Source organism: Apodemus sylvaticus, chromosome 1 (genome assembly GCF_947179515.1).
Source record: "Apodemus sylvaticus chromosome 1, mApoSyl1.1, whole genome shotgun sequence".
Classification (NCBI taxonomy): Eukaryota; Metazoa; Chordata; class Mammalia; order Rodentia; family Muridae; genus Apodemus; species Apodemus sylvaticus.
The window spans coordinates 155,349,736-155,484,984 of NC_067472.1; the positions used below are offsets into that span (position 1 = coordinate 155,349,736).

The 135,249-nt window shown below is 41.2% G+C and overlaps 2 protein-coding genes across 2 annotated transcripts in view; both read left to right on the top strand.

Moving 5' to 3' along the window:
• The first annotated feature begins 2,197 nt into the window (after positions 1–2,197).
• Positions 2,198–98,675, top strand: Gabra5 (gamma-aminobutyric acid type A receptor subunit alpha5). The gene is made up of 9 exons (XM_052178521.1): positions 2,198–2,283; positions 18,545–18,666; positions 20,275–20,342; positions 20,447–20,667; positions 61,397–61,479; positions 85,016–85,159; positions 88,612–88,764; positions 93,251–93,462; positions 98,373–98,675. Exons 1-9 carry the CDS (start codon positions 2,198–2,200, stop codon positions 98,673–98,675), a joined length of 1,392 nt encoding a protein of 463 aa, XP_052034481.1.
• A 19,235-nt stretch (positions 98,676–117,910) lies between these two features.
• The window catches only part of Gabrg3 (gamma-aminobutyric acid type A receptor subunit gamma3), a 670,721-nt gene continuing 653,382 nt past the window's right edge, over positions 117,911–135,249 (top strand). The window contains exons 1-2 of the mRNA XM_052178531.1: positions 117,911–118,017; positions 124,144–124,292. Of these exons, the coding sequence (XP_052034491.1) occupies positions 117,965–118,017; positions 124,144–124,292 (202 nt within the window). The 5' untranslated portion in view covers positions 117,911–117,964. The remainder of the gene's footprint in view (positions 118,018–124,143; positions 124,293–135,249) is intronic.

The window sequence follows — 135,249 nt, forward strand, 5'->3', positions numbered from 1 at the left end:
GCCAGTCTCCACACCTTTCCTCCTCTGTCCTAAAAGGTGACTAGTGGTTATTCCGGGGGTGGGGGACCAAATATGCTTCCAATGCCCACAAGCAACTTCAGCGGAAACATGGTCTTCCCTGAAGCGGTTCAGACAGTAGCCCCCATGCCCTTCCCCTGGGCTGAGCGGGGGCCGGGGGCCAGGCATTTGGTGAGAGTCTGGCGGCCTCTACCGGGCGCCTAGGCAGAGGGACGTTCCTCAAACCCAGAGACGACATGTGGCGCTTTGGAGAGGTGAGAGCGAGCGCGAGTCCGCCGGGGGCGCTGGGGGAAATCTGCAGCGGGGCAACGCGCGGCCTCAGGCGCGGCGCGGAGCAGAGCCGCAGGGCGGCCGCGGGAGCGCGGGACTCCGGGGCTCGCCGGGCAAGTTCGCGCCGGCAGCATGGGGCGGTGACGCCGTACCGGCCTGCCGCGCCCGCCGCAGGGACAGCGGGCAGCGGCTAAGCAGGATGCGCCCTCGCCGACGGCTCGCCAGCCGGGGCCCGCGCGTAGGGTAAGGAGCTGCGGCGGCCACCGTTGCAGGCACCCTGGCCTCAGGACCGGGAGGAGCGCAGAGCAGTTGGGCGCTCGCGGGTCCCGCAGCGCAAACTTTGCCCGGAGACTGCGGAGGCCACCGGCACGGAGGGCAGGGGATCTGGTGGCGAGGCTGGACGGGGCTCTGGGCGCAGCGCCTCCCGGTTCGCGGTAGACCGCAGATAGCCGCTGCCTGCCGCCGTCGCGGAGCTTGCCGGCCTGGAAGGCGGCTCCCGCCCGGGAGCAGGGGCGCGCGGTGGGCGCGGGCCCCACTTGGTGTCGCGCGCCTGTCGCGCGGGCTGCTCGAGGCCAGGCTCTCGCCTGCGCCGCCACTGCACCGCGCGCAGCAGAGGAGGAAGGCGCTGCCTGGCGAGCGCTCAGCTAGCCGGCTTGGGGACTAAGGAGGTTTGGAGGGCGCTAGCCTGAGGGCAGGACCACCAGAGGTGTCAGGTGGCTCTGCGGAGCGGCAGCAGGTGCGGGGTGGCGGAGGCTGCGGCTCCGCAGTGCCATCCCTTATCCCACCTGCGCTGTGCACCAGCATTGGTGAGCTCGCACCGGGACCTGGGGGGAGCCACGGGAAAGCAGTCTTACTGTGGGCATCGGGAAGTCGGGGGCTCAGGGGCAGCAGAAGGCACCGCCCGGGTTTCCCTGCATGCGGCCCCGCGTGCTCGCTGCCTAGACTCGCCAGGCTACCAGCGCCAAGCCCAGGCGACCACCGCATGCCAGCCTTCTATTCTTGAAGGGAATCTCAGAGGGCCTTCTCCTCTGAGATGGAAGTACCTGTTGTGTGCTTTTTCAGTTCTGCTCTTTGGGGGGGGGGGTCTCCTTAGAGATGTGTTTCTTTTGGAACTCTGGATCGTTAGTGCACACTGAGCATCTATTTGCGTTATGCGCATGTTGAGATGCTCTGTGCCTTCTCTAAGGTTGTTGCTGGCCCATGGACAGTGCTTGCTTGGATTTCCACTGTGCTAACCAGAGTCTAGCTAAGAACAGAGATATGTTCCAAGTGTCGTGATTATTAAGCCATGTAGTTCTGGGGGTGCAGGATGACAACCCAGAAAGTCTGACCCTCCCTCACCGCCAAGTCTACCATTGCGATCCTATAGAAGATGTGATTCTGACGTGTGCCTCTCCCCCTCTTCCCACACACTTTCAGCACCTTGCAGAACAAGAAGCAGCTTGCTGGCTTTGAACGTGTGGCAAATATTTCAGAAAGGTAAATTTATCTCACTTGTGGATTTGATAGATGCAAAATGCAATTGTCAGATAACTTTGAGCCCCGTGTTAATAAATGGGTCGTTCATACCCCGGTAAAACAGTACAGTATTAAGGGATGCAAGCAGTTTATGACCACGACTGTGCACTCTGTAAAAGTGAAATAAAACTGTACTGTCACCTTTTGTACACCGCCTTGCTGGCCAGAGAAGATGGTGCAAACTGTGCTGCCACAGTCTGCTGGTGACAAGGGCCAGGCTTCTGTCTGTGGGCTTCACTGTGTCAGCAGCGCGGTTGCATTCACTGTAGTGACGGGGGCATCCGGGCTCACGTGCTTCCCCCTTCGTGTACTTTCAGCTTCAAGATCAAGTTGGAGGAAAAAACAGTTTTTCTTCCAAATTCATCTGCTCCAACTATTATTCTTACTGGGAATGGACAATGGAATGCTCTCTAGATTTATCATGACCAAAACCCTCCTCGCCTTCTGCATTTCCATGACGTTATCCAGTCACTTTGGGTAAGTTGTCCCGCGGTGAGGGTCTTGGGGGCCTGTGCTGTTGAGAAGTCCCGCAGAACAGGGCAACCTTGGGTTGCCACCTCTGCAGTCCTGCCCCCTTGAGTTTGTGGTGAATATGTCCCGACCCATGCTTTCTTACTGAGCCAAGCGCTTCCTGGTGCGGGGTCTCGGAAATGAGTTAGACAAAAGAAAAGAGGTTTTCGTAAGTGGAAACAGAGGACGGCTTAAAGGAAGCTATTTCCTCCTACTCAGGTTGGAAGAGATTCAGAAGTTCATGTGTGGTAAGGACATCTGCTGCTGTCAGACTAGTGTGTATACTTCCATTCTCTCCTTGAGTCCATTATGTCACCGATGTTTATTTATCAAGCCAGGCTGGTGCTGTACATGTGTCGTAGACAGGGATCCATGATAGTCGTGGCCTGAGCCAAGTGCAGAGATCATAAACTAAGCCTGGCTTACCCTCGAGGTTCTGGAGATGTCGCTTCCCCTGGCCTCTTTCATTTGCACCTTTAGCATCTCTTTACTAATGCTAGCCTTTCCTTGCCACACTGGTAATACCACACATTCAAGATGCGTGCTGTTAGAAGGCAATCAGTGTTCCTCTTCCCTCCTGTGTCCCTCACTACCCCAAAGTGTCCTGGCTAATCACAAGGATTGCAGGTTGAAGTACTCCCACTGAACAGAGTGTGCTGCTTGACTTCCTGTTTACCAGTGCCGTTTCCCAAGGGAACACTTCGGATACTTAACAGGACTGCAGCACACAGTCACCTGTTTCTATCCGTATGGTTAGTATACAGGCTACTTGGCAGGTATTCACAGGTCCACTCTGCTGAACAAAATTCCCATGAGGGCTTGAGCTTGCGCCTGGGGCAGTTAAGATGAATTCTGAGCATCTGAGAAAGTCTTGTCAGTCTGTCTTCCCTATCTCTTCTCATCTCCTCTTTTACCTCTCTCATCGTTGACTCTTCTTTCCTCTCCTCTCTTGCCTCACCTTTCTCATAGCTATCTCTGTTGCCTCCATATGTCTAGCTCTGTTTCTGTCTTTTTTCTCTCACCTTCTCTTCTTGTTCTTCGTCTCTGTTCCTCTGTTCAAATGGGAAGGGTCAGAAAGGCAGAGAATGTCAGCACAGGCAGGAAATGTCATTCCCCAGCAAGGACATCTTTTCTTGCCAGGAGAAAAAGGTGTCTTTGTGGGCTGTTTCCCAGTCCTGTGCATCCTCTGTCCATTTATCATTTACGCCCAGACAGAAGACACTCTAGAGTCCATTTTTGTTTCTCAGAACAAATGCCTAGGTACTCTTGTTCTGAAACTGGGTAGCATACACTCTGTCTAGCAGGTTGTACTTTTCATTGTTTATAAGACACACCACAAGATGTGTGAGTCCCTAGTTATTGGGTGGTATCCTTGCCTTGCTTACACTGGGGAAACAAGTTCCCTATCCCTGGCCTTTTGATTCTCAGTCTACTGTATGAGGGTTTTCCTTTGCAAGATTTTTTTTCTTTATTAAATACTATAAATTGTAGTTTCCCCATTGCTTTTCTGAATGGAAGGTGTATGTGAATGAAATCTCATGTATATTCACCACTGCAAATTAATACATTAAAACAGTTGGCTTGTTTTCTGATATTCTATGTATAGTGGGAGATATTTTAGACGTGATGGCCAAGCTGATCTGTGCTGTCTTGGTAACATACCATTTGTAGGATTTAGCACAATAATTTTGATTGTGAATAGAATAAGGCAGGAAAAGCTATCACACTTTCTGGTAGATACAAGTCTGAATGAAGTAGAAAGTTGCGTGTATGAGTTTACTTGGTTTGTTATTTGTGTGGATTTATAAGGTCTTCTACAAAATGCAGATTGAGATTGTCAGTTTCTGGAAGGAAATCCTGATTAAGTCTGAGGATAGCCGTCAATCTCGCAAAAGAATTAACTGTTGGAGAAGATATTAGTTTTCTTTAGATAGGAAGATTTTCATTGTTTTAGAGTTTATTGTAAAGTAATACCTACAAACTGCAGGAAATGTGTAAGGTGCAAACTAGTTTATGAATTTGTACCAACTCCCTGTCTGGTTATATCGCTGCTTGCTCTTGTATGCACTGTATGTATCTGGGGTTTACTGCATACTCAGCTTTTTGCTGGTTGTGGGCCCTAACCATCCACAGTTACAAATTCTTCAGGTGGCATGATTTTACAGTGGACAGATAGCAGAGCAGAGCAAAAGTGAGCCAACAGTAGTTACTTCCCTACTTTAGGGCATTTACACCATTTCTGGTTTTCCTGCTCTACATTCTTTTATATAGAAGACATTTGGTTGGGAAATGTCTTAAGTGTTCGAACTTGCTTCTATTAGAAGATACCCCGACTAGTCTGAACAAAGATAGTCGAGGACCACCCGGTCTGGCCTCTGTGGGAGGAGATGGGCATAATCCTCCAGAGATCTGAGGCCCCAGGGAAGGGGTAAGGCCAGGGTAGGGAGGAGAGAATGAGCATTCTCTCAGAGGCAAGAAGGACAGGGACTAGGATGAGGACTGTGGAAGGGGGGCTCAGCCAGGGCCAGTGACGGTGGAATGTAAATAAATAAAATAATTAATAAAATAGAAGATATTCCTATGAATGGGATAATATACCTGGTGCTGTGGAGCCAAACAGCACACACTGCACATGGAGCACATCATAAGGCATACCAAGCCCCCACTTATTTCTACTTTTCTTTATTTCTTTTCTAATCTATTCTTTAATCTTTTTTTACAGTCCAGACTTTATCTCTTTTTTGATCCACCTTTTGACTGTTCTACATCCCATACCTCCTTCCCACCCCTGTCTCTAAGAGGATGTCCACAGACACACACACACACACACACCACCACCAGCACCACCACTACCATCACCACCACCACCACACCTCCCGCTCCCTGGGGCCTCAAGTCTCTTGAAGGTTAGGTGCATCTTCTCTGACTGAGTCCAGACCCAGTAGTCCTCTGCTGTATGTGTGTTGGGGGCCTCATTGCACATAGAACGCATCATAAGACATAACAAACCCCCACTTATTTCTTCCTAAATGAGGTTCTGCTTGCTTTCAGATTAATTGTAGGTAGGAATAATTGTGTTGAAACCTAGCCAGTTTCATAACATTTCCTCGACTTTAGGTCTTGACAGATTGCAAAGTACCCAATATTACAATGTTTTAAGTCAATCCTAGGAGTCTCTGTACGAGCTCAGCGTCATTAGCCCCATTCTGCAGCTGGCAAGGTGGGATGGAGAAGTATCGAAGCAGGGAGCTCTACCCAGCCAGCACCTGCTGGGATTCCTCACTCTCTACTGCTCTGTGTCATTTTTCTCAGTTTCACCCTATGCTTTTTTCTCTAACTACAATTTTGGAATATGTCAAAGCAATCTAGAGGCTGGGGGAGACATGGCTGGCCCCGAAATGTATTGTCCATCTTGGGCTTTAAAAAGAGTTTTCTGTACTCTAAAACTGGGAAAGGGAACAGGTTGAACAAATTCTCTGTTCCATCCTCCCTCCACCAAAGAAAGGCTTTCTGCGATTAAGCTTCAAAGGAAGCTGAAAAGGGAAGTTAAAAAGGTCCTGGTTTGATCACTACTTAGTCAGAGAACTGCTGATGCGCCTAAGTTTGCCCAGGAGACTTGGGAGCTGCCAGGAGAAAGGAGCTCTATGCAAACTCAGGCAGGAGAGAATGAGAAGGGCGCAACGTATAAGGTTGTGCACAGGTACGAGGTGACATATTACATTTGTAAAATTCTGCACATTCAGCAACAGCAGATGCATTTGTGAAGAGGGAAGTATATTTGGAGATTACATAAGATACTGAATGCAAACTTGCTTTGAAAATATCAAGAGAATTATTTGTTTTTCTCCATATCTTTTTCTAAATTTAATCACCACAAGTTCATTTTCAATAGTTTTCTAATGTTAGTACACTTTGTGAATTATAGAGTCAAGCATATAACTGAACCACGTCCTTATAGTCAGCCTCTGCTATTGTCCGTCCAGATACTTAGAATTATTTAAGCCATTATAGTTATTTTAATGAAACCAGCAATCTAAATAGCACAGTGTAGAAAACATAGCGCTGAAATAGCATGGGGATCTAGGAGCCTCCAAATTATATAATGATAAGTTTAAACTAGAATTAATTTATCAATATTTAAAAATCGTACTTTATCAGACCTCAGAGGCCAGTGACGATTGCAAGACACATTTGAGGATTATCAGCTCCATAGGTAACGCCAGATTCTATTCACTTACTGGCATTAGCATAGAGCTTAGTTTATTGAAAGAAAAATGTATTTTAATTTTATTACAGGGGAGCTGCAATTCAAATACATGTTGGAAAACAATATGTTTAAATCGGCAATGAAAAGCAAGCTCTTAAAAACTGGGAGAAAGATCTTTGTCTGTGAACATGTGTGCCAGTTTGGCCTTTTGTCCCACAAAGAGGGACCTTGTCATCCCCCTTCCTATACTCAAGGATAGTTGTCTCTCCTAACTGGAGCAGTAGGCATGTCTGAATCATGCCTGTATTCACCGTATCGTCTGAAGCTGGAAGTTCTCTTGCATACCCTCAGATAACAGATTCATCTTTCTCCAGAGCTGCAGGCTTTCGAGGCTCATGACACACACGTCAGTAGAATGATTGTGAAACCACCATTGTGGTGCATTCAAACCAGGGAGCAGTGACAGAACTGAAGTGATGGCTCTGTCTGCAAGCTGCAGAGAGGGGGAAGAGCGTACTGCATAGAGCCTCAGTGGGATTAGAGAGTCATCCTTAACCTTGTATGAAAAGACAGAAAAGTGGCCTATTTCCAGACTTTCGACTTTATAAAGCTGACTTTAAGCATGTTTGATGCACCAGTGCTCAATAAACAGCACTCAGGACAGCAGGGAGCACAGCTTTGCTAAGTAGGCTGGCCGTGAGCTCCAGGATGAGTCATTAGCTGGGTTCTGGGTAGAGGGGTGTGTGTGTGTGTGTGTGTGTGTGTGTGTGTGTACATTGTGGGTATTTGGATTTTCATGAAGATTCAATGGCACAAAACACACATTTTAATTGGTATGGAATTTGAAGGGAAGTATTAGAATTAAAGGAAAAAAAAAGAAATTTTATCTCACTCTCATAGCAGCAAGAATTACCAACAGGCATATGGGTGCCTTGCATGCATTTTCAGAATGATGCTGCTGAAACATGCTGTTTAATTTTCACCGAGTCTTCACTCAGTGCATAAGAAGAGCTCCAGCTTTAGAACTTATGGAATCGTGTTCAATTTTGGCTGATGAAAGGGGTAGAATCACCCCTTGCCTCCTAGATGCCTGCTAGGGCATGATTACCCACTAGAAAGGCCTCTCCACCGCATCCTGATGTTTATGGCTGTGCAGAAAAGAAGAAAGCAAGAGAGGGCATCTATACATTAGAAAAAAAAAAGAATATCCTAAACTAGTAGATGAATTGTGCAACTCCTGAGTGGCCCAGGCCAAACTCACTGTGATGTGAGATTTCTGAAGTGTAATTCACAGAGAAGCATCACAGTTGATGAATAGAAAAGCTCCACCTTATCTGTATTTATGAGCAGTTTCCCAAACAGACAGAACCCAAAAGTCAGAAACATAAAGTATTGGTTTTCAGTTTAAAAATGAATTTTCCCATCAGTTCACCATCCGTTTGGTTATGTTCCAAGATCACTAATGATAAATATGAAAAGTTTTGTTGATAGTAGGCCCAGCTCTTATCTCTCTCTTTTTTTTGGGGGGGGGGGCTCCTTTTATGAAGCCAGAAGTTTCTTAGCCAGCCAGCCTACAGCTGGGTTTCTGAATGTTATACCTGGGGATAATAATGGACCCTTCATCACAAGACTGATTTGCAAAATGCTAGAACAGATAAAGTTATCTCTCCATGAGGGTTAGTAGTCCAGATGTGTCTGGGCAGCGTGTGTTTGGGCAGGGCCTGAGCACAGTTAAGACCGTAACGTGGTGCACATGAGCATCCTCCCTTGCCTGAGTGTGGTGGAAGTGATCACCCTGCTTTGACAGTAGTGTGAGTGTGGCCTTTTCCATATGCTAGGCCACATTGTAGGTGATAAGGGCCAGAATGGAGGCTGGATTCAATGAGAGTGTTCTCAGACTGAAAAAGACAGGCAACAAACCAGCAATGGTGAAATGATGGTGCTTACTAAAGGAACAATTCGGAGAGAGATAGGGAATGTGATGGAAGGAGATGCTACTGCCGGGACCTGAGGGACGTGGGCTTTAGTAACAGCTTTAATGATTGAGAAGACTAAACCAGTATTGAGGAATGGTGATACCATCAGGACAGTACACAAGGAAGTGGAAGCAGTCAGTAGCTAGCTTGTCATAGGTGGTAGAGAACCATAGGAAATATAATCACCGTGTAAGGGAAAGAACTGGACTAGATCTTGGACAACCTGCTGTGCCAGGTAACTTTACCTGGAGAGTTACAGAGGGGCCATGGAGTGGATTGGAATTGTTTGTGTTTGTTAATATTTTTGTTTTATCATTGGTTTAAGATAGGGTATCATGTATCCCATGTTGCTTATGAACTCTCTATGAAGCCAAGGAAGGACTTGAACCCCTGATCCTCTTTCCTCCGTCCCTGACTTGTGAGATTATTGTATGTATCATGGTGCCCAATGTATGCAATGCTAGGTTCAAAGCTAGGTCTTTGTGCAAGCTAGGTGAGCATTTTACCAACTTAGCTACAGCTTCATCTCATTTTATTGACTGGAGATGAGAATGATTGATGTTATGTAATCCTCCTACCATAGACTGTACCAGATGGCCTCACTGAGTAGCTTTGGGCAAGCATGGGCCTGTTTAGATGTAGCAATGATATGATCTTAGTGTTGCATCCCCTGTGAGACCAGAGTAAAGAGAATTAAGTGGAATCTGGGGTAAGAAGAGGAGAGATAAAAGTGGTATGCACTTAGTTAAGAGATATTTGCATTAGGAAGCATTTATTTTGACTAGTGGTATATGTGGATTCGACGACATGGGCAGGAGGAAAGATTAAGGGTCCAGGATACTCCATCACCTCTTTCTCTTATCATTGAGATGGAGAGGAAAGTAGATGTTTGTGCTCTGTAAGCCCTTGAAGAAGTCTTTTACATATCCAAGTATCTGGGCAGGTTTTTGGACATAGGGAGCTAGAGGCCAGAAAAGGACTGGGCTGCATCACAATTTAAAAGATATTGGGCATGAGAACAGATAGAAACTGAGCGTAGTCATTATGGTGTTGAGTTTAGGAGGGTATAAGCAAGACTGAGCGGTATGGAGAAGAGGAAAAAAAAAGTATGGCTCTACACAGTAGCATTTAGGGATTAAAGCAAGAAGCTCTTAGTTGCAAGCTGTACAACATAACCCTGTCATAAAAAATAAACTAGTAATCCCTGTACTTGGGAGGCAGAGGCAGGCGGATCTCTATGAATTCAAGGCCACCCTGGTCTATAAAATGAATCAGGCTATTATACAGAGAAACCCTGTCTTGAAAACCCTAACCAAAACCAATCAACCAAACAAAACCATTAAGTATGCACATAATAGCAGGAACCTAAAGAGAAGGGTTTTTAGAAACCAAGAGGAGAAAGCTCTGTAGAAAGGGAGGTGCAATTATTTCCGATGAATGTAGCTACTAGGTCCATTAAGGTAGGTTATTGGTCTTGAATTTTGGATCTGTTTATTTAGAGTTTCCTCCTGGCCTTTAGCAAAAGTTATATGGTTATAGCTGGCAGGATATAGATAGGAGCAGCTGTAAGAGAAGGGAAGGGAGCTCTCTCTCTCTCTCTCTCTCTCTCTCTCTCTCTCTCTCTCTTGTGTGTGTGTGTGTGTGTGTGTGTGTGTGTGTGTGTGTGTGTGTAGAGGAACAAAGGGGCAGGGTAATTTGTAGGTGCTGTGGCCTGTAGAGTCCCAGTGATAAGCTTTGGTGTTATGAACCAGGCAGCAGTGCCAAGGACATGAACAGCCTGCAGAAAGGGTGCTGAGGAAGACAGTTTTGATTTGGGCGAGGGCAGCTCTGTGCAGCTCTGAGGGCTTGAGGAGGACCTAAAGTTTCTGGCACACTACTCCAGTCACATGACATGCATTTCATGTTCACATTCCCATGATGAGACAGGAATGATCTCATGGAGACATTGTCCAGTGACTGCCTGCCACGTTGTTATTTATAAGGTAGCTAAGGGAGCCTGCCATGGACAACCTAGGAAAGCCTCAGTGAGTGTTGTTCTTTATTTAGAGTTGTATAAGGATCCTAGCAAGTAATTTAAGTTGTGTTTCTTAGATGTACTAAAAACCCGAGGGAGGAATGTGGCTTTATTGCTACTGAGCCATTTTATGTAAATCATATATGGTTGTCAGTGCAAACATAGATAACATCACAGAGAAAACGATCACACTCTGTCTTCCCTAATGCCAGCTGGGCTAAGACAATACTCAAATAACCTTACAAAGGCTGATGACTTTTCCTCTTTAAAATACCATAGCAGTGAAACCTCACCAGGTTAACACCTCACTGTTCTTATCAGATATTACAATCTGGGTGTGTACATAGTTAAGTTATTTCACTAATGTAAAATTCTTTACCATTCAGCACAAAAAAGTAAGGTTCTTCTAGATCTCACAGAGAAAACAGCTCCTAGCCAATCACCTTTCCAGGGTCCATTGCCCTTTGGTATTCCTGGGGAGCTGGTTCCAGAAGTCGCTCTGGAAATCAGACTCCATTATGTGAAATCCATGGTATTTTCATGTAGCCTGTGTATACCCTCCAGTGTGCTAAATGGTTTCTAGATTCCATACACAGTAGGAATGGTGACATTGCTGTTTTATTTTGGGGGAAATGACAAAAAAAATTCCATGTGTATGTATGCTATTTTTCTTTTCTGATCATTTTCAGTGATTGGTTAATGAAATTTGTGCATGTAGAGCCTGAAGATGTGGGAGGCAACGACTGAATTCTGTAGCTAAGTTCATGCTGTGTGGGTATGGTGAATCTGAATGGCTTCCTCTAGATTTCCCATCTCTGATTTCACACTCCTCATTTTCCTTCACCTTCATTCAGAAATTCTAACAAACTGGCCATGGTGAAAAGAAACATCTGTAGTTCCAGCTAACTGGAAGAAGGAGGTTAAAAAAATAACAAGTACTTTTGACCAGGAGGTCAAGGCCAACTTGTTCCCCATAGTGTAAGACCTCTTTTTTTAAGACCAAAAGAAACACATCTAACTAATGATGCTTGTGTGTCCACTTCTTGCCTCCATTGTTGTCTCCTGAGACACTGGCCTCTTTTTTCCCATCCTGCCTCTCCCAAGTCTGTAATGTATAAGCAGACCACAGACCTGCTCAGAGACTTTAGGTTCCCATTATCTTCAGGAAGAGTTTAAAAGCATAGCATGGTATTCAAAGTATTTTATAGATTTGTGTGTGATTAGTTTCCTAGATACAGATTACAATTTTTAATTTTAAAAATATTTGTAGCATTGATGAGTGAATCTAGAGCCTGGCACCTTCCAGCACCTGAAGCTCACAGTGACCTGTTAGCCAGTGCCTGATGTTTGCAAATCTCTGCTATCCAGAGGCTAGTCCATTTGGCTGCATCTTAGCCCCAGAATATGCATTTTCCACCAGGAACACACAGGCAGGTCTCTAGATAGGAGTCAGGCTCCACAAATACTGTTCCTTATTCCCTCTGCAATCAGTTAAGCCCAAGTCTCCAGAAGCCAGAAGTTGAAAAGCTAATGCCTGGAAAAGGCCAAGAGTGAGACAACATTGGGAGAGAGAGTTTCCTGTACTTGGAAGACTTCACTCTTGCTGAAGGCACGCACAATTTATTTCTCTTAAAGACTGCCTGGAAAGCTTGTCTGCTGCTGGATAAGATTTCATGAGATGGTGGTTCCTAAATTCAGTTGATTAGAATTAGAAGTTATATCGCCCATGTCAGGGATTCCAATACATTCAGAACTCTGCAGTATCCACCAGTGTCTCCCCACCCCATCCAGCGGCACTGCTTTCGCCAGCCTAGAAAATGAGGCTCATCTGTGTCATTTAATTTTCAAACCAACTCATCAGAATCAACAGGTCAAATCCTTGTGCCTTCTGTATAAATTAGGAAAGGAAATGTAATAAAGGAGTGATTTAAAAAAAAAAAACAGGTTGGGTTGGTTCTATACAGGCTCAACATACCTGCAAATTCTTCATCTGTGTATTTGACCATATATTTTCCATATTTGATTAAAAATGAGAAGCTTGAAGCAATCCCACTAAAATCAGGGACTAGACAAGGATGTCCCCTCTCTCCATATCTTTTCAATATAGTACTTGAAGTTCCAGCTACAGCAATTAAGAATTGCTTCTCTAACTGAGCATATATAAACTTTTTTCCTTGTTTTATTCCCTAATAAAATGTTTTAATAACCGCCAGGTTATTAAAGTAAGTCTAAAGAACATTTAAGTATAAGAGAGGCAGTGTGGAGATGCTATGCAAACCTACAACAATTATTAAAGGTTTGGATTCTATATTGAAAGGCAATTCTATAGTCTTACAAATCTCTTTTCTGGCTGGGTTGGTGTCCCAATCTCTCCATTGGAAGTCTTACCTGGTTCTGGAAAAGCTACATATACCCCATTGTTAGGAGTCTTCACTAGGGTTACCCTCATAGACTCCTGGGAGTTTCCATTACTCTAGATTTTTAGCTCACCCCAGAGATGACCCCCACATTCCAGCTGTCTCTCCAAGTACTCTCTCCCTCCATTGTTCCCCAGCCTGATCCCTCCTGTACCCACACTCTCTCTATCTATTCTCCCTCCCATGTCTATTCCCCCTCTTGGTGAGATTCATGTGGCCCTCCTAGAGCCCTCCTTGTTACTTACCTTATTTGACCCTGTGGCTTATAGTATGTACATCCTTTACTTTATGACTAATATCTACTTTTAAGTGAGTAAATAGCATGCTTCTTTTTCTGGGTCTGGGTTACCTTACACAGAATAATCTTTTCTAGTTCCATGTATTTGCCTTCAAATTCCATAATGTCATTGTTTTTAGTAGCTGACTAGTATTCCATTCAATTCCATTTTCTTTATCTATTCTTCAGTTGAGAGCCATCCACTCTCTGGCTATTACAAAGCTGCTGTGAACATATTTGAGAAGTGTCTTTGTGGTATGGTAGAGCATCCTTTGATTATATGCCCAAAAGTGGTATAGTTGGGTCTTGAGGTAGATCCATTCTTAATTTTTTGAGAAACCACCAAATTGATTTCCAAAGTGACTATATAAGACTGTGCTCTTACCAGCCAGGAAGGAGTTTTCCCTTTCCTCTGTATCCTCGCCAGCATGATCTGTCACTTGAATTTTAGCCTTTGATCTACAATTTGTCCTGCCTACAAGACGTGCAAAGGTAAAGTTGGAACAGAAATTAAGGGAGTGGCCAACCAATGACTGGTCCAGTTTGAAACCCATGCCAAGAGAGGGTTTCAAGACACTGTCAATGATATTTTTCTATACTTGCAGACAGACAAGAGCCTAGCATAGCTATCATCAGAGAGGCTTCACCCAGAAACTGAGGAGACCCACAACCAAACAATAGGTAGTGTCGAAAATTCCTGTAGAAGTTAGATAGCAGGGATTGTAGGAGGCAGAGGGGTCAAGGATATCACAGAAAATCTACAGAATCAACTAACCTGGGCTGGTATGGGTTCACAGAGACTGAACCGCCAGAGGGCAGACATGGGATATACCTAGGCCATCTGAACATATGTAATAGTTGTGTAGCTTGCTCTTCATGTGGGACTCCTAATTGCAGGGGAGGAAGCTGTATCTGACTTTGTTTCCTTCCTTTGGATCCTTTCCCCTAAGTGGGCAGCTTCATCTTGCCTCCATAGGAGAAGACACACTTAGTCTTATTGTAACTTGATATGCCAAGGCAGGTTGATATCCATGGAGAACTCTCCTTTTCTTAAGAGAAAGGGAGGAGGTGGATGGGAGTAGAGAAGGTATAGGAGGGGAGGAGGGAAGGGAAACTCTGGCCAGGATATAAATTAATGAACTAATTAAAACTTGAAAATTCATTTTAAGAATCAATAACAAAAGAAACCATTTTCTGAAAGATCAACAAATGTGTAAAGGCCATAACTTGAGCACTGGATAGGTGTAGCATGCTCTCATAAGTAATATTAAGAAACTTCCACCCTTTAAGAGAATTTTGCTATTTTAGCCTTGATTATAATTGAAGTTACCAACATTTAAAGTTATTTCTTTCATGTTAAAAATACTTGCCAATAATAGCAAATTGAGTTTTATTTCATAAAAACGTCTATTTCTTCAGCGGTCTTTATCTTGCTCCTGAAGCAGTTCAGCCACAATTGAACTTTGACCCCCCCCTTGAGTACACTTGGCAGTGTTAAGACAGATGGTGGCCAGGCAAATCCACCATAGCACCACCTGAGGCTCTTCAGTCATACTGCTTCTCATAGTACACAGATTCTAGTATGCCCCAGCTGTTTTCTTTTTCAAGGGCTTTTGGTGAGCCAAATGAGAGTTTATTTAGGTGTAAAAAGTAGTTCTTAAAGATTTTTGCAGTTTGGTGGAGTTATAACCAAGTCCCCAGATATTGTGGGTGAAGGAGGCACTGCGCCAGGGCAACAAACAGTACTTGTAATCTCCTCAGTATGGTGAGAATAGGACACTGCATGTATTGCAGTTGATTAACTTTTCAGGTTGATTATGGAAAATAAATGAAGAAAATGCCCAAAACAACAGCAGCAAGATACAAACACTGCTTCTGCCCTAAGAGGCATTTCTAGAGATCTTTTCTTTTTGATGCCTTTTTTTCTTCTCCTCTTTGTACATGACTATTTAATAGAGCATAAAAAAAATACCAGACCCCAGCCCTGAATGCTGCTATATGAAGAACTAAAAAGGAGGAAATTGTAGTAGGACAGGAAAGATATTGAAATTTCTCCAAGAGAACTGTCATTATGGATAAGAAGTGTGAGTAGACATTTTAAATTGTATCTTAAAAATTGTGTCTATTTGGAGAGATGTCTCAGAAGTTAAGAGCACCGCCTGTTCTTCCAGAAGACCTAGATTCAATCCCTAGCTCCCACATGGTGATTCACAACCATCCATCACTCCAGTTTCAAATAGTCTAATACCATTTTTTGGCTTCTGTAGGCACCAGTTATGTACTTGTTACAGAAACATGCATGCAGGCAAAACAGTCATGAACACAAAATCAAAACCAATAAATTAAAATATGTGTCCAATAAATAAAAACAACTCTGGAATTCATAAGCACTTGCTCTATACCTTGGATTGGTGAGATTTGGGTATGTGTAAAGTGAGGTTCAGAACCAAGTAGCATTCCAGTTGCCCAAAACAATGAAGCAGCAGGTATATGTCTACAAAGAGAGGGAGAGGGAGAAGTGGAAAGAGAGAGAGAGAGAGAGAGAGAGAGAGAGAGAGAGAGAGAGAGAGAAATGAGAAGAGAATGCTAAGCAACAATGTGGCCTACTGTCGTGAAAATACCTGACAGTGATACCATCAGATCATTCTCTCCTGATGGCCAGGGTTTTTCTTATCGAATATGATTGAAGAACATTTCACAGCTGGTAATGAACAAGCTTAGGAATGTCCTTGAAAGATGAAATAATTGCTCAGTGGTTGTGGGGATATAATCCAAACCTCTGATGTGGGTCTACAATTTAGGGTAATGCTAAATCCCCCATCTTTTAAGTTCTTTCCTATAATGAACACTGTGGTAAAGTACAGACTATAAGTTAGCATACTAAGCTGTTAAGAACAAGAATAGTAAAATACAAAAGTTATCTACTGTAATGTGATTGCATCATCATTACCCTTGTGCTTAGGAGCATTTATCAAGTAAACTCAATTTTACTTGACACTGTATATTACAGTGATGTGACAGACCAGTTGAAATTGCTAACTCTAGCTGAGACAGCTATCAAATGACTAATTTGCAGGTAGCATATACAGTGTGGATATTCAGAAATACAATTCCCGGAATAGTGTACAGTTTATAAATTCTGGACTGCCTATTATGCCATTTTTATGTTTAAGACTTTTGGATGAAGTTGCCTTGAGTACTTTAAATTGCAGAAAATAGACGAATGTGTGAGGAGAGATAATGTTGTTGTTGTTTCCTATGGTTGTATATTCGCACATGTTAATTTTTAAATTGAAGAAATAGTGAGATTCTTCCAATGTTAGGCATCTGGAAATTACCCTAAATTGGAAAACTGGACTGACAATCTCTGGTTGTCATGAGAAGCATACTGTAAGGCCAGAAATTTGGGACCAGTTTTTAAACAAGGCAAGACCAGAGGACAACATTCTTCTTATGCAGTCCAGATGTCTCAAGGCTTTTCATCCCCCTACTAGCTATGGGGGCTCCATTGTTTCTTCTGAAGTATGAAATTATCACAGGTATTAGAAATGAGAGGCACATAGTAAAGCCAGGTGATAGCACTTGCCTTTAATTTTGGCACTGAGGAGGCAGAGTCAGGTGGATTTCTGTGAGTTCAAGGCTAGCCTGATCTGGTCTGGTCTACAAATTAAGTTCCAGGATAACCAGAGCTATACAAAGAGACCCTGTCTCAAATAAATGAGGGAGGGGTAGAAATAAAAGGCTTGCAATATTTTAAAATAAAAGAATAAAATATTCACACTGTGGGTCCTGTACTTACAGAACTGACGTTTAGCTTGTGTGAGCTTCAGCTGTATTCATTTTAGTGGTGATGTGAAATTTAGATCAAGGGAATTTTATGCTTATTCTAAAGGGATTCGCTTTGGGGCCAGTGAAGGATTGATCTACTTAGATGCAATCAATAAAAATGCATGGTTTTCAAGAGCCCTAGGGAAAGGGCATGAGCATTCTGACCTTAGCTTTCCCAGGGAGATGGCAACTCTGATTTCAACAACTGCATGAAAGAAAGTGCTTATGCAGACCTGGCGTCCTACAGCCAGCCTTCTGGGGGAAGTGCCAGGAATCATGTGCTCTTTTTCTGAGTGCCAAGAGTACTGAATTCCATCCAGTAATCCGCCTTGAGTCTGGGAAGCCAAGACCATCTTGCACGTCAAGTGCTGATTGCACATCTGAAAGCAACGGAAATAAATGGAGGCGGATCTGTTGGCTTCAGGCACATTCCAGTCTCCTGGGTACGTAGACTTTCTGTCCCCCCACCCCGCCCCCTTGGCTTGTTCAGTGTTCCTCCAGGTAGATACTGAGGTCCAAACTGCTGTGTTTCTGCCACCCCAAGTTCTTGGAACTTGGCTGTGGGCTGCCAGGTCTGCATAAGCATTTCTTTCATGCAGCTCTTGGAATCAGAGTTGCCATCTCGCTGGGAAGGCTGAGGTCAGAATGCGCATGCCCTCTCCCCAACTCAGCTCTTGAAAACCATGCATTTTCATTGATTACATCTAAGTGGGTCGATTCTAGCTTCTATCTCCAGCTCCCCCTTCTTTTGCAGTCTAGAAAACTTCACACCATTGAATAAAACCAGAATATACTGAGAATATTCTTGTTCCTTTTTCCGAATGCCAGTCTGCTAGTCAGGGTGCAGTGAGACCTGTGCTCACTGTCCTGTCTTTCAACTTGGGTAAACTTTTTATATACATTTTTTGAGATAGGCTCTGACTATGTAGACCAGGATGGTCTTGAACTCACAGAGATCATCTGTTTGCCTCTGCAGCCTGAGTTCTGGGATTGAAGTTGTATGTCACCACACCATCCTTGGGTTAAAATTTTCTGCCTCCCTGTTCTCATTGGTGACTTGCAAACTCATCTTTTTTCTTTAAATAAAAGTTCCAAAACCCCATGAGATTTCATCATCCTTCTATTCCATGTTGAGACATGACTATAGCATTGATAGCCGCAGCCCGTGATACAGCATATCACAGGCACAGTACGCCCTGCAGTAAGAGTAGCCTGGCATTTAGAAAAGAAGCATGGACCTTCAGCTCTTTAAAGAAGAGTGGGGAACCTGGAACATGATGTGATGTTTAAGTTGGCAGCCATTTGGCCTAGAGCAGAAGAAAGAATAGTCAAGATCCAGGGCTCATTAAGGGAACCCAGTGGCTGGCCAAGGCAGTGTGGGTGGTATGTTTCTCAGATGCCAGTCCTCCAAGGTCAGATGCCATATGACTATTGTGTTCCTGTCTTGAAAAAAAATATTTATACAAAGCAATTGGAATTTTCTCCTTCTTTCCTTTCTTTGTTTAAAAGCTTTTCGCAAATGCCAACCAGTTCTGTACAAGACGAGACCAATGACAACATCACAATATTCACCAGGATCTTGGACGGGCTCTTGGACGGCTATGACAACAGACTGCGGCCTGGGCTGGGAGGTGAGTGTGTTTCTAGCTGAGGCTGATGAAGATCCAGGGAGAAATCACCCTTAGCCATAAGGATATGCGACTGAAATTGACATAACTTCCGAGAAAACTACTTTGTCAGGATTCTGTGTTGAAAACCCATCTAGAGCATGGACTGTTATCATTTTCCAGATTCGTGAAGCTGAAGCCAAGTGGTCTCCTTAACAAAGTCTTAAGACTTCCTGTTTTCCAGATAATCGGGCAGCCCATTTTAGTTCCTTAGGAAAGAACTGGGTTCTTGGGTGCTGTTAAAGCTGAACACCCATGGAGATACTAAAAAGCCCTCTTATCTCTCTTACCTGTATAAATGCTTATCAGCAGCCGAATGTCCACTGCAGGTTTTCTTTGTGTCTTTACATTCTGAGTGTATGATGTCTCACTGAGACTGTAGTTAAGGTATTTACAATGTCCCTGCTTATCTAAATGGGAAGTCTACTGAACCCCAGTGAGGGTCTGAAGTAGCAACTTCTTCCAAACTCTGCATCTACTACCTTTGCTCCTGTACATACAAACTATGAGGCTTAGACCCTTGGCCAGAGGTGTTTTTGAAGTAAAATGAGTTCTGTCTGAGTAAGTGTATTATTAATGAAGATTTACAGAAAGCACAGAATTGTATTCGAAGTTTTTAGTGCAAGAAAAGTCCTCACAGGTTTGGCCACATCTCTCTATGCCACTGAAAGACGTTATCAGGCTCAGAGGTTCCATCTCTGCACATTCAGAGAGCCAAAGCACAGGGAGGATTTTGAGTCCCCATCAATGCAGGAATTTTATTCAGGTAGTCTGGGCCACTCTTACTCACTCACCAGAGAGCCTACTGGGCTATTCTGGCTCAGAGGGCACAGTAGGGCTTGCATCTTATCCAGAAGGCAGGCCCTACAGTCACAGTACACAGCCATGGCAAATAAGTGGATTATCACCATACGAGGAGCTTCAGGGAAACTATTTGAGCCCACTATGCTATCAGGAAGCTTGGAGTGCTTTAGTGTGGGTGGTGGTCAATTCTGAATGGACTCTTTACACATGAACCATGGAAAACATTACTCCCTGCTCCAGTATTATTGATCATTTTGATCAATTCTGTTTACCCCATTACTTTAGTAATATAGTAGGACTCTGTGATGGGAGTTTCAAACAATTCACAATGTCATCTAAGGAGGAGTGGTTCTTTTTCAAGCTGTACTTTTGTGTACCAAAACCCTATCTCCGTACCCCTGATGCCACCTAGTGCTTCCAGCTTAATGGGGAGATTCACTCAAGTCAGTATCCAGAGCAGGATGGCTTTAGAGCTTCAGGGGTAGGAGTGTCTTCACTCACTACCTCCCATCTCAGTCCACATCTGTTGAAGACAACTCCCCAGGGACAGAAGTACCATGGGACCTGGGCCATTTTCCTAATTATGCGAACACTATTTGATCTGTAGTTTGAAGCAGTCCAGGTCCATTGAGCATTACTCAAGTCTTCGAGGTTACCAAACACAAAAGTGTGTCACGACTACGAAGAATGAATTTGGGCACTGAAAACAACACAGTATAGAGGAGGCTCTTGGCAAGGAGTGCAAAGCAACCTGTGTCTGTGTTTCAGAGCGAATCACGCAGGTGCGAACGGACATCTATGTTACCAGCTTTGGCCCAGTGTCTGACACGGAAATGGTAGGTATCAAAGCCTGGTAAACACAGACAGTTTCCACACTGAATTAACTGTGGTTAGGACTGCTCCCACTGAGATGTCACCCTGATGTCTTCTTGTGCATTAGGAATATACTATTGATGTGTTTTTCCGGCAAAGCTGGAAAGATGAAAGGCTGAGGTTTAAAGGGCCCATGCAACGCCTCCCTCTCAACAATCTTCTTGCCAGCAAAATCTGGACACCAGACACATTCTTCCACAATGGGAAGAAGTCCATTGCACACAATATGACGACACCCAACAAGCTGCTGAGGCTGGAGGATGACGGCACGCTTCTCTACACCATGCGGTGAGTCAAGTACCCCTGGGTCAGGAGAGGTCAGCTGATGGTGTCCTGGACATATCTGGACAAAGCTCAGTGGCTAATGGGAATGTAGGTGATTTGAAGGTTGCACACGCTACAGAGGTATGATGTACTGGCACAGTGATCCCTTATGCTTTGAGAAGTGCACGTACTAAGGACAGATCAAATTGTTTCCCTGGGCTGCAGAGGTCTATGGCCATCAATATCTGAACTCATTTTTATTTTTGGTACGTGTTCAAGAGCATCCTATGAAGTTGCAACTCATATAATGAAAGAAGGAAATTGTATTTTATGTAAATTTTATTAAGAACCTAAAATGAACCCATTTTTTTTTGTTGCAGCTGTACAGCTTTTTCAAGGTTTAAAACCCCGCTACTTACGTTTTGATAAGATTTAAATACTAAGAATAAGTTATAATATTTATAATTTAATTTAATTAAATATTTTGACAAATATTTATATTTGTCATTTTTATTCTGAATCATTCACAGACTTCAGTTAATCAATGAATTGACCAAAGAGCAAGAGTCCTTCATAGCTATTCCATAGTAAAACTATGTAGACTTCAGGAAATGTTTTTAAAATTACAGAGAACAACACAAAATAAAAACCATCAGGCTGCATTTCCACCCTTCATCACTCACTCATCTGGGTATCTGTAGGTTTTTTTCAAAAATGAGTTTAATATATTTAATATTTAATATTTAATATTGGAAACTAATGTAGCTATTCTCGTGGAGGCTGTGTTTTGAACTATAGACACTCAGGGACACATAGGTATGTGGCCCTGTACCTATCTCACAGCAAAACTGGACTTGTAGCAAGGAGTGGCAGGAAGCAAACTTGTGACACACACCTTGGTATCTCGTTTTCTGCTCAACCCTTCATTTCTCCTCACCCTGCTCTTGAACTTGTGCCTATCAATGGACATAGCATGTGCGAGTCGGTGTCTCTAGACAGCACACTCTCCATACAAAGAAGTCTGTGGAGAAGATGAGGAACAGCGGCAGTACTGAGAATGAATCCTAGGTCAGTATCCTGTGTCAAAGTCTGTAAGGGAACTTGATACAGCAGATAAAGGTAGAAGATAGAGTAGGAGCTCATGCAGGATACTAGGGGGCACTTAGCTTTGGGGTAAAGGATTGAAGAGGTTATTTTGTGAGTAACATTTTATCCATATAATAAAGATATCTACCATTTCATTAAATTATTCTCCCTGAGTCGCATCTCCAAGAGAATAGTTCCATCCAAAATATGAGCCATACATCATAAAATGTGTAGCTTTACTCAGAGCTGTGTGATACCACACTCTGGTGCACAATGCCTGTGTGAGGAGTGGAGTTAGGTACACTATAGAGAGGGAGAATGGACAGAAGAGAGGGTCCCTCACTGAGTAATGAAATCCTTCCTTCCTCAGAGTTCTGCTAGCCAAGTGCAGGCAAACACCTTCACATTTAATGCTCAGAGCAAATGAGGCCAATTTGGTAATCACCTCAGGGTCACAGAGCCATCGATTTCAGAAATATCCTTGCTGGATCTGTCACAATTGAACAATGGAGCACAGTTGCATTCTTACTGGATCTAGGAGAGTCCCATTAGTACATCCCATGCCCGAAGGAAGGTAAGCGTGAGGAGCTGCTTGTGGCAGTAATGAGTGGTTGTTTATGCAGAGTAAGTCTGCTAATGAGCTGCAAAGTTGATAATGAGTTTTCTCTTTCTCGGTCTACAACATTTGAGAAGTGAAACAGTTCTTGAAACTTCTGTGCATCTTAGCGTGCTAAAGCTTGGTTGGGTTTCTACTACAGTGATAAACACCATGGCCAAAAGCAAGGTGAGGAGGGAGGGGCTCATTTCAGCTTACATTTCCATGTAACAGTCCATCACTGAAGGAAGTCGGGACAAGAACTCAGGAGATGAACTGAGTCAGAGGTCATGGAGGAGTAGCTTACTGTTCACAGCCTTCGCAGTCTGCTTTCTTGTACAACCCCTGACCACCTTTTAGGGGTGGCATCTCAAACAATGGGCTGGGCCCTCCTACAGCATTCACAAACCAAAACATTACCCCACAGACTTGCTGACAAAACAATCTTATGGAGGTATCTTCTCCTTTTAGATTACTTCTTTTCCAGATTATATCTAAGTTTGTGTTAAGATAATAAAAACCAACCAGCATTTTACTGCTTTAGCAAAGAATTGACAGTACAAATTACTCCTAACTTACAGAGCACATGCTGGCAAAGGAGGATCTGGTAACCACCTATCATGGGCATTTGGGGGAGTGTTGTGTGTAATAATTAAAAAAAAAAAAACAACCCACACTATTGCCGGCTACTCTCCAGCAACGGTGGTCTCCCTACCCCCATGGTCCCCATGTGGCGGCTGCCCAGCTTCTCTCAGTTTGCTTGCCTCTGATCTGCTCATATCTTCCTAGCCATCTGCCCCCTGTGGCTAGCTGTCACAAATCCCCGTAACCCAGTAAAATCAAAATTCTAGAGACTTGTAATTTATCAGTCAGATGTGTAACAGTAAATTCTCATCTCACAAAACCCCCACACAATGAACTTAGAGCCAATTGATATTGGTACAAGCTGCCCACCTACACTGGACAAATTGTCCTTTCTTATTCTGTCCCTTCTATGATATTCATGGCCACCTGTGGCTATTTCAAGCCGTGTGGATCTGGTTGGTCTTCTTCCTCCATCTTCTCTGTCCTTCCATCTGTTCTCTGTCTCCCCACGCCGCCCCTCACCCCGGCCTTTTGTGTTCAGTCCTGAGGTTGCTCGAATCACCTGGCATTGCAACTTAGTTCTTGAAGATTCTTCAATGGCCAGTATGATGAAGGATTTAGCCTTTAAGCAGCAATATTGGGAAGAGGTGGAATCATCAAGAGATGTGGAATAGTCTTCAAGTCAGGGAGTAGCTTTCCTCTTCCTCCCTTCAGCTCCATAGCATGAGACATGTTGACTGGCTTTGTCATACATTCCTGTCATTATATTCTGTCTTGCAACAAGCCCATAACAATGGAGCTAACAGGCCAGGACCACAATCTCCAAAACTATAAGCCACAAAGACCCTTTTCTCTTTGTAAATTGATATTTTGTAGGCATTTGTTACATGAACAGATAACAAATTAACATACCATACAAAACCAGTGGTTTTTCCTTGGGACTGTGATTCCCATGTAGCATCCACCCTGGGGATGCTGTAAACTTCTGTACAGAAGTATGTATTATGATATTGCTCATGACACCCAACAGTAGAAGAAATACGCAATGGGCACATTTTTTAAATATTTTTATTTTCTATATTTGTTGTTTACATTCCAAATGATTTCCCCTTTCCCGGATCCCCCCTCCCCAAATGGGCACATTTTTAAAGTAAAATTTTGTTTCCAGTCTTCTGTAAGACTTTGTATATAACTCAAAAGATAAAGTGTAGTAAAGGCATGGTATCCTTTTTTACTCTAAGGCAGACCTAGAAATATTATAAACAATAGCAACTGTCTTATAAAATTAAGCTCCCGGTATAGTAAAACCCAATGTAAGCCAAAGAAGTACCTGTGCTTGGAAAAAGTTTTACCATGCCCTAGAAGTCTTTTTAGTTAGCACTGAGATCTTTCTAGCCATTGTTGGTGTAGGTTCTCCAAGTGCCTGCTACCTGACACATTTATGAGGAGCAAATAGCCAATGGAAGATCTGAAAACTTTTTAGGGTTGCACCAATGGCCATTGTTTCCATGATCTAAAGACAAACTTCACCAGCAGCTCTAGTAAGCCTGAGGAGAGCCACTGACATTTCCTATTATCTTTCAAAAGAAGCCACTTTTGGTGGGGAGTGTATCTCAGAGGAAAATGTGTGAGCTTAGCATGTCTGAGACCAAGGCTTCATACCCAGCACCAACCAAGGAAACCCACAGGAAATGCAATGATAAATTCAGAGACTTACAATGTTTTACAAGGATTATGTTTTAGTAAATGGAAAGTGTCCTGAGTTGAAGATGCCTTTCAATCCCTCAGGATGGTGGACAAGGTTTGTAGTAGCATCTTACATGTTTTTGAAGTTTCCCCACAAACACATGGTTCTCTGTCATTCCAGATGTTTATATTATATTTTATGTTATACATTTATTATAGACTTATAAATTTAAAGCTAGAAAAATTAACTGGGCACTAAAATGTGTGTGCATGTGCAAATGTAAACATCTCCACATGATGATGGTCCAACAAGTTCAGACTGCAGCATCCTAAGCCAGAAGAGAACTAAGGTAAAATTCAAAATATTGCTTCTTCTGGGGGGTCTCATTTTCATGCCCTCTTTCTGTCAAATTTGCAAACCTGACATGGGAAGTTAGAGATTGTGACCAATGATTTCTGGTAGGATACTTCCAGCATGCACCCTCCCAAGAGTTGGGTGCCCAGCACTGGTGGGTAGGTCACTTCCAAGGAAGCCTCCACAGAGATGCCCAAGCCCTTTCTACCTAGGGTCATGGAACTGAGAGATAATGTCTCCAAAGACCTGCTCATGCTCTCCAAGAGTGTTGCTATGACTAGTCCATTTAATTTAATTTTCTGGATGGAACTTTCTGACATCACTGCATGGAAGGTGAGCTTGGAGGCCCTCTGGGCAAGCCCCTACAGCTCAGGGCGGGGACTCAAGCTGTGATTTGATGTATCTTATAAGTAGCTCACTTGGCTACCAATTGCTGCTTTTCCTTTTCCCTTCCCTTGTACACTCTGAACACGCATGCTCTGTAAGATCATGCTGTAAGCACGACCTTAGGGCACATAGCACTGAATAATGGGCTCCTGACTGAAGTTGTTAGTCTGTTGGGCAAAAGAAAAAAAAATCCACTAAAGGCAAGAAAGGAATAATAGGAGAAGGCTTGCAGCACCAGAGACCTGCCTATGTCAGGAACCAGCAGTTCTTCCACTTGGGATCCCTTCATGCCTGTGCTGTGAAAGACCTGGGAAGGAACAATGGAGTGTTGACAGTATTACCATTGTATCAAAGCACAAGGCAGAAAAGCATCTGCCAGCACTGCTGCATCAAGTGTGTCTTCAAGTTTCCCTCCACCCAGTGAGTTTGCCCTCTGCTATTTTACTTTGAAGACAGTATATTTAAAAACAAAAACAAAACTATTGCATTACTCTTTTTAAAATATCTAGTAGCATATTTTAATTGTGCAAAATAATAGCTTACATTGTGATATTTTCGTAATACATATAATGTATTTTGACCACATTCACCTCTGCCACTGTCTGTTTTTTATCTCTTCTAAAAGAACATTAGATCTTAAGACTTTTTGCTGTGAATGGTTATAGAGTAAATCTGCACATCAGTCCAATGCCCACTGGAGGGCAGTATATCTTTGAGTTCAACTCAAAGATTGGTATCCTGGTTAAAGTCTAACATAAGTTTATAATGTAAGTATAACACATGTTGTAAACACACACACACACACACACACACACACACACACATTCAAAACAAACCAAAGCAAAACAATCACACAAAAATATAACCTTATAAATTAGGAGCTATAGAGTTGGATCAGTGGTTAAGGATACATGCTGCTCTTCCAGAGGACCTAAGTTAATTTGCAGAACCCACATCCATCTATAACTCCAGTCCTAGGAGATCTTAGGCCTTCTTCTGACTTCCTTGGGCCCAGGCATGTATGTGGTGTACAGATATATGCAGGTAAAACATTCATATAGATCATATAAAATTATGAACGAACAGATGTTTTTGAGAAGCACAAGGCATAATAGTAGAACAGAGAGTTGAAATTAATATTTAAGAGAGTAGTATGTATCATGTGTCTGTGTCTCTAATTCACAGTATGTTTACACACATATACAAACACACACACACACACACACACACACACACACACACGAGTCTCTCACAGATTTTAAATGGCTTATTTCTTCAAAATCCATTTTTCTATCATGTAACATACATTGGAAACCTTTTATGTGTCTTAAACGTATTTATGTGTCTTAAACATTTCAGAATAAGCATTGTCTACTCTGAAACTATGACACATTGTGTTCCATTATGTAAGCATTTCACCTTCATGAGTTTGTACAAAGTTCATGTTACTTCAGTTTTCTATTTATGAAAAATATACTTTGTATTAATTCCAGGAACTGGAAAAAGATAAGCAAATAGTTCTCTAGAGAGACTGCTGTCATCATTCCTACCAACATGAAAAGCAGAGATTTCTTTAACTCCTTCCTCCCATACTCTGTGTGAAGGTGAAGTGGCAGTCCTTCCATAAGATGCATTAGCAAACAGTCTATTTTTTAAAACTTGCATAGCAGTCACTCATTATACAGAGTCTAATAGCATCAGCTCTAGTCTTCCTTTCTTTCCTGCAAGGCTCAGAGAAGCCCCCTTTTCACTGCTTGATTTCAGTGCACTCACATCGGAGCCTGGAGTCTGGAGCCTAGAGCCTGGCACGCATCTCTGTGCTCTTATTTGCCCGTTCTCTCCAAGTTCACTGTAGGCCTGCACCCATCATTACTCAACTCCCCACTCATTGGCTCCTAGCCGAATTACTCTGATGCTCGCCTCTCAGGCCTGCCTGCTCCAACTACCTCGCCTTTTTGCACGCTGGGCCTTCAGTATGCTGAGGAGCACACTTTTAGGTTAGCCAATGTTTCATGTTTAACACCTTTGAAAGCGGCCTGTCACACAGCTCAGATCACACATAGTAAAAAACCCAAAACCAAAACCAAAGACAAACAAACCACCCCCCCCAAAACAAAACAGTAACAACAATAACAACGACCAAAACACCTGCACCAAACACATGACAACTTTTCTGGACGTTACTCATGACACAACACAGCAGTTATTTACCTAGTTTCATATTGCACTTTGTATGAGAAGTCACCTGTAGGTGAGATAAAGTCTACCAGGAAGATGTGTGAATGGTATCTTGAAAGTTCCCTTGTTTTTAGCACACAAGATAATGTGTTTCGTTATGATGTTTTCACCCATACATCATGGTACTTACTGCCCACATTTGTCATCCAACTCTCCTCCCACTCCACCCTCACTTGTCCTCTTCCTCTTTGCAAATATTCTCCATTCTGCTGCCTTCATGTCACATGTGTGCAGCATGTACAGATGGTTAAATCTCTATCCAGCATATGAAAGACAACTTGTGATATTCTGTCTCTCTCCCACACCCAAGTGTCCTTTTTCTTTTTTTATATTCCTTCTTTTAATTTAACCTTTTTTAAAGTTAGAATATTTTATTAAATATTTTTTTATTTACATTTCAAATCTTATCCAGTTTTTTGGTTTTCCCTCCAAAAATACACTATCCCATCCCCCCTCCCCTGCTCACCAACCCACCCACTCCTTCCCTGTCCTGGCATTCCCCTACAGTGGACCATCAAGCCTTCTCAGGACCAAGGGCCTCTCCTCCCTGTGATGTCCAACAAGGCCATCCTCTGCTACATATGCTGCTGGAGTCATGGGACCTTCCATGTGTACTCTTTGGTTTGTGGTTTAGTCCCTGGGAGCTCTGGGGATACTGGTTGGTTCATATTGTTGTTCCTCCTATGGGGCTGCAAACTCCTTCAGCTCCTTCAAGCTCCTTCAGTCCTTTCTCTAGCTCCTCCAATGGGGACCTTGTGCTCAGTCCAATAGTTGGCTGAGAGAATCCACCTCTGTATTTGTCAGGTACTGGCAGCGCCTCTCAGTAGACAGCTATATGAGGGTCCTGTCAGCAAGCCCTTGTTGGTATTCACAATAGTATCTGAATTTGGTGACTGTATATGGGATGGATCTCCAGGTGGAGCAGTCCTTTCTTGTTCCCTTCCTTACCTTCCCTACTGCAGTCTTTTATCTTATAGTTCCTTCTAATAACAACATATATCATTATACACATAAGAGACCACATGTAGAATTTGTCTTTCTGAGTCTTACTTTGCTTAATATGATGGTCTTTGATGCAATTTTCCTGCAAATGATGTCATTTTATTCTTCTTGATGGAGAAATAAAAACTCCAGTGTGTATCTATAACACATTTTATTGATCCATTGATCTGTCGGTGGGCACCTAGACTGGTGCCATATCTTGGCATTTTGAGTAGTACTTCAATAAACATGGATGTGCCTGTATGCATGTGAATTCCTTGAATGCATGTTCCATTTTTATTTCCTCGAGGATCTTCCCCACTGATTTCCATAGTGGTGCACAAATTTTCACACTCTTACTAGCAGTGACAGTATCATCTTTCCCAGCATCTTTACACATATTTCTTGTAATTTGTTTCCTTGGTAGCCACATGGCTGGTGTGTGATGAAATTCTAGTGCAGATTAAATTTGCATTTCCCTAGAGACTGAAAATTTTCAACGTTTTCGTTTTAAATATTCTGTAGCCATTTGTATTTCTTCCTGTGAATGTTATTTATTCAATTCATTTACCCAATTTATTTTCTAAACTTTATTTTCATGATTCCATAGCATATATGTGTAATATAATTTGTCTCCCACCTTATTGCCAAGAGACCCCTGCTATTTCCACGCTTATGGCCCACTACAATTAAGGCTTCTTTCCTAAGCATGGGTAGGGTGGTAGGGTGCTAATTGCTTAAGCTACAAAAATGAAGAATATGACTCACTCACTTCCATCAACCATAAACTGCCTCAGGGAGGACTAGTGTTTGTGAACTTTTCTCTGATCTATGACAGAATGCCAGGGAGCCCAGTCTTCTGGTGCTGTGAGTTCATGAATTAAATACCCATGTTATGGCCAGAAGATGAATTTACTACCACTCCTGTCTTTTGATGTTATTTCTAACATCTCCTTAGCAACATTCTCTGAGTATTGGAGGGGTACTATAAGTATCCAATTTCAGCGGTCCATAGCCAGAGTTCTCAGCACTCTCTTCAGTTAGGAATCTCTGCACTAACCAATGTCCACTTCAAGAATATGTTTATTTTAACCAACACTAAACATAATCTATGGATGTAAACATGGACATTTAGATGGCTCTGTGACACCAAACAGTAGGTTTTCCAATAGGGCCTATAATATATGTCCATAGTCATGTATTTTTGACCGGTTTACAGAACTGGGCATGAAGTCCCCCTGGGAGTAATAGTGTCTTCCCACTCATTTCACAACCAAGAGCAATAGCAGTAGACTGTAAGGCTTGGGGAGGGTCTGTGATACCCCACTGATAGACAGCTCAAACAAAGGTACTTGGCACTTAGCTTTTTACTTCACAGACTGTGGTTTCTGAGAGAGGCACTACCACCACCCCTCATTATAGGCTAACTCCAACTACACCTCTTCTTATATATTTAGACATATATTTCAGGAAGCTTTCACCATAGTAGGTTTCCATATGGCATATTCAGTGGTCTTTAGTGTTAGTCCTCCTCCCCCTTCTCCTTTTTCTACTCTCCCCTCCCATCCTGCAGTCCACTTAACTTCCTATGCCATCATTCATCATTCTCTCTCCATACCACCTGGGTTTTATCTCCGTTTTCTTAATGTCCTCATACTGTTTTCTGTGTTCTATGGGACTGCCAGTTTAGATGAATATATACAAATAACCAAGGCTAGCATCCACATATGAGAGGGAATGTTCAGTGTTTGTCACTCTTTGTCATGGTTACTTCACTTGGAATGATTGTTTTCAGTTTCATCCATTTACCTGCAAATTTCAGCATGTTTTTTTCTTCTTAGCTGAATGATAGTCTACGGTGTATATGTACCACATTTTTACTATAGTAATATTCATTATCCATTTACTGATTGTAAAACATTTAGTCCGTTTGCATTTTGTATCTACTGTTAATGGAGCAGATATGAGCAAGAATCAGCAAGTATTTCTAACAGAAGGCTATTCTTTTAGATCTTTGCTAAAGAGTGGTAAAGCTGGAGCGTGGGGTAGATAAATGTCTAGCTTTTTGAGGAAACCCACTTAAACTTCATAGTTGTTGTACCAGTTTGCAATATCAACAGCCATAAAAAAGTGTGCCCTTTTCCCCAAATCCATGGCAACATATTTTGTCATTTTTTGTTTGCTTCTTTATTTACTAGTAGCTTCTCTAACTGATATAAAATGAAATATCAAAGTAGTTCTAATTTGTATTCCCCTAAGAGCTAAGAATGTTGAACAGTTAAAAATATTTCTCAGCCATTTGTTTTTCTTTTAAGAACTTAAAGTTCCTTGACTCATGTTTTTCCTTCCCAATATCTGGGCATTTCCAACAACAATCATTTTATTTTGACAATGGACTTTCTACTTCAGATTATTTAGGTATCTTACAGCAGGAACAATTGCATAAGATACTTTGTTAAATAATACCATAAAATTCTGAGACACGTCACCATCTGAGCCCATAACTTACTTCTTATAGATGTTTGCTAAACTATATATAGACATAATTCTAAAGTCAAATTCTATGCATCAGTGATAACTGAGACTAATGCTTCTAGTGAAGATTTCAAGAATCATATTAAACAGGAGTAGGGGGAGCGGCTACTCTGTTTCTGTCCCTGATTTTAATGGAAATGCTTTGCTTTTTCTTCCTTTAACAAGATATTAGATGTTAGCTTGCTACATACCTTGTTTATTATGCTGAGATGAGTCCTGTATCTCTAGTCTCCCCAGGACTTTTAGCATGCTGCAATGTTGGATTTTGTTAAAAAGCTTTTCATCTGAGATTATTATATGGTTTATGTCAATGTATCTATTCATGTGGTAGATTCAATTGCTTGATATTGATAAGGTAGTCTAGCCTTGTGTTTCTGGCATGAAGCCAACTTGTTCATGGTAGATGATATTTATGGTATATTTTTGATTTCAGCTTGCAAATATTGAGAATTTTTCTGCCAGTGGTTCATCAATGATATTGACTCATAATTATCTTTTTATTGGGTCTTTGTCTGTTTTAGGTACTAGGGTAATACTGACTTCTTGAAGAATTTGAAAGATTTCTTTTCTTTTTCTACTTTATGAAATACTTTGGTATTAGTGTCAGTTCTTTGAAGAGTAAATAGAATTGTGGATTGAATCCATTGGGCTGTTTTAACTGGGAGAATTTTTTTCAAGTTGTCACCAAATAGTATTAGGGAAATGAAATATAACAAGAACTAAATATAATGCAGTTTGTAAAAGTCAATATCATACTATATTGCACTGGCTTTTGAGAAGGCTGTTTTACGTGACATATATATATATATTATCTGGGATATTTTTAAATATTGCTTCTGTCTCATTATTTGATATATGTCTATCTCACCTTAATTTAACATTTATAGGTCATATGCATTTAAAAGTTCGATCACTTCTTTTAGGTTTTCCAGTCTAGTGAAATATAAATTTTAAAGTATGTTCTTATGATTGATTCTCTGAATTAGTTCTATTGTAATGTCTTCCTTCTTATCTCTAATTTGGAACCTTCCCCCCCTTCTCTCCCCTCCCCTTCCCTCCCCTCCCATTCTCTCACCTCCCCTCCTCCCCTTCCCTCCCCTCCCTCTCTCCCTCCTTCCCTCTTCTCTCTCTCTCTCTCTCTCTCTCTCTCTCTCTCTCTCTCTCTCTCTCTCTCTCTCTCTCTCTTTCCCCTCCCTCTCTCATTAATTTGGCTAAAGGTCTGTCAATCTTGTCAAAAAACTGTATCTTCATTTCACTGTTTTTTTCTTTTAATTCTATTTTGTTAATCCATGACTTTCATTGTGTCTTACTTTCTACTTTTTGGGGACGTTATTTGTTCTTGGGTTTTACAAGGCCTTTGGGTGAATCATTAAATTATTAACTTGATATATCTTTAAAAATTGCTATAACATTTCACCTTAGGACTATCTTCACTCTTTCCCATGGATTTTGATATTTTGTATATTCATTTTCATTCAGTTCTAAAAAATTTCAAATTTCCTTTTTGATTTATTTCCTGACCCAATGATCCCTCATAATGTGTTGTTTAGTTTCCATGAATTTATGTACTTTTTGTAGTTCCTATTGTTGATATCCAAATTTGTTCCATTATGGTCAGATAAAATGAGGGATGTTATTTTAGTTTCCTACTTTTGTTAAGACTTTTTTGTGTTGTAATATGTAATTAACTTCAAAAAAATTTCCATGGACTGCTGAAAAGACATTAGTGTGTTTAGTGTTTGGGTAAGATGTTCTGTAAAACTCTGTTAGGTCAATTTAATTTATGATGTAATTTAATTCCAGAGAGGCTCTGGTTTTGTTTTGTTTTGTTTTGTTTTGTGTTTTTATAGATGTCCTGTGAATTGGTGAGCCTGGGGTATTGGAGTGACCCATTATCAGTTTCTTGGAGATAATCTGTGCTTTTAAATTTGTTAACTTTGCTTTTATGGTATTGGGTTCACCTGTGCTTGGTGAATATATGATTAGGATTGTAATATCCTTTTCATTGATTCATTCCTTCAAGGAGTATGAAGTGAGCCTTCTTTAAAGTTTATGTTTTCTCATTTAAGAATAGCTATGGATGCCATTTTTTGGTTTCATTTGCTTGGAATATCCTTGTCCAATACTTTACCCTTAAAAGTGGTGCCTATCATGTATGGTGAGGTAAATTTTTCAGTGGCAACAAAAAGATCGATCCTGTTCTCTAATGCAATCTGCTGGTTTGTGTCTCTTTTTTTTTTGAGGAATTGAGACTGTTAATATTTACTTTGCATGATGTCTCTTAATTCTTGTCATCTTATTGTTTTGTGGTATGTTCTTAGACCTCTTCAAATGAACTCTTCTAGAATTACTAATTTATGCTTGTGATCTGTTTATTTCTGTCTTCAAACCCAAGCAGCCATAAGCTTCTTTACCTATTGTTATCATGAAAGGTTTTCATTTTAACCTTCACTTTTAACAGTTTTGCAGGGCAAAATAATTGAGTTCATAACTGTAGTCTTTGAGAACTTGGAACACATTCTTTCAGGCCCTTTTGGCTGTGTATTTTTTGTCTAACAATCAACTGTTACTTTTGTAGGTCTCCTTTATAAAGTACCTTGACTTTTCTGACTCAAAATCTTTAAAGTCCTTTCTTTATTATTTTTTTAATGTTTTAACTGTTATAAAGATTTTCATTTCTTTTTTTTAATTTAAGATTTTCATTTCTGCCCCAATGTATTTGGAGTTCTGTAGATTTCTTGAACCTGCATGGGCACAGCTTTCCTCTAAGTCTGGGAAATTTTCTCCCACAATTTTATCGAAAGTATTCTTTATCCCTTCACTATGATCTTCATCTCCTTTTATCTGCATCTGAAATTTAGGTCTTTTCATGGTGTGCCAGAGCTCTGCCACTCCTTGTTGATATTTCTTTTAGAAATTCTGCGATACCTTTAATGAGTGATCCAATTCCTTTACTTCATCTTCGATCTCTGATCCACTAATTTCTATGTGATCCATTTTGTTAGTGAGGCTTTCCATTAGAGGTACCATAGCTCAGAGACAGACACCATGCCTAACATGAGTAGGTCCCACAGCTAGTCATGAGAGAATAAATTGCAATGTTACACATGAGCTCAACTTCAGTTCTCTTATCTGAACTCTATTTTGTAGAAATGTTTAATCTCACCTGGGGGCTCCTACCTCACTTTTGATCATTCAGTTCCTAGATAAAAGACAATCAACTTTTATTATTATAATAATCCCTAATCAGCACTAGAGCTGGGCAGATATCTTCCCTTGAAGATACTAGAACCTATTTAACTTTCAATAACCTCAAATTATAACTGGCCTCCCTTACCTTCAATTGCGCAGCCCAGTTTTCATGACTCAACTAACCCATGGCATCTTCCTTTTCTTCACTTTGTAGTTCTTCTCAGACCTCAAGCCTAGGGAACCTCAAGGGCAGCTTATCTCAATTCTGTCCAGCTATTGATGGTAGGCATCTTTACCAATCAGGGATAACTTGGGGGAGGTCACACAGAGTCACTTGGGTATATGTGCAGATGGTGGGAATGTGGGGGCCAATATTTAGCATTACAATACAGCAAAAGACCAGAACACACAAATATGTTCATTCTGCAAAGAAAAAGCCTTTTTCATTTCTATCATCATTTCACTTTGGCAATTGGCTTTATGTTTTTAGACTATCTTATTTCCTTTTGTCCTATCTCTTTCTCTCTTACCCACACCCTCCTTTCTCCTTTCTCTGTCCTATTCAAATATATTTATTCTTCACTGAATTGTTCGAACATACTTGAATCATTCTCTTTGTTTGGTATTTCTTCTAAGTACTTTTCATTAGGTACTATTGTTTTGGAAGTATGATTTGTGAAGGAGATATGATGTCTTTACTTCTTATGATGTTTCTCTTCTATGTTGGCACTTGCAAATATAGAATTAGTTCATTGGTTGAGTTTTTCTTTTAGATTTTCATTTGGAAATGGTCGTTTTCCTTTCAGTGATGGGTTTTGCAGGATTAAGTGGGAGAATAAATCCTGGTGTAGATGACAGTTTGTTTCTCTGTGGAACTGGTGTTTAGGATTGGAGTTTCTATGTGGTGTCTTCCATCAGACAGCAGGTATTGCCTTGTCAGCTAGGGCTTCATGTCTATGTCTGAAACTTTTGCTGTGAGTTGCGGACCTTGACAATGACTGTAGTACTTAATGAGAGTCAGATCTGATACCCACTCTGGGTCTTCCTCTGAAGCATCACAAGATCTCTTGTTTGTGGAGAGGGTCTTTTCATCCAAAGACTATTGTTGCTTCAATTCACTGCTTGCTATAGATCTGTTTAAATCATTTGTAATCTTTTGAATTAATTTTGGTAGGTTCTAAGTAGAAGTTTACACATTTCTTTTAGATTGTCCACTTGTTTTCAAGCAATTTAAGTATTTGCTAATGATCCTGTGGTCTTCATTGCTGTCTTTTATAATGTAATAACATGCTTAATTTTAACAATTTGGATTTTCTCTCTTTGGGTTACTTTGGTTTTATTTGTAGCATGTTGCATTATTAAGACTTTGAGGTTTTCTTTGCATCTTCATTCTATTATCTTCTGACTGGCCTTCCTTATTTCGATCTTATTATCTTCTGACTGGCCTTCCTTATTTCTATCTTATTAGCTATCTGACTGGCCTTCCTTATTTCTTACTGCCTACTACCTTAAGTTCAGCTTATGTATTTATTACTACCTTGGCATGCATTATAAATAGTTTACTTGTGATCTTTCTGGTATTTATTTTGCTTTATTTTTTTAAACAGGTTCTCACTGTTTATGTAGCCTAAACAGTGTATGTAATTAAACTAATTACATACATTAGTGTGTATGTAATTAAACTAAAGTCAACCTCCCTGGCTCAACCTTCCTACTGCTAGAATTATAAGTGTGGAACCCCATGTTCTCCTTGACACCTATATTTTATTTTAGGTATTCATAGCTATAAATTTCTAAGATTCCCTCCATTTTGCCATTAAAAAGTTCTAATAAGTTGTTATTTTACCTCAATTTAATTCTAGGAAGTTTTTCATTTCTTTGTTTACTTTTTCTATGATTTATATAACACCAAACTGTGTATTACTAAATCTGTAAGAAGTCATACAATTTCTGAAACACACATAAACAGGTAGGTAAACAGACAAATATAAAAAAAAATTACAAATGCATATTCACTGCCTGCAGGAACAGAAAAGGGTCACTAGGTACTGTATCACCCTGAGCTTTAGATCTCTGGTGGTGCAAACCGCCAGGGGGTCTGCCTGTGCCAAAGAACTGAGCACATAGGCAGTTTGTCTGCCAGCCCGCCTGGCATGGAGCCTGTGTCCTGCCCAGAGAGCAGCAGAAGGAGAGAAGCCCTGCGGCCATATTTGCTGCCTTCCAGGACAGAAAAGGGTCACGAGGTACTGTATCACCCTGAGCTTTAGATCGCTGGTGGTGCAAACCACCAGGGGTCTGACGGCACTCAGGAACTGAGCACATAGGCGGTTCATCTGCAAGCCAGTCCTTCACGGGACCTGTGTTCTAGGTGAGAATCAACAGAGGGAGTGACCCCCACCACACCATCTTCACTCCATAATAGAGCAGACAGAGAATACCTGGTTGACCTTGACAACCTAAGTATAACATTTCTTGAAGCAAGACTGAACAGGGCTCCAAAGGCACAAAAGAGGAAGGCTACATATCAATAATCTGTGCCAGAGGAAACCCAGTCATCCAGTGTTGCAGAAATAAGCTTAAAGATCCATAGTAGGTTGAAGCACCAGCCAGTGACAATAAGACCATCTAACAGCAGGGAGAACTAGATGGCTAAAGGCAAACATAGGAACATTACTAACAGAAACCAAGGCATTATGGCAGCATCTGAACCCAATTCTCCAACATTAGCAAGTCCTGGATACCCCAACACACCAGAAAAACAAGATTTGGATTTAAAATCACTGGTCATGATGCTGGTACAGGAACACATGAAGGACATACTTAAAGAAATTCAGGAGAAAATGGATCAAAAATTAGAAGCTCTTACAAGGGAAACACAAAAATCATTGAAAGAAATTCAGGAGAATTCAAAAGCCAATAAGGAGAAAACGCAAAAATCACTTAAAGAAATACAGGAGAACTTTGACCAACAGGCAGAAGTCATGAAAGAGGAAACACAAAAATCTCTCAAAGAATTAGAGGAAAACACAAACAAGCAAGTGAAGGAACTGAGCAAAAACATCCAGGATCTACAATCAGAAGTAGAAACAACTAAGAAATCACAAAGGGAGACAACTTTGGAGATAGAAAACCTTGGGAAGAAATCAGGGGCCATAAATGCAAATATCAACAACAGAATACAAGAGATAGAAGAAAGAATCTCAGATGCCGAAGATACCATAGAAACCATGGACTCAACAGTTAAAGAAAATGCAAAGTGCAAAAAGGTTGTAACCCAAAACATCCAGGAAATCCAGGACACAATGTGAAAGCCAAATCTAAGGATTATAGGCATTGATGAGAGTGAAGATTTACAACATAAAGGGCCAGCAAATATCTTCAACAAAATTATGGAAGAAAACTTCCCTTATCTAAAGAGAGAGATGCACATGAATATACAAGAAGCCTACAGAACTCCAAACAGACTGGACCAGAACAGAAATACCTCCCGTCACATAATAATCAAAACCCCAAATGTACTAAACAAAGAAAGAATACTTAGGGCAGTAAGAGAAAAAGGGTAAGTAACATATAAAGGAAGACCTATCAGAATTACACTAGACTCCTCACCAGAGACCATGAAAGTTAGAAGATCCTGGGCAGATCTCATGCAGACTCTAAGAGAACACAAAGGCCAGCCGAGACTACTATACCCAGCGAAACTCTCGATTACTATAGATGGAGAAACCAAGATATTCCACGACAAAACCAAATTTACACAATATCTTTCCACAAACCCAGCCCTACAAAGGATAATAGGGGGAAAACACCATTACAACAAGGGAAATTATACCCTGGAAAAAGCAGGATATTGAGCTTCTTTCATCAAACCCAGAAGAAGATAACCACACACGTATAAAATTAAAATAAAAAATGATAGAAAGCAATAACTACTACTCTTTAATATCTCTTAACATCAATGGACTCAATTCTCCAATAAAAAGACATAGACTAACAGACTGGTTACGTAAACAGGACCTTACATTTTGCTGCATACAGGAAACACACCTCAGTGTCAAAGACAAAAACTACCTTAGAGTAAAAGGCTGGAAGACAATTCTACAAGCAAATGGTCTCAGGAATCAAGCCGGAGTTGCCATTCTAATATCAGATAAAATTGACTTTCAACCTAATGTCATCAAAAGAGATATGGTCAAAAAGATGCTGGTCAAAGGAAAAATCCAACAAGAAGAACTCTCAATTCTGAACATCTATGCTCCACAGCACCCTCATTCATAAAAGAAACTTTACTAAAGCTCAAAGCACACATTGCACCTAACACAATAATTGTGGGTGACTTCAACACTCCACTCTCACCAATGGACCGATCAGGAAAACAGAAACTAAACAGGGACACAGTAAAACTAATTGAAGCGTTGGACCAATTGGATTTGACTGATATTTATAGAACATTTCACCCTAAAGCAAAAGAATATACCTTTTTCTCAGCACCTCATGGTTCCTTCTCCAAAATTGACCATATAATTGGTCACAAGACAGATCTCAACAAATATAAGAAGATTGAAATAATCCCATAATGATCCTATCAGATCACTATGGAGTAAAAGTGGTCTTTAGTAACAGTAAAAACAACAGAAAGCCCACATACACATGGAAACTGAACAATACTCTACTCAATGATACCTTGGTCAAGGAAGAAATAAAGAAAGAAATCAAAGATTTCTTAGAATTTAATGAAAATAAAGGCACAACATACACAAATCTATGGGACACAATGAAAGCAGTGCTAAGAAGAAAACTCATAGCTTTGAGTGCCTCCAAAAAGAAATTTGAGAGATCTTACACTAGAAGATTAACGGAACAACTGAAAACCCTGGAACAAGAAGAAGCTAATTCACCCAGGAGGAGGAGAAGACAGGAAATCATCAAACTCAGGGCTGAAATCAATCAAGTGGAAACCAAGAGAACCAAACAAAGAATCAACAAGACCAAAAGCTGGTTCTTTGAAAACATCAACAAGATAGATAAACCCTTAGCCAGACTAACCAAAGGGCACAGAGAAAGTATCCAAATTAACTAAATTAGAAATGAAAAGGGAGATATTACAACAGAAACCAAGGAAATTCAAAAAAATCATCAGATCCTACTACAAAAACCTGTACTTAACACAACTGGAGAATCTGGAGGAAATGGACATTTTACCAATTACCAAAATTAAACCAGAATCAAATAGACCATCAAAACAGACACATAACCCCTAAAGAAATAGAAGGGGTCATAGATAGCCTTCCGACCAAAAAAAGCACAGGATCAGATGGTTTCAGTGCAGAATTCTATCAGACCTTCAAAGAAGACTTAACACCAATACTCTTCAAACTATTCTACCAAATAGAAACAGAAGGAACACTACCCAACTCCTTATACAAAGCCACTATTTCGCTGATACCAAAACCACACAAAGATCCAACTAAGAAAGAGAATTTCAGGCCAATTTCCCTTGTGAATATCGATTCAAAAACCTCAATAAAATTCTTGCCCACCAAATCCAAGAACACATCAAAATGATCATCCACCAGGATCAAGTAGGCTTCATCCTAGGGATGCAGGGCCTGTTCAATATAAGGAAATCCATAAATGCTATCCACTACATAAACAAACCCAAAGAAAAAACACATGATCATTTCATTAGATGCTGCAAAAGCATTTGACAAAATTCAGCACCATTTCATGCTAAAAGTCTTGGAAAGGACAGGAATTCAAGGCCCATATCTAAACACAGTAAAAGCAATATATAGCAAACCGGTAGCCAACATCAAACTAAATGTAGAGAAACTTGAAGCAATCCCACTAAAATCAGGGACTAGACAAGGCTGTCCCCTCTCTCCATATCTTTTCAATATAGTTCTTGAAGTCCTAGCTAGAGCAATTAGACAACATAAGGAGGTCAAAGGGATACAAATTGGAAAGGAAGACGTCAAAATATCACTATTTGCAGATGATATGATAGTATACTTAAGTGACCCCAAAAACTCTACTAGAGAACTCCTACAACTGATAAACAACTTCAGCAAAGTGGCTGGCTACAAAATCAACTCAAGCAAATCAGTAGCCTTTATATACTCAAAGGATAAGCAAACTGAGAAAGAAATTAAGGAAATGACACCCTTTACAATAGCCACAAACAGCATAAAGTATCTTGGGGTGACTCTTACCAAACAAGTGAAAGACCTATATGACAAGAACTTCAGATCTCTGAAGAAGGAAATCGAAGAAGATCTCAGAAAATGGAAAAATCTTCCATGCTCGTGGATTGGCAGTATTAATATAGTTAAAATAGCCATCTTGCCAAAGGTAATCTACAGATTCAATGCTATTCCCATAAAATCCCCAACCCAGTTCTTCATAGAGCTAGAAAGAGCAATTCTCAAATTCATCTGGAATAACAAAAAACCCTGGATAGCTAAAACTATTCTCAACATTAAAAGAACTTCTGGGGGATTCAGTATCCCAGACCTCAATTTTACTACAGAGCAATAGTGATAAAAACTGCATGGTATTGGTACAATGTCAGGCAAGCTGATTAATGGAATAGGATTGAACACCCAGAAATGAACCAACACACCTATGGTCACTTGGTCTTCAACAAAGGAGCTGAAAGCATCCCGTGGAAAAAAAGATAGTCTTTTTAACAAATGATGCTGGTTCAATTGGAGGTCAGCATGCAGAAGAATGCAAATCTCCTTGTACTAAGCTCAACTCCAAGTGGATCAAGGACCTCCACATAAAACCTGACACACTGAAACTAATAGGAAAGAAACTGGGGAAGACCCTTGAGGACATGGGCACAGGGGAAAAGTTCCTGAATGGGACACCAATAGCTTACGCTCTAAGATCAAGAATTGACAAATGGGACCTCATAAAACGACAAAGTTTCTGTAAGGCAAAGGACACTGTCAAAAGGACAAAACGTCAACTAACAGATTCGGAAAGGATCTTCACCAATAATAATGTGCAATAAGGACACATGCTCCACTATGTTCATAGCAGCCCTATTTGTAGTAGCCAGAAGCTAAATCCGACAGAGGTCTAATATCTAATATATACAAAGAACTCATGAAGGTAGAACCCAGAGTACCAAATAATTCCATTAAAAAGTGGAGTATGGAGCTAAACAAAGAATTTTCACATGAAGAACTTCTGAGGGCTGAGAAACACCCTCAGAATCAATATCATTAATCATTAGGGAAATGCAAATCAAAACAACATTGAGATTTCACCTCACACCAGTCAGAATGGCTAAGATCAAAAACTCAGGAGACAGCAGGTGCTGGCAAGGATGTGGAGAAAGAGGAACACTCCTCCACTGCTGATGGGATTGCAAGATGGTGCAACCACTTTGGAAATCAGTCTGGCGGTTCCTCAGAAAACTGGGCACGACACTTCCTGAGGACCCTGCTATACCACTCCTGGGCATATACCCAGAGGATTCTTCAGCATGCAATAAGGACACATGCTCCACTATGTTCATAGCAGCCCTATTTGTAGTAGCCAGAAGCTGGAAAGAACTCAGGTGTCCCTCAATGGAGGAATGGATACAAAAAATGTATCTTTACACAATGGAATACTATTCAGCCATTAGAAAAAATGAATTCATGAAATTCTTAGGCAAATAGATGGAGCTAGAGAACATCATATTAAGTGAGGTAACCCAGTCTCAAAAGATCAATCATGGTATGCACTCACTGATAAGTAGATATTAGCTTAGAAACTTTGAATACCCAAGACATAATCCACATATTAAATGATGTCCAAAAAGAATGGAGGAGTGGCCCCTGGTTCTGGAAAGACTCAATGCAACAGTATAGGGGAATTCCAGAACAGGTAAGTGGGAAGGGGTAGATGGAGGAACAGGGGCAGGGAAGAGGGCTTATGGGACTTGTGGGGAGTGGGGATCCAGAAAAGGGGAAATCATTTGAAATGTTAATAAAAAATATATCAATAAAGGAAAAAATTTTAAAAAATTACAAATGCATAAAGGCACACAAACACACAAATATGCAAATGTATACGAAGAGAAAACCACACAGGAGCACATTTACGTGATTCTTTCTTTCTTCCTTCCTTTCTTTCTTCCTTCCTTCCTTCCTTCCTTCCTTCCTTCCTTCCTTCCTTCCTTCCTTCCTTTCTTTCTTTCTTTCTTTCTTTCTTTCTTTCTTTCTTTCTTTCTTTCTTTCTTTCTTTCTTTCTTTCTTTCTTTCTTTCTTCTTCTTCTTCTTCTTCTCCTTCTTCTTCTTCTTCTTCTTCTCCTTCTTCTTCTTCTTCTTCTTCTTCTTCTTCTTCTTCTTCTTCTTCTTCTTCTTCTTCTTCTTCTTCTTCTTCTTCTTCTTCTTCTTCTTCTTCTCCTTCTTCTTCTTCTTCTGAAAATCTGCTGAATGATTAGTTTCTTCCAGTTAAATCAAGATTTGAGCTTATTTTTGATGAAAAAGTACAGATAAAGTGAATTCTAAGAATACAACTCTCACATATAGATTTCTTGCTCTGAAAAAAAGTAAGACCAGAATTCCTCTGGGTGTAGTGTGATTCCATAGTTGATGTATCATTCAGTGTAGCCCACCGTGCTTTTGGCATTTGAGAAGAAGCACGGTTGGACTGTTGCTATGTGTTTGTCTCCCTATAATCGCTGCCATTCCAAGACTGTGGCTCATCTCAGCTTAATGTGTTGCTCTTGTCAAGCTGACCCCATGGCATCCCTGCCTGTTGAGGATCTTCTTAAATAGAGCTGTCTATTATGTGGGGCTGCAACCTCCACGAGCTTCTGAGGAATGAATGTCTAGCGGGAGAGAAGGTGGTCGGCGCTGTAAAGTCCCAAGCTGGTAAGGGTTTCAGCTTCTGTCTCTCAGCTCCAGCTTCAAAAGAAAACGCCCTGGCAAACAGTTATGCCTGAATAGAAGGCACCATCTTACTAATTCACAGGACTTTATATAATTTTGTTTTGCACCAGGTGTTTCAGAAATACAAACTCATGGTGGCATTTGTGACAGCATTGTCTCCATCCGTAGAAAAGGTAAACAGATCATGGTGAACTACAGGCATTCATTTACCCAGGAAAGCCAATAGCCCACCTGCCTGTTCTACATTAACCCCAAGAAACTTGGGTAGTGCACTCCAGTCAACAACAGGGCTGAAAATCATGGCCACAAGATGGCGCTGTGAGTACATCCATGGAGGGGAAAGCAGGCCGGAGTGAGGAGCTGGCTGCTGAGCCAGCATCACTGCAGCAGGCAGCACTGAAGGGCTTTCAGGGGAAACAAGATGCTGGGGTTCTGGAGAGCACCTGAGGAGCCAGCCTTGGTCATGACTGGTTCATTGGTGTGCAGCTGAACTGTGCCTGCTTCCCAGGCAGTGGCAACACCAGAGTTCTGGGTCAAGGTCAAAGGTTGCTGAAATGTCCTAACCTCCCATCCTGTAGAAAAAAAAAAAGAATAATCTGGCCTCATGAATTTAACAAATTACAGATGTGGCTAGGCTTCTTAGTTGTTAGAAATTAATGAGTATGTGTCACGCATAGGTCTATCTGTATTCTATCCATGCCTCCCCAGTCTGAGATGACCTATAAATGCCAGCCAAATGGATCAGAGAAGGAGTGGTGTCAGATTTTGAAACCTACCTGAAAATGATTAAGCATGCCCCTGATCCTGACCAAGAGATATGTTGCATCCTGTATCTCAAAAAATTTCAAATCTCAAGTTTGTTATTTTTTATGGTTTTCCTAGATGTAGTACAGACCAGCCTTCTACAGCACGTAAAAAGTAAAGATGGGGTTAGATGGCTTAATTGCTAACAGAGTGCCTTACTCTGGCTGAGAATGGGACTTGGTTCATAATATCTACATTAGACGGCTGACAATCTCATGTAGCTCCAGCCTTTGGACCTATGGAGAATCTGGGCCCCACTTTTAGCCTATGAGAGTACTTGCATCAAGACACATACCCATTATTCACTCCAACACACACCTTTTTAAAGAGTAAAATCAACTTATAAATCTTTAGTCACTAAAGATAAATTAAATCAGTGGTTCTTCTCTCCAGTGTAATTTGCCACATCTGGTGGTTTAAATATGCTTGGCCCTGGGAGTGGCCTTCCTATTAGGAAGTATGGCCTTGTTAGAGTAGGCAATAGGCTTATTGGAGAAAATCTGTCACTGTGAGGGTGGGCTTTGAGGTTCTATGCTCAAGCCCTGCCCAGTGTGGAAGAGATAGTATCTCTCCTGGTTGCCTAGTGACCAAGATGTATGACTCTTGGCAACTCCAGCATCATGTCTGCCTGCATGCTTCCATGTATTTCACCATCATGTTATTGGACTAAACCTCTGAAACTGTAAGCCAGCCCCAATTAAATGTTGTCCTTATAAAAGTTGGCCATGGTCTCTCTTCACAGCAATGAGACCCTGACTAAGACAAAACATCTCAAGAAGCCAATCGCTAGATGTGACCAGTACTAGGCAGAATATTCAGGGTATTTCATGTTACTCCACCAAGATTTATTGGAAATTCAGGCAGATTTGAGAATCAAGCCCTAGTTATGATCATACACACCTATTGCAGGCAGTAGTCTCAGTGGTTTTGTGCTAGATGTATGAGCATACAAAAAGCCATACATCTGAGGATCAAAGGGAGTTGTAGAGTTTTAGATCAAGGTGCCATCTTAGAGTATTTTGAGGAACATTAAACTTTGATGCTACATTCTGTTAACATGAAGGGGTTTTCTAAAGCATTTCCAACATGAGTGGCCAAATGCACTGTAAGTACATTCATAGACATCTAACAGGAGAATACTACATGACTAATTTTTATTATTAAAGTTTGATTTCTTTCCACCATAAGCTAAGTTCTTCCACAGTACCCCACACAGTGTTAGTAAGGCCAGTCAATGATCATGGGTTGTTTCCCTTTGACAGTACTCAAAGACATTAAGAAGAACATAGGGGAAGAGGAGATGTCCTTCACGTTGGCAGAGGCCAGCAACAGCTTCCTGGAGTAAGCTGTCTGTTACCAGGCCCAAGAGAAGACATGGCCTTGGATAGTTAAGAGAAGGCTAAGCTTGGTTATCCAGAAATCTGCACTTTTGAGATATATCTGGGGGCACACGTACTACACAACAGTGCATGCCACTGGGAAAAATATCAAAACAAAAGCTACCTGGGAATGGTCCATGGGTGACAACATAAACTTCTCTCTGACTGTATGGTTGATTTTATTTCCTTATTTGGGGTATTGAGGATGGAACCTCGGGCAACAGGCATGACGAGAAAGTGCTTTGCCCTGGAGTCTCTCCAGCCCTTAACACTAGACTCCTAGAGAAGTTAGGGGGTGTTTGAAACATTCACCTCTCACAGTAGTCTAGGACTATGATAGCTTTGTCTTACCACTACACAGGTGGCATGAGCCTTGTTCACCATCTTCATCCAAAGATTAGGATGGCCATTAGTGAGATGGTGCAGGTGCATCTAGAGAGATGTGTACATGCCTTCTATGTGCGAGAATTCTGTTCTTCTCTGATATGCCCATCAGAACAGGATTTTCTCAGAGCCTCGCCCCTATGCGTCCTTTGCCATCTCTCACAGATGCTAACCTCGTCAGGCTGTGTCTCCTACTTAAACCCACTTTCCCTTCTGTTTACCTGACTCCTTGGCTCTAGTCACCATGGACCCATGTCTTCCTGTGCTTTCTCACCACCTGTGTCACTTCTTTCCTTCTCTGTTCCTTTCTTGCTGTTGTTTCTAGCCTCTGTCTGTGTTGCAAGATATCCCCTGTCTAATCACATTGAGGCAGTGAGAGGCCTGTGATTGGGCAGGAAAGAGGAGGTGGAGCTAGAGTTGGGAGGTAAGAGAGCAGACCTATGGGCGTGGGGGAAGAAGATGGAATCAGACTTTAGATTATCTAAAGGTTAGATATTGGGACAAGACTTTTATTATTGTAAATGGGCATCTTGTAATTGTGAGTTTCATATACATAAATACAATTGGTTAACTATTTAAGATTAAGAGTCCTGGTTTATTTGGAAGAAGTGGGTGCAGGGCTGGAGCACAGGACTTGTGCCCGAGAGTTAGCTGAGTTAACCGAGCCATGGCCAAGTGAAATGGCCCTGAGGAGGCTAAACAGCCTCACAGGGCCCGAGAGTTTGTGGGCCTAGAGACCTGCAGCTCAAAGAAGTTGGCAGCTGCGGTGGTTTGAACAGGTGGCGCTACTGAGAGTTGACAGGGCAGTTCATTTTTAATAATTTCCGCTACATATCAGTGTGCTCCATGCTTCCCTACAAGGTCCCTGAGTCATTTTTTTTGGGGGGGGGGTCATTTTGTAAGAAAATAAACTGTGTATTGGTTTTTGTCAAAGCTCCAGTTACCAGGTCTGACTGCTGCATCGCCCTATCCCCAACCAAGCTCAGTCAGGATTTCTTCAGCAATTACTTATTCCCAATTGTCCAGCTTCTGCTGCCACCAGCATGCATAGAAACCAACCAACCCAAGCTCTAGTTGAAGTTGAGCGGATTATGTATGCTGCTCTCCATGGGTTGCCTATAGACCCCGCAAAACAGTCCAGACTCTCTCTCATGCTGTAACTGCTGCCTGGGGTTTATATTGACCAGGCAGTTTTGCCTGTCTCCAGTCCTTTGTATTCTTTTTTATGCCGAGGTGCACATGACTCTCTTTTCCTGCTGCCATATCCCAGAGGCTACTCTTATTCTTGGTCTACATCCAAGGACACCTGTTGCCCACGTGGGCACATGTCCCCAGATTTAGATGGTTCTACCTTTGCTTGGCTGACTCCCTTCTCAGTTTCTCTCAGATTCTTTCTGAATATAGATGCCAAGCCAGCTGGCAAGGATCACTGGATTCCTTACAAACCCCTCGACATGTTTAGGGCCTACTTCAAGCCAAATAACATACATACTTTTATCCAACTCTTATAGCTCTCCAGGATCTGAACCTATTCTACATGAATTGAAACCTCAGTCTGCGACTAATCAACTTCTGCACTTGTCTTAATTTATTCTCTGTGGCTGTGATAAAGTACTGTGACAAAAACTACTTGAGGATGAAAGAGTTTATGTGGTTGAAGTTTTTGGTTGTAGTGCCCCATGGAAGGGAAGTCACAATATCAGGAATAGAAATGGAGATCACATTGTGTCTGCAAAAGGAATATACAATTAATGCATGTACGCTAATGCTTAGCACATATATTCTTCACTATTATATATAGAGAATATATATTATTATATATATTCTCTATTTAAAGAATGGTGCCACTCACAGTGGGTGGGTCTTTCCACTTCAGTTAATGTTATCAAGATATTTCATGGCATGTTCAGCAGCTCATCTTCAAGGTTGTATTAGTTTGGGTTCTCTAGAGTCACAGAACATATGGATAGTCTTTATATAGTTAGGGAATTTCTTGATGACTTACAGTCTATAGTCCAATTCCCCAACAATGGTCAGCAGCAGCTGTGGATGGAAGTCCAAGGATCTAGCAGTTGCTCAGTCCCACGAGGCAAGCAGGCAAGGGAGAGTGAGTAAATCTTCCTTCTTCCAATGTCCTTATATATCTCCAGCAGAGGGTATAGCCCAGATTAAAGGCTGTAGGTCTCCAGCAGAGGGTGTGGCCCAGATTACAAGCGTGTGCCTCCATGCCTTTAATCCCAGATGATCTTGAACTCGGCGATCTCCTTGTCTTAATTTTCTGAAATTCATATCCACTATGCTTCAAGATCTCCATGCCAAGATTCAGGTCAGAAACTTATATCTCTGAGCCTCCAGATTATGACCATAGGTGAACCTTCCAATTCTAGATTGTAGTTCATTCCAGATATAGTCAAGTTGACAACCAGGAATAGCCACTATGAAGGTCATTTTACATTTTACCACTTTGACAATTAATGCTGGCCATTATACCACTCTTAAGGAAATCAAAAGAATTTTTGTTTTCTTGTGTGGTAAATATGGGTGAAAGGAGCATTCATAGCTCTGACAAGGTGTGTACTTGTCCTTGTTGGCTACACTGGGTACAGGGTCACACACATTCTCTCTCCTGCCCCACATCCGTATCCTTGTTCCCCAAGGTCATTCTTGCCCATTGTCCCCATTCTTTCCTTTAAATTGTTGTTTATATATGTGAGTCAGTGTCATTGGTGTCTTTGTAAAGAAAGCCAAAAAGATCTCGGTAAATCACTTCATAAGAGTTATATGAATAGGACATCATTTCTCATGTGAATTAAGTTTTCACCCTTCTAATACATTACTATTCAATAATTGCAGTTGAACTTGTTTAAGTCTATTTATTCATTGCTTCTTTCCAGGAACCATCGTTTGTCATGTCAGAAAGCAAGTAATGCCATGGGTGAAGTGAAAATGTATGGGCTAAATTTTGTCAATCCAAAATCCTTGCATAAGTCTCAAACCCCCTGGTACCTCAGAATGTGACTATATTTGGAAACAGGGTATTTGAAGAGATAATGAAAGTTAAAATGGGGTCTTGACCAGTGAGCTTTTATCCAATCTGGCTGGTGTCCTTGTTTGAAAAGAAAAGGACACAGCCATACACAAAGGAAAGAGCCTGTGGGACACAGGCGAAGGCTGCTGTCCTCAAGCCAAGGGGAGAGGCCTCACAAGAAGACAAATCTATGATACATTCAACAAGGACTCTCAGCCACCAGAGTTCTGAGAATGTATCCTGTTGTTATGGCAACATGAGCTGACTATTGTAAACACCGCCTCTGGGAAAAGCTACTGTGCTATGTTCTTGAGGACCAGGGCAGTGGTGGGGTAAGCTGCCTCCACTAGCACCGTGGATCTTTCCATTTCTTTACTTACTAGATAGAAGGACAAGTTACTAATGGCTACAGTTGTAGACTCTAAGAATCCTTTGCAAGAAGGAGTTGCATGATTTTTTCAGTGCTGGGATAGAATCCCAGGCTTTACAACTCTATATTTCCTTTACTGATAAAGCGCTGAGTCAAATGCCTGCTGTCACGGTCCCTGTCACAACCAGGGTCCCTTCACAATACATACCTTTTAAGGAAACCAGAGCTGGATGATTTCTTAGGCGGCCTAGACTGGAGTAGGATACAAAGGTGTGTCTTGAAGGCTACATCTTGTTCCTGGACCCTGCCTCTCTGACTCATCGGGCTTCCTGTTTCCCCTGACATGAACATCTGTTTTCTCAAGACCTTCAACTTCTGGACCAAAGCAAAGACAGCTAAATATGGACTCAAAGCACAAAAGCTATAAAACATATAGAAAAATTTTCTCTTTTAAAATTTTTTTCTCAGATATTTTCTAACAGCACTAAAACGTGACTAAAACAGCAAAATGGTGAACTTAATTTTTTAAAAAAAAGTAGGTTTATTTACCCATATATTTTTAAATTTTTATAGTTATTTCTATTTTGATATCATTTTAGTTGTGTATAATCACACACTTGTTTGGGAGTTCTACATATGCATACACATTCATGCCTTTATTCCCTCATTCAAGCTTACCCCTCTAAACCTCTGTTAATAACTGTAAAAGAAATCCACCTTTCAGAGCAGTTTCAGGTTTGCAGAACTGAGAGAAACATGCAGAGAATTTCCCATGCTGTCTTGACCCACTCATACACAGCCTCCCTGCCCCACTCCAACTATAGTAAGGCTTATGTTGTATCCCCAGGTCCATGGTTTATGGCAGAGTTCACATTGCCCAGTTTATGAGTTTGGACAAAGTTGTAATAACACATAGCCAATATGGTATCACATAGAAATATCCTATGCTAAGAATCTGGTGTACTCAATTTGTTTATTTATTTTTCCTCCCCTTGGCTCCTGACAATTGCATAATTTTTATTGTCTCCTTATTTGCTTGTTTTTCTTTTAAATTTTTTTCATTAATTCTTGGAGAATTAATACATTGTAGTTTATCTATATTCACCTCTTCCCAGATCTAACTCCCCCTTCATGCTCACCAATTTTATGTTCACCAAATATCATCAAGCCCAATTTGCGCAACTGCTCTTGAATGTATAATCTTCCACTGGAACATGGTGGCTTTATCAGGGCCCACACCCTTAGTGAAAACTAATTTTCCCAATTCTTGCAGCTGTATATCACCAATACTCATCATTCCATGGACTTTCTCTGACTTGAGCTCATGCAAGTCTTGTGAATGCTGTCATACATAACTGGTCTGAGTTCAGATATTCAACTGCCTTATTATGTCAAGGAAACATTTTCCCTGAGTCATCTATTGCCTCTGGCATTTACAATATTTCCATCCCTCTTCTGTGATGATTTCTGAGATTTGAGGAGTGTGTGTGTGGTATAGACACCTTGTCTATGGGTGAGCATTCTACAGTTGCTCATTGTCTATATTTAACTCACTTAAGAGTTTGTACTCATTGTCAACTGCTGCTTAAAAAAATTTATCTGGTGAATCTTGAGAGAAGAACCATTCTATTGACAGAAGAATAATCATTAGGAGTCATTTTAATAGTTTGTCCCGTTAGTAGAATTATAATAGTGGGTTATATCCTAGGGCCTAGGACCCATCTAGGCACAAGTTCTTGGCCCCAGTAACAGTGACAGGTTCCATCTTTTGCTGTTCTCCTTAAATCCAATCAGAAAGTGATTGGTTACTACCATGGCATTTGTGCCTTCACTCCACCAGTGGGTGTATCTGTCCAGCTAGTTGTTATTTTAGCTCACAGGGCTTATAACTGGGTAAAACTGGTGATTCTTTTTCTCCTGCGGTAGCATCACAGCATCCTCCATCCCTGTGGCAACGAGCCAAAGGAATGAAGCTTCCACATCACTTCCAACTTAGAACACACTTCCACATCACTTAGAACTTTCTCAATGTTCTATTGCTGAAAATGCCATAATCTTGAGATATGTCGAGTCATAAACCATAGAGATTCGTCTTTTCTGAGACAGTCAAACAGTTGGAATCTATGAATATAAGATTTCCAATGGGCTTATTTTACTTAGAAATGTTCACCTGAGGTTTTTTACATATATATTTTGTTGAATGAAAGCTCATTTATTTACAGTACTGAATAATATTCTACTATAATGTCTGGGTGCAGTTTACCTATTCACATATGGAAGGATATCTTTGTTGCTTCCAATGATCAATTAGTTCTTGGCGATTAGGCATATATCTGTAAATGTTCATGGGGATGTTTGTATAGATATGAATTTTCAGCTCTTTCATATAAAAATTGAGAAGCTCAACTCTGGATCATATGGTAAGTTAGTTTAGTTCTGTAAATATTGCCAAGCTGTCTTCAAAGCTGCTGAAATATTTTGTATTCACAGCATTGATGAATGAGAGCTCCTGCTTTCCCAGATCCTGTTCAGCATTTGGCATCATGAGTACTGTGGATTCTGGTCACCTTAGTAACTGCATGTTATCTCATTGTTTTACTTTTCCATGATGACACGTCATTCGAATCATCTTATGCTAGTTTGGTACCATGATATATATATACATACATATATAATATATATATACACACACACACACACACACACACACATATATATATATATATATATATATATATATATATATATATATATATATATATATATATATATATATATATACATATATGAGATATGTTGAAAAATCTTAAATTGATTTTATTTATGCCGAGATGCAAATTCTTTACACATCTTAGATGACAGTTTTCTTGCATTCTTCATTCACTTGTGTGGAATCCTTGACATCCATGATATCCCCTAAGTTCCAGAACTCACAGATCTTTCACTAGTTTTTACTTTTCAAGCTTTCTACACGTCTGTTGACTTTCTACTCACCCTTCTGTGCCTAGGGTAGACATTTGCAAATAAATAAGCATTGCCTATGAAACTGCCTCAGCTTAGGGTATTTAGGGGGGCAGATAAAACATAGACAGCTCATTAACCAGTCACTCAGGAAGCCCTGGACAAAGCAAAGCATAGCCGCAATGTTCTTTGAGAAAGCACAGCACTCTTGTCTTACCAGCCATTTGCCCCAGGAATGTGGCTGCTACTATAGCAGAGCTAAAAGAATAGGGTGGGGGTCAGGATGTATTTAAAGACCTTGCTTACTGAGGTCCAAGAACTTTCTCATTCATGGGTTGTAGAGTTGTTAATAGATTCTGGATTTTTAAAAAAGCAAGTCTTACTGAATTTTTGCTATATCATTGTCTTCATGGATTGTTGGAATTCTGAATGTACAGGTTTTATTGGTACCATCTTCTTCCCTAGAATTTCTGTTTTTCAAATTTTATTTTTTTTATTTTAAGTGTATGTGTCCATGGCTGAGTGTATGTAAGTGCATGGTGTATATGTATGCAGGAGATCAGAAGAGGGTATCAGATCTTCTGAAAATGGACTAATAGGTGGCTGAGTCTCCATATGGCTTGGGAACTAAATCCAGATCTTCTGTTAGAGAGGTAAGTGCTCTTAGCTACTGAGCCATGCCTCCAGATCCTTCCCTACAGTTTCAACAACATCCACTACGTGTCACACACAGTACTTTTCATTTTATATTCAGACATTTAAAAGAATACCATACATTGGGCTTTATAAACTCTATAGGGATTTGAGCTCCAGATTTGTGAGTAGTGAAAGTTCTTTCTACTGTGTTGTACTTTTAGTTGCCTGTGCTCTACACTTAAAAAAAATGCAGTCTCCAGAGTTGAACTTTTAGTTTGCCTTACTGAAAGAAACTCATTTGCATGTTTTTTGCCTTTCTATTTTGCAACAATTATTTACTGTTCAGGGTTCTCTTTATCCTCCCACAATTGATCTATTATAGTGTATTTATTGTGGGGTATATGCACATAAAATTAAATGTTTCTACCCTTTCATTCATTATTAAAATGGGTTCTAGAGAATATTTTTAACAAAAGAAAGTCATTAATTGAAATAGAATCACAATGGTCTTATCCTTTTTGGTTAAGCTACGCATCAGCTTTTTGAGATGATTACATTTATGCTGATTTTCCTAACATAAACAAGAACTGCTGACATCTTTTCCCCAACAGCTGAAGAGGAACAAAAATACAAATAAATGGTGCACAGCTCCATGGGCATTTTTAGCTCAGTGTAATTCTGGTGGTTGGACTCGTATACATTCCCATTATACCCAAGCATATAAAATGAGTCAGTTATCCTTAGAACAACCCATGAACTCTAACTGAAGCTTGAAGTACGTTGTAGGATTTGTATGTGTTCATTTCTAAAAAGAATGTAAGCTATGCTGTATCAATATTAAATGTTTCGAAGGAGAGGAGAGATTTTGAGACAGGATCTAGCCATTTAGTCCAAGGTAGTATTGACCTCCCAACTTCCTGCCTCAATTTCTGTAGTGTTGGCATTAGAGAGTTTTAAAGGGTGGACTTCTACAATTGTACAAGTGAAAGCATGAGTTATTTAATGTTGTGTTATTGTGAGAATTTAAAATCTCGAATAACACTGCAAACTGTTTTACTTCTCACTGAATTCAGTGAGGTTCTAGTGTGTGTAACTTAGGTCGCTGTGCCTGACACTCTTCCAGCTCTGAACCCCTGGCCTAGCAGGTCTTCATTATGTCAAGCCCTTCTGTGGGTGTGAATAAGACATAATTAGTTCTAATCTGGGTAATAAGTTTATGACAATGGCCAGCCTCTGGAAGGAAGTCTATCTGCAGTTCAGTCAGAACACAGCTACCATGGCTCTACAATAGTCACCATATGGGAACAGTTCATATGACATAAGCTGTGACATATGGGGAGTTGATCCAGCTGGCTATGACCTTCAGGCTTCAGCACACACTCTGAATCACCAGTGTTCATATTCACTATAGTTCAATTTTGTATTGTTATTGAGGATCTGAAGACACCTGCTTTCCGCACACTTTTATAAACTATAGTTATATAACAATGAATATTTGCACAACCAATATCCATGGAATACTGTATTGGTGATTTTTCAGGGCACTTTCCTCTCCTTGAGCGAATTTTGGGACCAGGACACAGCAGGACAGACAGAGAAACACTCACAGGCATCTCCATTTGACAAGCCAGAGGAAATAAAGTATTATCCCCAGCCCTTCCTAACCCTGGAAAAATCATCTGGCATTTGAAGCCATGCCCTTTGTTCTAAACTGGGCAATACTATCCTATTCTGATCATTCTGAGGCTCTTGACAAAGCATGTCCAATCACAACTTTGGTCTTTAGCTTTACACTCCTGGTAAGGGATGCACTAATTATAGCAGAGACATTCTGTAAAATGCCATGTCATCAAATGTAGCTTCATAGTTAATAATTTTCCCTCCATCTCATTTCTCCTCATGATTTAATATGAAAAGTAGGAATTGAGGCAAGTTCTTCCACATGAGTGCTCAGTTTCATCGTGGTAATCACATTCTGTGATTGCTCTAACAAGACACTACAAACGTGGATACTTAACATTTTCTTAAACTTTTAGAAGCCATGAATCAAGAATTGGTTTCACAGGTACACAATGAAGATGCTGGCAGAACCATACTCCCTCTAGAGGCCCAGATAAGCATTACTATCATTTTTCAGAGGTGTGCCTTTTCCTTTTCCTTATCAGGACCCCAGCCTTCCTCTTCAAGCTAACAGCAGAACACTCACGTTCCTCCATTTTCGCCTCCGCTCTTCTGTCCGGCTTCATCTACCACCCCTCTCCCAGGAATTCCTGTAATTACTGGGACTACATCTTGATGTTCTTTCCATCTCAAGATACCCTATTCATATCCACAAAAACCTCTTTTTATGCATGGGGATATTTACATGCTGTGTAGATTAATGGAAGTGTTATTTAGCTCACTAAAATCGTGTACAAATTCTGCTTTCTTGTTACTGTAGATAGCTTTCTACACCATACAACCATTCTGCCACCATACAACAGGATCTGTTTGCAGTATCTCCACATTTTCTTCAGATTCTGCACTTTCATAGTCACTTTTCAATGACACAGCCAAGGCAACTTATATGAAAATGAATTGGGGGCTTACGGTTTCAAAGATTGTGCTCATGACCATTACGGCAGCAGGCAGGCAGGAATGGTTCTGGATCAGCAGTTGACAGCTTGCATCCAATTACATCAGATACAAAGCAGGGATAGCTAACTGTAAATGTCACGGGCTTTCTGAAACCTCAAAGCTCACCCCCAGTGACACAACCCTCCACAAGACCATACCTTATAATATTTCTCAAGCAGTTCTACCACCTGGGTACCCAGTATTCAAACATGAGCCTGTGGGAGCCATTATAATTTAACTACCATACCATTGCAGCATTATTAGTTACTTATGGCCTTTCCATCCCAGGAAACCTAGGCTTTTCCTGTCAACCCATTGCTAAATCCATTTCCATATTTTCAGACTTTGTTACAGTAACACCTCTTTTCTGGATGCCAAAATTTGTATTTGTTTTTTTTACTGGTACTACAATCAATCATCACAAATGTATTTTCTTAAAGCACATCAAAACCTATTGACTTATAGTTCTGGAAGTCAGAAGCCACAGAAGTCTCATGGGGTTGTATATCAAGGTGTTGGCCAGGTGCATTAATTCTGGGAGCTCCAGAGGAGACTCTTGTCTCACCAGTTCCTGGAAGACACCTGCATTTCTAAGTCCTTGGCCCCGTTCTCACTTCTGACTCCAGTGACTGTGGGAGACTTGCATTTCTGGACTCATGGCTTCATCACTCTCCTGTCTGCTTCTACCTCTGCATCTCCTCCGAGAACCTCCCTCCCCACCCCCCACACCCGCACATCCCTCACGTCCCCCCATTCATTCCATGGGTTTAGAATGCTCTACTTGATTAATCTAGGGCAATTGCCCCACTCTGAGCCCCTTACATTATTATATCTGTAAATAGCCTTTTGCCATATGGAGTGAGTAGTCCTAGATCTGGGAGAGCTGTGGATTTTCTTGATGTTTACAATGTCATATGCCAGTTCTCAGCACCACTTCTACCGTAGCATTGCCATGGAAGCTAGAAAGTGTTCAATCTTTAGTCACCTTGCTGTCATTAAACTTCCTACCTCTATCAATCCTTTTTAACCTTTTGTTTCATATCTATGATTTTCAGACTATATAATCAACTATTATTTTCCAAATGGGAAGACTAGACTAAAGAAGTTAGGCCTTTTTATAAATATCACACAGTTAATAAGAAGTACCCTCTGGGATTTGGTTGTATAGACTACTTTACAGTATCTTCTATCTTCAAGGGGACCTCTGGCCAAACTTGAAGTCCCCTAGTGAGTTTGGGGTTCTAAAATCTCAATTGTGACATGAAACCAATTAGAAACAATGATCTCCATTTACAAAGTACCCCTTTTCTTATTGTAAATTAAGTTGTTGTATAGACATTATGTCCTATTTGTTAATGCTTGAATTGTCTTAGCAGAATGTATAAGTAAAACAGAAATTGGACCTTTGGAAAACAAATACCATGTGCCAGTATCTTCCAGTAATTCATGAATTTCTGCCAAAAGCAGAATTCTCATTCCTTTGAGCTTTCTTTACTATAGATAAAACCATGAAGGCTTTGTAGATATACTTAGGTGGCTCTTTTAGTATGTGACAGTCTGCCCTTCCACGAAAAGGTTTGAGCTGAATTCCAGGTGGAACTTAGTTACCCAAAAGTGCACTCTGTGTCTAGAAGCCCAAATCAGAAGAATTCATCTATCTACAAAAGCCAAGGTCATTTGTGCAGTATGTAAAGACTGCCAAAATGTTAGTTTATTATTAAGACTGAAGCACTTGCTTTTGAGGAATTCATCAGAGTAGTTGATGTCTGTTAGAGGGCAAAGTCTCTCACTGATGAAGTAATTGTCCCATAACTTCAGACTGATGACAAGTCTCTTTATAAAAGTAGGCATGGCTTGTTACTAAGATGATAACTGCACTATACAAGACACAGTTGTTCATAGTTTTAGTGGGACCATTTTAACAGAGTCTTTAGAACATACCCAGCTAAATTCTATCTAGTGGTCTCTGCACACATTTTCCATAGCCCTCTGCCCCGTGCTATATATATGTGACATTCTCCCTCTCACTATATGCTAGAAGATGAGTCCTGTTGAGCATCTCTGCCAGAATATTACTTTAAACTGTGCTGACATAGTGATTATCTGCAGGTGGGCAGTTCTCAGGGCCAGGCTTCTGTAGTGAAACCCAGAAAAGTAGCCAGGGCACTCTGGTCCTCCTTTATGTGCTTGATCTTGGCCAGCAACAGAGAAGAAATATACACCAGGGGATGGACAGAGTGCCCAATGTAGGAGTCTTGTTTCTATGGGGTCTATTTTGGCAATTGGAAATAAACTACAGAGATTATAAGATCTTAACCCATAGGAGCCATGTGAACAAAATGAAACCATTACCAAGGGATTAGGAATGGGACTTCAACGGTTACCTTGCCAGCAAATAAGCTGAAGGCTCAGCTTCCAGGCTGGGCTTCCTGCACACCAATGGGAAGCTGAGAGTTTGTTGGACTAAGGACCAGTTAAGAGAGCTGGTCAACATGTTAACAGCCAGAGAGAGGTCCTACCATTGCCATCATCTCTAGATCCGCCCTGGTGCAAAACGAACGGAGGCCCAGGAAGTCGCTCAAGTCATGAAGGGTGATATAGAGCTGAGGCTGCTGGCTGAAGTCCTTTGTGCTGTATGCCAGAGAGGAGCCAGAGGCATGCAACTCCCACAGTCCTCTCCCTTCCTATGTTCACTGTCATGTTCCTTGATGCTGTTACTATGTCATGTGGATTCTGTTTCCATTATTGAAACTCTCTGTTCATTGTTGATTTCTTTAATACATTTCTTTAATTTACTAACAGTCATAGATAGTATCTTTATGATGGCTACATAACTATTCTCAAAGGGCTGTTGCTTAAGTTCTTATTTTTCTAATTCTGGTAAGTTAATATCTGTTTACATTGCCATTCCGCAGTCTTGGATAATATCCCTCCTTTATAATTTGTGGCTGAAGATATTCCTTTCAGTTAGCAACCCTGTAAAATACTAAGAGTTTAAGGACAGTCAGTTGATTATGAGCTAAGCTGACAAATATACACATAATGCACATTAGGGTTTTAAAGTTAGTTTTTCAAAGTCATAACTGTGAGATTTTTGCGATGTGTAAGATAGTTCTGCTTGAATGTGTACAAGATACATCTTTATACCAAAGGTCAGAATGCAATACGTACACACGTAGAAAAACTCCGAATGAAATGTTTTAGATGATATACTAAGTGAATGAGACATATCAGAATGTTTGCTTCTATTTATCTATCTATCTATCTATCTATCTATCTATCTATCTATCTATCTATCTATCTATCTATTTATCTATCTATGTATATATTTATGTATGTATATATGTATGTTTGTATATATTTATGTATCTATCTATATATCTATCTATCCTCAGTTCCACAAGTATATGCAAAATATTCCTTTCAATTCCGTCTCTGCATCTGAACATGAAAAGAGAACTGGTAGCATTTCTTGTCGACCTGTACTCACGGCCCTTGGTGACTCACTCCTTCCTTGGGTACTGTCCTGCAGACAGTGCCAAAAAATTTCTTTGTATTGATGGGCATGCACTTCCATCCTGCTTATTCAGAGAATTGCTAGATTCTCTGAAGAGAATCAGGTCAGGCTGTAGTGGTCACCTGTGATTAGTGTTACCAATTTAACAACAGACTAATCTGTTTCAACAAAAGGAAGTTGTGAAAGCAAAAATGAATGATTTTGCATTTCATTTGCATCCTGTGGGCATGAACAACATCTCTGCTTAATATAGCAAGCAATAGACAATAGTTAGCTACTTATTTTCTGTTCTAAAAGGTCTATAGAGGAAGTCAAATGTTTCATATTTTTAGTTCATGTTGTATAATTAATTTAATTTTAAATAATGGGAAAGATCATAAGAGACAAAAAATAGGCTCATTAGTACAATTTAGAATTTTGCCAAATTAGCGAAAACTCTGTAGAGGCATAAAAACAAGTGTATTACTGTTTTGTATTGTACAACACAATGCCAGACGCCAAGAAATATACAAAGAAAAGAGGCTTCTTTAGCCCTTGCTGTGGAAGCTGAAACATCCTAGGTAATTTTTGTCACCTCTCTATTGAGGTCTCTGTGGTGATGATATAACTGTAGCTGGAGCATGTGTGGAAGAATACCATGGTGAGATGGGAAACCAAAGGAAATGAGAAGCTAGTTTGGTATTTGTAGCCACTTTCTCTCTCTCTCTCTCTCTCTCTCTCTCTCTCTCACCTTTTCTTTATTTTTTTAATTTTTTTCTGTATTCTTTGTTTACATTCCAAATGATTTTCCATTTCCTGGTTCCCCTCTCCCCCTCAATCCCATAAGTCCTCTCCCCTCTGCGTGTTCCCCAATCAACCCCCTCCCACTTCTCTGTCCTGGTATTCCCCTATAATGCTGCTCAAGCCTTTCCAGGACCAGGGCCCTTTCCTTCCTTCTTCTTGGGAGTGATTTGATATGTGAATTGTGTCTTGGGTATTCAGAGCTTCTGGGCTAATATCCACTTATCAGTGACTGCATTCCATGTGTGTTCTTTTGTGAATGAGTTACCTCACTTAGTATGATATTTTCCAATTCCAACCATTTGCCTAAAAATTTCATGAATTCATTGTTTTAAATTGCTGACTAATATTCCAATGTGTAAATATACCACATTTTCTGTATCCATTACTCCATTAAGGGACATCTGGGTTCTTTCCAGCTTCTGGCTATTATAAATAAGACTGCTATGAACATAGTGGAGAATGTGTCCTTATTGCATGCCCGGAATTCTCTGGATATATGCCCAGGAGTGGTATATTAGGGTCTTCTGGAAATGTCATTCCTCAGTTTTCTGAGGAACCACCAGACTGATTTCCAGAATGGTTGTACCATCTTGCAATCCCACCAGCAGTGGAGGAGTGTTCCTCTTTCTCCACATCCTCACCAACACCTGCTGTCTCCTGAGTTTTTAATCTTAGCCATTCTGACTGGTGTGAGGTGAAATCTCAGGGTTGTTTTGATTTGCATTTCCATAATGACTAATGAAGTTGCTCTTGAAGAACTGCTAGAGCTCTTCAAGAATTAACTCAATCCTTCTAGCATGGTTCCCTGAGTGACCAGTCATCACCTACAGGGTCTCACCTCTTAAAGGCCCTACCAACTCTACACTACCATGCTAAAGACTTCTAGCATATAAACTTCTGGGGATCCCACCCCAGCATAGATGGGCCTTAGCATCCACACCCTGTGGAACAATACTTTACCATCTTACAGAGCAGAGCCTATAGTCATAAGGTAGGTGTTAGATGCTGTAGGAGCCTCTCTATAGGCAGAGGTTAGCAGCTTGACCTCCACTCCTGGCTCTGTCACTGAGTAGTCCTACAAGGTGGGCCTTGCTTCCATCTGGAATATAATGTGATATCTGTGGTAGACCTCTGGATGCTACTGTGGTGATGGGGCTTAATATAGCCAGAGCACTCACACAATGCCTGGCATGGTATGAGCAACCATGACCATCAGCCTTGTGGTTGGTGAAATTCTAATGTGGAAAACTAGATTTGAATTAAAGGGCTAATAATCAGATTGCTCCAGAAAATTGCTATTGCAATTCAAGTTCTTTTCTGGACCATTAAGCAATGAGAAAAGCAGAGTCTAGTAAAGATTTGATTGTACATTGACCTTGCATTGGTATTTTTTGTGTGCATAAACTATTTAAAAAAATAAATGTATTTTTAGCCTGGCCAAAGAAAGCATGTCAGACAATGATGAACAAGGGGTAGGAAGTGGCAATTCATCATTGGAAAAGCACCCTCGATGGTGTTATGAGTGATGATGTGTATATAGACACACACACACATCAGACCACAGGGGTTCTGAGTGCTTTGGAGTCACACCTTTCCTCCCAATGATGCTTCTTCCTTCAGTACAAACATGTAATTTAGGGGGAACAGCTAGACAATTTCATAAAAGCACTCATCAAATGTTTAATACAATGGCTTTGTGGGAGGAGGAGGTGGGCCCTTTTAACCATCTTCTTTCACTTTTCAGCCTGACTATCTCTGCTGAGTGCCCAATGCAGCTCGAGGACTTCCCGATGGACGCCCACGCTTGTCCCCTGAAATTTGGCAGTTGTAAGTCATTTTCCCATGTTAAGAGCTGTGGGTGTGGTCTGGGGTCAAAGCCACATTCATTCAGAATTAGGCTCAATCTGCAAGTGCACGTGGCAGGATGAGGATTATCTGGAGACTCTAAGTGTGTGTTGTCCTTCTGCATGTCATCTGGACCAGGAGAACTGGTGCTGTGAGCATCCCTCTTAGATCAGGATAAGCTGTTGTGTGTGAAGACACCAAACAGTCTGGAATGTGTACCTCTGATGTGGAAAGCGTTTTCCTAGATCTTCGCTAGTAGCCCCTCTTCCTAGCTTTTCTTTGCAGAGACCTCTCACCCCTGTGTTCTTCATAAGTTAGGTTATAAGCTTCTCACTTTTGACACAGTCAGTGATTATTTTTATTGCAGTGCTATGCTGACTCTCTTGTAGACTCTGGTAAGTTCAGTGATCTTAGTCTGTCATGTGTATGATCTGTGCTCATTCAGAACACTTGAGTTGTAAGTCAGTTGTGTCCTCCTTCACACATGACCAGCTTATCCTGATCTGTGATGGATGCTCATGGCACCAGGTCTCATGTTACAGACCACATGAGGAGGACAATTACTTGACTAACTGGTCAAATCAAAATACATTAGTTGCACACTTGTCAAATGTTGTGAAAATTCCTCAGTTTCAGTCCCTGTGTGTGAGGTTGCAACTTAGCTACCTGTTTTCTTTTTTTCTCTATGTTCCTATGACCTGACACTTGTCATTTAATCTTATTCTGCACCCAGAGCCCTGTTTTGGACTGTATCTCAGAGATTTCATTTTATTTTTCATCTTGACATAAGATTTCACTAACTAACCCAGGCTGCCTTGTATGAACGTCCTCTACAGGCTGCCCTTGAACCTTGACCATCCTGCTTTAGTCATCAAAGTGGCTGGTCTGGCTCTGCTAGAGCACTGTGCAAGGTTTCGTTTTGAAAATAGACTGTCCTCTTGGAGATTAAGCTTGAATGGTAGGGGTTATTGAATCTTAGATACCCTACCCCTTGGCCAAGGGCCTGAAATGTCACCCAGGCTTGCTAAGCTCCCAGAATCAATTCATTGGCTCTTCTGCCATGGGGTGGATGACTTGGACATTAAGTGTATTTAGTCACTTTTGTTCTTTTTGCTTTCAAACATCTTGGTGTTCTTTGGCTTTGATAGGTTACTCACAATGTGTTTTGGTGTGACTATTTTTTGTGGTTTTAGACTGGGGGGATCGTTTTGGTTTCCTGGGTCTGTTTGTTCATCTCTTCCCCCACATTTGGATATTTCAGAGTCCCTTCTGTCTTCTGAAGCTTCATCATTTGGCCCGCTTAATGGTGCCTTATAGGTCTCTTAAATTTCTTTTTCTCTCATTCTTCTTTGTCTTTTTTCAGCTTTGGTGGAATAATTTCTGGTGACATATCTTCAGTTTTATCAATTATTTTGTGTACTTTTTCTAGTCTGTTGTTGATTCACTCAATTTAATTTTTCAATTCAGGTGTTATAGTTCTCAGCTCTATTGTTTCTGTGTGGTACTCTTTTGTATGTTCTGTCTCTGTTAAAATAATACTTTGTTTATGTGTTAATTCTCTGACTTGTGTGAACATGTTTGCCGCAGTTATTTTGAAGATATTGGTAGGTAAGTCATGCAACTTCATTTCATTTGAGACTTTTTATCTCATCCATTTTTGAACATATTTAATTATTTTCTTTATTATTTCCTTATCTATCTATCTACCATCTATCTACCCATCTATCTATTATTCATTAATTTATTTATATTGGCAAATACCTTACAAAAAGTGTTGTTTTTGTATTCAGATTTCTGCCATTATAACAAATATTTGGCATAATGAACTTACAAAGAAAAAAATACTTTTTGGTTTACATTTTTTAACATTGTAGTCTACGATCATTCAGGTTTCTTTAGGTCTGTAGCAACATGGCATGTCCTACTAGAATGCATGGCAAAAAAATTACCCACATCACAAGACAGAGAGCAAAGAGCAAAAGAAGTAGGTGGATCCCAACATTTCTTCCAAGGGCTTACTGCCAATGACCTAAGTTCCTCACTTTAGCACGTAAGCCTTTGGATGACATTGAAGAACTTACTGTAACTGTCTTCCAGTCTTCTAGACCTGTCCATGTTCATTAACCCTCTTGCTTAGACACTCTGAATCTTATCCAACTAGTCTACGCTACCAGCATGACTTTAAGCAACTCAGATATGTCCTGTGCTTGCTGAGTCCTCTTAGCACTCAAAGCCTGGGAAGATAAAGGCTTCCTTCTCAAGCAGCCCTCAGAAAAAGATGGATCATTGGAGTCTCCACCCAGCACTTTCATTCCCCAGGAGAAGGTGATGAGTGGGACATGCATCTTGCTGACCAGCTGGGAGTTTCATTAACTTAAATCTTCAGTTCTCACTGACATTTAACGTAGCCTCTAGAGGAGTTAGCACAGTGAGTCTCAGACCTACCATATCCACTTTCCAGATTCTTCATATGTATGTGTTTGTTGTTGTTTGTACCATTTGCACTGAACTCCAATGCTATGGCTGCAGTACTTGTGCTCACTGGCCTAATGCCTGCCCCTTTGTTCTTAGCTACCTGAAAATTATCTAACCCTTCAGTTAACAGCTCTTAATGTAAGATGAAGCAGAAACCTGTTCCTAGGAAAGCATATAGAAAGGTCTGGATGCATGCTCTTACCAGGTACATTGCAGAGGCTGTGAAATTTAGGGTGAATTTATATATTTTTACTACAATTTATAGCTGCATATTTAAGTATGATATTTATAATAGTTATACCATATTTAAATACCATATTTGGTACCTTTATATTAAAAGAGAATCTGTTCTACATTTAACATATTACACACACACACACACATACACACACACACGCACACACACACACACACACACACACACACACACACAAACACACAGTAAGTTTGAATAGTTACATGGCTTCAATCTTAGCCTTTCCTGGCTGCATAGTGTTGTGGTGAAGTGGAGGTTTGGCGTGACTGTGTGTGTCTATATACGTCACAGTTCTAGCTCCTGTCTGGCACTCGTCCCTGAAAGATTCTGCTCACCCCTTTGCACCTGTGCTGCAGCGATGGCTCGGGTTCCTCTCTAACTTACTGGCTTCCTTCTTCCAGGAACCTAACACTTTTTTTGAGTGAGAATATTTTTATTATTTATTTTTATACACTCCATATTTTATTCCCCACCCCGCCAACCCCTGTCCACCATCCCACTGTTCCATATCCTATACTTCCTCCCCTCCCCAGTCTCCATGTGGATGTCCCTACCCCCATCCCACCTGACCTCTAAACTTCCTGGGTCTTTCTCCAGTCTCTTGAGGGTTAGGTGCTTCAAATCTGAATGAACATAGACCCAGCGATTCTCTATTATACATGTGCTAGGGGCCTCCTATCAGCTGCTGTATGCTGCCTGTTTGGTGGTCCAGTGTTTGAGAGATCCTAGGGATCCAGATTAATTGAGACTGCTGGTCCTACTACAGGGTCTCCCTCAGCTTCATTCAGCCTTCCCTAATACAAAAGCAGGGGTCAGCTGCTTCTGTCCATTGGTTGGATGCAAATATCTGCATCTGTCTCTTTCAGCTGCTTGTTGGGCCTTCAGCAGTGCTGTCATGCTAGGTCCCTTTTTGTGAGTGCCCCATAGCCTCAGTAATAGTGTTAGGCCTTGGGACCTCCCCTTGACCTGGATCCCACTTTGGACATGTTGCTGGACCTTCTTTTCCTCGGGCTCCTCTCCATTTCTGTCCCTGTAATTCTTTCAGACAGGAACAATTGTGGGCCAGAGTTATGGCGGTGGGGTGGCCCCCCTCTCCCTCATTTGAAGCCCTGTCTTCCTGCTAGAGGTGGGCTCTATAAGTACCTCTCCCTACTGTTAGGCATTTCATCTAAAGTCCCTCCCTTTTGGTCTGGTGAGTCTCTTACCTCCCAGGTCTCTGGTGAATTCTGGAGGGTCCCCCCAACTTCCCAAAGTTGCTTGCTTCCATTCTTTCTGCTGGTTTTCGGGGCTTCATTCTTTTTCCCTCCCCTAATGTCAGATCAGGTTCCCCTCTCACCCCTCTCCCTCCTCACCCCCACCCTGTCTACTTTCCCTCCTAGATCCCTCTATCCCTTCCCACTTATGATTGCTTTCTTCTCCCTCCCAAGTGGGACTGAGGTGTCCTCACTTGGGCACTTCAGAAGCTGACACTTCTGAGTGTTAACTCTCCTCAGTATCTTTTTTATGGGGATCCAGGTAATAGTCGTCTGATTTCTACTTTCTGCTACTCCTGGTAGGGAGGAGCTTTTCTGACCCAAAGGGTTTCATTTTGAATTACCCTACACTTCCAAAAAGAGGCTTGGTTACAGGAGATAAGTAAGTTTGTAAGGTGAATGAAACATTAGGTGGAAGGAATTTTTCTTTCTTTATTTTTTTGAAACTGTTAAGTGCTCCAGAGTAATTGCATTATTTGTTTCTTAGGGCGTGATGGTATAAATGACTTTCACCAGTATTTCTTGGAATTACTTGTGGGTAACAGTGAACAACAGTGTTTGTAATGAGGTGCCATTGAGTCTGAAGGTCCCCAGGTAGGTTATCTGAGACCTCTGAGCTCCATGCCTGAAGGAACAGGAATTGGTCCCATCTCTAGGACATTAACTGTAATTTAAATTTATGCTGCTCTTTATATATGAAGATTATGGTTTGATTTGATCAAAAACCAAAACACAAAGACTATTTTTGCCACACCGTGATGCTGCTCTGGTCACTGGCTAGATGAATTCAGGCCACTGTGATCCCACATTTAATGGCAACGACGTGCAGGGCAGACAGCTCAAAAGCAATTTTGGATAAAGAAAGGTATTTGACAGCCTAATTTTTTTTCGTCACTAAAATTATCTCATACTTGTCAGGCAACCAACTGCAGTGAAATTGCTTCTCACACTCAGAGATGCACATATGCATAATGGAGGCTCCTCACTCTCTCCGTCATAATATGAGCACTACACATAAGCCAAAGCCAGCAGGGACAATTACTGACCTCAGTAGAAATTTGAGATTGTCGTGTCCGATTGCTTTTAATGACCTTGAAGAGATTGTCATGTCTGATTCCATTTAACATACTTGATATTGTGAGGATGGATTTGATTTTATTCTAGTGTTGATCATTTATTCGCAGCGTTTGTCACAAACCATTGCATAACATGGTTTAAGTACATACAATCACCTGAGAGCTAGAAAACTCTGGAAAAATTATTCTCCCTCAGCTCATGAGCTTCACATTCAAAACAGGCTAATTTTAAGAGAAGCAATGCTATTCAATTAAATGTGTTTTTATTTGTCTTTTATCTTTAGATTTGCTAGGAAAAAATAGATGCTTCTCCAACATGTTCACTTATACTACTTATGCATATGAGCATGCAGAAGCTAAATGTGCAAGTGTAATGAGTTTAAATTACCCAATTCAACAGTTCTTTGCTATTAGAAGACAAAAGAATGCAAATGAGTATCTCTCTTCTGGTTTCTCTGGTTTGTGAGAGCCTAAGTGAGCTAGCCACCCATCATTGCTGCCTCTCCTTTCAGTGTTGAAATTAGTCTAGCTTACAGACAGGCCTTCCTAGGCTGTAAAGAAGTTACTGGGGGATAATGGCATGGCTTCCATTGGCTGCATTCCAATCCATATTCTTTGAAAAAGAGAAACGAAAGTCCTAATACTGTTGTTCATTTTATTCTTCCAATGGTGCATTCATTACATATGAGCTGAAATTATAAGATAGTATCTGGACATTAGAAAACATTTATTAAGTTATAACTAGAGACTTCTTTGGTGAGGAAATTGGTTGTACATCTCATGCTATGAGATTTCAGTGCATCCCAAGTATGGACACATGAGCCTATTCTTGTGCCCAGGGTACCCAGGGAGCAGTGGCTCCAGTTTCAAAAAGCTTGGTACATATGAACATCAATGTTCACGAAGTCTAGAAGCTCACTGAAGTCTTACCTGTGTGTATGAAGTTAAGATTTGTTGAATAATAATGCAGGCACGGTAGTTACTTTTGGCTTTTTTGTGGTCTGAATGATTGTGCCTCTTCCTATTCATGTGTGTAAACTTAATTCTCAGTGCATCAGAGATAGGGTTAGGAGCGTCTTTGGGAGGTGATTACATCATGAGGACAGAGTCTTGCGGAGTAGTATTGCTCACTCACTAAAGAGCTCCTCTTATTCTTTCTGCCCTATGCCGACATGGCAAGGTGATAAGAGAAATACTTTTGAAGAGACCAAAATAAACACAGCTTAAAAAATACTTCGTATTTGGCCTTAATTTGTTTGGGCTGTCAGATTATCATTTAGTCACCCTGTTCATTAACAACATTTGTATTTTTTATGTTTATGAACCAATTAACATAATCATTCCTTACTTTTCTGTAGGCTGGGATGACCAAGGTCCTTCTGTTATCAGAATTGGTATCTAGGAAGGTCTTGCTTCATCTTTACCTAGGGTTGTCTTTTTGTTATAACTCAAAGAATAGAAGGAACAAGAGATCTCCTTGTAGCCATTTTATAAGGACACAAATCCTATCTTGAGGACTCTATCACATAGCCTATTCAAGCCCTAATAGCCTACCCCCCCAGAATGCTAATTCCCTATGATTTTTGAGGACCGAGTAGTCACTGGGCACAGCAAGCTCTCTGTACTGTACTGAGTACAGTGAGAAAATTAGAGACATGACCATAGATTTTCAGCAAGGAACTGATTATGGGCACATATTGGAGACTTGAGTATGTACCTTTGCACAGTTAGAAAAGGCCACTGGGTTTCACAGTATTGGAAGCTACCAGAAGCAGCTTCTGTGTAGTTGGTCTATGATGAATAGGACATTGTACATTTAACTTCACCTTAAACTATTGCCTGGCCCCCTGGCTCCTCTTCTCAGAGAGGGAGAAAGCATTTTTTTTATAAGCTAGATGAGAGTCCCTTTCTTTTTCTCTGTGTCTGGTCTGACTGAGGCCCATATGCATGGAGAGGAGCACCACTGATTATCCAATGCTCTCTAAGCATCCTGCAAGGCCTAGAGTACCTTCCTGTCCTGGCAGCCATGACCCTACTCTGCAGCTTAGATTGTAACAGTGAGACACTTTACTGGTTCACTCTCCTGATTATCATTTTCTTAACTCTTAGTTGATTCTGGTCAGTGGGCAAAACCCACTGTACCAATGCTGCCTTCTGGTTTTGAAACAGGGATGCTGATCTTCTAGGATGACGGTGATGCTATATTGATAGACATTTACTCTTTGCAAAGTTTTCTTTTCTATATTTTTAAAATGATTTTAAATGATTTCTGTATGTTTTAAATGAGTGTTGACACGATCTCTCGCCTGCTGCACTGTAGAAAGTCACACGCATGCCTGATGGGTGACCTGCTCTTCTGCATACCTAACTCCTAACTCTTGCATTTCTGCCCTTGTTTTATAATAGAGGGGACTTCTAGAGATGTGAGTTTTACATTACTCAAATCCTATCCATTTTAAATCACAATTCTTATTAAATTCTAATATGCATTTTAATGTCAGATTCAATTTAATGCTGAGCAACATAAACTCCTTATATATTGACCAGAAGCTCCTAAGTGTCCTTACATAGTCAGATGACAAGGCTGCTACTGTCCTCACTGACTGTATGAGGCTCTGGACTTAAAATGAGAAAATAAAGTCAAGTTTGGGTAATAGCTTAGAGGAAGTGTACACCTAGCTCATGCAAAGCTCTGGATTGGGCCACACCACGAGTGAAAAGAAAGAGCAGGGAAGAAGGGAGAGAAGAAAGGAAAGTTGAAGAAAAAGGTAAAGAAAGGAAAAATAAATTCAAGTGCAAGGGGCTTTCCATGAGTCTAGATTTGACAGCAAGCTAGACTCTTTCTCCATATATGGTACATTAACATTAGCTATTAATCATTAAACACCTACTGTGTAAAAGTCACTTATTTACTAAATATATAATATTTATGTTTATGTTTTGTCCTAATTTTGACCTGTTAGAGTTGGGAATTGTTTATCCTATACTACAGAATGATAAGCATCTATTAAAGTAGGAAGAGCTTACTCCTGGTCACGTTGGTAGCTAATGTTAGAGTGACTTTGTTCTTTAGAGATCACGGTTTCTGAATGGCTTGTCAGGAAAGGGATGACTGTACTATGGTCTCCCCTTAAATCTTCAGTAGGACGTGGAGTCACTTCGGGGGAAAGAGGCCTCAGAATTAGCAATATATCTTCTGCAAGTTACTTGTAAGGGAACATGCCTGTAACCTTCCTACACAGCGCTGTTCATGCCTGCCAAGGAGGATAAGTGTGAGTCTTTCTGGAGCTCCAACAGCAAATGGCACTTAACACACCTCACTGTTGGTGTATTTTAAAGCCATTTTATTGGGTTCTTATACCTTTTCCTCCCTTCTAACCCTTATTCCACACTAATCCCTTCTAATCTCCCATACAAAGTTAGATGGGAAAGGGGATGTAGACTTCTATAAGTTACTTCCTGATGATTAGGGGTGTCGAGTTCCTTGGTGCTAGTCCAATCGTCAGGATATCCAATTTCTTCTTCTTATCTCTTTACTAATAACCTTTTGCTAAGCCAAAACAACAGCAAGAACAAACAAGCAGCCTTCTCAGAGTGTCTCTTTTCCCCTCTTGGAACTCTTGCATTTATATCCTGTCTAAAGTTCCCAGAATTCCAAACAAACTATCTGTAGCTGGGAAAATTACACCCCTGCTAGTATATAAGGCAGATCATAATCACCTACTGTGAAACAGTCTCTGACCCCGTATCTGAGTTTAAAATAAAAACACCTTTCAATAGTAACACAAACTACCTTAACAAATGCAAAAAAGTAATACTATCTCTTTGCATCTTTATTGACCACAATGAAATAAAACTACCTATGAAGAGCAATAGAAAACAGAAATACAGTCATTGAGATTGAGCAGCATACTACTGAATAATGAACAGTCACTGGAGAAATAGAGTATTTACTAGAATGAATGAAATGAAAATATAATATACCTAAATGTTAAGTCACTGCATTTCAGGAGAAAGCCAACATCATCATGGTGTATATTCTTCTTGACACATGTTTGTATTCTGAGTGTATTCGAGTCTACGCTTACTGGGGATATTCACCTCAGTTTTCCTGTTTGTGTGTCTTTGCCTGGTTTGGGCATTTGAGTAATAATAACTTCATAGAAGGTGTTTGGCACTGCTTCAGTTTCTATATTTTTCACCAAGTATAAGAAGGACTGTCTATAGATCTTCTTTGAGTATTTGGAGAATTCTTCTGAGAATATATCTGGTCAGGGAATTTTTTTTTCTGGAAGGTTTTTTATTATTTCAAGTAATCATTTGCTATGGGTCTATCTGGGTTGTTGATTTGTGCTTGGTTTAATTTTGGTATTATTCATGCATTTCTTTTTATTTTGTTTTTATTAGATATATTCTTTATTTACATTTTGAATGATTTCCTCTTTCCTGTGCCCCCCCCCAAAAAAGTCCCATAAGCCCTCTCACCTCCCCCTGTGCACCAATCAACCCCCTCCTGCTTTTCTGTCCTGGTATTTCCCTACACTGCTGCACTGAGCCTTTCCAGGATCCAGGGCCTCTCCTTCCTTTTTCTTGGGCATCATTTGATATGTGAATTGTATCTTGGGTATTCTGAACTTCTGGGCTAATATCCACTTATCAGTGAGTGCATACCATGTGTGTTCTTTTGTGATTAGGTTACCTCATTTGGGATAACATTTTCCATTTGCCTTAGAATTTCATGAATTCATTGCTTTTAATAGCTGAGTAGTATTCCATAGTGTAAAGATACCACATTTTCTGTATCCATTCATCTGTTGAGGGACATCTGGGTTCTTTCCAGTTTCTGGTTGTTATAAATAGGGCTTCTATGAACATAGTGGAGCATGTGTCCTTATTAAATTCTGGGGAATCCTCTGGGTATGTGCCCAGGAGTGGTATAGCAGGGTCATCTGGTAATATTATGCATTTCTTTTTTTTTTTTAAGCTTCATGGAGTACAGGTTTTTAAAATATTCCCCTATAACATTCAAAGTTTTTTTTGCTGTCTGTTGTAATGTTCTCTGTTCATTACTGATTCTGTTAATTTGTGTCCTATCCTTCTTCTATTTAGTTAGGCCAAAAGTCTTTCAATATTGTTAATATTTTTCCCCAAAGAATCAGCTCTTCAATTTGTTGATTTCTTTTATTGTTTTCTTTGTTTCTATTTCATTGATTTATGCTCTGGATTTTCTTTCTTACCACTGACCCTATTTGGTTCTTGTTTTTTCAACTTTTTAACTTCTTATCATTAAACCATTTATTTGTGCTCATTCTGATTTTTTAATGTAGGCACTTAGAGCTATAAAATGGCTCTCGGTAGAGTGTCAGCATTACATGTTCCAGCTCCGGTAGTTTGGCAGAGAAATGCCCCAATGCCTTCCATTCACAATTCTGAGATTCTCAAGCATTTGGACTGACTCACCCATACCAGTTCTGTCTAGTGGCACGATCCACTTGCCTCACAATGTGTATCTTGGAGGCAGAAGAATAATGGCTTTTGCTTCTTGATACATTCAGTCAATTTCGTTTGATAGGAGAATAGAACCTATTGATATTTGAAGTTATTCTTGAAGTTTGTATGTGTTAACTAGGGTTCAACATGCTGTTGATTTTTGGTGTTGTTATTTTGTTATCATTTTTATTTTGTACTTTAATAAATATGGTTTCCTATGTTTTCCACAGTCTCTCTGCTATGACCGTTCCTTTTCTCGGCCTGAAAAAATGTTTTCTGTACTTTCCTTACTTTTTTTGGCTATTTATCCCATGGAAACACTTTCTCTTTCAATCATGTCAAATAGTTTTTCTCAGTTTGTTATTTTAGGTTGACGGTCACTTGGGATGCATTGCTCCAGGCTCTTCTTTTTTTCAAAGCTTCTGCTGGGAAACAGGTACTATGATGATGGCTTTTCCTTTGTATGACTTGTGTTCTTTTTCTCTTGCAGTTGTCAATATACCTTTCTTTGTTAGTTCTTAGTGTTTTAAGAATCATGCACTGTGCTGATTTCCTTTTCTAGTAATGTCTATTTTGTGTGCTGTGTGTTTCTTTTACTTGTATGTGTGTTTCCTTAGTTTGGATAAGTAAGTGTTCTTCTGTGATCATGCAGAATATTTAATCTACCCAATTGACTTGAGATTATTCTCCCTCATATATGCCTTTAATCCAAAGATTTTGGATTTTTTTTATGGTATTCCACATTTTCTGTGTTTTAAATTTTTTAAATGTTTTTTTTCCTTATGTGGTCTAGGTCCTCTATTTTATCCTTGAGACCTGTTGGTCTGTCTTCTGCTTGATTCATTCTACTTGTGAGGCTTGTCTCTGAGTTTTCTAACTGAGCTATAAGGTTTTTCAGTTCCATCTTCACTTCAGCTTGAGTTCTCTATAGCATTTATATTTCCTGGTTGAATTCTGGTCTCAAGTCATGAGTTATCTTTGCCATTTCCTTTAGCCCTAAGTTTGTGTCTTCTTGTGCATCACCCAGGCATTTACACCCCTGGAACTTTCTCCTTGACTTCCCTGTACTGATTCTTTGTTTCTACTTAAGATGCTTGAATTATTTGAGGAAGTTTATGATTATTCTTTTAATTTCTGTGTCCTTGAATTAATCTAGGTAATTCTAATTGGCCAACATTTCTATAGAACTGGTACATTTTGAGGCTGGTAACACAATCTGGGCATGTGGACTTTTTTGTTAGTTTTGAATTTGTTATTGTTGGAGCATATTGAGGAGAAGAGACAAGGAGCAGGTGTGCTGGGCCTAGCAGTTTGAAGTGGCTTGGGTGGAATAAAGAAAGTGGATATGTGGGGTAGGAGCTTAGTTTGTATACAAGATATGTGTTTCCTTTTCCAAGCAGGGAAAACAGAACATGGGGGCTTTAATGGAAAAGTTGGTTATGGCATGGTAGAGTCCCGTAAACATATGGCAGATATGTGGGGAGCTTACTGGCCCAAGTCTAGAGCATCTCTGCAGTAAAAGCAGGAATCACAAGACTAGACTGAATCACTGGTTGTGTGACCTAAGCTAAATCTGAAAGATTGCAAGAAGTATATGGATTCAGAATTCATGAGTACTGAACAGTTTAGTCCAAGGAGGAAGACATGGACTTTCTGGGTATGGAGTATGATTGTGGAGGGTACAAAATGTCCAATGGGTGGATGCAGATAGCTTGAGTCCTGGTGGAAGCTTTAGTCTGTGCTTTTTAAGACCTCAAAGCCTACTTGCACGGACATATTACCTCCAGTAAGGCTTCAATCTCCTGATCCTACCCAAACAGTGCAACTAACTAGGAACCAAGTAGTTAAATGCCCAATACCACAGCAGACTTCTCAAAACACCAAAGTATATGCAATGAAAAACGTAAAACACTGACAAAGAAATAGAAAAGGATACCAGAAGAAAAAAAAAAGACCTCTTATACTATTGGTTGGATTACAATAAGTAGCCATACTACAAAAGCTATCCAATCCAATTGTATATAGATCCAATATAATCTGTATCAAAATTCCAACAGAATTTTCCATAGAAGTTTAAAAAATCTCAAAATTCATAGGGAATCATAAATCAAAACAAAGAAAATAGCATAATACAGAAAAATCCTGAACAATGCAAACATTGCTAGAAGCACTACAATCTCTGATTTCAAATAATACTGCAAAGAGATAGTAATAAAAACAAGATTTTCTTGCTATATGAAGGCACACTTGTGGCAGTCTAGCTTGGCTCTTTCCCACGGACCCTCTCAGCCCTCTCTTCTAGTCCTTCTACATTGTCTACATTGTCATCTTCTGAACTGCAGAAATGCTTTCTACTGGGGAACTTCTGTGGCCACACTGGGCTATGACTCTGGTAGGAGATTCACACTGTTCTTCCTGTTCTCCATTCTGCTTTCTCCAGATGTACTTGTAAATCCTATAGCAGCCTGGTTTCAGGAGCACTTCTTCTCACTTTACCTCCATTCCCAGGGGACTCCACCTTTTGATGCAGACCCAAGTCTTCATCGCTTTTTCCTGAGTCTACTTTGAGTCTTTCCTTCTAGCCCAACTCCATTCTTTTCTTCACTGGCTATTCCCAAAAAAAATATTCTCCAAGAGGAATCCCAGCAGACAACATGCTTGCTTTGCATGCAGAAAGGGCAACAGCAATCAAAGATTGAAACTCCCACCTAACAAAAACAAGACCAGTTATTGATACCAAGAAACACCTTGCCCATCATACTTCCACGTGCCTAGATCCTAGAGCAAGACTAAAAACATTAAAAGTTAAGATAATAATGATTCCACAAGAAGCTAGTAACCCTATTTCAGTAGACACTGAGTAGCACAGTATTTTTGAAGCATATGAATTTTAAACAGGATATTAAGAATAAATTTCTTAATGAACTCCATGAAAACACAAAAAGTGCAACGACAAACAAAAGCAATCAAGAACATGAAAATATTGAACAAATAAATGAAATCAATAATGAAAATACAAACAGAAATAAAACTAAAAATGAAAAATTGAGGGTGTCAAATATAAAACCTCAGAGGTAAGCATAAAATACAGAGGATAAGGCATAGGAGAGAGAACCTCAGGTATTGAATACAACATATAATAAATGGAAAGATTAGTTAAAGTAAAGTTAAATATGAAAAAATATCCAAGCACAAAACAGCCAGGAAATTTGAGACATTATGAAAAGATCAAATCTACAAGTGACATGGATAGAAGAAGGAGATGAAAGCCACGTCAGATGCACAGAAAACATTTTGAACAAAATTATTTAAAAAAAGTCTCCCCAAGACTCAGTGTAGCAGTTTAAGACAAAACCAGAAGAGGGAAGTGGGAAGAGATGGGTGGGAGAACAGGGGGAGGGAAGGGGGCTTATGTGACTTTCGGGGAGTGGGGGACCAGAAAAGGGGAAATCATTTGAAATGTAAATAAAAATATATAGAATAAAATTTAAAAAAAATCTCCCCAGTCTAAAGAAAGTGGTGCCTACAAAGGTGCAAGAAGAATATAGAATTTCAAATACACAGCACAAGAGATAAAAATTCCCCACAGTACATCATTATCAAAACATTAAAAGTACAGAGCAAAGAAATGATATTTTTTTTGAAATGATATTTTTTTAAAGAAAGCCAAAAAGGGAAAAAGACCAAATCATATCTAATACATTACTTCTCAATAGAGACTCTGAAAGCCAGAAAGGCCTATCTAGATGTTCTGCTAATTCCAAAAGACTGTAGATGTCAATGCAGGCTGCTACACTCAGAAAAATCTATCAATTACAATTGACAGTGAAAGATAAACATTCCACATTAAAATTGAATTTAATCAATTTCTATCTACCAATGCAGTTCTATAGAAGGCAATAGGAGGAAACTTCAGTCTGAAAAGATTAACTATACCCAAGAAGACCAAGCTATAAACTATCAAAGACTAGATATCAAAAGTGGAGAAAACCCATACCATAAGAAAAATTAGCAGGAATCAATAAACATTGCTTGTTGATAATTCTCAATATAAATGGTCTCAATTATCCAATGAAAAAGGCATAGACTAACGAATTGAATAAGAAATCAGGCTCAATATTTCCTCTGCATCCAAGAAATTCAATTCAACATAAAGGATAAATAATATTCAAAATGTAAATAAATAAAATAATCAATAAAAAAATAAAGGATAAACATCTCTCGGGTAAAAGAAAGGGGAAAAGTTGTCACAAAAGCAAGCTGATTAAGCCATTTTAATATCTGATAAGGAGACCTCAAACCAAAAGTAATCCAACAAGTTAGGATACTGGGTACTCATCCAAGAAAACTCTACCAAGTAGATGTTGCAATTCTAAACATTTATAGACCCAACACAAGGACACCCAAGTTCATGAAAGAAACACAACTACTGCTGCAACTTACAAATTGAATCTCACACAGTGATAATGGGTGATTGGTGACTTCCATATCCCATTGCCCCCCAATACACAGATCATCCAGACAAAACCTAAATAATACTGGTGTTCAATTACATCATAAATCAAGTGGCCCAGAAGACATCTACAAAACACTTCACCCAAACACACACACACACACACACACACACACACACACACACACACAAATCCAGTTTCTTCTCAGCAGCTCATAGATTTTTCTTCAAAATTCACTATATAATTGAACACAAAACAAATCTCAAGAGATATATGAAAATTAAAATAACACCCTGTATTCTATCTGAACAGTATGGATTAAAGATGGAAATCCAAAAAGAAACAATAGAAAGCTTACAAACTAATAGAAACTGAACAACTTAGTAGTAAATGAGACTCAGTAGTCAAGAGAGAAATCAAGAAGGAAATTTTAAAACTTAGGATTGAATAAAAATAAAAATATAATATATACAAATTTGTGGGACACAATGAAGGCAGTTCTAAGAGGCAAGTTCATAGCACTAAATATTCACATAAAAATGGAGAGATCTCATATTAGTCACTTAGTAGGCCATATGAAAGATCTAGAATAATAAGAACACTCATAAGGAGTAGATAGCAAGACATGTTCAAACTCAAGAGTGAAATCAATGGAGGAAACCAAACAACAACAAAAAATGTAAAAAGAAAATCAATGAAACAAATAATTGATTCTGTGAGAAAATCAACAAGACTCCCAAACCCATAGACAAATTAACTAAAATATTGAGAGGGAAGATCCAATTAATAAAATGAGAAATTATATATATATATATATATATATATGAATTTAAATCAAAATCAAATGAGTAATTTAAACAGACACATAAACTCAAATGAAATTGAAGCAACCAAAAGCCTCCCAACCAAAAAATTTCTAGGACAAGATGAATTTAATACAGAATTCTATCCAATCTTCGAAAATAATTAATGCCAATACTCCACAAATATCCTTCAAAATAGAAACTAAAGCAACATTACATGATGTTTTAATGAGGCTACTATAGCTTTGATACTAAAACCACAAAATACCAAACAACAAGAAAAACTATACCCTAATATGTCATAAAACATAGATGGAAAAATTCTGAATAAAATACTGACAAACTGAATCCAATAACACATTGAGAAGTTTATCCACCAAAATCTAATCAACTTCATCCCAAGGATGCAGTGATCTCACAAACATTATCAACCTAAATGGAGAGGAATGAAAAAGTACTTCCTCTAAAATCAGGAAAAAGGCAAAGTTGTCTACTCTGTCCATACCTATTCAATTTGGTGCTTAAAACCTTAGCTAGAACAAAAAGACAACTTAAGGAAATCAAGGGTATACAACTTGGAAAGGAAATAGTCAATGCATCTTTTTTGTAGATGATATTATTTTATACATAACATAACTTAAGCACTCCACGAGGAAACTTTTATTGCTAATAAACAATTTTAACAAAGTAGCATGGTACAAAATTCACACACAAAATCAGTAATGTTAATATACACAAATGAAAAACACACTGAGAATGAACTCAAAGGAGTGGTACTGTAACCTCAGAAATATAAAATATATTGTGATAACTGTAACCAAATAAGTCGAAGACTTGTATAATCAAAACCTTAGGCTATTGAAGAAAGAAATGAAAGTTGTTACCAGAAGATGGAAAGATCTCACCTGATCAGGATCAGTAAGAATAATAGTGTACCAATAACAATCATACCAAAAGCAGTCTATAGATTCAATGCAATCCCTATCAATATCCCACCAAAATTCTTCATAGAAATTCAAAAAATAACTTTCAACTGCATATGGAAATGCACAGCTATACACACAAAATAAGATAATTAAAACAATCCTTAGTAAAACAACTGCTGGAGTTATCAGCATCCTAGATTTCAAGTTGTATTACCAAACTATAATCATTAAAATATTGTAGAATTAGCATAAAAACACACATGTCTAAAAGAATCAAAGAGAAGACACAGACATAAGTTCACAAGCTTAAAGACACCTGACTTTTGACAAAGAAACCAGAAATGCAGGGTAGCTAGCCTCCATGTCCAGGAGTAGTTGGCCCACACAAAACAAATTCAGTGATATTTTTATAGACTTTAAATCAAATGTTTTTCTCTGTTCAGCCATGTTTTGTTTCATTGTTTTTTCATGCTTTATTTTGATTTCCTGTTTTGTGTTTTTGTGGAGGTTTTGTGTGTTTCTTGATTGTTTGTTTTACTTTTGTGTGTTTTTAGAAATGAGACATAACATAAAATTAGATGTGTAGAAAGGTTAGGAGAGTCTAGAAGATAGTGGGGAGGGTAAAATAAAATCAAAATATTTTTATTGGATTTCTTTTATTTACATTTCAAATGTTATCTCCCTTTCCTGGTCCCATCCCCCTGGAAACTACCTATAAATTCCCCTCTTCCTGTTTCTATGAGGGTGTTCCCCCACCCACCCATCCACTGAGGACACCTCAACCTCACATCCACCTTCACTGGGGCATCGAGCCTTCACAGGACCTATGGCCTCTTCTCCCATTGATGCCTGACAAGGCTTTCCTCTGCTACATATGTGGCTGGAGCCATCAGTCCCTCCATGTGTACTCCTTGGTTGGTGATTTAGTCCCTGGGAGCTCTGGGGGTGGGGGTCTGGTTGGTTGATATTGTTGTTCTTCCTATGGGGTTCCAAACCCCTTCAGCTCCTTTAGCCCTTTCTCTAACTCTTCCACTGGGGGCCCCATGCTCAGTCTAATGGTTGGCTGTGAGCATCCACCTCTGTATTTTTCAGGCTCTGGCAGAGCCTCTCAGAAGACAGCTATATCAGGCTCCTGTTAGCATGTACTTCTTGATATCTACAATAGTGTCTGTGTTTGCTGACTGTATATGGGATGGATCCCCAGAGTGGGGCAATCTCTTGATGGCCTTTCCTTCAGTCTCTGTTCCACACTTATATCCATATTTGCTACCATGACTATTTTGTTCCTCCCTCTAAGAAGGACCGAAACATCCACACTTTGGTCTTCCTTCTTCTTGAGTGTCATGTGGTCTGTGAATTGTATCTTGGGTATTCCGAGCATATTTTTATGAAAAGAATGTTTTACAAAAAAATGTTTGAAATAAAAAGAGACGGTGATCAGTGGAATAGAATTAAAGACACAGGTATAAGCCCACTCTCCCAGAGCCACTTCATTTTTTTCGACAAGGAAGTATAAAATATGTAAAAAAAAAAAAATAGTGCTTGATAAGCTGGATAATTGCACGTAGAAGAACGAACTAGGCCCAGGTGGATCAAAGCCTTCAACATGATACCTAATACCCTAACTCTGTTAGAGTAAATGTAGGGAATACATTGCACTGAAGACTTTCTGAATAGAACCCTAGAAATCACAAGATTAATACTGACATTCAACAGATGAAACCTCATTACAAAAAATAATCAGTACATCAACGGACACCATTATTTAAGTGAAAGAAAAACTACAAAATAAGAAAAAATACCATCCATAGATCTGACAATGGGTTTAACTCTAGACTACACAAGAACGACAGCACCCTAAACACCAAGAAAATATTCAATCCAATTGAAAATGTAACATAGAACTAAACAGAGAGTTTTCCGAAGAAGAAAGACAAATGACAGAGAAGTATTTTGCAAATGTTCAATTTTCTTAGCTATTAAGGAAATGCAAATTAAACCTATTTTGAGTTTTCATTCTACCTCAATTAAAACTGGTAAGAAAAAATTACAACAAATCTTGGCATCAGTGAGTAGAATGTAGAACAGCTATTCACTGCCAATGGAAATGTAATCTGGTACTGCCACTATGGAAATCAATATGGAGGTTCCTCAGAAAGCTTGAAATAGATCTACCATATGATTCAACTAAACCACTCTTCCCTATACACCTAAAGGACTGTGTATCCTACTACAGAGATTGCTGCTTACCCACACTTATTGTTGTTTTTCACAATAACAAGGGAATGGGAAAAGCCTAGATCCATTAAATAGTAAATGAATGATGAAAATATGGTACATATATACAACAGAATATTAATCATCAAAATGCAATCCTAAAATTTGAAGGTAATGAAGTAGCACAGACACTAAAAAGCAAACTATATAGATTCTTTCGTATATAGATCCCAACTCTGGCTTTTTAGATGTTTGTGCTTAAATTGGTGTACCCATAAAAGCCAGGGAATTAGAAAGGAACCATGGTCAAGAATTTCAAGTGAGGGCTGATAAAAAACAGAAGATATGAAGGGGAAGAATGTAATGGATCAGAAAGGGCTAGGTGTGGTAGAGGATGATAGGTCAGGTTAGTGGAGGGAGTATGGGAGCGATAACTAACACTAGAAAGGTTTGAAAATGTAAGGAGGAAGACTATAAAAGCTTCCTAAAATATACACATATATGTAAAATTTAAACGGAGTTACCCTATAAAGTGAGGACAATGCCTTCCTAGATATTGTAGGCTTTCAAATAGCCCAGGGTAAGAATGGATTACCTCTTTGAGCTTCTGTTCAGTGAGATCCAATAGACCACCTAAACATTCCCAGCTATTGTCTTTGCTCTTGGTTAACCTCTAAAACAAGCTGGTACAGACGGGAGGTTCATCCCTCTGGCTATGTGTCACAGTGCTAGAAGATGTTATGTACATTACTGTTGGAGAAATGTACTAAACTGTTTTACGCAAAAGCTACAGTAACTATTGACCTGACCACATGTGACCACTGTTAAAATAGTGTCCAGGGTAACCAACTACATTTGTGATTAGATTTATGGATTAGTTCCATAAGAATTCATGTCTGGTACTGCTAACTGGGCCAAGAACCCATGACCAGTTAGGTCATAGGTCCTAAGGGGGAGAATTTAATACTATTTTTCTGTTAAATAGGAATAGTAATAAACTGTTATAAGGCTAAATAAGGCTGTTATGAACATAGTGGAGCACATGCCCTTATTACTTGTTGGAACATTATCTGGGTATATGCCCAGGAGTTAGGTATAGCTGGGTCCTCAGGAAGTACTATGTCCAATTTTCTGAGGAACCATCAAACATATTTCCAGAATGGTTGTACCAGCTTGAAATCCCACCTGCAATGAAGGAGTGTTCCTCTTTCTCCATATCCTCTCCAGCATCTGCTGCCCCCTGAGTTTTAGGAAAACAGATGGAACTAGAAAATATCATCCTGAGTGAGGTAACCAAATCACAAAAGAACACACATGGTATACACTCACTGATAAGTGAATATTAACCCAAAAGCTTGGAACACCCAAGATACAATTCACAGACCACATGGAGCTTAAGAAGAAGGAAGACCAAAGTGTGGATACTTTGGTCTTTCTTAGAAGGGGGATCAAAATTCCTATGGCTCACAGCCAACCAATGGACTGAGAACAGGGTCCCCAATGGAGGAACTAAAGAAAGGACCTAAGGAACTGAAGAGGTTTGCAACCCCATAGGAGGAACAATAATATGTACCAACTAGTATCCCCAGAGCTCCCAGGGACTAAACCACCAACCAAAGAGTACAAATGGAGGGACCCATGGCTCCAGCTGCATATGTAGCAGAGGATGGCCTTTTCAGACATCAGTGAGAGGAAAGGCCCTTGGTCCTGTGAAGGCTCAGTGCCCCAGTGTAGGGGATTGTCAAGTCAGGAAAGTGGGAAAGGGGGGTTGGTAATCAGGGGGAGGGGGAGGGGGAGGGGATAGGGCCTTTTAGAGGGGAAAGGAGGAAAGGGGATCACATTTGAAATGTAAATAAAGCAAATATCTAATTAAAAAATTAAAAAATATAGACAGGCTTAATTCTTAGCTAAACCAGGGATAGTAGGATGGCTGGTGTGAAAGATGATGTGAAAGATGTGTCATTACAAATGGGGACTGTGACTGCAAACAGGTCTGCAAAACACAAAGCCAACCAAAATCCCAAAATGGATGGAGAAGGCCCACTGTCAATTGCTGGTGTTGGGGGAGGGAGAGTCAAGTTTTCTTTAAGGATATGACATCTGAGCGGCAACCCGTGTATCAGTGGATTGTCCCTTGCCCATGCACATATTGGCAGGACTAAGTGAACTCAGTGAGTAAAAGCGTGGGGGGGGGTGGAGAGAAAGAAAACATGAGTTTCAGAGGAGAAGAAAGAGGATTGGGTTTGAATAATTATTCATGTATGATTAATTGTTTGAACAAAGAAAAGGAATCAGGGTGGCAATGTGGTTTTACAGAGATTTGGTTTTTTTTTTCTGTAAGTCAGTCACCAGATTGCTCTGGCTTATCCCTCCTGAGTCTTTTCTAGCAGCAAAGCAGGCAGCTTTGCCTGTGAGACTGGAGAATAGCTGCTTGTAGGTACTCTTGGAAGAGTAGACTAGCCTGGGTGCTAGAAGGCTTTCGCTGTAGCCCATCTCCTGTAGCTCATCCCTAGCTCCTGCCAACTTACCTCCTGTGATGGAACACTGGTTTCTTTAGCCTGCAGTTAGGAGGTGGTGCCTGAAACCTTGATCTGAAGGTATAGCATCTCACACGGTGAAAGTTCTTTGTGTTGGGCTCTTTGGGCAGACATGCTGGTGTAACTTCAGGACTCACAGCCAGCTTGGGTACACAAATTTGAATGGAACTGTTCCTGAATTGCTGTGTCTCTGGGCACTCCTCAGCTACCATCAGCCACTGTGCCCCCTCTCAGTGTGGTAGCTGCTTGCTGCTGTTGACTTCTCTGATCACATTGTAGAGGCTGCAGGATGGCATGGGTGATCTCATAGCCCATGCCTTAGGCATACCATGACCATATCTGGGACCTATGGACTTGCACACCCCTGTCTTCTCAGTACCCCAAGTAGATCTTCTCTTCACCATTCACTTTGCCCCCAGCTCAGAGGCCCTGGATTAGTGCTTTCTCACAAGCTTCTATTTTCTCCTCAGTAGAAACAAGAAAATCTTTTTCTGCAACACATTAATTCAGTCAGCCTTTTAAAAACGCACCCCCCCCCCCCAATTTCTCTTTCTTTCATTACTGAACAAGATGATTTTAATGATGAGTGTACTTCTTTGTCCATTCCCACCTATATTCTGTGTCTCACTCAGGCTGACAGATCTTGATATTGCCTACATTTGTATAGGTCACATACTTTCTTTAAACCCTTTTCTCTAGGGTTTACCTAACTCAGATAAGAAGTTCAGTGCCTTAGAGTGGCCCCAAGGCCCTATTGTCAGACCCTGCCCTCTTTGTTATATTACTAGCTTACTTTAGGCATTTAGAGATTGCGCTGCTTGGACCTCAGGTCCTGCAGCCTCCTTTAGCCCAGACAGAGAGTCACTCCTGCACATCTCTTAGATACCATAAATGAAGCCTTGTTGAGTCTCATTCTCTAACAGGCCTCTTCTTTCCTCTTGGTTGGCATGCCTTCACAGCACTTCCTGCCACTTCTCACACTGTATGCCTGTCCTGTGATAGCTCTTTCTCTCCTCAGAGCATGAATTTCTCGAGGAGAGGTACTTGGATTTGGTTTCCATCCTGTCTTTCCTAATTTTCTATTTCTGCTAGTGTGGCAAACTATCACCAACTCTAGATTAAAATAACACTTGTGTTGCCCCACTGTCCTACAACCAGCAGCCTGCAGTGCCTAACAGTACAGAGATTTCTCTGCCTCCCTAGCTAAAATCATGGTGCTGGTAGGGCTGCATTTTTATATGGAGATTCTGAGTGGACCTGCAGATTATCAGGGTGGGGTGGAATTCAGTTAAATGCGGCTGTAGGTGAAGGTCCTTTTCTCCTTGTCAACTGCCACCTAGGGCTCATTTCCCCCTTCTTGGTGTGGTCCCTCCCTCCAGTGCCAGCAGAGCCAGTGGCCCGCTGAGTCCTTTATTCATTTGCAAATTTACTCCTGGCTCCAGGTTGAGAAAACAGTTTTGATTGGACTGACCCAAAATGATAATCTGAGATAATCTCTGGATTTCCATCCCATTGCTTTTGGCAAGTTGGCAAGCACAATCCTTGGGCGGAGCTCCTGCCTGCCCTAGCTTCCCTCTACCCTGGACAGCATGGTCAGTACACAGGGAAAGTTCTGAGTAGGAAGAGCACCAGCATGCTACAGCTAAGAGTTACCTTATAAGACAGCCATCTAAATCTTAAGTGTGGGTACTGTCATCACCCCATCCCACAGATGAAGGAACTATGATACAGAATAAATGGCCTATTATGGTCACAGATCTGCTGGGATGGCAAGCACTTGTCTTAGAGCTGACTCTTTTTTTTTTCATGTGCGGAAAGAGAAAATGTACGAGAATTGGCTTAATCTGTGGCACATTTCGTGCACCAGTTCTATTGAAGCAGGGAAGGTCTGACCAGCAGGGGTGCTACCTTACATGCTTTCTAAGCCTTGGATGTCAATTCTTGACATTCTCCCTCTTTCACCAGCATCTTTGTGTTTCCCCAGTGGAAACTACTCTGTACTTACTCCACTTTCTTTCCCTTCCTATACAGATGCTTACCCTAATTCTGAAGTTGTCTATGTTTGGACCAACGGCTCCACCAAGTCTGTGGTGGTAGCAGAAGATGGCTCCAGACTCAACCAGTACCACCTCATGGGGCAGACAGTAGGCACTGAGAACATCAGCACCAGCACAGGTAAAGATGCCTGACTTGTTGCCTGGGCTAAGGGGTATCCTATCCCCTGTGGCTTCATATTGTACTCTGCAGGAGTACAGGCCCCATGTAACTACTTTGGCTCCTGTAGGCTTCCTTGCAGCTTGACAAAGGGGCACCAGATGCAGTGACCTGAGAATGGAGAGACCATGGATCTGTAGTGCATGTGGCATCTGCACTGTACACATAGGTCTTGTCTGAAGGCCCAGTTATCAGTTTATTTAATATCCTTTCCCAAACCTGAGAAACAAGGCAGTCTCTGTAAAGTGGGGTATGAATCCTGAGGACTGGTTCCCTTGTTTCCTTTCCTGAACATCTCAGAGATCCTCCTGAGGTTGAGACTGGGAAATCAAACTGGCAGTAGACAAAGACTTGCTAAGATAATATCAAAAAAGAGACAGAAGTAGTCATCACACAATACTGTCTCTGTAGGGCAGTCTGTATTGGCTTCAGCTGATAACATGAATGGCGTGGCCAAAGCCATGTATTCCAACTGCACTGCCTTGAAGTGGACCATACCTCTCTTGGCTGATGGCCAGCAGGGCTCAAGCTATCACCAGGTGACAGTACTGACTAACCGAGGATGCAGCTTGTTCATTTATGTAATAGGAGAGAAAAGTCTGAAAGAATGGTCTAAGCCATGATTGCAATGTGGGCCGAGCATCAAAGAAGTCTTTGTTTAGCTTACTGTTTGGTCACAGTCAAGCAGCTGGTGGGATACACACAGGACATCAAGAGCAAACCCTTCTTTATATCGCATGTGTGGGCCAGGGCAGGGTCCTACTTACCAACAGCACAGAGCAGTGGGCATGCCTGAGTGACAAAGAGATCGTGAGAGGGGAGTGTCTCTGTTTAAGTGTCATGCCCTGGGTAAAGGAAGGATAATTTCACATCTGGTTTTATGGAAATGAAACGAAAGTTATGTAGCAGAACTTGGGGTGCTGTCATAGGGTGTTGCTTTTGAGAATAGTTTTTGTACAATTCCTCTGTCCCCACCTGCATTCTATAAAGATTTGCATTTTAAAAAGAATTGTCCACTTTTGTTCATAATAACTCAAAAGTAAGAAATATGGAAACAAAGATAGGGAGAATGCAAAGGATAATAATTTCAGATTCTACTGTAATTTCAATGGCATTTCTTGTCTTCACATGTTATGGAGGAGCAAAATGTAATCATGTCAAAAGAACAAGGTCTTGCTACTAGACATATATCCATCTTTCTATTCCTGTCTCTTCCACATGAGAACCTACTCAGCCTCTCAGCTGATCTCAGCTGCCCCAGGCTATTGAACAAAACACCCCACTCCACCCTGAAGCATGTGTAGGCACTGCTTAGAATGTTGGCTCCTTTACTGTATTTAGGAACGCATATTTTACCTCTTGTTGGCTCTGTGGTTCTTTTAACTCTGACATGATAAGTGCATGTCTTGGGGCCTCTATAGAAACATTGCTGCTCTATGGGCCTTGATTTAAGCAGCCTCCAACATGCCAATGCCCTGTCTACACAGCCAGAAGACCACTCTACCCTCATAGGCAAGACTGTAACTGGAGTTTGCACTGAGAATCTCTCCAAGCCTCTGTTTGTGATCATAGTAACCCAGCAGCCTAACCCTCAAGCCTGAACACCTGCTTGATACTACTTACTGAAGAAGTATCCAGACCCTCCAATGTCCTATCCTTCTCCAAGCATCCCCTTCTATCTCTAGGGAGACACAAACTCATCCAGAAAGCCTCACTCCCATAGACCCATAGCCCACCGATTTTAGCTCCTTACCAGTTAACCATTAAGACGGCATCATTTTCAGCAAAAAATGGAAGATCTCCACTTGCCTCCCACACAGCCAGGCAAATCCAGAGAAGGCATTGGGGCATTGCCCAGGCGTCTCTGCTAGATGGCAGAGGGAATGAGCTTCCCAGATCGGTGTCTCGTGTGGCTTTTCCTTACTCTCCACCTGGGTTGGGAAAGCACCAGGCCTTGGCAGATAGTAGCTGTCCTGTCTCCCTGGAGCTCAACAGCTGGGAAATAGGGAGGATGTGTTCATCCAGAGCAGAGCTCCGGGTGCCTGATTTCTATCTGCAAAGGCTAAATCCTCAGATGCTGATTGCTATAACCTGCAGAGTGGTGAGGGGGGTGGGGAGCATGACACAGATTGACTGGGGATTAATGAAACACACAAATCTGATTTTCTCCGAAAAAGCACGCAAGAGCAAGGGCCCTTCAGTGGCTAGAGTTCATAAGATTTGCTTATGAAATGACCTTTAGGAAAGCAAGGCAGCAATTCCCACAAAAACCCCAAGCTAAGCAACAACAGCATGTATGCAGAGCACCTAGTGCAGACCCAAGCAGGCTCCATGATTCAGTCTCCATGAGCCCCTAGGAGCCCTGCTTAGTTGATCTGACCAGACTTGATATGAGGATTTGTGCCCCTGTATCTTGTACCCCATATGTGTGTAGTCTTACTGCATCTTATTAAGCCGTATTAGGTTGATACCCCTGGGAGGCCTATTTCCTAAAGGGGAGGGGAGGAGCAGTGGATCTAGTGGAGAGGGGAGGTGGAGCTGGGAGACCTGGGAGGAGGGAAGGGAGGGGAGGCTGGAGTTGGGATGTATTGTATGAGAGAAAAACAAGAAAGAAAAAAAGAAGAGAGAGAGAGAGAGAGAGAGAGAGGAGAGAGAGAGAGAGAAAGCAGTTTCTATGATGCCCATCTCCAACCAATTCATCTCCAAGGCAACCCACACACCCAGGGAAAACCATGGCAAAGGAAGCAGACCCACAAGTTCAAGATACCTAGTCTGCTGTGAGAAAATGTGTTCTATATATGCGCTGCACCCATGAACTATCAACAGTATTGACCGCTTAAATAATATCAGCATGTGATAACACCAATTGGCATAATAACACGGAAGAGGAAATTCCCACCCCTAGGTGAAGAGCTCAGTGGGATCTGAGAGAAGGAGGGGGAAGAGAAAGAGGAGGAGGTAGAGGAGGAGGAAGAGGAGGAGAAGGAGAAGAAGAAGGAGGAGGAGAATGAGGAGGAGGAGTCACTTTCTTTCCGCCAGGGACAGAAAGTGTAGGCTGTGTAGGCTGTCCAATCCCTGTGGCCGTCTCCGACACATGTATGTTCATACTGTAACAAAAGTAATTAAAGAAGATGTCATGACTTTAGGATGAGGGCACAGGAAGAGGGGTTTAGAAATGAGGCGGTGTTCATGTATAAAGTTCTCAAACACAAAATAACAAATCATAAGCAAAATACAAAAAAGAAGTAAAAAAAAAAAAAGAATTCAGGCAACCCCTACTACTAGCTACCTAAGCAAATAGCACAAGTAAGGAGCTTGAAGGCAGAGGAGGAAGCATTGTGAACTCCTCAGGGAAGGCCAGAAACCCTGGCCCTGGAGGGTAGAACTGATCCCCCGGATTCATGCATTTGCAGGTGAATATACAATCATGACTGCTCATTTCCACCTGAAGAGGAAGATCGGGTACTTTGTCATCCAGACCTACCTTCCCTGCATCATGACTGTCATCTTATCCCAGGTGTCTTTTTGGCTAAATCGAGAATCTGTCCCAGCTAGGACAGTTTTCGGTGAGTACCTCCACACCTGCCCTTGGCATAGGTGTCTACAATGACTATTTCCATAGACACATTTGAACTGTGTGTTAAAGGTGTGGTCTTTATCAGGTAGCAGTGTAGAAAAGAAGTCTGAACGAGCTCACCAGAGCAGACAAGTTTATTCAGAAAAACTTGAGAAAGGCTTACATTGTCTAAGCAGCAAGAGAACCTCTCTCACAGAATAAGCAGTCTGTTGTTGATTTAGCAGGAGGAGAGGAGGAAGAGAGACTTTGTAGGTCAGCAGCTGGCTACACTCTTCTTCTGCTACAGGATTTTTTTCTAGTTAGGTTGTGTCTCAAGAGCTTAGGATGTGTGGCACAGCACCATGCTGTTTTCAATTCCTCCAAACATCTGTTTCGTAGAACGCTCTGTGCTTGCTCTGAGAGCCAGGTGTTTAGGTTTAAGACATTGGAGTAGTTATTGTATCATCTCTCCTCTTGGTAGAATTTGAAGGTTGGAAGCTTTAGGTGATGGAGCCTAAAAGTCAGGCCATTAGGGGTTTTGCTTTGAAGAGGAAAGGTCTCTAGTCTCTTAACTTCTTTGCCTCTACCAAGTAAGATACTTTGATTCTTTCCATGCTCATATCATATCATGTCCTATGCTATCTTGGGCTCCAAATCAACAGAACCAATTGACCATAAATTAAACCCTAAAATGTAAACCAAAGCAAACCTTTCCTCTTTTTAACTTAATTATCTCACGTATTTGGTGACAGTAAGGAGAAGCTGATTAATATAGTTACTATGCTATTATTGCCTATTCACTGTGACCTTGGAAACAAATGAAGTAATTGGCTAAACTTTTAGCATTAACAGATAGGATTTCTCTTTGAATGATAAAAATATTTGTTTGCTTGATTATTATTTCCATTTTGAAAACCTTCCCTCACTTGACGAACTTTTGAAGATTTTAAATTATAAGCATCCCTCTCTTCCTCCTTCCCCTTTTTGTTCCTCCCTCCCTTCAGTAAAGGTCAAATCCAGATCCTTATGAGTGGCAGGCGAGTAGTTTACCACCAAGCTGCACTCCTAGGCTGGGCACAGTGGTGTTTTCCCCAGTGCTTATCAGTCATTTATTTTTGAATTTTTATACAGTTCCCTTTAAAATGTGCATACTACTTTAAGATCTTCAACAACATACTGTCATTCCATTGTACACACACTAGTACACACACATTGTACACACACATTGTATTCCACATGGTAGTAGCCAAACACTCTCAGCCCTCTGTGACTGTAGGCACTGTCTTCTCAGATTCAGATACCCACAGATAGAAAATATTTGAAGTAATATCGATGCTGTACTAAACATGTACAAACTTGTACAAACATGTACAAACTTGCTGTCATTTCCTGAAAACACAGTACAGTAGCTCTTTAGTTGATGATCGCATTATATAAGGTATTGCAAAGCATCTAAATATGGGTCATTATATGTAAGCGACAGCCTGAAGATTCTTATGCTGAGGCCGTTCTATTTTATGTAGGAGACTCGAATGTGTATGTGCTTTGGAATCTGAGGTGGTCCCTGAACCTATCCTCAGCAGAAGTCAGTGAATGACTTTTTCTGGGAGGTATGAGAAATGTCTGTTCAGGCCGGTTGAGACACCCGTGTCACACCAAAGAAATTATTCCATCCAAGCCTGCCTAGTTAAACCAATGAGTTTATCATGGTAATGCATAGGACCATAGGTTAGGGTTTGCTTACAGGAGCAAGCTGAGGACACAGGAGAGCTGTGTCCCTGCAACATGCAGGCAGTTCCAGAATGAGCCTACCTTTCCATCACAATTGCTCCCTGCTGATGCAACTGTGAGGAAAGGCCTTGGGACTCTGAAAAGTTGTCTGTCTGTCTGTCTGTCTTTCCTCTTTTAAGCTTCCCGGGACTTGTAAGTTTTCAGGGCAACTTCCAGAGTTTTGTGGGCTCCCCAGGAAGGAATGTTTCAATTCAGAGGAAATAGCTATGTATAAATGCTTTTGAAGAACAATCTGAAAAATCAACATTGTGTGACCCTACGACAGTAGACGCAGCAGAAGCTAGCTTAGGGGAGTCTTTGCCTTGGTGAATTTGACCATCCTATCTTGAAGCTCACTGTGCCAGTCAGCCGTTGCTTACTGTAACACAGTACCTGTGCTACCCAGTCTTAGAAGAAGAAAGCTCGATTTTGCCTCAGAGTTTTAGAGATATTTTACTCTGTGGTCATTTGTCTATATTTGTTTTGGGACTGTGGTAAGGCAGCATATTATGGCAAACAAGTTCGCCTCGTGGCCAGCCAGTGCATGTGCATGTGTATGCATAAGAGAGAACATGAGAATGAGAGGCAGACAGACAGAGACAGAAGCAGGGGCAGTGAAAGAAAGAGAGATAGACATAGAGAGGCTAAAAGACAGGAAAGGACAGAAAAACAAATCAGGGCTGGATCCTAATACCCCTTTTAGGACATGATCCTCCCTGTGACTGGAAAACTATATGCCACACTCCACCACCTGTAGCTGCAGAACTAACCTTCAACACTAGGGGTGTTTGGCTGACACCTGCCTGAACCACAACACTCACTCTTCTCCTAGTTAAGAAGGGATACAAGAGGCAATTTGCAGATCTTTTGTGACAACAAGGGCTCATATTTTCGTGTGCCATGAAATACAGTTCACACAGTAGATCCTACATCTAGTTTTCCTTACACAATAGGAAAGCATTTGCATGCATCTTATCTTGATGATAGTATGTAAGAAGCCCAAGAGCCCTAGGCACACCTGCACATCACTCTGTTCCCAACTACTAAGTTCCTTACCCAGATTCAAGGTAGAATATGTATCAAGATGTGGAGATTGATTCGTGGCCAGGAGGAACTCATCCATCAAGTTGATGGGCCTAATGAACTCCATAGTGGACATTTATTAGTTAGGTAAGTGAAAGTATGGACCACACTGCCTGTTATAGTCTGTTTTGTCTTGGAGGTTCTCCATACATGATCAAATGTTGAGTGACCTAAGTAGAGGCCTGTTTTGAGTATCTGTACTCAACTATGTGCCCAGCATAAGTCACTGACTTTATTGTTGAGAAATATCAAAATATAAAATCAAAATACTTCCTTAGGCATTCATTCCACATTGGTCCCATGTTCTATGAGTTGCAGGTCTCCCAGATGCTGGACCACCATTGGCTCCTAGTGCTCCATTGATTGCACATGACTTCTGTATCAGAGTTCTACCAGCATCTGGCTTAGAAACATAGTGTTGCTGTCTCAGGAGGGTGGGTCCCAAGATTAAGAGGCTGGCAGGATTGGCTTGTGAAGGAGACTCTGTTCCAGGAGTCTTCCCTTGTCTTTAGTAGGCCTAGGGCTTATGGCTGCACATTCCTAGTGTTTCCTGTGTGTGCGTGCTTGTTAACTCAGAATTTCCTCTTTTAAAGACTACTAGCTGTGATGTATCAAGGAGCACATTGACTGCTAACATCATTACTTTCTTACGAGCCTAGCTCCTTATAAGGTCACAATCCTAAGTAGTTGAGATTAGGACTTCAATGTGCCAAGCTGAAGGACTTAACAGTTAGAGCTACATACACATGTGTATAATATCTACAGTGTAACAGGTACATTCATGCCATATCCCAAACACAGGTACATGTTCACAGAAGGTACATGTGTAAAGAGAGACTGTCTAGACTGTAAGAGTCCCCAGTCCTGACTCCAGAGTTGGGCTATTTCTTCACAGGATGGAAATTTGAGTATACTGCTAAGTGCCTATAAATCTCCAGCTCTCCTGAATGGTGAACATAGTACACGCTTCCAGAAAGGAGCTTAGGTTGGAGGCTGACATTTTGCTGATAATACACAAATCTTCCAGTTGAAAGTCTTATGTCCTCCTAGCCAAACAAGTACAGTGCTTGTCTAGAGCCACCACAGGCTCAAGGATATTGGCCCTGCTTTGAAGGAGAGAGGTCTCATCGTGCTATAGCAATGCTCAGGCATCTCTGACATCTCTTTATAGTCAATGCACAAGAAAGGAACACACTGAACCATTCTGTCTCAGCCCATTGCTTATGCGGTACACTGTAAATCTCCACGAAGTCCACTGCTGAGTCCTGTGTGAAAGTCACTGACACTCTTCATGTGACACTCTTGCCTTAGTCCCGCAGAGACAAACCACTCCTCCAAACATCTTTGCAAGTACCAACCATTTCCCCAACTGGTCCAAAGAAAGGGGGTATACTTATATAGAAATCAGACTACAATCCATGCACTCATTAATTTTTATTATAGAGGTTGAAGACAGTGGGAACAATTAGATAAGCAATGTTTTCAATGCAGAAAGCATGATAATCATGGGGATATTTGGGGAGAAAGGAGTTAGCTAAGGCTAAAGAAAGAGGCCTATGTTCTGTTAAGTCTGGGAGGGAGTTCTGAGAAGGAGTACTGATCTCTGCTCCCATGTTGTACTCTGCCCTCTTCTTATGGAGCAGGAGTGACCACAGTGCTGACCATGACAACACTCAGCATCAGTGCCCGGAATTCGCTGCCCAAAGTGGCATATGCCACAGCCATGGACTGGTTCATTGCTGTCTGCTATGCATTTGTCTTCTCTGCTCTCATTGAGTTTGCCACAGTCAACTACTTTACAAAAAGAGGATGGGCTTGGGATGGCAAGAAGGCCCTGGAAGCAGCTAAAATCAAGGTAAGGGCTAACTTAATATCCTCCTTCTTTTAGGGTTCATTGCCAAGAAAATGGGCCTAATTTTGGGTCCAAATATTTAACAGGGGATTTCTCTTTCTGCCTCTCCCTCCAGAATGATTTTTTTCCTCATACCTGCAAGACTCTTTACAGGTTCTTATACATGACCTAATTTATTTTAAATCAGTTTCATTCAAGTAAAAGATCTGGTCACTGAATGGTTTTGACTTACTTATATTCAAACTGGTCAGTTTTGTAAAAACAATACTCTCTAGGGATGATGTGTTTGGGTTTTAACCTCCGTTCATACCACAGCATGTTCTTTTATCCCTAGTTCATGCATTATATCTTCTTTGAGGTAGCCAGCGTGTCTTGGAGAGGTTGGACAGCATAATAAAAGTTATCTGTCAGCCAAAATAACCCAGTGCTTAGAGGATGTGATTTGTCCCACTCAGCTGTGAGCATGCATACTAGTATGAAGTGTCACACAGTCGCATGATCTTTCATTGCATGCTTCACACGTGATTTCACCTAAATGTAAGGAACAATTAAAGGAAAAGAGAAGCACAAGGCCACAAACTAAATCACTTCCACAGGGATGAGAAAATGTACAGGCACAGAAAATAAAACTACAGATAATAATGCCCTAATTACATTATGTACGGAACAGGCATTTAAGCAAGTCCTTTGTATAGAGAGAAGGTGAGATCAGTGCTTTCAGGGGAAGATGGAAAGGAAATCTAAATCTATCCTCTGTTAAATAAGCCCAAGGGGAGTCCAGACTGAGTTGTGGATGGATAGAGTTAGTTGTCCTGAACCACACCAGCTGGAAAACCTGTGCACTTCGATCCCATAGAATTCATCTAGCTCTACCCCATGGGGCCTGATTCAGTGATGTCTGGGTCAGCCCATGGGATTGGGTATCTCATTCTGACCTTATCATGGAATGTCCTCTTTTACAAGGCCCACATCCAAGTCTAGTTGGCTGTATGAGAGGACAGGGTGACAGGAGCTGGGAGACAGAGGGTGGCAATAGGATTCCTGCTTGGAGGTATAGCATAGCCTAACTGCTAAGTTTTCTCTGCTCCTAAGTGGAAGTTTGTGAAAATAGGCTAACACTGAGCTTCTTCATCCAAGTTATCACCATGTGGCCCTTTAGAGTTCAGGCAGCCAGGAAGCATCTATCTTCTAATAATATAATATCTTCCAAGAATTTCTGTTTCTTCCCAACAAACAACCTTCTTGGCTGCACTGGATCCCCCCCTTTTTAAAAGATTTTATTTATTTATTTATTTTATGTATATGAGTATACTGTAGCTGTACACATGATGGTTGTGAGCCATCATGTGGTAGCTGGGAACTTGAATTCAGGACCTCTGCTTGCTCCAGTTGAGCCCACTCATTCTGGTTGGCCCTGTTGCCTAAAGATTTATTTATTTATTATATCTAAGTACGCTGTAGCTATCTTCAGACACACCAGAAGAGAGCGTTAGATCTCATTACGGATTGTTGTGAGCCACCATGTGGTTGCTGGGATTTGAACTCAGAACCTTTGGAAGAGCAATCAGTGCTCTTAACCGCTGAGCCATCTCTCCAGCCCTGACTTCCCCTTATAAATCTAAAAGTTCAGTCACTTAATGTCTGATTGTCCAGCATATTCTCCCCTATGCCTGTTGCTTCTTCACAGTGCCTGTTTGAATTTGTTTTCAGGGTTTGGGGAGACAGAAATGAGTTAGCTGCTGTGGATGATCTATGGGCTGCTGGAGAAACATTTGTATAAACAGGATGTCCTTGAACTGTTACAGGCTCCATGTAACTGTTCTTTTCTAAGTCTGGGGGGCAAAAGAAGGGAACATAGTTTAGCTAATCACCCTCACAGTGTACCCCACTGGTCATCCATATGGGACACCAAGATGATGAGTTGTCCGCCCCCGCCCCCACCAGGCTGTGCCCTGCCCCAGTGCTGGAAAGGTTCTTTGTGGGGAAGTACCATCCTATCCGACAGGTCAGACACACTGTCAGATCAGGGACTATGTGAGCATAAGCATCTTAGTGAGAAGCTGTTGCTGTGATGTGATCAGCACTAGAAGTGGAGAAAACTTTACGAACTCAGAAAGCAGGCTACACTCTCCATTGTTTCATGCCTATCCCCAAGAAAGGAGGAAGAAGTGAGGTGAGGCAGTAGACAATGACGCTCTGTGCATAGGCTCAGTAGAGTCCCTACTGCCTCCCTGGCTAACGTGTGGGTGCTGAGCAACATTCTTCCTAGGGAATCATGAGAAAGCATCACTCATCCAAGACAGGGAACTGACCACAAATAGTTCTAAAACCCAAGGCAGTGAACTCATGAGTCATACTGGGGTTACAGAAATATAAGTGAGGAGTTACTTACAGGAGCACAACTGACTCAAAGGCAGCTAAATCACCAAAGCTAATGAATCTCAAAGCTGAAGCACATTGTATGACCCGAAGACAGCTCAACAGCCTGAGGAGTGTCCATTCTAGTTAGTTCAGTTAGCTGGAGCCTTGTCTGAACAGCCTGGCTGTTCTTCTAGGTGCTTCATGTTATCTGATCCTTGAGTCAGCTTATCTTGTCTGAGAGTGACTCTTGGCAATCTTTCCAGCTTACACGTGCTTGTGGAGGGGAAGCTGGTGAACCTGGTCAGCTTCAGGGACTTCCTGGAGGTATTTTGAGTTGTTTGCTTCCTAAGCTCCAGTAGCTTATGGTTTGCCCTCCCTGTAAGCATGCTGTTGCCTTAATGAGAAAACTCCAACATGGAAGGTTAAATCTTTCCAGGAAACTGTTACACAGCCATGGGTCTGCCTTCTAGGGACAATTGTGGCTAGAAAGGATCAGTCAGCTTTCCATGGGTGAGGCTGTTTTTGAAGTTGCTGGCTTATGTTGCTGAGAGCTGGACAGCAAACAGTTTCTGGAAGAGGAATCCAGGTGGATCTCTATGTAAGGCATACCCACCTGAACTTTACCACATCTTGTGCTGTTTCTGCCCTCTCTTCCTGCTTGTCTCTCTTAGTTTAAAGCACATGTCACCATGAAGGGCATATGGCCATCTTTGCATGTATACAAGTCCCATATCTTTGATACAACTAACCACAGTTCAAAAAGTTTGAGGAAAATATGGGGTATGTACTGAAAAAGCACAGAATTTGATTTTTGGTTATTCACTAAGCAATACAAATGAACAAGTATTTACACAGTGTTAACTTGCATTGGGGATTAGAAGTCACTTAAAGAATTTAAAGCATGTGGGAGAATGCCCTCAGGCAATGGGCAAGCAAACACTAATCTATTGTATATATAATTCCTGGGTTGCATCTCATTTTGATAATGTGTGCCTATTGAAAGATTCTTTTTTTCTCCTCTTGTGTTCTTTCCATGATCCTCAAAGATGAAAATTGTTTAGAGTAGTTAGTCACACTAATATTCTGGAAGACAGGCATGAGGCATACATGATGTTTTCTGCAGCCTGGACTGCTTCCGCCCATCTGCCCTCCCATAGTCTCCAGGGGTCCCATTCGCCTTGCATCTGGCTCAGCACTTGGTTTTCATTTATTCTCACCTGCACCTCCATCCTTCTGCTCTCTTCTTGTTATCTTTCCACATCTTTATTGGGTGACATGTTTTCCATAAATACAATACAGCTTTATTTATATTTTAATAAGTTGGCATTATATCGATGATAAAATTGATATTAAAATTAAATTAATATTTTATTATGTATATTTTTAAACATATAGTAATGTTTAAATGTTTCTGCTGGTAACATTTTACTATGTTTATGTTATAACCATCTATGCACCATTTCTATCTATTCATCATTCTACGTAGCAACCATCCACTCATCTACCAATCTTTTCATCTATATTCTGTCAGCCATCCAACTATCTATTATTCATGTGTCCATTTATGATCTGTACAGTATTACCTATTCACCAATCTATTTTCACCCATTTTATTTTTATATGTATCGAAATAAATCCCATGCATACCATTAACCAGAGTTCATTGTGAGTTATTATTTATTTAATTCCCTTGGAGGAAAATTTATCCAACATGAAGTACACAAGCCTTAGGCCTATCTTTGTTGAGTTTCTGCAAACACACACACCTATGTCCCCCAAATCTCTACCATATCACTAGCAATTAAGAAATTCAATCTATCTCTTTCTAAACAGCTTTGATCCTTACCTCTCTAAATGTAACCACAGTTTTGATTTTTTCCAAACGAAGTTTATTCCCTGTTCCAGAATTCCATATATAACTAAAAACAAACAACCCCCCCCCAAAAAACAAAAAAAAACAAAAACAAAGCAAAACAAAAAACAAAGAAGCAAACCAAAAAACAAGACATTTGTTGGATCCGGAATAGTCAGAACTGGAGACCGCACACATGCCCATCAAAAGGATATAATTATACATTCTGAAAAGAAATGATACTCAACAATAAAAGGCATTTTCTCTGTGTTGTTGGAAGCAGCTGCATAGCTGATTCTCGGGAGACCTTTCTGAGATACACCTTGCACCAAGGACTTCTTGCTGTAGTCAGCATTTTAAATCACTCTTCTTTTAATTATTCTCTAAAGGTCATTCTCTAGAATGTTTCTACTAGCAAACTACATAGAGTATTCACTCCCACGGGCACACTTAAATAAAGAAATGGTTGTTACAGTGATCTTAATTCAGTTTCCCGTCGGTTCCTGTGAAATACCAAACATTAACATTAATAAGGACTCTTACTCAGCCACACCTATTTGTGTGGGATTTTAGGCTTGCAAGAGGCCTGTACTCTCCCAGTGCTGAGTTTAAGTTCATTGTCTATTCTGAAGACAGACCGTGAGACCTTATCCAGGAGTTGAAAGGTAACATGCCTTTACCTTCTTATTGTATTTTGCAGAAAAAAGAACGTGAACTTATACTAAATAAGTCAACAAATGCTTTTACAACTGGGAAGTTGACCCATCCTCCAAATATCCCAAAAGAGCAGCCTCCAGCTGGGACTGGGAATGCATCCACAGTCTCTATCAAAGCGTCTGAAGAGAAGGCTTCGGAGAGTAAAAAGACGTACAACAGCATCAGCAGGATTGACAAAATGTCCCGGATTGTGTTCCCCATCTTGTTTGGCACTTTCAACTTAGTTTACTGGGCAACATATTTGAATAGAGAGCCTGTGATAAAAGGGGCCACCTCTCCAAAGTAAGCCAGGAAGCCATACTCCCACAGAAATGAAACTGAGGAGAGACCAAGCTCACAGAGACTGTTTGGGCGCTATCTTTCAGGAAACTTTGCATGTTTAATAATATGTACAAATAATATTGCCTTGATGTTTCTACGTGTAACTTCAAATGTTCCAAGGATGTCCCCTTAATAAACCAAGCAAATGGCCTTCTAGAACAACAGGAGGCAATGACTGATTCTCAGATGCTCAGCGTTCTAACATCAATAGTTTACAAACGAGATAAGTATATTTTTAACTGTTCTGAGTATATGACGTTTTTATACTTCGGATGCCATTTCATACGGTTTTTCCCAGCCAACAGAACACTTTAGGGAATCCCTGTGATGAGCACTTGACAGGTGAAAAAAGCAAAGGTCCTGGGGTACATACTGTCCATGAGGAACAAGCTGTGGACACTTAAGTCCAGTATGAATTGCCTTTAATAATTCTTCTTGTTCTGAAATTAGAAAAATACTGCATGAACTGACATTAAGAAATAGAATAAGCAAACATTTATGCAGGCAAATTTAATGACAAGCACATAGTGTCTTAGATTAGCAGATCAAATACTTCCCCAAGGAAAAGAAATCAACTAATTCAAAGTTAATTTTGTTTTTTGTGGAAAATAAATTTATTTCTCACCCCACCCCAACACCTCCACAACCTTAATGATGACTAAGAAAAAAAATCTTAAAACCTTAAAGCAACAAGGCCTTGGTCTTTGGAGGCAGTACTCTGTGACCACTGTTTCTGGATGCCGGCTCCTCTAGCTGCTGCTTCAGCGCTGAGAAATTGTAATTGAGTTATTTTCTGTTTTATTTCCCTGTACATATTTCATGATTGGATTATCGCTCTGTTAGCTTTTGTATATGAATCTTAAATGTTCATTAAAAAAATCTAAAAATGAACTAATCTCATGCCATGTAATTTATAATTTAGATTTAATTTTCGATTAAGTTCCTAAAAAAGGTGTAAGAAAATCTCATATGAACTTGCTTGGGGAAAAAACCCCAGCCAAAGAGTTCTAACTTAGTGGGAGACTCCTACTCTTCCAACATAATTATGCAGAAGAATGCTTAGAGAGGACTCTGTTGATGTGGCAAGGGCAGACAGACATAGCCAGTGTGTCTTCCTACCACAGATGTCCATGTGCTTCCCTCAGCACATTTCCAGTGTTTTCTACAAACATGAGGACCACGGATCCTGACCTTACAACTCCCTTATGGGCCTGATGACAACTGTTTCTGGCTTTGTGCCCTTCTTTCTGGGTCAGATGATTGCTATATCTAGCCATACAACCTCTCTTATGGCTCTGGTGACTACTGGTTCTGGTCATCTCTCTATTTTAAGGGCCTGGAGAATGCTGGACCTAGCTCTGCACCTGGTTTCATTTGTTTATCAATAGTCAGGCAGAGTAGAATAATTGGTGCACATATTTACTGTTCAAATAAATAATAATGTTTAGCAGTTTGGAAGGAATAGGTTCTGTCCTAAATTTGGAACTCTACAATTCTAACAGAGGAGTTATAAGTATTAAGAAAATAAGATTGATGATTAGGTCTGCTTTGACAAGGTAGGTGCCATGCAAATATCCCAATTCACTTTCTTAGTATGCTTTCTTATACATGTGTGTTGCATGTAATTTTATAAAAACCACCCTTGTTCCTTGCCAGTGCCTGCCCACGCTATGTTCTGAGATCGGCCGCCACCAATGGCTGCCTCTCTCAGCCCCAATGGCTAACTTCACCAAGCCACACTGGTCTTACTCAGCTCTGCCAAGCCACCAGCTTGTGTTTTTCCCAAGAATACTACCCGTTCCTCCGTGCCTGTTCCTCTGGCTGTCTGCTTTCTCCTCCTGCCCACCTTAGCTGTGGATGGAAAACACCAGAGAGCCTTAATATTTTAAAACTAACCAGCTGACTCGATGACTGGGTGAAGAATCTATTGCTCTAAACTCATCAGCTATCCTATATCAGAATTCCACCAGGAGTGGAGACTGCCACCTGCTCGAGTTGCCCCTAGACCTTACATAGTTCTTGCTTCTCTCCCCAAAGCCTGGCCCTAAAACCTCCTCCCTCTCTCTCATTCCCCTCCTCTTCCTCCTTGGACCTGAAAATCCTACCTTTTCTCTTTGCCCAGCAATTAGCTTCCACCATCTTTACTGCCACTATCAAGAATCAATTAGAGAAATGACACCTTCACCTATGCATGTGCATTTGGATACATACTTATTCATGTATGCGCACATGTGTTTGTGGGTACCACTGCCTGTGTGTGCTCACGTGGAGACTGGATGTTGGCATCAGATGGTTTCCTTAGTTTCTCTCTGCCTTATTTTTTGAGATAGGCTATCACGTTGAACCTGGAAGTCACCATTTCAGCTAGACTGGTTGGCCAGCAAGCTTTGCTCCCTTCTCCAACTTCTCAGTGCTAGCATTCCAGGCACACGAAGTCACACCTGACTTTTACATGTGTACTGAAGATCAAGACTAGGTCTTTATGTTTGTGAAGCAAGCACTTTCCTGACAACTATCTCACCAGTTCTTCCACTGTTCCTTATACAGTAATGCTCAGTGTCTCAGAAAAAGAGTGACAGAAAGGCCACTCTAAAATGTTATGAAAGCATTTTCCTGAAATATGACAATGAAATCTGCAACATGACATGTTTCCATTACTGCACAATGTAAAAGTCCCCAGAGAAAACCAAAGCTAAGGTTCAGTGTAGAGTCTAATTTCCAATACGTTTATAGTTCTGGATTTTTATTCTCTCCTTACTGCTTAGCATCCCACTGCAGTTGTAGGACAATGGAAGAGGAAATGTTCAAATGTTTACATGTGTTAGCAACCATCTTGAACTTCTTACTTTCAATAGATAATGACACCATATTCACCAGGTTGCAGTGAATTTCTTAAGGTGTAGCTTTTGCATCAAAGTCCTTGCTGAGCATTTTGGAGATTGCCCATTCTACACTGCTGAATCTGTAATCTGATGAATATTTAACAAAAAAATAATCAGATTGTTTTCCATTCTCTGATTTTGTGTTGTAGACATTCTCAGAGTTTGTTATTTTTAATGAGAACATAATAAAGACTCACCTTGGGGGAATGATGACAAGGCAAGCAATAACATTTCCAAAGATAATTATAAATTATACTGCTCTACTTTTAGAGCAGAATATTTAAATGTGTCTTTTTTTTTACATCATGACAAATATAAAAGAGATCATTCTTAACAGTCTACAATCAGTATTTTGTATGTCCTTTCTTGAGTCTAAAGGTCTATCTAGAGCAAGCTTTGAGTGAGGTTGACAGAAAAGTATGTGTTTGCTGCCAATGATTTTGTTTACCTGCTTGAGGAATAACTAAAATTGTCCAGCAAATACAATCTGTCGAGGATAGGGAAGAGGCTGTAAACCATTTGTTCACTGCTTTGATGCTACCTGAGAAATTGTACTGCAGATTTCAATTGGGACAAGGTATGGGAAAGAGCATCAAATAGAAAATTTCTACCTTACAAGCAGTGTTACTGCAACTCGAAGTCATTAATTCTTTGCCTTAAAGCATATGGCCTTTGAAGCATAAATGCCCGCCTATGTTACTGTGTCTTATAGTTCCTAAGCCTGAGTTTACAACACCATCAAACTCCTTTATGTGGCTGATGATTTAGAATCAAATGTGACCTAAGATGAATGTATTGATTTCAAGGCCTGGGTAAATGATTATACATTAAGTATGCCTTAAATATTTTTCCCATTGAAAACATATCCAGTTATACTTTCCTTAAAAGTCTGTGATGTTACAAACTTAATTCCCTGTTTAGAGTAACACTCCTCTCATAAGTAAAAGGAAGAGAGGCAAAGAGTGAGGAGTGGAGGGAGGAAGGGAGAGAAAAAAAGAAGAGAGAGAGAGAGGTGAGACACAGAGAGAGAATATATACAACTGAACGAGAGATGAGAGACCTGATGTCTTTAATTGGAGTCTTCTTTCTGGAGTTCTAGTGTGAATGATTATGGTGATGTTCCAGGAGCAATTGCTGCAAGAAGAACCACAAAGATAACACAGAGGTCAATCAACATTAGCCTCCCCCATAAAACCTAGTCTCAAAACAAAAGAACCCCTTCTTTGAAAATTTGGAAATGCTAAAGTTTTCTCTGTCTTTTAACTATTTAAAAACTAGTCTTAATGTCCGTTTTATAACCCAGTGAAGAACAGGAAGGGAAGATTCTAGGAGTTAGAGGGGATGGAGGACACCAGGAAAACAGGCTACTGAATCAACTAAGCAGAGCTCATATAGGCTCGCAGAGACGTACGCGCATGGGACCTGGCAGAGTACATGCCATGGCCGACAGCTTGGTGCTTTCCTGGGACCCTCAACGGTGGGAATGGGTGTACCAGTGTATGTCTGACTCCTTTACCTGCTTTTAGGACTCTGCCTCCCCTTAGGTTGCCCTGTCTAGCCTCCGTCTGAGAGCTTTTACCTTATTGTAACTTGTTTTGTCCTGTTGTCTCTTGGAGACATGCTTCTTCCTGAAGGGGCACAAGAAAGGGACTGTTGGGACGGGGAAGCTTTGGGTAGTGCGGGGAGAGGAACTGTGGTCAGGATGTATTGTATGAGAGATGAATCTATTTCTAATTTTAAAAGTAAAAAAAAATTAAACAAAAATGGAATAAAAACAGCATATAATACCCAGTAGATTTCATATATATACACATAATGAACTTTAGGAGGAATAACTTTAAAAAATATCCCATTCCCAAGAGCTCAATAAAAATCAAACAAGCAAAAACAGAGCAAAACAAAACAAAAATAAACAAAATTAAAAGTTTCTAGGGATAAATTTAATGAAGGAAGTGAAAGGCCTCCACAGTGAAAACTTTAAGACACTGAAAAAGGAAATTAATAAAGAGACTAGATGGCGGAAAGCTGTCCAATGCTTCTAGACTGGCCCAATCGATACTGTAAAAATAGTTGTACTGACAAAAGTCATCTACAGATTCAGTAGAATCTCTGTCAACAGCTTAATGACATCCTTCCAGAAACAGAATTTTCAAACCATAAGTTCATTTCAGAAACACAAAAAAGTCACAAAAAAATAGCTGAAGTCATCCTAAAGCCAAAGAACACAGCAGGAGGCACCACATCCTTGGTTACACTTGTGTAACCATTCACAAATTATACTACAGAACTGTAGTGATGAAGAGAGTAAGGTGTCACTATAAAAACAGACTTGTAGACACACGGAACAGAAGAGAGGACCTTGTAATAAACCTATAAAGGTGTGCTCACTAAAAATTTCTGTGACTTTATCTAAAATGTACATTGGAAAAAAGTAAAACTGTGCTGTTAAAATTGGTTATTTTTCTGTAGAAGAATGAAAATTACCTATCTATCTATCTATCTATCTATCTATCTATCTATCTATCTATCTATCTATCTATCTTTCATTCTGTATAGTAGATCAAAGATTTTATTTAAAAATCCAAAATATTGAAACTGCGAGAGTGAAGCAAGGGAACACACATTCACCGTGGAAGCACAGACAAGAACTTTCTGCCACAGCCCAGACTAGAGATGGCACCATTTCGAATCAGGGGCACAAAGTAGAACTTTTGAGTTGTGTGGTGTATAGGCAGCTACTTGAAGAGGTTTATAGTTAAACACCCAAACCACAATTTAGAAAAACAAGCATTAGGAGGGAAATCAAACAGAGACATCAGAATGAACACTGATATGTTTTTGTCATGTGGGAGCATGGGGAATTTTTCTGCCTTCAAATCAAGGTACAATAAGATGTTGATAAATTTGACTAGAAAAGTATATTTTAAAAAATCTTTCTGATAATTTTGTACAGCAGACCTTGTGCTAGCTTGGTTTTATGTCATTGATAGGAGGGAACCTCAATTAGGAAAGTGTCTCCTTGAGACTGGGCTGTAGGCAGGCCTGCAGGGTATTTTATCAATTAGTGATTGATGGAGGCGTGTCTAGCCCATTGTTGGTGGTGCCATACCTGGGCTGGTGTCCTATGTTTTATAAGAAGGCAGGCTGAGCAAGTGACGAGGAGAACTCCTGCATTGCCTCTTCATCAGCTCTGACACCGGCTCCTGCCCTCCTAAGTTCTTGTCCTGACATTGTTCAATGATGAACAGTGAAGGGAAGTGTAAGCCAAATAAGCCTTTCTTCCCCAAGTTACTTTGTTCATGGTCTTTCATCACAGCAATAGTAATCCTGAAATAATACTGCGTTTACATCATTTCCACCCTTTCATCTCCCCTCTAACTCCTCCTTTGTTCCCCAACTCCCACTCAAGTAGGCTACCATCAGGTTTTATCCTTTCCTCTCCCTCCATTTGGGTTATCTAAGTGTCCCTGCTACTTGCTAAGAACAGCTCCTTCCTCTTTCTGTCTCCTTTCTTATAAGATTGTCCAGGTACCAACTTGAACCCTACCAGGGACCCTCTAGCCATCACATGTAACTCAGAGTGCCAAAACCCTAACCGTAGCCAGGCTGAAACACTGTAGTTGCCCTACCTACTCTGAGATCCAGAACCTTGACCTCAGTCCACAGGGCCATGAGAAATGTGTCTGAGGCTTCTTTACGAAACTGTTAAAAGCACCAAACTTAAAGCAAAGAAACAGAAGGGCTGGATAGAGCTTTGCCCCAAATACCAGAAAAAAATTAAAAGAATTACCCATCCCAACCTTGCTATGAATTAGTCAATTTTTGAATAATGTAAACATTCCTGCTTAAAGAACAGAGACATGACCCATAAAGGGGGAAAATGTCAACTGTTAATGACTCATCATTTTATCCACAGATTAGCACTTCTGTCAACACTTGTTCTGTTTAGATTTTGTCAACTTGATACAAGCTGCAGTTATCTGGGAGGAGGAACTTCAGCAGAACAAATACCTTGATTAGATTAGATTGTAGCCAAGTCTGTAGGATGTTTTCTTAATTAATGACTGATGTGTGATGTCCCAACTCACTGAGAACAGTGCCACAACTGGGCAGGTGGACTTGGATGGTGTAAGTGTTTGATTGAAACTCCTGCTCATCCTCTGTACAAGATAAAAATGTCAATCGCTATTCTTCCCCTAACCCTGCTCATGGGGAGAAAACTGCAGGCTAACATGTCATCTCTCCCTGTCTCAGAATTTCTAGCAACTCACCCATGAGTGCCCTCCGAAGAGTTCAGCTTCCTATGACACAATCTTAGCTCCTAACTGTCATGACTTCATCCTGTGCCCAAGAACCATAAAACCGCGGAGCTTTAGCCTGGATGCCTGACTTCTCTGATCTCTACCTATGAGATCAGTGAACCCACCTGGGAGCTGCCTTTATCTACTTTTAATTTGATCTAATCTGGCTTATGTGTGCATCACCAGGAGAAAGAAAAAGCCTATTAATAAGCAAGCAAATGGAGCAAGCCATGGACAGCAAGGCAGCGGGCAGCATTCTTGTACAGCCTCTGCTGCAGTTCCTGACTCCAGGTTTCAACCTTCACTCCCTGGCCTGGATTATAAACTGTAATCTGAAATAAACCCTTTCCTTCCCGAGTAGCTTTTGATCATGCTCTTTACCCCAGGAGTAGAAAGCAAACTAAGACAACCTGTTACATAGCGGTTTCCACCGGAGGTTGAAACCTTCCATCCTGAACCAAAGCTCATTAAAACATGATATAAACATCTCAAATTAGCTTCAGGAAGTTCCTGAAACTAATCAGATTCACTAGATTCCCTCCCCCCAATGTGTATACACAGAGAAAACTGCTGAGAGTCCCTCTCAGACAAGCCAAGTTGTGAAGATTCTGTAAGAAGCAGGGACCAGCAGAGCTGTCAGAATATGCTCAGAACAACCAAGCCACATAGAACGGACACTCCAACTGCTACGCTGCCTTCGGGCTGTACAGTGTGCTCCACATTTCCAGCTTTGTGAGATGTCATTCAGGCTGTGGTGGGCTTTGACGATACAGTTTTGTCAGTCAAATCTGATCCCATAAATAACCACTCACCCATATTCCTACAAGTAACTCCCCAAAAAACCTATTGGTTCACCAAGTTGGTCGTTGGTCCAATCATCCCCACTTCTTTGGTCTGTTGTGTGTTCTCTTTCTATAGTGAGTAGGCTATTGGTGTTGGTGCTGTCCAGGAAGTCTGTCACAAAAAGCACAGCCCTCGCCAGAGAAACTTCTTTTTGCAGTAGATGGCAATTAACAGAGACCCACAAATGGTCAAGGTGCAGAGAATAAGAGACTGTGGAATGCTCTGTCTTAAAAGAGATGTTTATCTCACAATCCATCTTTCCTTCCAAGTTTAAGAGTCATTGCTGAAAGGGGGTGGAAACATAGTAAAAGCCAGAGGTGGAAGATGACTACAGGAAAATGGTGCTTTTCTGGACAAAGTAGGATCCGTGCACATCTGAATTCACAGCAGTTGAAACAGCATGCACGAGAAGTTTTCAAGCTCAAGCCAGAAAAATTCCTGTATAGAGATGAGAGTTGGACCTGAAGTCTCACTCTTAGGTAAGAAGCTATTGACAATTGACCACTGCTGGGAATGGGAGAGTCAGTTTTTAAAAGACTTATTTATTTATTATATGTAAGTACACTGTAGCTGTCTTCCGACACTCCAGAAGAGGGCTTCAGAGCTCATTACAGATGATTGTGAGCCACCATGTGGTTGCTGGGATTTGAACTCAGGACCTTTGGAAGAGCAGTCAGTGCTCTTAACCACTGAACCATCTCTCCAGCTCCCAGTTTTCTTTAAAGACGTGATCTCTGCTGTAGTGACCACCCTTCAGGGAAAGCCACATATGCAAGAGTATGTGGGCAGCACAAATTAGACTTGATGGTTTCAAAAGAAAAAGAAGGCACTGACAACTGGGAAGGGAAGATGGACCTTCTTGGAACTGGGGAGGGCACAAATATTATCAAAGCACATTGTATACAAGTCTCAAAGAGATAAGAAAATATAACAGAAAAAAGCCTCATAGGATTCTGCTGTGAATCCACCCAAACAGGAGGTTTTATTGGTTTTGATCTCCTTATTGAGGTGGGTCTGCTGATGGTGTTCATCTTTTTTTGGTCTAACATTAGGGATTTGGATGAATGACTCTAGAAATTAATTTCTTTTTATATTTTCAATGTAATAGGTTTATTTCCTTATGTCTGAATTTCCATGGCTTATGTTGTAATGTTTACCTGCTTATTTCTGATTCTGTTCATTTGGGTTATCTTTCTTTTGGTTAAATGGGCAAAAGGTCTGGAAATCTTGCCTATCTTCTCAAAAGAATCAGCTCTTAAATTCGTTTAATTCAATCCCCCCCTTGTTTCTATTTCACTAATTTCTGTTCTTATTTGTATTATGTATTTCTGTCTACTAGATTTGGGTTTGATCTGCTCTCATTTTTTCAAACTGTTGAGTCATGTCATGAAGTCATTTTATTTGTGCTATTTCTGATTTTTTAAGTATATTCATTTAGAGTTACACATTTCCCTCCTAGGACTTCTCTTACTGTGTCCTGGAGGTACAGCTCTGTTTTCATTTAGTTCTAGAAATGTTTTTGATATCTTCCTTAATTTCTTTTTTGACTCATTTGTCATTCAGTAATGAGCTTTTATTATTATTGCCAGAGTTTTACTTGCTGTTGATTTTGAGTTTTATTGCAACGTGGACAGACAAGATACATAGGGTTATTTCAATTTTTCTGAATTTGGTAAAATTGGATTTTTTGGATTCAGGATATGACTTATGTTAGAGGAGCTTTGTTAGGATTCTAAGTAGAATGAGCATTCTTTGCTGTTTGTGAGAAATACTTTGTAGGTATCTGTTAGGGCCATTTGTTGTATGAAGCCATTGAATCCTGAGGTTTTTCTGCTTACTTTTCTCTAGACGTCTATAGAAGAAATTGGGGTGATACAATTGCCTACTAATAGTGATTTGCAACCAGTCTGTGTTTTAAAAACGAATAATGGTATAATAGCATGCTTTTTTTATGAAGCTGATATGCCAGAATTTGGTCCCTATGTTTGGGATACTAATGTCTTCTTGGCTAACTGTTCCCTTGATAAGCACAAAATGTCCTTATTTATCTCTTCTAATTAGTTTTGGTTTGAAGTCTATTTTATCTGATATTGAGACAACCCCAGCTTGCTTCCTGGCCCTTTTTGCTTGGAACACTTTTTTTCTATCCTTTCCCTTCAGTGTTGTATGACTCTTTTAATGAGTGATTTTATTCAGGACAACAAAACTATGATTTTTTTTTTTAAGACATGGCCTCTCTGTGTATTTCTGGCTATCCTGGAACTTTCTGTGTGGATCAGTCTTGCCTTTACGTTGCAGATATTCTCAGGCCTCTGTCTCCCATGTACTGAGTTAAAGATATGTATCATCACACCTGGCTGGATTTTGTTTCTTAATGCATTAAATCAACCCATGCATTTTGATGGAGGAGTTGAGGCTTCTAATATGTAAAGTTATTATTGGAATGTCATTTTTATTTTCTTATTGCTGTTTATCTTCTTAATATTATTTTGCGTTTCTGGTATTATTGCTTTTTTTTTCCTGTAGCCTCTTGGATTATTGCTTCCTGTACTTTCTGTAAAGCTGCTTCAATAGACATGAGTTCTTTTAGCCTGATATATAATGAAAAGTTTTCTCTTTCTTTTAACTATGGTAGACAGCTCTGCTGGCGATGGTAGTCCAGGATGGCACCATTGCTCTTTCAGAACTCAGAGTTCGTTGACCCCAGCTCTTCCGACTTTTAAAGTTCCCGCTAAGAAGGCAGTTACTAATCTGACAGAATGAGACTTTACTACCTGTTCAAATTGTAGCCATTCTGATACTTCACTGTGGTCTTGAATTCATCAAAAGCTCTTCAGATTTATGCAAGAAACTAGAGTGTTTTCTTCTATGAGATCAGTCATCAGAGACTACATAGCTTTAAACACACTGGCTTGCCTTTGCATGTCTGGTTCTTTTGCCAGTTTGATTTTGAAAATGAGCTTCATTATACAGACATAGCTGGCTTAGAACTCCCTATGTAGAGCATGTTGGTCTTGAACTCACATCGCAGAGATCATCCTGCCTCTGCTCTGGGGTGCTGGGATTAAAGGTTTACACTACTGTAGCAGGTCTCTTTTGGGATCATTTAAGTGTGTCCTAAGCGCAAGCATGACAAACCTCTTCCTTCAGCCACTTTGCCTTCTATGTCGGTCAGCCTTGCATCACTCTAACAAATGTCTGCAATGTATCAACTTAAGTGGAAGAAGTGTGTTCTTTTAAAAATATTAATTAATTTTATTACTTTTATTTTTTTGTACAGTCCAGTCGTTGCTGCCCTCTCAAAGTTCCTTATCCCATTCCTCCTCCCCCCTGTCTCCAAGAGGATGTCTCCCCACCCTCACCAGACCTCCCCACTCCCAGGGGCCTCAAGTCTTTCCAGGTTAGGTGCATCTTCTCCCACTGAGGCCAGACCAGACAGTCCTCCACTGTATATGTATGGGGGATGGGGGCTCAGACCAGCTCATATACGCTGCCTGGTTGGTGGCTCAGTGTCTGAGAGATCTCAGGGATCCAGGTTATGTATTTTTGGACAGCATTGTGTTTCTTAATGCTCTCTACTGCTAAAAATGTCCTGTTAGATCACATTGATCTTTGCATTAAGCGTCAGTCTGCCAGCTTTCTCCACTATAAAGCTACTCTTTTACTCTTTTAAGTGCTAACTGTTCTTTGGGGAAATTATTTGAGAGCACTTAACTACTTTAGTTTTATGCAATAGCAATTCTTGCAGCTGGCTGTACAACAGCGATCTTCTAGCTCAAATGCTACTCAGTATTTATTAGTGGGTTATGTTATAATTGGGAGGTACTTCCCCTCATCTCTGTTATTATCTGCAGTTTAGGCTTGTGCTTTATTGTTTTATCCAGTTCATTTAAATTCAGAATTGTCATTATTTATTTTTATTCTGATGTTACCCAATATTAAGATAAGAGCCTCATCACACGGACTGTCTATAGAGTTTAGAATTTTTTATGTCTTTCTTTATTTTTAATCTAAACATATTTCCCCACTTTATTTGGATACAACAAAAGGGTACATATTTAGGGTATAAACTGTGATGACTTGAAATGCCTATACACTGTCACATGGCAGCTGCAACCAGACTGGCTAATATGGCCCTCACGTTGGTTGTTTTCCTCCTTCGTCCCACAGTGAAAGACTTCCCAGGATCCTTTGTGCTTCCTTTTAGCTCTTGATTAAAAATTATCCCTAAGTTTTGTTTCCATGAAGAATAATTCACGAACAAGACCTAATTCTGGTTCTGAAGCCACACTGGCTGTTTGGGGGGACTTTAGACAGCAATCCTAGATCATGCAGCCATGCGTTGTAATAGCAGTGTTATGTCCATTGCCGCATGAGAAATAATAAGTAATGCTAATGCATCCCACAGGATTGTCCTTGCCTTCTTGCTTCCAATATCTTTGATCTTTTTTTGGTTTTGTTTTGTTGTTGTTTTGGTTTGGTTTTGCAATGGTCATTTTTAAAAATTGAAAATAGATTTTTTCATATAATATATCCTGATTATGTTTTCTCCTCCCCCACCTTCTCCCAGGTCCTCCTCACTTCCCTATGATCCATAGGCACACCCTCTTTCTCTCTCTGATTAGAAAACTAATGATGGGGCTGGAAAGACAACTCAGCAGTCAAGAGCACTGACTGCTCTTCCAGAGATCCTGAGTTTGATTCCAAGGTGGCTCATGACCATCTGAAATGGAATTCAATGCCATCTTCTGGTCTATCTGAAGCCACCTACAGCATACTCATATAAATAAAATAAATAAATCCAATAAGACCTGAAAGGAAAAAAAATAGCCTGAAAAAGTATTATGTGTCAAAGAACCTCCAAAATGGTGTGAGGTCATTTAATGTTGGCCATCTGCTGATGGGTGTGGTGCCTCCTCTTAAGAGTGGTGTGTCTACCCAGTGAGACTCCATTGGAGAAATTTTGATTTTCCTTCTGTGGGACACTTAGAGATACCATCTGGCCTAGGGACGGGTCTTCGTGTTCACTTCTCCTCTCAGCCTCTGGCTTAGACTTGTGCATGTCCTGGGAATGGTGCCAAAGCCTCCGTGAGTCCGTATGTTAGTCAGCTCTGTTGAGTCTAGCTGGTCCTGTTTCCTTGGTGTCCTCTGTCTCATTTGGTTCTTACTCTATGTCCCCTCTGTTTCTGAGAAGAGTTCATTGAGTCCCGAGGGGATGGGTTTGAGGGAGACATCCTATTTAAGACTGAGTATTACAAGGTCTTTCACATATTTGTTCCAGTGGTGGTTCTCTGTATTTGCTCCCATCTACTGGAAAAGGAAACTTCTCTGATGTGACCTGATCCGTAGACTGATTGGTCGGTATAGAAGAAATGTCATTTGGAGTCATTGACCTTTACATTCCTTTAACAGAACAGTAATATTTGCTTTTCCTCTAGGTCCATGTCCTATCTTGTCTCAGATTCTTGACCACGTGAGCTGTGTCAGGGATAGATGTCATTTCATGAATTTGGCCATAATTCCAATCAGATAGTAGTTGGTTAGTCTTACAAGCTTTGTTCTACTATTGTGCCAGCATATCTTACAGGCAGGTAACCATTATAGGAGAAAGAGTTTGTAGCCTGGCTGGTTTTAATCTTTTCTCCTTTGGTACTGTGCAGAGTACCTTTCAAGACTAATCAGTAGGAGTGAAGGCTCTAGTTGTACACCAGCTGACCTTCTTCATGTTCAGTGAGATATGCTGCATTTAGATTTCTTTCGTGTATGTACTTATATAGAAGAAATTTCTACTGTATAATTTCCATACAACTGCTGAAGAAGATCCTAGTTTTAGCTGTCCCTCTTTGTTCCTCCTTCCTTACCCACCTGTTCCCTATCCTTCCATGTTTGAGCCTCTTTTCCCAAAACTCCTTCCACCCCTGCTTTAGGAGAGTTATAACTATCCATTCTGTTTTCTCTTCCAAGGGAGATCATTCCCTCTGCCTACTCCCTTATTCTATTGTCAACTGTTCTGGTTATAGAGATTATAGCCTGCTCATTGAAAGCTTAAAAGCTAACATTCACATATAAGCAAATATATACTACATTTGCTTTTGGGGTCTGGGATATTCCACTCAGAATGATTATTTTCTATGATTTACCAATGATTTCATTTACCTATGATTTCACTGATGAGTAATAGTCCATTGTGTAAATGTGCCACTTTAAAAAAATCCTTCCCTCGTGTAATACATTCTGGCCACAGTGTCCCCTCCTTCCTCTCCTCCCAGTGAGTCTACCACAAATGCCCTTTGTTTCACTTCAGAAAATAGTAGGCTTCCTAGGGGTAACAATTGGAAATGGCATAACAAGTTACAATAAGACTAGGCACGCACCCTTATATCAAGGCTGGACAAGGCCACCAAGTCAGAGGAAAGGGGTCCCAAACGTAGGCAAGAGTCAAAGACAGCTTGCGCAGCTAACCAACCATAACATATATGCAAAGTATCTAGGACAGACCAATGTAGGCCCTCTCAGAGTTGCTTCAATCTCTGTAAGCCCCTATGAACCCTGCCTAGTTGATTCTGTTTTCTTGACCACTCTGGCTCCTATAATCCTTCTTCCCATCTTCCATGGGATTCCCTGACCCCTACCTAATGTTTAACTGTGTACTCTGTTTTTCATCATCCATCCATACATACAACTATTACTTTATATTTTTAAAGATCTTCTACATGTGAAAAACTATGCATCTCTGTGCCTATATATATTTTTGTGCTTTTTTTATGGTTCTTTTTTCTATTTGTTTCTTTAGTCCTATTCTTGTTTATTTTTATTTTGTAACTTTTTAGATGTCTGATTGTATTCTAATGAGAAAGAGAATAAAGGATGTGCATTAGGACCACTGGGAGGATGGGAAGGATCTGGGAGATAGATGGGAGAAGAGAACTCTAATCAGAATATAGCAGATGGAAAAAAAATGATTTTCTATAAAAGTTATAATTATAAAAATAAGAATAGCAAGGTTACACAAAAAGTAACATTAAAAGTTGACACAAAGTGGTGATCCAGGGACACACTGATTTATTCACTTAGGGTGAAAAAATTTTAATTACCAGTAAACAAATGCCTTTATGATATTTTGTTTGAGTCAAACAAACAAGAAAAACAAGCATGTATTTGCACTAGCGGTCAGATACAGAAATGTCCTTTATCCTTGTAAGTAACGGATAGTCAACTAATACTATACATAAGGATAAAAATCCTGGCTGATTGTTCAACAGAATAGGCACAGTTCACAGGGCACTAAATGAGAGGTTATTTAGAACATGTTTTCTGGTTGTATAAGGTGCAAAAGCAGGCAAGCAGGTCCCTTGTGGCAGATTGAATAGTGACTTTGGAGCTCACACTGGGAAGGTAGGCTCTGACAGTGTCATGTAGATGATGGGCTGATGGTACTTTTATTCTTACAGTGTAAATATGAGTTAAAAGGCCACAGAAGCATGCTATAAAGATTAGTGTATTTCTGGTATGAATCTTATCTTCACTAGTCATTTTTGATTGAGTCGAACATTTGTTTGTGAACCGTGAAACATCACAATACAATTTAGAAGTATAATTTTGGAGGAAGAGAGATTTTCTTTAAAACTACAATCTCAGAAAGCCACAAAACAAAGATGGGCAGATGATGCGGTTTAAGTACCGGGAATGTATGGCTGGGGCTGGTAGGAGGTGGGGTGAGGCTGCAGAGGGAATCCTGAGAGGTATTTCTCCAAGAAGCCACAAGAGGATCTCCAAGCTAAAGCAGCTGGCTCTGCTTCACCGGCATTCCCCCCCCCCTCCTGCCTAGAGGAGCTATAGCTGAGCCCACAAACTGCAACAGACCCCCAGGGCTTCCCCAAGCATTGTAGCTGTCTGAACAAGCGCTTCGTTGGTTCTCGAGGTTTGTAGATCGACTCACAAGGTCTTAGTATGAAGAACTGTGGAGTTTTTATTCCAGAATTTTCTTTCTTTTCTTCACATCGCTGTTCTTCCCTCCCCACCCCCACGTTTATTTTCCTACCGAGGAAAAGAAAAGTGAATTTTGCTCACCCAAACGGAGCTGTTAAGTTTCTCAGGTGCTGAAGATGGGAAGGCTGGCCAGCAGCGAGGCGAGCATATGTAAGTAAGCAGTGCAGGGCAGGCTCAGCAAAGCAGCTCAGCCCGGTCAGGTCAGGCAAAGGAGGAAAATCAAAGGCTAACAGCTGGCGCTTTGAAGATTCTTGACCTTGCATTTTGCTTTCATACTTATGTTCAGAAAGCTTGCTTTGAATACCACATCCCTCCTGACTCATTTAGCATAAAATATTTTTTCCCCAGGCTGTACCTTGGAGGCTTTCTACAGTAAAATATTCAGCTCTGTAAAGCCCATTGTGTCCAATAAGTGGAGCAAAGCATTCCAAACTTCAGAAGAGGTCGGGTCTCACTCATTCATAATAATAGCACATCAAGCCTATGCAGAAAAAGAAAAGAATAAACTCCACCAGCATGCGGCTGTACAAAGGTCTCACATCTATTCCACTGACAGGTTGTGATAAATACAGACACATATAATCCCAGGACACCTCTCATTATGCTGACATTTTACAAAGCCACCCAAATGCCAGTCTGTCTGTACTGTATAATAGATTGTAAACAACTCATGTTCTGAAAACAAACAAAAAAATATGAGGAGAATATAGCATCCCAGGAAGACTCCATGAGTGTCTGCCCTGCTTCATGTTCCAAGGGACAGGGACAAAGGGTGATTACACGAACCTTAGCCTTGGGGGTGGCATTTAACTTTCTGCGACTTTTCTTTACTTATGCAGTGGAATGATGCTATGAAAAGTTGAATGAATCGAGCACACTGACTCTTGGTTCCCATGGAGCCTGCCCGACATGATCTTCACCTATGTTCCTATGACTGTGTCAAAATGACAGCATGAAGGGACTGCTCCATCTACCTTTAGTTTTCTTGCAGAATATTTTAAAAATGTAGGTGGTGGGTGGTGACATGCAGGTGGCTCTCCTACATCCATGAACTCTGCTTTCTTGGGCTCAAACAAAGTTGAATAAAAAATATTGTCTTTAAAATGTATATCACTAACAGTCAGGCATTTATCATATTCCCTGAATAATCATAACAACTACATTATTACATGACATTTATATAGAGTAGACATTACAAGTAATCTAGAGATGGCTTAAACCATACCAGAGGTCTATGAAAATCTTCATACATTTTCTATAACAGATTTAGCATTCCCAGGGATCCCGAAACCAGTCCTTGGAATGGAAATTTGAGACATGATTGCATTTGTATAGAGACTCAGGATAATTCTGCACCATCCTTTGACTAGATTTTGAAGTGTTCCCTTGTATGGCACAGAAATTAAAGATGAAGGAGAGTTTGATAGAAACTTCAAGAAGGAAGGTAGGTGTTGGCTGTTAGGAATCTCCACAGAACATAGGCATTTGGCCTTACATAAGTGCAGGTAAAGAAGGGTGATAGAAAATGTCCTGATTGGGTGAGCTGGGTGAGGCAGGAAGAAGGCAGTGGCCTCGTGTTAACCAAGACAGCAAAATCCTTAGTTAAAAGCAATGCTGTTAGCAAGAACAGTCTCCCCACCCCCTGTGTTGGCTCCCAATTCTTACCTGTGAATCTAGAGACAAAGGAGGGAATTCCCAACAGCTTCAACCTGCTTCTCTCTGTATTTTATGAAAAAGCTTACTGTCAGTGTTACTAAAACTCCTTCTCTTGGAGAGATAGGAACCTTGTGAACACTCTCCTCTTAGGCCCTAACAACAAAACAATGTCCAGCCCCACACAGTTTGTGGACCTGGAGTTTATTGGCCATACCTACAGAGGTAAGAGGTTGCTGACAGGATCTTTGGTGATCACAAAACAACTTCACTTAACATGGCTAATGGCTTCTTCATATCCTTCTCCTAGTTTTTCCAAGCCTATAATTCTAGTACCTCCTTCCCCTAGACACAGACTCTTGGCAATGGGGACAAAATTGCAAAGAAATGATGAGAGAAGGGTCTGGACATCAGGTGAGGATCCAGTGTCCTTCCCAACCCCTCCTTCTCTGAAAGAAAGACAGCAAAACACAGGCCCAAACCTGATAGATTCCTGCAAGCAGGCAAAGCTACTTATAATGATGGTGGCGAACTGGCTGTAAGGGTAGTACTTTATAGCAGCCAGCATTAACGAAATTGTGTTTCTATGATGAACAGTTGAAAATGATTTTACTTATGTAAGTAAACTTCCTATTTGTGTTGAAGTTAATACTTGCATGTCAAAAGATTAGCTTTCTAAGTGATCCTGCAAATAAAACAGGCAATTTTCCGTTTGGAACATGAAAATAATGTCAGTCCCACCCAAGAGAGGGTTTCCTTGCTTTCTGGCTCTGGAGCCTTCTCTCTGCCTTAAACATTTCACTTCTACTAATTACTGATAATATTTTAGTCTCTCTTTTCTGAGAAAAGAGGACATTGTTGGGACTTCCCCAGCAAGCCACAGTTATGAGCACCAGGGGGAGTTCAGGTAAGCAGGCATCACCCTAGAGAAGATCTCCTTTTGGCAAACCACCTCACTTACTTGCAATGGCGTCCCTAAGAGAAGGCACACGGCCCGGGGGACAAGCAGGGTGGGTGCACTGCAGTAAAACTACCAGTGCCCATGACTCCATCTATGACACGGGCCAGTCCCCAGGCCCCTTCTGCGCCTCCCTGCGGGATCCCCAAGCTCTCCTTCCCACTCCCCCAGCCCCGCCCCCTTCCCGACCTCCCAACTCCAAGTCCATTCAAACCTCGCTGCCTTCGCCTGGCGTTGCCAAGCGTGTTAATTGGGGAAACTCCTCCCCGCCGCGGCTGGCGGGCACCGGCGAAGCAACCGCGCGACCTCCCGCCCCGCTTCGGAGCGCAGCTGCCCCAGCGCAGAGCCCGGAGACCGCCCGGGCGGTGGGCGGCTCGGGCTGCGGGAGGAGGGCGCCCGGCCACCTGCTGCCCCCCCCTTCCCCACGGTGATCGCTCCCGAGAGCGGACGCACCCCAGCTCGGCGTGCGCCCCGCAGAGCCGGACCGTCGGGGGCGCGGCGCTCGGAGCAGACACCTGTCCCCTCGGTCCGCAGAACCCTGGGCGCTGCAGCCCGTGGTAGTCTAGTAGGCGCCGGAGCGAGTGGAGACCAAGCCTCGCAGAGGCCTCGGACCCGCGCCGGGAGAGCCATGGCTGCAAAGCTGCTGCTTCTCCTCTGCCTGTTCTCGGGCTTGCATGCTCGGTAAGTGGCTCCCAGGCGTTTCCCCGAGGCCGGCGGGGGCGGGAGGGCGGCGGGGGGCGCCGTCTGCCGGCCGCCAGTCCCAGGTGCGCGCCGTCCACTGGGCTGCAGGAGAGGGAAGGTTCCCGCACCTCACCTGTAGGTCTCCCTCAGGACCAGACCCCATCTCCAAGGCCGCCACAGCCCTCTGCAAGCCGGTTTATGTGAGGACTGGGTGATTTTAGGATGTGGTGATTTCAAGGGACTTGGGAAATCAAACTGATGAGGCAGTGGCCTTATCTTTCTCCTCATCAGTTATCCAAGGGCTTTCTGACATACATTGGTTAAACTCTATCTGTTCCAGCACTGAAAAGAAACCTCCGGACTCAGGAATTCTGTTTTCTGAACCACTCTATATAGATTACAGAAGAGGTAATTGGCAGGAGGAAAGTGAAGGGGGCTGGGGCAAGTGACAGTCAGGAAGAGCCCTGCTTCTCCTCCGGGTCCTACACCACACACAAGCACCCCGGCCTCTATAAAAGAATCGTGTTGCAGTTCATATGGAAGCTTCTCCTTGAAGCTGTAAATTACCTCACTGATTACCCCAAACCAACACCAGTCAGCTAACAGAAGATGCAGCCCGTAGACACATAAGGGCTCATAAGAAGGGCAATGGCACCAGAAGGGTTAAAGCCTGTTGCCATAAACACAACTAGAGATGCGGGCATGGTTTAATTCCATCTCCCAGATTGGTGCTCTGCTTGGAGCCTGCAGATGACCCTGAGCTTTGGAAATCCCTGCTTGTTTTCCCTACCATCACGCTAGGAACTGGAGGACTCCCCTCTCCCAGAACACACTTGTTTTGACATTTCTCAATTTCCTGGCTTAGAAAGCAAATGAGAAAGCAGCTATCCCTGAGGGTCACAGGCTTTTATTTTCATTCACATTTGAAATATCAGAAGTAGGAAGACCTTAATAACTACCCCCAAAAACTATGAGAGAGGGCTTCCCAAATTCTTACTCCAGCTAGAAAGTCCCGCCCCACCTGCCAGGACTTGTTCCTACTGAATTGACACTGGAGACTTGAACAGTCATTCAGGAAGCAGAGACTCCTGAGCTCTCTACCCAAGTTTCTTCTCTTCAGGGAAGGAGTTAGGAAGTGCAGTGGGAAGTGTGTCTTGAAGGAGATTGTGCCTGGAGGAATCTTAGTTTAGAGGCAGATACCACCAGAAGCATCAATAAGGCTACAGTCACATCACCGAGTCCCTTGCTATAGCCACCAACTCAAAAACCTAGCTTGCAGTTCAGGCCTTCAATCGGTTATTTAGATTTATAGTTGCAGTTCTGGAAGGAAAGCTGCCACTTCCCCTCATCAATATGTATGCTCCCAGAGAAGATGGAGCGCTCAGGTTTCTGAAGATTCCCAAAGACACAAAATCTCCTGGGATTCCTCATCTTTCTTTTTCAGCCAAGGTGCACATACTAATGTTAGTATGTTCTCTGTTGAGTTTTCAGTCTTAGTAATTATGATTGCAACTCAGTTTAAAAAGAACCCATTTTTTATTTATGTCTCAGATTTTTTTAATGGGTTTCCCAAACATGTAAGACAAGTGAATGGCCCATCCATCTTTCAATCTAGTGTTAGTTTTGAGAGAATTCTCTTTAGCATTCAAGATGCCTAGCTGGTATGGATCCTTTGTAGATAGGTTCTGCCAGGATGCTCTGTGGTTTTGTAGCAGGGGTGTGTGCCTACAACAGGGGATGCTGCCTATAACAGGGAGTGCTGCCTATAGCAGGGGGTGCATGCCTACACCAGGGGCTGCATGCTTACAACAGGGGGTGCTGTCTACAAGGGGTGTGTGCCTACAACAGAGGGTGCTGCCTACAACAGGGGATGCTGCCTACAACAGAGGGTGCTGCCTACAACAGGGGGGCTGCCTACAACAGAGGGTGCTGCCTACAACAGGGGATGCTGCCTACAACAGGGGGGCTGCCTACAACAGGGGGGCTGCCTACATCAGGGGTGCTGCCTACAACAGGGGAGCTGCCTACAACAGGGGGTGCTGCCTACAACAGAGGGTGCTGCCTACAACAGGGGGTGCTGCCTACAACAGGGGGGCTGCCTACAACAGGGGGCTGCCTACAACAGGGGGTGCTCCCTACAACAGGGGGGCTGCCTACAGCAGGGGGGCAGCCTACAACAGGGGGTGCTGCCTATAATAGGGGGTGCTGCCTACAACAGGGGGTGCTGCCTATAATAGGGGGTGCTGCCTACAACAAGGGGTGCTGCCTACAAAGGTGGTGCTGCCTACATCAGGGGGGCTGCCTACAACAGGGGGTGCTGCCTACAACAGGGGGGCTGCCTACAACAGTAGGGCTGCCTACAACAGGGGGTGCTGCCTACAACAGGGGTGTTGCCCACAACAGGGGGTGCTACCTATATCAGGGGGTGCTGCCTACAACGGGGGGCTGCCTACATCAGGGGTGCTGTGTACAACAGGGGGTGCTGCCTACAACAGGGGGGCTGCCTACAACAGGGGGCTGCCTACAACAGGGGGTGCTCCCTACAACAGGGGGGCTGCCTACAGCAGGGGGGCAGCCTACAACAGGGGGTGCTGCCTATAATAGGGGGTGCTGCCTACAACAGGGGGTGCTGCCTACAAAGGTGGTGCTGCCTACATCAGGGGGTGCTCCCTACAACAGGGGGTGCTCCCTACAACAGGGGGGCTGCTTACAACAGGGGGTGCTGCCTATAATAGGGGGTGCTGCCTACAACAAGGGGTGCTGCCTACAAAGGTGGTGCTGCCTACATCAGGGGGTGCTCCCTACAACAGGCGGTGCTGCCTACAACAGGGGTGCTGCCTACAACAGGGGTGCTGCCTACATCAGGGGTGCTGCCTACAACAGGGGGTGCTGCCTACATCAAGGGTGCTGCCTACAACAGGGGGGCTGCCTACAACAGGGGTGCTGCCTACAATAGGGGTGCTGCCTACATCAGGGGTGCTGCCTACAACAGGGGTGCCTCCCTGCTGCTCCTCGCTGAGCTTCTTGCACAGAAAATGCAGTGTGTCCTTTCCATGATTACAGATTTGGGGAGTTCAGGAGTTGTTTTTAATATTGAGGAGTCCTTTGACTGTTGTCTCTGCCATTCTGATGAAGAGAAGGTGTAGGGACTAAAGATGCTCTGGGGAATGAGCATGTGTTTGTTTTATTCGTAAGGAAAAGCTAATTGCCGCAACCCTGTTCAGGATGCAGAAGTCCGAGCGACAGAGTGCTCAGAAGGTTATATATGACCCTATGTAGAATTTTGAAGAGAACGGAAATTCCGTGTCATTCACCTGCTTGTGGGTCCCCTGAGGTGAGACTGGCTTTTCTCAGGGCACTGTGTAGGGCAAGGGTTCATCTTCTGGACTTGGAGAGGCACAGTGCTGGCAGCTGAGGAGAAAGGACCACTGAGGCATCCTGCTCTAGCTACAGAGCGGGGCTTCATGGAGCAGAGGTAGAGAACAGGCCTGCTCTCCCTGCCTTCATCCCCAGAACTCCCACCTGCCCTAGCCACTGAGGAAGAATCTTATGCAATGCCAGATAACGCCTCTCACCACTAGAGGGAGAATGAGACTCCTTATAATCTCTGCCCTTGAAGTAGGCAGGTTTTCTGGGACTGTGCAGGAATAGAGAAGTATATGTAGTTAACATGGAGTGTGTTGCCTGATCACAGTTGACTGTCGGGGCAGGGAGGATCATGGAGTTGCAGACCTGCTGCTGCTGCAGTGGTGGAGTAGAGGGCAGGAGAAGAGACCAGAGGAAGAAAAAAGAAAGAGATGGCAGGAGAAAGGCATGTAGCAGGGGGCTGGGGAGGTCTGATTTTGCTGGGACTAGCTATCTACCTATCCAATTCTTCAGTCCCCAAGTGACTTTGTTCTGGAATAATTTGTTAGGTTCTAAAGGCACTGTGTAGCTATCAGTTATTCATGGGATTCATACTACCTATTCTTTTTAAATTTTGCTTTGCAAGGTGACACAATTAACATTCCCGATACAGCTTCTAACTATGTAAAATACTTGAATATTTAAAAGTTCTATAATATCCTTTGTACATGTACAGTTTTACAGGTAGTGAACTGCATTCTCCTTACTGGGTGAAGGAGGTATCAAATATCCTAAATTCCTCTTGGTGGTGAATATTCAGCTTAGGTAAAAATCCACAACTGTTTTGGAGCTCGTGGATGGCTTAATTTAATCTTCTAACCAGTCGGGTATTCATGAAATAGAATTCAGTTTAAGATCAGTTTAGGAGAAGCTTAATTGCAAAAGCTATTCTACAAGGTTCATTATCAGGATCTCTCACACATGGATAGCTGTTCTTTCAAGTCCACCCGGCCCACATTTGCAGTTCCAAGCAGCTGTTGATTAGGAAAATAGTTCTGAGCATGTACAGACTTTTTCTTGCCCTTATTCCCTAGCCAATACCTTGTAATAACTATTTACATAGCAGATGTGTTGAACTAGTCACGTGGGCATGATTGGAAACATTTGTGAACATCATGTGTAAATAGAGCATCTTTTATGTGTAGACTTCACCGTCTTCAGATTTTTGTCTATTCCGGGATTTCTGTTTAGTAAAGAAGAGACAGCAGTGCATGGGTTTGGGTTTAGCTGCTCCTGACAGCCATAGCTCTTTAACACACCCAAGAGACTGGTGTAGATAAGAGCTGACTTGTCCATATGCGTTTATATATGCCTCTGAAGATTTGAGTGAAGATGAAAGACTGAACTTTAAAATGATCAGGCTTTTCACTGATTCCTTGTTAACTTCAGAATAGTGACATGCCTGAGGAGATGCATTTTGGTGTGGAGTTGACATTTGACTCCTGTCTGGAAGTCGGAATGGAAATGAGCCTGCACCCAGTCATGGCAAATCCCCCTCACTGTGTTCCCTCCTACATTCTTTTCAGAGAAGTGACATTAAGGCACACACAGAAAAACCAGGGCAAGAACTTTGTTTCTTAAGCTCTTTTGAGGCTCCCACCTGCAAGGAAATATTGCTTCAAGGTAGAAGGAAACTCTTTTCCGTTCCAAGCCCCGGGTGCTGGGACATAGAAAGCCTCATTCTCTGAGGAAACTGTTGGCTTGAGGTTTCTCCTCATCAGAGCCCCTGTCGGCATGAACCACTCTGTGCAGAGGGGGCTATGGTGCTTAGCAGAGTAGGACGGTTAGAGATGTTCAGGCTCTCTCATTGGAATTCACTGAAATGCTCACAGGCTCGAAGACACACCAGAAATACTTAATTCTTAAAACCTGCTGAGAAAGAAATGAAGAACCAGTTTTGGTGATCAAGTTGTGTTGATTGCCAGAGGACATTCTACAGTCATCAATTAACACATCTCCCGGCTTTCCCCCATGCTGGGTGCCAGCAAAGCAAACCACCTTATAGTGTCCACACAGTTATCCCCCAAAGTCCTGGCCACATGGAACAGAGTCAGCTGTTTTCAATGAGTCTATTCTGTAAAAGCTACTCCAGCTTCCCACAGTCTTGTTGGTGGGACTCAGAAACATTACCAAGTACTCTGAAGGGTGTCTGATTTTGACAGGTTGGTATTATGACAGGTTGGCAAATATTATTTAGGGATTTGTACCCCACCTTAGTTCATTTAGTGCACCCCAAAAGACACAAAACCTTTAAATTTTTAATAAACCTTCAAGCACTAGAGCTGGGCTGATATCAACCCTCTGTGCTATTTTGTCTATTTTCCCATCAATATCCCCAATATATCACTTGCCATGTTCTACCTGGGCTGCTCCTACTCCAACTGGCTGGCCCTCATGGATATGAGCTCATAATCCACCTACCCCACGGCGTGATCTTCCCACTTCTTCCTCCTCTTTCTTTCCTCATGATCTCTGCTCAGACCAACCTAGTACAGGTTGGTAAAATACTTTTATTTCCTGCTGGCCAATTTGGCATCAGTTGACCTATTGCCCTGCCTCTGGTTTAATTTGGGCTGGGCTGTTCTGCTAACAGCAGTTGCATTCTTGCTATGGGATGTCTCCTAGTTTCCCCACCCATTTTAATAGCACTTAAAAGGAGGAAATTTAAATAATATTCTGGAGCGTTTACAATTTATATGTCACATTGTGTTATCACTGCAGGTCCAGGAGGGTGGAAGAGGATGAGAATGAAGATTCTCCATCGAACCAGAAGTGGGTCTTGGCACCCAAATCACAAGACACTGATGTGACACTGATTCTCAACAAATTGCTGAGAGAATATGACAAAAAGCTGAGACCGGACATTGGAAGTGAGTGACATTTATTATTCCAATATAAAAGATGCTATGATAATCTATGCATTTAGAGTTTTCATGTTAAATCATTATAAATCCAGAGTTGCTAACATAGTGCTACAAGGCCTCCTGTATTTGTCAGTTTGAAGTGAATGACAGCAAAGCCAAGAGGTGGCCAAGTTCAGGCCTGTGCGGGCCTGTGTTCCCTGTCATACCCTTAAGGTTTTGATTTCCGTTTCTCTGCTAGTGTTCTGAGCTTGCTGCATGTGGCTGGACCTCAGCGTCCTCTCTTCCTGGAAATGGATATCCATGCTATTCTCTCTTTTACAAGTCGGATGGCTAAGCTTTATTTTACCTTTTTATTGCTGAAGTTGAAAGCAATAAAATACTTGTCCTTTATTGTCTGTTGCATCTGTAGCTTGTCTTCATTCTCTCTGCAAGATCCTACACTGGGAAGGTTTGAATATTGATGGAACCTGACTTATTGGCTCTCTTTTTACTGAGTTTCTCAGCACCCTTTCCACAAGGCTCTGTTTGAGAAGGCGCTCATTGACTTGCTCCCTTTCCTGTGCCTTTTTACACAAAGTCCCTCTGGTTTTCTGCGTCCAGGACTGCATTTTATCTGTAGCAGGATCTATAATTACCTTCGTTTTAGCTGCCGTGAGATTTCAAAGTCTTTGTGATTAAGGAAGGAGAATTTTAAAGGCGTGTATCCAGCATGATACTGGATAAACCATGTTAAATTTCCTTGCCTCACTTCTTTTTGTATATAGTGATGAGAAGTGCCACAACTCTCCAACTTCCTTCCTGCTTTAGTAATATTTCTTCAGTGTGCTGCCAGCAGAATATCTAGAGATAAAATTAACAACAACAAACAAAGCAAAGAAAATGCAAACAAATGCTGGCCTGGATGAAGGAAATAGAAACACTTATTCACTGTTAGTGCAAGGACAAACTGGTACAACCAATGTGGAAATCAGCATGGAAGTTTCTCAGAAAGATGGAAAAATAGATCTACCATGTGATGCAGTTAAACAACTCTTGGATTTATAACCAAAGGACTCTATCTCCTACTGTATAGATACCCGCTCACCCATATTTACTGATCTCGTATTCACAACAGCCAGGGAATAAAAACAGTCTTGCAACTGATGAAGAATAAAATTTGGTACATTTATTATTCTTCATGTGTAAAAAAATGAAATTATAAAAATTTCAGGTAAATAGACAGAGCCAGAAATGTTCATCCTAAGCAATCCAGATTCAGAACAACAAATACTTCTCTTTCATATGTGGATGGTAGCTTTGAATATTTAGATCAGTATGATAAATCCAAGTAACTACAGATGCCAGGAAACTAGTAAGCGACCATGGTGGGTGAGGGGCAGATTTAAAGGAAAGGGATGAGAATGAATGCAGTTTAGCTACAAAGGGGGTGGGTGGGAGAATAATGGACTAGGAAGGGTTAACTGATTTGGAGACTGGAAGGATAGAGAAGCAGGAAGGAGTATAGGGCAAGGTCAGTAACACTGAAGGCATTTGAACAGGCCCTCTAGAATATGTGTGCGTGTGTGTGTGTGTGTGTGTGTGTGTGTGTGTGTGTGTTTATGTGATATATCATATATATGTGATGCATATGTGTATGTATATGTGTACATGCATTATATACATACATAAAAGGAGATTAGATTGTTTTACCCTCTAATGGGTGATATTTTGTCGCCTAGAAACCACAGGCTATCAAATAAAAATCCTGTTGTCAGTGGGTCCCATAGAACATCCTCCAAGCATTATACGATATTGACATTTTTTTTGTTACCCTTTAGAACTTGATGGTAAGACTTATGCTGCAAACACCACATAGTTCAGTCATAGAATATGAAAAAATCAAGCTGGCACATGCCTGGAAGCTTCATCCATACTGGCTACATTTCACAGAGCTAGAACATCTTTTGCATGTTACCATGGAAGAAAAATAATAAATGCTTATACACATATGTGAATCCTGGGGGCTACAATAATGTCTGACCTAGCAAGATATGGGGCACTCGTGGAACAAGTATTATGTAGCAGCCAACAGCTTTCAGATCAGATACAAAGCCCTGTTGGAGTTTTATAAACTTTAATATAAATTTAAAACAAGGTGGAATTCATGCTCTGTATCTTGAACTGGGCCTAAAATCCAAAACTGTCTATGTCATAGTGTTGGTTTGGATGAGAATGGTGCCTCTGTGCTCACATATCTGAATACACGATCTCCCGCTGGTGCTTGCTTGAGGAGGGCTAAGGTGTGGCCTTGCTTGAGAAAGTATGTCATTTAGGGCAGGCTTGAAATTAAAAAAAGATCATGTCATATTTGGATTTGCTCTCTCTGTTTTGTGGTTGTTGATCAAGATGTAAGTTCTCAGCTATTCATTTGATCTGCCATTGTGCATGAAACCTCTGAAACCATAACCCAAAGTAATACTTTATTTTATGTGATATCCATTATGTTGCCTTGGTCATGGCACCGTATCGTATCAATAATAGTCATAGACCCTAAGGGAGAACCTGGGGTCACGTATGTCATAGTCCTTGAGTATACTACTCTCATTTGCTAAGTCAGCATAGTAATAAACTTCTCTGTAAGTACTCTCCTTTATAACCATGGCATAGTACATCTCTGACTCACATTAGAGAAGTTTCTTTTTGGAGTAGATAGCAATTAACACAGAGGCTCAACTGCTCAGGATAAAAGAATATAGAGTGCTCAGCTCTAAATGGGACGTTTATGTCACACCTCTCCCCCAAGGCTCAGGGATCATCACAGAAGAGGGGGTCGGAAAATTTAAGAGCCAGAAGTAATGGGTACCTACTGATATGATAATGCCAGTACCTGCATGAACTCACAGCAGTTGTGACTATATGCAAAAGACCTGCACATAGTCAAGGGAGCCAAAATCCTCGAATCCCCCCCTCGAGAGAGGGGCCCATCAACTTCTGCTCCCAACTGAGGAGTTAATGGAATTGCTGCCTGCTACTGGGGAAGGAGTCAGTTCTCTTTGGGTGTGGTCTCCAAGAGGCGCCATTAGATGTCCTCGTACCAATGCATGTTCTGGCAGTACAAAGTGGAACTTAGTAGTTTAAGGGAAAGGTGACTGGCAGTATGAGAGGAACTGGAAGAGAGATGGGCATGGATTTGATCAAAACACATATTCAGGTATGAAATTCAAAAAGTGTGAAAAAAAGTTTGTCAGCATGAACGAGGTCTAAATTACTGCGATACATGTTTCATGCATTCAGTAATCACCATTTTCTCCATTTTGAAAATCAGTAGTGTGACAAGCCATGAGGGCAAAGTTGCAAACAAAACATTCTTTGGGGTGAGGGATTTTTTTTTTTGAGGAAGAAATTGAACATGTCTATCTTCCAACCCAGACCTCTACAGCCTTCCTGTAAAAGAAGAGGTACTACTGTGTTCTTCATAGAAAGTTGGAGGTAACCTATTCAAACACACACACACACACACACACACACACACACACAGACAGACACACACACACCATGTTACTTGAATGGGAAAGGGAAAGGTTCTATCCATGGGTCATGCAAGCAAAGTTCATACTTCTATAGTTTATAATAGCTCCATCCTTACCCATGGGAGTTTTATTTCAAGATCCTCAATGGGTGCCTGAAAATATATATGATACAGAGGCCCTATGATAGCCTGTGGTAGAGTTTAATTAATAGGGAAGCATTAGAAATGTACAGTAATAACTAATAAAATAGCAGCATGGCAGCAACATATTGTGATACCCATTATGTAAACACACTCAAAATATATTACTGTGTGCTGTATTCACCTAAGTTTGTGCTGTGGCTGACCACAGGAAACTGTAACCATAGGGAGAGGCTCTGGGTTAGGGAAGGCTTCCTGCTGTAGACATAAAGAGCTGTGAAAATTTTCACAGAAGAGCCCTGTGCTTTTGGAGTGAAAGGAATTTCAGAGAAAGTGCAGTGCAAAGGGTCAATGTAGGATGCTCCTGTTGGTTTAGAGGCTGAAGCTATGCCATAGTGTTTCCCTGGAAACACTACTTGGGGCACAACACTGACCTGATAAAAGTCACCATCCCTGAAATGTCTTTGGATGCATCTTCTTTTCTCAGCTGAAAGCTAAACAGCACCTGATTAGGAAACTCCAGCAATTTGCTGATACTCTGGGGGTTACCTGCCTAAGAGCAGATTTCCTGGGAAGATGTTGTCTATGTATTTTCTTTCCTGTCTTAGAAGGGTGCTGATTCTAAGGCCAATTTCTCATAAAAATTGGAATTACTTTTCTGTTGTCATGACTGCATTCAAGTTTAGTGTACTTTGCCTGTGGTAGCCAGGGTCAATGCAGGATGTGCTTCTGCTGGTTTAAAGGCTAAAGTTCTGCTGTAGTGTTTCCCTGGACCTTGGGGCAGAACACTGTCCTGATAAAATCCACAGACGCGTTTCCCATTAGCTTAAAGGAGTACACAGTTGACTTACCCACTTTCCCTTATGTCCCCTCCCAGTTCCTCGTTATGGTCTGCGAACCTCTTGAAAATTTTATTCTGCTTCTAAGATGAAGTCTAAGACCTCGGGAAATATACAAAAAGGCATGGTCTTACCTGCCCCTGCCTGCCCCAGCATTTTTATTGCATTCTGTCACATGCTCAGGGACCCCAGCTCACTTAGCTTCCTTATTTGGGTTCTGCTGCTGCTCCCTTAGCTGTGTTCTCTAGCTTCTTCAGTGAGATCAACTGCACTTCCTAATCTTACCTCCTGGGATGATATTTTCTTCAAATCATGCTCCCCTCTCACCTACCCAGTGGAACCAATCAAGAGTCCCTTTCAGTTTTCATAGCACTCATTTTTATGTGTAGTTGCAGCATTTCTAAGAGCTACCTGGCAATGGCATGACATAGTGTCACCATGATGTCCTCCCTAAAGTATTATTACACACTTCCACATTGTACCTGAATGTTGGTATGTTGGTGTTTGCTTTTTCAAAGACAGTTCCACTTCCAAACTGTAGTTACCCAAGCATAAACTCCTCTGAATCTCTCTCTCTCTCTCTCTCTCTCTCTCTCTCTCTCTCTCTCTCTCTCTCTCTCTCTCTCTCTCTCTCTCTCTCCACAGTCTACAGCTCCAACACCCCACATGTGGACACATGCTAAAATCTCCCCAATTTTGCTGTCAGTGATAAAGACTTGGATGAAGATCTGCTTATGGGGCAGTGTCCTTTTGATTACTTTCCATGTCACAAATTGTAATCATTATATTTGCAACTATAGTCCATAGCTATCTATTAAATTTTAAATTATGGTTTTAGTTTCTTGGTAACCATCCATCATTTTAAGTAATGCTAAAGCCATGGCCCCTGTCAATCTAGGACCATATAAGATGACATTTTCTGGGAAGTCGGTCTAGTACTATGAGTTTGGAAGGGCTACATCAAGATAAATTTTTAACAATATAATTGTGGAAAAGAAGGAAATGACCAAAGTAAATTTATCTTAAGGGTTTCAAGAAGTTTGAGTATTTCTCAGAATATAGATTATTAGAGAAGACAGTCCTCAGTGGTGTTACCTACAGAAACAATACCATTATAGTCATGTTGATTAAGGTGAAGTCATGTTTTGTTACACTATATGATGGGTAGAAATGACCATAGACACATTTTATCTAGATCTTCTCTTGGGCAGGTCCATGGAGAGACAGTCCACTACTGTGTTCCTCTTCTGCAGGAATTCACCTTTCTCTGGATTTTCTGAGGCATGCTTCCCCCAAAGCATTACAATTTCTAACTGTGATATGCCTGAGTGAAGAGAATGTTATTGCAGTAATCCAGGAAATAGCACAGATACACCAGTGTCCTCTGTGGATACCCTTCTATAGCCCAACAGTTTTCATATCTTGAATGTTTGATACCTGTATGACTGGATTTTTTTTTGTCTTTTTTTTTATTCGATATATTTTTTATTTACATTTCAAATGATTTCCCCTTTTCTAGCCCCCCACTCCCCAAAAGTCCCATAAGCCCCCTTCTCTCCCCCTGTCCTCCCACCCACCCCTTCCCACTTCCCCGTTCTGGTTTTGCCCTATACTTCTTCACTGAGTCTTTCTAGAACAAGGGGCCACTCCTCCTTTCTTCTTGTACCTCATTTGATGTATGGATTATGTTTGGGGTATTCCAGTTTTCTAGGTTAAGATCCACTTATTAGTGAGTGCATACCATGAGTCACCTTTTGAGTCTGGGTTACCTCACTTAGTATGATGTTTTCTAGCTCCATCCATTTGCCTAAGAATTTCATGAATTCATTGTTTCTAATGGCTGAATAGTACTCCATTGTGTAGATATACCACATTTTTTGCATCCATTCTTCTGTTGAGGGATACCTGGGTTCTTTCCAGCATCTGGCAATTATAAATAGGGCTGCTATGAACATAGTAGAGCATGTATCCTTATTACATGGTGGGGAATCCTCTGGGTATATGCCCAGGAGTGGTATAGCAGGATCTTCTGGAAGTGAGGTGCCCAGTTTTCGGAGGAACCGCCAGACTGCTTTCCAGAGTGGTTGTACCAATTTGCAACCCCACCAGCAGTGGAGGAGTGTTCCTCTTTCTCCGCACCCTCTCCAACACCTGCTGTCTCCTGAATTTTTAATCTTAGCCATTCTGACTGGTGTAAGGTGAAATCTCAGGGTTGTTTTGATTTGCATTTCCCTAATGATTAATGAAGTTGAACATTTTTTAAGATGCTTCTCCGCCATCCGAAGTTCTTCAGGTGAGAAATCCCTGTTTAACTCTGTACCCAATTTTTTAATAGGGTTGTTTGGTTTTCTGGAGTTTAACTTCTTAAGTTCTTTATATATATTGGATATTAGCCCTCTATCTGATGTAGGATTGGTAAAGATCTTTTCCTAATTTGTTGGTTGCCGATTTGTCCTTTTGATGGTGTCCTTTGCCGTACAGAAACTTTGTAATTTTATGAGGTCCCATTTGTCAATTCTTGATCTTAGAGCATACGCTATTGGTGTTCTGTTCAGAAATTTTCTCCCTGTACCAATGTCCTCAAGGGTCTTCCCCAGTTTCTTTTCTATTAGCTTCAGAGTGTCTGGCTTTATGTGGAGGTCCTTGATCCATTTGGATTTGAGCTTAGTACAAGGAAATAAAGATGGATCAATTCGCATTCTTCTGCATGCTGACCTCCAGTTGAACCAGCACCATTTGTTGAAAAGGCTATCTTTTTTCCATTGGATGTTTTCAGCCCCTTTGTCGAGGATCAAGTGGCCATAGGTGTGTGGGTTCATTTCTGGATCTTCAATCCTGTTCCATTGATCTGCCTGCCTGTCACTGTACCAATACCATGCAGTTTTTAACACTATTGCTCTGTAGTATTGCTTGAGGTCAGGGATACTGATTCCCCCAGAATTTCTTTTGTTGCTGAGAATAGTTTTAGCTATCCTGGGTTTTTTGTTATTCCAGATGAATTTGTTAATTGCTTTTTCTAACTCTGTGAAGAATTGAGTTGGGATTTTGATGGGTATTGCATTGAATCTGTATATTGCTTTTGGCAAAATGGCCATTTTAACTATATTAATTCTGGCGATCCATGAGCATGGGAGGTTTTCCCATTTTTTGAGGTCTTCTTCCATTTCCTTCTTCAGAGTCTTGAAGTTCTTGTCGTAAAGATCTTTCACATGTTTGGTAAGAGTCACCCCAAGATACTTTATACTGTTTGTGGCTATTGTGAAGGGGGTCATTTCCCTAATTTCTTTCTCAGCCTGCTTATCCTTTGAGTATAGGAAGGCCACTGATTTGCTTGTGTTGATTTTATAACCTGCCACTTTGCTGAAGTTGTTTATCAGCTGTAGGAGTTCTCTAGTGGAGTTTTTTGGGTCACTTAGGTAGACTATCATGTCATCTGCAAATAATGATAGTTTGACTTCTTCCTTTCCAATTTGTGTCCCTTTGACCTCCTTATGTTGTCAAATTGCCCTTCAATATTGTATTTGAGGTACTAGCTCGGGCAATTGTATGACTGGATTTTTAAGTCAAATTCATTATTCTTTCTACTCAAACACTGACAAGTTTTTGTATTGAAAATTCATTCTTTCTGTCCATCTTTGAAATGTGCAGCACAGCACTGGTGTGTGTGTGTGTGTGTGTGTGTGTGTGTGTGTGTGTGTGTGTGTGTGTGTGTGAAAACAATGGAATAAAAACAACTCTCTTCCTCTAACCTAGTGCCTGATGGCCACTCCCCACCTGCTCATTTTGTCCCCAGCCTCTGCAAGTCACTGTCTTACTCTTGTTTCTATAGATAGGATTAAGATTTTAGATCTCATATATGAGAGGCACGTGATTTTTAAGACTTTTTCATGTGTCTCTTTGGTTTCTTCAGTTAGAATCACTAAGAACCCTTGAGCTACCTTAGAACATTGAGATAAATGTCAGAGACTCGCTGGCCAACAAGCGAGCTCTCAGCAAGAAAAGTGTGTTAGTGGTGGAAGCAGGGAATAACCCCCCAAACCCTTCTTTCAATGGTCCTACCTGCCATGTTCCACAACACTATGTTGAGAGCATCAGATAGAAAAACATCATTCGAGAGAACTTGAAAATGTCTATGAAAGGCTTCACAAAAGCATTAATGATTATAAAATTTTGTGTTGATAACAATGGAAACCACTCTTCATCACCCTTTTCATTATCATATCTCAAGGAAAATAGGAGACACTGGAGGTGTGGTGCAGTAGTAGAACCTTTGCCCAAAGTACAAGGGTTTGATCTGTAGTTCAAAATCAATAATTAAGAGAGGGGGAAAAGAGACACTGTTTCAGTATAAAGGAATGAAGAGCAAATGTCAAAGTGGCCATCCTTGTAGCCAAGGAAGAAGTTAGAAGTTAGAAGTAGGTCCCTAGGCTACTGTTGGTTTACAATCTAGCCTCTCCTGGAAGTTGCATGACCAAGTTCAATTAGTGTTTTGTTCTTAATGCACCAGGATATCCTCTCAGCCTCATCTCCACTTAGCTAGGATAGACCTTTCCTATAATCCACAGTCTACTGTACAGGCGACCATGCTGTCACATCCCAGCAATTACTGTATATCCAGAAAATAATTCAAATGTATTCACTCCAGTCTCAGAACAGATGTAGGAGGAGAGGAAACAGACATTCTTAATTGCTGTGCTCCAAGTGAGCGCTATTACTGTAGAGTTAGTTAACTGATTCTCCCACAAATTTAATTCAAATGCATAAGGGAGGTGGAGAACAAATCTGGTGGAGAAATTATACCTGTCATCTCCTGAGAGACTAATTAGACATCTCAAAGCTACCAGGTTAAGTCTCCCATGTGCTTTTTAGCAGGTTACCCTTCTGGAGTATTCCTCCTGTTTATGGGGGGAAGGTTCTTCACACATTCCTGAGCGGTTAGGACCTACTTGCCCCCTTCCCTGCTTAAATGGCCTCTGTGTAAGATAGGGTTACTTTAGAAGCTCAGTTCACTAGTAATTTGGGGTAGGGTGTATGCTTTTCTTATAGGAAATGTGTAATGAAGCTTCATTGTATAAGCAATTTAGTGTTTCTTAAAAATATGATTTGGTAAATTACTCAAGTCACATGTTCCTAAATATAATCTTGTGCTTGGACCTCATTTGAATAATCAGTTCAGTTCATAGAATAAAAATGATTTGTTTCTTATGTTTATTCATTACTACTTCAGGAATTGAGCAAAATAGCTGCATCTGGATTAACATGCTTGAGTGAGAAGGGCTCCTGTCTCAGAGGATGGGCGTTTCTACTGCTTACCGACAGACACTTGGAGAGACCCCTGTAGGCTTCTGTCTCTAAGTGACATAATTAAATCTGCATCCAAGAATAGAGGTTATCACTGGCCTCTCCCAGCCAACACAGAGTGGCAGGTGTCTCACGTCCATTCTCTCCAGACCCACACTGTTGTAGTTTCCATTTCAGCATGGTTTCTGAGAGCCAGGAAAGAGTCCTCAGACAGCTGTTCCAGCTGACTGCTTTGGCTTATCCCCAGGTATCTGCTTCTGACTGAATCTCATCATCGTGGAGCTAACATCTGGCTCATGGTAACTTGTAGCTCCTTCTGCTGTGAGACTGTACCCCTGGATATGATGGTGGTCCTACTGTTGCTTGTGAGACAATAGTTAAACATATACCCTGCTGGGCTAGAACATTGAATGTCCAAGGTATTTTAAAGGAGAATTAGTCCAGCAATCTATAGCATGGCACTGCATCAGACCTGCCTAGATATTGTTTCAGAACACAAAAACCAGGGCTGGACCTTGGAAGGATGAAATACGTGTTTTTCAGTTTTCTATCTTACTGTATCGGCATTATTGCAATTCTTCTATTTACTTTTTGGGGTTATTTTTTCTTTTCAAGCTTTTTTTAGGAGGGATATTGAAATTATTAACTTGATCCCTATTCTAATTTTAAGTGTCCAGCCTTACAAGATTCTCCTGAGTTTCCCTCTACCAAGACTCCTTTTATTTCTATGTGTTTCTTTCATTACAGTCACAAAGTTCTTTTTACTTGATTTCAAATTTGACTCCTTTTCCAAATATTTGAGGTGGTTCTTGGTATCTTTCTAGTTTTGATTTCTAATTTAATTGTACTGCGGTCAGAGAACGTGCTGTTAAGTGCTCAAGGCCTGTGAAGTTTATAGAGATGTATTTCACAGTGCTGATCCGGCCGATCTTGGTGTGCATTTGGAAAGAAAGCTCATTCTGCTGTTATTTAAAGTGTACCATAAACGGGAGCAGTGAGAATGTGGATTAGTTGGAGCTGTGTGCCCGTGACGTAATCCAGCTGGTCTGAGGGCCCGGAAAGCAAAGGGCTGATACGAGCCTTGTCCTCAGAGGAAGTAGCGTCCATCTTTCTCCAGCTCCCAGCTCTTGGCCATTCCTACCTTACTGGTTGACCTCAGAGCTTTGTTGAGTGA

Excerpts from the sequence above, each read along its gene's own strand:
- Gabra5 (XM_052178521.1), top strand. The coding sequence starts at position 2,198 with ATGGACAATGGAATGCTCTCTAGATTTATCATGACCAAAACCCTCCTC. Across the intron at positions 2,284-18,544 it reads ACGTTATCCAGTCACTTTGG|CTTTTCGCAAATGCCAACCA; the intron begins GTAAGTTGTCCC and ends TTTGTTTAAAAG. Across the intron at positions 20,343-20,446 it reads CAGTGTCTGACACGGAAATG|GAATATACTATTGATGTGTT; the intron begins GTAGGTATCAAA and ends CTTGTGCATTAG.